Here is a 144,179-nt window from a genome sequence, read left to right as displayed (position 1 = left end):
TTTGGACCGCTAATTACTGGGACACACACTAAGCAATGCATTTGTAGCTCTATTGTGACCTGTGGTTACAATGCTATTCTAGCACGGGGACTCACACCCAGCTCTGCCTGGGCAGCTCTCGTCTTTTCTGACCCACAGGACCGCTTCTTACTGGGGCCCTCACAAAGCTCTGCTTTTGTAGCTCTATTGTGACCTGTGGTAACAATGCTATTCTAGCACTGGGACTCACACCCAGCTCTGCCTGAGCAGCTCTCGCCTATTCTAACCCTTTGGACCACTAATTACTGGGACACACACTAAGCAATGCATTTGTAGCTCTATTGTGACCTGTGGTTACAATGCTATTCTAGCACTGGCACTCACACCCAGCTCTGCCTGGGCAGCTCCCGTCTATTCTGACCCGCTGGACAGCTTCTTACTGGGTCCCACACACAGCTCTGCTTTTGTAGCTCTATTGTGACCTGTGGTGACAATGCTATTCTAGCACTGGGACGCAGACCCAGCTCTGCCTGTGCAGCTCTCGTCTTTTCTAACCCTTTGGACCACTAATTACTGGGACACACACTAAGCAATGCATTTGTAGCTCTATTGTGACCTGTGGTTACAATGCTATTCTAGCACTGGCACTCACACCCAGCTCTGCCTGGGCAGCTCCCGTCTATTCTGACCCGCTGGACAGCTTCTTACTGGGTCCCACACACAGCTCTGCTTTTGTAGCTCTATTGTGACCTGTGGTGACAATGCTATTCTAGCACTGGGACGCAGACCCAGCTCTGCCTGTGCAGCTCTCGTCTTTTCCGACCCACAGGACCGCTTCTTACCGGCGCCCACACAAAGCTCTGCTTTTGTAGCTCTGTTGTGACCTGTGGTAACAATGCTATTCTAGCACAGGGACTCACACCCAGCTCTGCCTGGGCAGTTCTCGTCTTTTCTGACCCGCAGGACCGCTTCTTACTGGGGCCCACACACAGCTCTGCTTTTGTAGCTCTATTGTGACCTGTGGTGACAATGCTATTCTAGCACTGGGACGCACACCCAGCTCTGCCTGGGCAGCTTTCGTCTATTCTGACTCGCAGGACCGCTTCTTACCGGGGCCCACACAAAGCTCTGCTTTTGTAGCTCTGTTGTGACCTGTGGTAACAATGCTATTCTAGCACTGGGACGCACACCCAGCTCTGCCTGTGAAGCTCTCGTCTTTTCTGACCCGCAGGACCGCTTCTTACCGGGGCCCACACAAAGCTCTGCTTTTGTAGCTCTATTGTGAACTGTGGTGACAATGCTATTCTAGCACTGGGACTCACACCCAGCTCTGCCTGGGCAGCTCTCGTCTTTTCTGATCCGCAGGACCGCTTCTTACTGGGGCCCACACACAGCTCTGCTTTTGTAGCTCTATTGTGACCTGTGGTGACAATGCTATTCTAGCACTGGGACTCACACCCAGCTCTGCCTGGGCAGCTCTCGTCTTTTCTGACCCACAGCACCGCTTCTTACTGGGACCCACACACAGCTCTGCTTTTGTAGAACTGTTGTGACCTGTGGTGACAATGCTATTCTAGCACTGGGACGCACACCCAGCTCTGCCTGGGCAACTTTCGTCTATTCTGACTCGCAGGACCGCTTCTTACCGGGGCCCACACAAAGCTCTGCTTTTGTAGCTCTGTTGTGACCTGTGGTAACAATGCTATTCTAGCACTGGGACGCACACCTAGCTCTGCCTGTGCAGCTCTCGTATTTTCTGACCCGCAGGACCGCTTCTTACTGGGGCCCACACAAAGCTCTGATTTTGTAGCTCTATTGTGACCTGTGGTGACAATGCTATTCTAGCACTGGGATTCACACCCAGCTCTGCCTGGGCAGCTCTCGTCTTTTCTGACCCGCAGGACCGCTTCTTACCAGGGCCCACACAAAGCTCTGCTTTTGTAGCTCTGTTGTGACCTGTGGTAACAATGCAATTCTTGCACTGGGACTCACACCCAGCTCTGCCTGGGCAGCTCTCGTCTATTCTGACCCGCAGGACCGCTTCTTACCGGGGCCCACACATAGCTCTGCTTTTGTAGCTCGATTGTGACCTGTGGTAACAATGCTATTCTAGCACGGGGACTCACACCCAGCTCTGCCTGAGCAGTCTCACCTATTCTAACCCTTTGGACCGCTAATTACTGGGACACACACTAAGCAATGCATTTGTAGCTCTATTGTGACCTGTGGTGACAATGCTATTCTAGCACTGGGACTCACACCCAGCTCTGCCTGGGCAGCTCTCATCTTTTCTGACTCACAGGACTGCTTATCACTGGGCCCCACACAAAGCTCTGCTTTTGTAGCTCTATTGTGACCTGTGGTAACAATGCTATTCTAGCACTGGGACTCACACTCAGCTTTACCTGGGCAGCTCTCGTCTTTTCTGACCAACAGGATCGCTTCTTACTGGGGCCCACACATAGCTCTGCTTTTGTAGCTCGATTGTGACCTGTGGTAACAATGCTATTCTAGCACTGGGACTCACACCCAGCTCTGCCTGGGCAGCTCTCGTCTTTTCTGATCCGCAGGACCGCTTCTTACTGGGGCTCACACAAAGCTCTGCTTTTGTAGCTCTATTGTGACCTGTGGTAACAATGCTATTCTAGCACGGGGACTCACACCCAGCTCTGCCTGAGCAGCTCTCGCCTATTCTAACCCTTTGGACCGCTAATTAATGGGACACACACTAAGCAATGCATTTGTAGCTCTATTGTGTCCTGTGGTGACAATGCTATTCTAGCACGGGGACTCACACCCAGCTCTGCCTGGGCAGCTCTCGTCTTTTCTGACCCACAGGACCGCTTCTTACTGGGGCCACACACAGCTCTGCTTTTGTAGCTCTATTGTGACCTGTGGTGACAATGCTATTCTAGCACTGGGACGCACACCCAGCTCTACCTGGGCAGCTTTCGTCTATTCTGACTCGCAGGGCCGCTTCTTACCGGGGCCCACACAAAGCTCTGCTTTTGTAGCTCTGTTGTGACCTGTGGTAACAATGCAATTCTTGCACTGGGACTCACACCCAGCTCTGCCTGGGCAGCTCTTGTCTATTCTGACCCGCAGGACCGCTTCTTACCGGGGCCCACACATAGCTCTGCTTTTGTAGCTCGATTGTGACCTGTGGTAACAATGCTATTCTAGCACGGGGACTCACACCCAGCTCTGCCTGAGCAGTCTCACCTATTCTAACCCCTTGGACCGCTAATTACTGGGACACACACTAAGCAATGCATTTGTAGCTCTATTGTGACCTGTGGTTACAATGCTATTCTAGCACTGGGACTCATACCCAGCTCTGCCTGTGCAGCTCTCGTCTTTTCTGACCCGCAGGACCGCTTCTTACTGGGGCCCACACAAAGCTCTGCTTTTGTAGCTCTATTGTGACCTGTGGTTACAATGCTATTCTAGCACGGGGACTCACACCCAGCTCTGCCTAGGCAGCTCTCGTCTTTTCTGACCCTTTGGACCGCTAATTACTGGGACACACACTAAGCAATGCATTTGTAGCTCTATTGTGACCTGTGGTTACAATGCTATTCTAGCACTGGGACTCACACTCAGCTCTGCCTGGGCAGCTCTCATCTTTTCTGACTCACAGGACTGCTTATCACTGGGCCCCACACAAAGCTCTGATTTTGTTGCTCTATTGTGACCTGTGGTGACAATGCTATTCTAGCACTGGGGCTCACACTCAGCTCTGCCTGGGCAGCTCTCGTCTTTTCTGACCCGCAGGACCGCTTCTTACTGGGGCACACACAAAGCTCTGCTTTTGCAGCTCTATTGTGACCTGTGGTGACAATGCTATTCTAGCACTGGGACTCACACTCAGCTCTGCCTGGGCAGCTCACATCTTTTCTGACTCACAGGACTGCTTATCACTGGGCCCCACACAAAGCTCTGATTTTGTAGCTCTATTGTGACCTGTGGTGACAATGCTATTCTAGCACGGGAACTCACGCCCAGCTCTGCCTGGGCAGCTCTCGTCTTTTCTGACCCGCAGGACCGCTTCTTACCGGGGCCCACACAAAGCTCTGCTTTTGTAGCTCTGTTGTGACCTGTGGTGACAATGCTATTCTAGCACTGGGGCTCACACTCAGCTCTGCCTGGGCAGCTCTCGTCTTTTCTGACCCGCAGGACCGCTTCTTACTGGGGCACACACAAAGCTCTGCTTTTGCAGCTCTATTGTGACCTGTGGTGACAATGCTATTCTAGCACTGGGACTCACACTCAGCTCTGCCTGGGCAGCTCACATCTTTTCTGACTCACAGGACTGCTTATCACTGGGCCCCACACAAAGCTCTGATTTTGTAGCTCTATTGTGACCTGTGGTGACAATGCTATTCTAGCACTGGGACGCACACCCAGCTCTGCCTGGGCAACTTTCGTCTATTCTGACTCGCAGGACCGCTTCTTACCGGGGCCCACACAAAGCTCTGCTTTTGTAGCTCTGTTGTGACCTGTGGTAACAATGCTATTCTAGCACTGGGACGCACACCTAGCTCTGCCTGTGCAGCTCTCGTATTTTCTGACCCGCAGGACCGCTTCTTACTGGGGCCCACACAAAGCTCTGATTTTGTAGCTCTATTGTGACCTGTGGTGACAATGCTATTCTAGCACTGGGATTCACACCCAGCTCTGCCTGGGCAGCTCTCGTCTTTTCTGACCCGCAGGACCGCTTCTTACCAGGGCCCACACAAAGCTCTGCTTTTGTAGCTCTGTTGTGACCTGTGGTAACAATGCAATTCTTGCACTGGGACTCACACCCAGCTCTGCCTGGGCAGCTCTCGTCTATTCTGACCCGCAGGACCGCTTCTTACCGGGGCCCACACATAGCTCTGCTTTTGTAGCTCGATTGTGACCTGTGGTAACAATGCTATTCTAGCACGGGGACTCACACCCAGCTCTGCCTGAGCAGTCTCACCTATTCTAACCCTTTGGACCGCTAATTACTGGGACACACACTAAGCAATGCATTTGTAGCTCTATTGTGACCTGTGGTGACAATGCTATTCTAGCACTGGGACTCACACCCAGCTCTGCCTGGGCAGCTCTCATCTTTTCTGACTCACAGGACTGCTTATCACTGGGCCCCACACAAAGCTCTGCTTTTGTAGCTCTATTGTGACCTGTGGTAACAATGCTATTCTAGCACTGGGACTCACACTCAGCTTTACCTGGGCAGCTCTCGTCTTTTCTGACCAACAGGATCGCTTCTTACTGGGGCCCACACATAGCTCTGCTTTTGTAGCTCGATTGTGACCTGTGGTAACAATGCTATTCTAGCACTGGGACTCACACCCAGCTCTGCCTGGGCAGCTCTCGTCTTTTCTGATCCGCAGGACCGCTTCTTACTGGGGCTCACACAAAGCTCTGCTTTTGTAGCTCTATTGTGACCTGTGGTAACAATGCTATTCTAGCACGGGGACTCACACCCAGCTCTGCCTGAGCAGCTCTCGCCTATTCTAACCCTTTGGACCGCTAATTAATGGGACACACACTAAGCAATGCATTTGTAGCTCTATTGTGTCCTGTGGTGACAATGCTATTCTAGCACGGGGACTCACACCCAGCTCTGCCTGGGCAGCTCTCGTCTTTTCTGACCCACAGGACCGCTTCTTACTGGGGCCACACACAGCTCTGCTTTTGTAGCTCTATTGTGACCTGTGGTGACAATGCTATTCTAGCACTGGGACGCACACCCAGCTCTACCTGGGCAGCTTTCGTCTATTCTGACTCGCAGGGCCGCTTCTTACCGGGGCCCACACAAAGCTCTGCTTTTGTAGCTCTATTGTGATCTGTGGTAACAATGCTATTCTAGCACTGGAACTCACACCCAGCTCTGCCTGAGCAGTCTCACCTATTCTAACCCCTTGGACCGCTAATTACTGGGACACACACTAAGCAATGCATTTGTAGCTCTATTGTGACCTGTGGTTACAATGCTATTCTAGCACTGGGACTCATACCCAGCTCTGCCTGTGCAGCTCTCGTCTTTTCTGACCCGCAGGACCGCTTCTTACTGGGGCCCACACAAAGCTCTGCTTTTGTAGCTCTATTGTGACCTGTGGTTACAATGCTATTCTAGCACGGGGACTCACACCCAGCTCTGCCTAGGCAGCTCTCGTCTTTTCTGACCCTTTGGACCGCTAATTACTGGGACACACACTAAGCAATGCATTTGTAGCTCTATTGTGACCTGTGGTTACAATGCTATTCTAGCACTGGGACTCACACTCAGCTCTGCCTGGGCAGCTCTCATCTTTTCTGACTCACAGGACTGCTTATCACTGGGCCCCACACAAAGCTCTGATTTTGTTGCTCTATTGTGACCTGTGGTGACAATGCTATTCTAGCACTGGGGCTCACACTCAGCTCTGCCTGGGCAGCTCTCGTCTTTTCTGACCCGCAGGACCGCTTCTTACTGGGGCACACACAAAGCTCTGCTTTTGCAGCTCTATTGTGACCTGTGGTGACAATGCTATTCTAGCACTGGGACTCACACTCAGCTCTGCCTGGGCAGCTCACATCTTTTCTGACTCACAGGACTGCTTATCACTGGGCCCCACACAAAGCTCTGATTTTGTAGCTCTATTGTGACCTGTGGTGACAATGCTATTCTAGCACGGGAACTCACGCCCAGCTCTGCCTGGGCAGCTCTCGTCTTTTCTGACCCGCAGGACCGCTTCTTACCGGGGCCCACACAAAGCTCTGCTTTTGTAGCTCTGTTGTGACCTGTGGTAACAATGCTATTCTAGCACTGGGACTCACACCCAGCTCTGCCTGGGCAGCTCTCGCCTTTTCTGACCCACAGAACCGCTTCTTACCGGGGCCCACACAAAGCTCTGCTTTTGTAGTTTTGTTGTGACCTGTGGTAACAATGCTATTCTAGCACTGGGACTCACACCCAGCTCTGCCTGGGCAGCTCTCGTCTATTCTGACCTGAAGGACCGCTTCTTACCGGGGCCCACACACAGGTCTGCTTTTGTAGCTCTACTATGACCTGTGGTAACAATGTTAGTCTAGCACTGGGACTCACACCCAGCTCTGCCTGGACAGCTCTCGTCTATTCTGACCCGCAGGACCGTTTCTTACTGGGGCTCAAACAAAGCTCTGCTTTTGTAGCTCTGTTGTGACCTGTGGTAACAAGGCTCTTCTAGCACGGGGGACTCACACCCAGCTCTGCCTGGGCAGCTCTCATCTTTTCTGACCCACAGGACTGCTTATTACTGGGCCCCATACAAAGCTCTGCTTTTGTAGCTCTGTTGTGACCTGTGGTAACAATGCTATTCTAGCACTGGGACGCACACCCAGCTCTGCCTGGGCAGCTCTCGTCTATTCTGACTCGCAGGACCGCTTCTTACCGGGACCCACACAAAGCTCGGCTTTTGTAGCTCTGTTGTGACCTGTGGTAACAATGCTATTCTAGCACAGGGACTCACACCCAGCTCTGCCTGGGCAGCTCTCGTCTATTCTGACCTGCAGGCCCGCTTCTTACCGGGGCCCAAACACAGCTCTGCTTTTGTAGCTCTATTGTGACCTGTGGTAACAATGCTATTCTAGCACTGGGACTCACACCCAGCTCTGCCTGGACAGCTCTCGTCTATTATGACCCGCTGGACCGTTTCTTACTGGGGCTCAAACAAAGCTCTGCTTTTGTAGCTCTGTTGTGACCTGTGGTAACAATGCTATTCTAGCACTGGGACTCACACCCAGTTCTGCCTGGGCAGCTCTCATCTTTTCTGACCCACAGGACTGCTTATTACTGAGCCCCACACAAAGCTCTGCTTTTGTAGCTCTGTTGTGACCAGTGGTAACAATGCTATTCTAGCACTGGGACTCACACCCACTCTACCTGGGCAGCTCTCGTCTTTTCTGACCCGCAGGACCGCTTCTTACTGGGGCCCACACAAAGCTCTGCTTTTGTAGCTCTGTTGTGACCTGTGGTTACAATGCTATTCTAGCACGGGGACTCACACCCAGCTCTGCCTAGGCAGCTCTCGTCTTTTCTGACCCTTTGGACCGCTAATTACTGGGACACACACTAAGCAATGCATTTGTAGCTCTATTGTGACCTGTGGTTACAATGCTATTCTAGCACTGGGACTCACACCCAGCTCTGCCTGGGCAGCTCTCATCTTTTCTGACTCACAGGACTGCTTATCACTGGGCCCCACACAAAGCTCTGATTTTGTAGCTCTATTGTGACCTGTGGTGACAATGCTATTCTAGCACTGGGGCTCACACTCAGCTCTGCCTGGGCAGCTCTCGTCTTTTCTGACCCGCAGGACCGCTTCTTACTGGGGCACACACAAAGCTCTGCTTTTGCAGCTGTATTGTGACCTGTGGTGACAATGCTATTCTAGCACTGGGACTCACACTCAGCTCTGCCTGGGCAGCTCACATCTTTTCTGACTCACAGGACTGCTTATCACTGGGCCCCACACAAAGCTCTGATTTTGTAACTCTATTGTGACCTGTGGTGACAATGCTATTCTAGCACGGGAACTCACACCCAGCTCTGCCTGGGCAGCTCTCGTCTTTTCTGACCCGCAGGACCGCTTCTTACTGGGGCCCACACACAGCTCTGCTTTTGTAGCTCTATTGTGACCTGTGGTGACAATGCTATTCTAGCACTGGGACTCACACCCAGCTCTGCCTGGGCAGCTCTCGTTTTTTCTGACCCGCAGGACCGCTTCTTACCGGGGCCCACACAAAGCTCTGCTTTTGTAGCTCTGTTGTGACCTGTGGTAACAATGCTATTCTAGCACTGGAACTCACACCCAGCTCTGCCTGGGCAGCTCTCGTCTATTCTGACCCGCAGGACCGCTTCTTACCTGGGCCCACACAAAGCTCTTCTTTTGTAGCTCTGTTGTGACCTGTGGTAACAATGCTATTCTAGCACTGGGACTCACACCCAGCTCTGCCTGGGCAGCTCTCCTCTATTCTGACCTGCAGGACCGCTTCTTACCGGGGCCCACACACAGGTCTGCCTTTGTAGCTCTGTTGTGACCTGTGGTAACAATGCTATTCTAGCACTGGGACTCACACCCAGCTCTGCCTGGGCAGCTCTCGTCTATTCTGACCCGCAGGACCGCTTCTTACCGGGGCCCACACAAAACTCTGCTTTTGTAGCTCTGTTGTGACCTGTGGTAACAATGCTATTCTAGCACTGGGACTCACACCCAGCTCTGCCTGGGCAGCTCTCGTCTATTCTGACCCGCAGGACCGCTTCTTACCGGGGCCCACACAAAACTCTGCTTTTGTAGCTCTGTTGTGACCTGTGGTAACAATGCTATTCTAGCACTGGGACTCACACCCAGCTCTGCCTGGGCAGCTCTCGTCTATTCTGACCTGCAGGACCGCTTCTTACCGGGGCCCACACACAGGTCTGCTTTTGTAGCTCTATTGTGACCTGTTGTAACAATGTTAGTCTAGCACTGGGACTCACACCCAGCTCTGCCTGGACAGCTCTCGTCTATTCTGACCCGCAGGACCGTTACTTACTGGGGCTCAAACAAAGCTCTGCTTTTGTAGCTCTGTTGTGACCTGTGGTAACAAGGCTATTCTAGCACGGCGGACTCACACCCAGCTCTGCCTGGGCAGCTCTCGTCTATTCTGACCTGCAGGACCGCTTCTTACCGGGGCCCACACACAGGTCTGCCTTTGTAGCTCTGTTGTGACCTGTGGTAACAATGCTATTCTAGCACTGGGACTCACACCCAGCTCTGCCTGGGCAGCACTCGTCTATTCTGACTCACAGGACCGCTTCTTACCGGGACCCACACAAAGCTCTGCTTTTGTATTTCTATTGTGACCTGTGTTAACAACGCTATTCTAGTACTGGGACTCACACCCAGCTCTGCCTGGGCAGCTCTCGCCTATTCTGACCCGCAGGACCGCTTCTTACCGGGTCCCACACACAGCTCTGCTTTTGTAGCTCTGTTGTGACCTGTGGTAACAATGCTATTCTAGCACTGGGACTCAAACCCAGCTCTGCCTGGGCAGCTCTCGTCTACTCTGACCCGCAGGACCGTTTCTTACTGGGGCTCAAACAAAGCTCTGCTTTTGTAGCTCTTTTGTGACCTGTGGAAACAATGTTATTCTAGCACTGGGACTCACACCCAGCTCTGCCTGGGCAGCTCTCATCTTTTCTGACCCACAGGACTGCTTCTTACTGGGGCCCACACATAGCTCTGCTTTTGTAGCTCTATTGTGACCTGTGGTTACAATGCTATTCTAGCACGGGGACTCACACCCAGCTCTGCCTGTGCAGCTCTCGTTTTTTCTGACCCGCAGGGCCGCTTCTTACTGGGGCCCACACAAAGCTCTGCTTTTGTAGCTCTATTGTGACCTGTGGTAACAATGCTATTCTAGCACTGGGACTCACACCCAGCTCTACCTGTGCAGCTCTCGCCTATTCTAACCCTTTGGACCGCTAATTACTGGGACACACACTAAGCAATGCATTTGTAGCTCTATTGTGACCTGTGGTTACAATGCTATTCTAGCACTGGGACTCACACCCAGCTCTGCCTGTGCAGCTCTCGTCTTTTCTGACCCGCAGGACAGCTTCTTACTGGGGCCCACACAAAGCTCTGCTTTTGTAGCTCTATTGTGACCTGTGGTTACAATGCTATTCTAGCACGGGGACTCACACCCAGCTCTGCCTGTGCAGCTCTCGTCTTTTCTGACCCGCAGGGCCGCTTCTTACTGGGGCCCACACAAAGCTCTGCTTTTGTAGCTCTATTGTGACCCGTGGTAACAATGCTATTCTAGCACTGGAACTCACACCCAGCTCTGCCTGTGCAGCTCTCGCCTATTCTAACCCTTTGGACCGCTAATTACTGGGACACACACTAAGCAATGCATTTGTAGCTCTATTGTGACCTGTGGTTACAATGCTATTCTAGCACTGGGACTCACACCCAGCTCTGCCTGGGCAGCTCTCATCTTTTCTGACTCACAGGACTGCTTATCACTGGACCCCACACAAAGCTCAGCTCTGATTTTTTAGCTCTATTGTGACCTGTGGTGACAATGCTATTCTAGCACTGGGGACTCACACACAGCTCTGCCTGGGCAGCTCTCGTCTATTCTGACTCGCAGGACCGCTTCCTACCGGGGCCCACACAAAGCTCGGCTTTTGTAGCTCTGTTGTGCCCTGTGGTAACAATGCTATTCTAGCACAGGGACTCACACCCAGCTCTGCCTGGGCAGCTCTCGTCTATTCTGACCTGCAGGACCGCTTCTTACCGGGGCCCAAACACAGCTCTGCTTTTGTAGCTCTATTGTGACCTGTGGTAACAATGCTATTCTAGCACTGGGACTCACACCCAGCTCTGCCTGGACAGCTCTCGTCTATTATGACCCGCTGGACCGTTTCTTACTGGGGCTCAAACAAAGCTCTGCTTTTGTAGCTCTGTTGTGACCTGTGGTAACAATGCTATTCTAGCACGGGGACTCACACCCAGCTCTGCCTGGGCAGCTCTCATCTTTTCTGACCCACAGGACTGCTTATTACTGGGCCCCACACAAAGCTCTGCTTTTGTAGCTCTGTTGTGACCTGTGGTAACAATGCTCTTCTAGTACTGGGACTCACACCCAGCTCTACCTGGGCAGCTCTCGTCTTTTCTGACCAGCAGGACCGCTTCTTACTGGGGCCCACACAAAGCTCTGCTTTTGTAGCTCTGTTGTGACCTGTGGTAACAATGCTATTCTAGCACTGGGACTCACACCCAGCTCTGCCTGTGCAGCTCTCGCCTATTCTAACCCCTTGGACCGCTAATTACTGGGACACACACTAAGCAATGCATTTGTAGCTCTATTGTGACCTGTGGTTACAATGCTATTCTAGCACTGGGACTCATACCCAGCTCTGCCTGTGCAGCTCTCGTCTTTTCTGACCCGCAGGACCGCTTCTTACTGGGGCCCACACAAAGCTCTGCTTTTGTAGCTCTATTGTGACCTGTGGTTACAATGCTATTCTAGCACGGGGACTCACACCCAGCTCTGCCTGGGCAGCTCTCGTCTTTTCTGACCCTTTGGACCGCTAATTACTGGGACACACACTAAGCAATGCATTTGTAGCTCTATTGTGACCTGTGGTTACAATGCTATTCTAGCACTGGGACTCACACCCAGCTCTGCCAGGGCAGCTCTCATCTTTTCTGACTCACAGGACTACTTATCACTGGGCCCCACACAAAGCTCTGATTTTGTAGCTCTATTGTGACCTGTGGTGACAATGCTATTCTAGCACTGGGGCTCACACTCAGCTCTGCCTGGGCAGCTCTCGTCTTTTCTGACCCGCAGGACCGCTTCTTACTGGGGCCCACACAAAGCTCTGATTTTGTAGCTCTATTGTGACCTGTGGTGACAATGCTATTCTAGCACTGGGACTCACACCCAGCTCTGCCTGGGCAGCTCACATTTTTTCTGACTCACAGGACTGCTTATCACTGTGCCTCACACAAAGCTCTGATTTTGTACCTCTATTGTGACCTGTGGTGACAATGCTTTTCTAGCACGGGAACTCACACCCAGCTCTGCCTGGGCAGCTCTCGTCTTTTCTGACCCGCAGGACCGCTTCTTACTGGGGCCCACACACAGCTCTGCTTTTGTAGCTCTATTGTGACCTGTGGTGACAATGCTATTCTAGCACTGGGACTCACACCCAGCTCTGCCTGGGCAGCTCTCGTTTTTTCTGACCCGCAGGACCGCTTCTTACCGGGGCCCACACAAAGCTCTGCTTTTGTAGCTCTGTTGTGACCTGTGGTAACAATGCTATTCTAGCACTGGAACTCACACCCAGCTCTGCCTGGGCAGCTCTCGTCTATTCTGACCCGCAGGACCGCTTCTTACCTGGGCCCACACAAAGCTCTTCTTTTGTAGCTCTGTTGTGACCTGTGGTAACAATGCTATTCTAGCACTGGGACTCACACCCAGCTCTGCCTGGGCAGCTCTCCTCTATTCTGACCTGCAGGACCGCTTCTTACCGGGGCCCACACACAGGTCTGCCTTTGTAGCTCTGTTGTGACCTGTGGTAACAATGCTATTCTAGCACTGGGACTCACACCCAGCTCTGCCTGGGCAGCTCTCGTCTATTCTGACCCGCAGGACCGCTTCTTACCGGGGCCCACACAAAACTCTGCTTTTGTAGCTCTGTTGTGACCTGTGGTAACAATGCTATTCTAGCACTGGGACTCACACCCAGCTCTGCCTGGGCAGCTCTCGTCTATTCTGACCTGCAGGACCGCTTCTTACCGGGGCCCACACACAGGTCTGCTTTTGTAGCTCTATTGTGACCTGTTGTAACAATGTTAGTCTAGCACTGGGACTCACACCCAGCTCTGCCTGGACAGCTCTCGTCTATTCTGACCCGCAGGACCGTTACTTACTGGGGCTCAAACAAAGCTCTGCTTTTGTAGCTCTGTTGTGACCTGTGGTAACAAGGCTATTCTAGCACGGCGGACTCACACCCAGCTCTGCCTGGGCAGCTCTCGTCTATTCTGACCTGCAGGACCGCTTCTTACCGGGGCCCACACACAGGTCTGCCTTTGTAGCTCTGTTGTGACCTGTGGTAACAATGCTATTCTAGCACTGGGACTCACACCCAGCTCTGCCTGGGCAGCTCTCGTCTATTCTGACCCGCAGGACCGCTTCTTACCGGGGCCCACACAAAGCTCTGCTTTTGTAGCTCTGTTGTGACCTGTGGTAACAATGCTATTCTAGCACTGGGACTCACACCCAGCTCTGCCTGGGCAGCTCTCGTCTATTCTGACCTGCAGGACCGCTTCTTACCGGGGCCCACACACAGGTCTGCTTTTGTAGCTCTATTGTGACCTGTTGTAACAATGTTAGTCTAGCACTGGGACTCACACCCAGCTCTGCCTGGACAGCTCTCGTCTATTCTGACCCGCAGGACCGTTACTTACTGGGGCTCAAACAAAGCTCTGCTTTTGTAGCTCTGTTGTGACCTGTGGTAACAAGGCTATTCTAGCACGGGGGACTCACACCCAGCTCTGCCTGGGCAGCTCTCATCTTTTCTGACCCACAGGACTGCTTATTACTGGGCCCCATACAAAGCTCTGCTTTTGTAGCTCTGTTGTGACCTGTGGTAACAATTCTATTCTAGCACTGGGACTCACACCCAGCTCTGCCTGAGCAGCTCTCGCCTATTCTAATCCTTTGGACCGCTAATTACTGGGACACACACTAAGCATTGCATTTGTTGCTCTATTGTGACCTGTGGTTACAATGCTATTCTAGCACTGGGACTCACACCCAGCTCTGCCTGTGCAGCTTTCCTCTTTTCTGACCCGCAGGACCGCTTCTTACTGGGGCCCACACAAAGCTCTGCTTTTGTAGCTCTATTGTGACCTGTGGTTACAATGCTATTCTAGCACGGGGACTCAGACCCAGCTCTGCCTGTGCAGCTCTCGTCTTTTCTGACCCGCAGGGCCGCTTCTTACTGGGGCCCACACAAAGCTCTGCTTTTGTAGCTCTATTGTGACCTGTGGTAACAATGCTATTCTAGCACTGGAACTCACACCCAGCTCTGCCTGTGCAGCTCTCGCCTATTCTAACCCTTTGGACCACTAATTACTGGGACACACACTAAGCAATGCATTTGTAGCTCTATTGTGACCTGTGGTTACAATGCTATTCTAGCACTGGGACTCACACCCAGCTCTGCCTGGGCAGCTCTCATCTTTTCTGACTCACAGGACTGCTTATCACTGGGCCCCACACAAAGCTCAGATTTTTTAGCTCTATTGTGACCTGTGGTGACAATACTATTCTAGCACGGGGACTCACACCCAGCTCTGCCTGGGCAGCTCTCGTCTATTCTGACTCGCAGGACCGCTTCTTACCGGGGCCCACACAAAGCTCGGCTTTTGTAGCTCTGTTGTGACCTGTGGTAACAATGCTATTCTAGCACGGGGACTCACACCCAGCTCTGCCTGGGCAGCTCTCGTCTATTCTGACTCGCAGGACCGCTTCTTACCGGGACCCACACAAAGCTCTGCTTTTGTAGCTCTATTGTGACCTGTGGTAACAATGCTATTCTAGCACTGGGACTCACACCCAGCTCTGCCTGGGCAGCTCGCATCTATTCTGACTCGCAGGACCGCTTCTTACCGGGACCCACACAAAGCTCTGCTTTTGTAGTTCTATTGTGACCTGTGTTAACAATGCTATTCTAGTACTGGGACTCAAACCCAGCTCTGCCTGGGCAGCTCTTGCCTATTCTGACCCGCAGGACCGCTTCTTACCGGGTCCCACACACAGCTCTGCTTTTGTAGCTCTGTTGTGACCTGTGGTAACAATGCTATTCTAGCACTGGGACTCAAACCCAGCTCTGCCTGGGCAGCTCTCATCTATTCTGACCCGCAGGACCGTTTCTTACTGGGGCTCAAACAAAGCTCTGCTTTTGTAGCTCTTTTGTGACCTGTGGAAACAATGTTATTCTAGCACTGGGACTCACACCCAGCTCTACCTGTGCAGCTCTCGCCTATTCTAACCCTTTGGACAGCTAATTACTAGGACACACACTAAGCAATGCATTTGTAGCTCTATTGTGACCTGTGGTTACAATGCTATTCTAGCACTGGGACTCACACCCAGCTCTGCCTGTGCAGCTCTCGTCTTTTCTGACCCGCAGGACCGCTTCTTACTGGGGCCCACACAAAGCTCTGCTTTTGGTGCTCTATTGTGACCTGTGGTTACAATGCTATTCTAGCACGGGGACTCACACCCAGCTCTGCCTGTGCAGCTCTCGTCTTTTCTGATCCGCAGGGCCGCTTCTTACTGGGGCCCACACAAAGCTCTGCATTTGTAGCTCTATTGTGACCTGTGGTAACAATGCTATTCTAGCACTGGAACTCACACCCAGCTCTGCCTGTGCAGCTCTCGCCTATTCTAACCCTTTGGACCGCTAATTACTGGGACACACACTAAGCAATGCATTTGTAGCTCTATTGTGACCTGTGGTGACAATGCTATTCTAGCACTGGGACTCACACCCAGCTCTGCCTGGGCAGCTCTCATCTTTTCTGACTCACAGGACTGCTTATCACTGGGCCCCACAAAAAGCTCTGATTTTTTAGCTCTATTGTGACCTGTGGTGACAATGCTATTCTAGCACTGGGGACTCACACACAGCTCTGCCTGGCCAGCTCTCGTCTATTCTGACTCGCAGGACCGCTTCTTACCGGGGCCCACACAAAGCTCGGCTTTTGTAGCTCTGTTGTGACCTGTGGTAACAATGCTATTCTAGCACAGGGACTCACACCCAGCTCTGCCTGGGCAGCTCTCGTCTATTCTGACCTGCAGGACCGCTTCTTACCGGGCCCCAAACACAGCTCTGCTTTTGTAGCTCTATTTTGACCTGTGGTAACAATGCTATTCTAGCACTGGGACTCACACCCAGCTCTGCCTGGACAGCTCTCGTCTATTATGACCCGCTGGACCGTTTCTTACTGGGGCTCAAACAAAGCTCTGCTTTTGTAGCTCTGTTGTTACCTGTGGTAACAATGCTATTCTAGTACTGGGACTCACACCCAGCTCTACCTGGGCAGCTCTCGTCTTTTCTGACCCGCAGGACCGCTTCTTACTGGGGCCCACAAAAAGCTCTGCTTTTGTAGCTCTTTTGTGACCTGTGGTAACAATGCTATTCTAGCACTGGGACTCACACCCAGCTCTGCCTGGGCAGCTCTCATCTTTTCTGACCCACAGGACTGCTTATTACTGGGCCCCACACAAAGCTCTGCTTTTGTAGCTCTGTTGTGACCTGTGGTAACAATGCTATTCTAGTACTGGGACTCACACCCAGCTCTACCTGGGCAGCTCTCGTCTTTTCTGACCCGCAGGACCGCTTCTTACTGGGGCCCACACAAAGCTCTGCTTTTGTAGCTCTGTTGTGACCTGTGGTAACAATGCTATTCTAGCACTGGGACTCACACCCAGCTCTGCCTGTGCAGCTCTCGCCTATTCTAACCCCTTGGACCGCTAATTACTGGGACACACACTAAGCAATGCATTTGTAGCTCTGTTGTGACCTGTGGTAACAATGCTATTCTAGCACAGGGACTCACACCCAGCTCTGCCTGGGCAGCTCTCGTCTATTCTGACCTGCAGGACCGCTTCTTACCGGGGCCCAAACACAGCTCTGCTTTTGTAGCTCTATTTTGACCTGTGGTAACAATGCTATTCTAGCACTGGGACTCACACCCAGCTCTGCCTGGACAGCTCTCGTCTATTATGACCCGCTGGACCGTTTCTTACTGGGGCTCAAACAAAGCTCTGCTTTTGTAGCTCTGTTGTTACCTGTGGTAACAATGCTATTCTAGTACTGGGACTCACACCCAGCTCTACCTGGGCAGCTCTCGTCTTTTCTGACCCGCAGGACCGCTTCTTACTGGGGCCCACAAAAAGCTCTGCTTTTGTAGCTCTTTTGTGACCTGTGGTAACAATGCTATTCTAGCACTGGGACTCACACCCAGCTCTGCCTGGGCAGCTCTCATCTTTTCTGACCCACAGGACTGCTTATTACTGGGCCCCACACAAAGCTCTGCTTTTGTAGCTCTGTTGTGACCTGTGGTAACAATGCTATTCTAGTACTGGGACTCACACCCAGCTCTGCCTGGGCAGCTTTCGTCTATTCTGACTCGCAGGACCGCTTCTTACCGTGGCCCACACAAAGCTCTGCTTTTGTAGCTCTTCTGTGACCTGTGGTAACAATGCTATTCTAGCAGTGGGACGCACACCCAGCTCTGTCTGTGCAGCTCTCATCTTTTCCGACCCACAGGACCGCTTCTTACCGGGGCCCACACAAAGCTCTGCTTTCGTAGCTCTGTTGTGACCTGTGGTAACAATGCTATTCTAGCATTGGGATTCACACCCAGCTCTGCCTGGGCAGTTCTCGTCTTTTCTGACCCGCAGGACCGCTTCTTACTGGGGCCCACACACAGCTCTGCTTTTGTAGGTTTATTGTGACCTGTGGTGACAATGCTATTCTAGCACTGGGACTCACACCCAGCTCTGCCTGGGCAGCTCTCATCTTTTCTGACCCACAGGACTGCTTATTACTGGGCCCCACACAAAGCTCTGCTTTTGTAGCTCTGTTGTGACCTGTGGTAACAATGCTATTCTAGTACTGGGACTCACACCCAGCTCTGCCTGGGCAGCTTTCGTCTATTCTGACTCGCAGGACCGCTTCTTACCGTGGCCCACACAAAGCTCTGCTTTTGTAGCTCTTCTGTGACCTGTGGTAACAATGCTATTCTAGCAGTGGGACGCACACCCAGCTCTGTCTGTGCAGCTCTCATCTTTTCCGACCCACAGGACCGCTTCTTACCGGGGCCCACACAAAGCTCTGCTTTCGTAGCTCTGTTGTGACCTGTGGTAACAATGCTATTCTAGCATTGGGATTCACACCCAGCTCTGCCTGGGCAGTTCTCGTCTTTTCTGACCCGCAGGACCGCTTCTTACTGGGGCCCACACACAGCTCTGCTTTTGTAGGTTTATTGTGACCTGTGGTGACAATGCTATTCTAGCACTGGGACGCACACCCAGCTCTGCCTGGGCAGCTTTCGTCTATTCTGACTCGCAGGACCGCTTCTTACCGGGGCCCACACAAAGCTCTGCTTTTGTAGCTCTGTTGTGACCTGTGGTGACAATGCTATTCTAGCACTGGGACGCACACCCAGCTCTGCCTGGGCACCTTTCGTCTATTCTGACTCGCAGGACCGCTTCTTACCGGGGCCCACACAAAGCTCTGCTTTTGTAGCTCTGTTGTGACCTCTGGTAACAATGCTATTCTAGCATTGGGACGCACACCCAGCTCTGCCTGTGAAGCTCTCGTCTTTTCTGACCCGCAGGACCGCTTCTTACTGGGGCCCACACAAAGCTCTGCTTTTGTAGCTCTATTGTGACCTGTGGTGACAATGCTATTCTAGCACTGGGACTCACACCCAGCTCTGCTTGGGCAGCTCTCGTCTTTTCTGATCCGCAGGACCGCTTCTTACTGGGGCCCACACACAGCTCTGCTTTTGTAGCTCTATTGTGACCTGTGGTGACAATGCTATTCTAGCACTGGGACTCACACCCAGCTCTGCCTGGGCAGCTCTCGTCTTTTCTGACCCCCAGGACCGCTTCTTACTGGGACCCACACACAGCTCTGCTTTTGTAGCTCTGTTGTGACCTGTGGTGACAATGCTATTCTAGCACTGGGACGCACACCCAGTTCTGCCTGGGCAGCTTTCGTCTATTCTGACTCGCAGGACCGCTTCTTACCGGGGCCCACACAAAGCTCTGCTTTTGTAGCTCTGTTGTGACCTGTGGTAACAATGCTATTCTAGCACTGGGACGTACACCTAGCTCTGCCTGTGCAGCTCTCGTCTATTCTGACTCGCAGGACCGCTTCTTACCGGGGCCCACACAAAGCTCGGCTTTTGTAGCTCTGTTGTGACCTGTGGTAACAATGCTATTCTAGCAGGGGGACTCACACCCAGCTCTGCCTGGGCAGCTCTCGTCTATTCTGACTCACAGGACCGCTTCTTACCGGGACCCACACAAAGCTCTGCTTTTGTAGTTCTATTGTGACCTGTGTTAACAACGCTATTCTAGTACTGGGACTCACACCCAGCTCTGCCTGGGCAGCTCTCGCCTATTCTGACCCGCAGGACCGCTTCTTACCGGGTCCCACACACAGCTCTGCTTTTGTAGCTCTGTTGTGACCTGTGGTAACAATGCTATTCTAGCACTGGGACTCAAACCCAGCTCTGCCTGGGCAGCTCTCGTCTACTCTGACCCGCAGGACCGTTTCTTACTGGGGCTCAAACAAAGCTCTGCTTTTGTAGCTCTTTTGTGACCTGTGGAAACAATGTTATTCTAGCACTGGGGCTCACACCCAGCTCTGCCTGGGCAGCTCTCATCTTTTCTGACCCACAGGACTGCTTCTTACTGGGGCCCACACATAGCTCTGCTTTTGTAGCTCTATTGTGACCTGTGGTTACAATGCTATTCTAGCACGGGGACTCACACCCAGCTCTGCCTGTGCAGCTCTCGTTTTTTCTGACCCGCAGGGCCGCTTCTTACTGGGGCCCACACAAAGCTCTGCTTTTGTAGCTCTATTGTGACCTGTGGTAACAATGCTATTCTAGCACTGGGACTCACACCCAGCTCTACCTGTGCAGCTCTCGCCTATTCTAACCCTTTGGACCGCTAATTACTGGGACACACACTAAGCAATGCATTTGTAGCTCTATTGTGACCTGTGGTTACAATGCTATTCTAGCACTGGGACTCACACCCAGCTCTGCCTGTGCAGCTCTCGTCTTTTCTGACCCGCAGGACAGCTTCTTACTGGGGCCCACACAAAGCTCTGCTTTTGTAGCTCTATTGTGACCTGTGGTTACAATGCTATTCTAGCACGGGGACTCACACCCAGCTCTGCCTGTGCAGCTCTCGTCTTTTCTGACCCGCAGGGCCGCTTCTTACTGGGGCCCACACAAAGCTCTGCTTTTGTAGCTCTATTGTGACCTGTGGTAACAATGCTATTCTAGCACTGGAACTCACACCCAGCTCTGCCTGTGCAGCTCTCGCCTATTCTAACCCTTTGGACCGCTAATTACTGGGACACACACTAAGCAATGCATTTGTAGCTCTATTGTGACCTGTGGTTACAATGCTATTCTAGCACTGGGACTCACACCCAGCTCTGCCTGGGCAGCTCTCATCTTTTCTGACTCACAGGACTGCTTATCACTGGACCCCACACAAAGCTCAGCTCTGATTTTTTAGCTCTATTGTGACCTGTGGTGACAATGCTATTCTAGCACTGGGGACTCACACACAGCTCTGCCTGGGCAGCTCTCGTCTATTCTGACTCGCAGGACCGCTTCCTACCGGGGCCCACACAAAGCTCGGCTTTTGTAGCTCTGTTGTGCCCTGTGGTAACAATGCTATTCTAGCACAGGGACTCACACCCAGCTCTGCCTGGGCAGCTCTCGTCTATTCTGACCTGCAGGACCGCTTCTTACCGGGGCCCAAACACAGCTCTGCTTTTGTAGCTCTATTGTGACCTGTGGTAACAATGCTATTCTAGCACTGGGACTCACACCCAGCTCTGCCTGGACAGCTCTCGTCTATTATGACCCGCTGGACCGTTTCTTACTGGGGCTCAAACAAAGCTCTGCTTTTGTAGCTCTGTTGTGACCTGTGGTAACAATGCTATTCTAGCACGGGGACTCACACCCAGCTCTGCCTGGGCAGCTCTCATCTTTTCTGACCCACAGGACTGCTTATTACTGGGCCCCACACAAAGCTCTGCTTTTGTAGCTCTGTTGTGACCTGTGGTAACAATGCTCTTCTAGTACTGGGACTCACACCCAGCTCTACCTGGGCAGCTCTCGTCTTTTCTGACCAGCAGGACCGCTTCTTACTGGGGCCCACACAAAGCTCTGCTTTTGTAGCTCTGTTGTGACCTGTGGTAACAATGCTATTCTAGCACTGGGACTCACACCCAGCTCTGCCTGTGCAGCTCTCGCCTATTCTAACCCCTTGGACCGCTAATTACTGGGACACACACTAAGCAATGCATTTGTAGCTCTATTGTGACCTGTGGTTACAATGCTATTCTAGCACTGGGACTCATACCCAGCTCTGCCTGTGCAGCTCTCGTCTTTTCTGACCCGCAGGACCGCTTCTTACTGGGGCCCACACAAAGCTCTGCTTTTGTAGCTCTATTGTGACCTGTGGTTACAATGCTATTCTAGCACGGGGACTCACACCCAGCTCTGCCTGGGCAGCTCTCGTCTTTTCTGACCCTTTGGACCGCTAATTACTGGGACACACACTAAGCAATGCATTTGTAGCTCTATTGTGACCTGTGGTTACAATGCTATTCTAGCACTGGGACTCACACCCAGCTCTGCCAGGGCAGCTCTCATCTTTTCTGACTCACAGGACTACTTATCACTGGGCCCCACACAAAGCTCTGATTTTGTAGCTCTATTGTGACCTGTGGTGACAATGCTATTCTAGCACTGGGGCTCACACTCAGCTCTGCCTGGGCAGCTCTCGTCTTTTCTGACCCGCAGGACCGCTTCTTACTGGGGCCCACACAAAGCTCTGATTTTGTAGCTCTATTGTGACCTGTGGTGACAATGCTATTCTAGCACTGGGACTCACACCCAGCTCTGCCTGGGCAGCTCACATTTTTTCTGACTCACAGGACTGCTTATCACTGTGCCTCACACAAAGCTCTGATTTTGTACCTCTATTGTGACCTGTGGTGACAATGCTTTTCTAGCACGGGAACTCACACCCAGCTCTGCCTGGGCAGCTCTCGTCTTTTCTTACCCGCAGGACCGCTTCTTACTGGGGCCCACACACAGCTCTGCTTTTGTAGCTCTATTGTGACCTGTGGTGACAATGCTATTCTAGCACTGGGACTCACACCCAGCTCTGCCTGGGCAGCTCTCGTTTTTTCTGACCCGCAGGACCGCTTCTTACCGGGGCCCACACAAAGCTCTGCTTTTGTAGCTCTGTTGTGACCTGTGGTAACAATGCTATTCTAGCACTGGAACTCACACCCAGCTCTGCCTGGGCAGCTCTCGTCTATTCTGACCCGCAGGACCGCTTCTTACCTGGGCCCACACAAAGCTCTTCTTTTGTAGCTCTGTTGTGACCTGTGGTAACAATGCTATTCTAGCACTGGGACTCACACCCAGCTCTGCCTGGGCAGCTCTCCTCTATTCTGACCTGCAGGACCGCTTCTTACCGGGGCCCACACACAGGTCTGCCTTTGTAGCTCTGTTGTGACCTGTGGTAACAATGCTATTCTAGCACTGGGACTCACACCCAGCTCTGCCTGGGCAGCTCTCGTCTATTCTGACCCGCAGGACCGCTTCTTACCGGGGCCCACACAAAACTCTGCTTTTGTAGCTCTGTTGTGACCTGTGGTAACAATGCTATTCTAGCACTGGGACTCACACCCAGCTCTGCCTGGGCAGCTCTCGTCTATTCTGACCTGCAGGACCGCTTCTTACCGGGGCCCACACACAGGTCTGCTTTTGTAGCTCTATTGTGACCTGTTGTAACAATGTTAGTCTAGCACTGGGACTCACACCCAGCTCTGCCTGGACAGCTCTCGTCTATTCTGACCCGCAGGACCGTTACTTACTGGGGCTCAAACAAAGCTCTGCTTTTGTAGCTCTGTTGTGACCTGTGGTAACAAGGCTATTCTAGCACGGCGGACTCACACCCAGCTCTGCCTGGGCAGCTCTCATCTTTTCTGACCCACAGGACTGCTTATTACTGGGCCCCATACAAAGCTCTGCTTTTGTAGCTCTGTTGTGACCTGTGGTAACAATTCTATTCTAGCACTGGGACTCACACCCAGCTCCGCCTGAGCAACTCTCGCCTATTCTAACCCTTTGGACCGCTAATTACTGGGACACACACTAAGCAATGCATTTGTTGCTCTATTGTGACCTGTGGTTACAATGCTATTCTAGCACGGGGACTCACACCCAGCTCTGCCTGGGCAGCTCTCGTCTTTTCTGACCCACAGGACCGCTTCTTACTGGGGCCCACACAAAGCTCTGCTTTTGTAGCTCTATTGTAACCTGTGGTAACGATGTTATTCTAGCACAGGGACTCACACCCAGCTCTGCCTGAGCAGCTCTCGCCTATTCTAACCCTTTGGACCACTAATTACTGGGACACACACAAAGCTCTGCTTTTGTAGCTCTGCTGTGACCTGTGGTAACAATGCTATTCTAGCACTGGGACGCACACCCAGCTCTGCCTGTGCAGCTCTCGTCTTTTCTGACCCACAGGACCGCTTCTTACCGGGGCCCACACAAAGCTCTGCTTTTGTAGCTCTGTTGTGACCTGTGGTAACAATGCTATTCTAGCACTGGGACTCACACCCAGCTCTGCCTGGGCAGTTCTCGTCTTTTCTGACCCGCAGGACCGCTTCTTACTGGGGCCCACACACAGCTCTGCTTTTGTAGCTCTATTGTGACCTGTGGTGACAATGCTATTCTAGCACTGGGACGCACACCCAGCTCTGCCTGGGCAGCTTTCGTCTATTCTGACTCGCAGGACCGCTTCTTACCGGGGTCCACACAAAGCTCTGCTTTTGTAGCTCTGTTGTGACCTGTGGTGACAATGCTATTCTAGCACTGGGACGCACACCCAGCTCTGCCTGGGCACCTTTCGTCTATTCTGACTCGCAGGACCGCTTCTTACCGGGGCCCACACAAAGCTCTGCATTTGTAGCTCTGTTGTGACCTGTGGTAACAATGCTATTCTAGCACTGGGACGCACACCTAGCTCTGCCTGTGCAGCTCTCGTATTTTCTGACCAGCAGGACCGCTTCTTACTGGGGCCCACACACAGCTCTGCTTTTGTAGCTCTATTGTGACCTGTGGTGACAATGCTATTCTAGCACTGGGATTCACACCCAGCTCTGCCTGGGCAGCTCTCGTCTTTTCTGATCCGCAGGACCGCTTCTTACTGGGGCCCACACACAGCTCTGCTTTTGTAGCTCTATTGTGACCTGTGGTGACAATGCTATTCTAGCACTGGGACTCACACCCAGCTCTGCCTGGGCAGCTCTCGTCTTTTCTGACCGGCAGGACCGCTTCTTACTGGGACCCACACACAGCTCTGCTTTTGTAGCTTGTTGTGACCTGTGGTGACAATTCTATTCTAGCACTGGGACGCACACCCAGCTCTGCCTGGGCAGCTTTCGTCTATTCTGACTCGCAGGACCGCTTCTTACCGGGGCCCACACAAAGCTCTGCTTTTGTAGCTCTGTTATGACCTGTGGTAACAATGCTATTCTAGCACTGGGACTCACACCCAGCTCTGCCTGGGCAGCTTTCGTCTATTCTGACTCGCAGGACCGCTTCTTAACGGGGCCCACACAAAGCTCTGCTTTTGTAGCTCTGTTGTGACCTGTGGTAACAATGCTATTCTAGCACTGGGACTCACACCCAGCTCTGCCTGGGCAGCTCTCGTCTATTCTGACCTGCAGGACCGCTTCTTACCGGGGCCCAAACACAGCTCTGCTTTTGTAGCTCTATTGTGACCTGTGGTAACAATGCTATTCTAGCACTGGGACTCACACCCAGCTCTGCCTGGACAGCTCTCGTCTATTATGACCCGCTGGACCGTTTCTTACTGGGGCTCAAACAAAGCTCTGCTTTTGTAGCTCTGTTGTGACCTGTGGTAACAATGCTATTCTAGCACGGGGACTCACACCCAGCTCTGCCTGGGCAGCTCTCATCTTTTCTGACCCACAGGACTGCTTATTACTGGGCCCCACACAAAGCTCTGCTTTTGTAGCTCTGTTGTGACCTGTGGTAACAATGCTCTTCTAGTACTGGGACTCACACCCAGCTCTACCTGGGCAGCTCTCGTCTTTTCTGACCAGCAGGACCGCTTCTTACTGGGGCCCACACAAAGCTCTGCTTTTGTAGCTCTGTTGTGACCTGTGGTAACAATGCTATTCTAGCACTGGGACTCACACCCAGCTCTGCCTGTGCAGCTCTCGCCTATTCTAACCCCTTGGACCGCTAATTACTGGGACACACACTAAGCAATGCATTTGTAGCTCTGTTGTGACCTGTGGTAACAATGCTATTCTAGCACAGGGACTCACACCCAGCTCTGCCTGGGCAGCTCTCGTCTATTCTGACCTGCAGGACCGCTTCTTACCGGGGCCCAAACACAGCTCTGCTTTTGTAGCTCTATTTTGACCTGTGGTAACAATGCTATTCTAGCACTGGGACTCACACCCAGCTCTGCCTGGACAGCTCTCGTCTATTATGACCCGCTGGACCGTTTCTTACTGGGGCTCAAACAAAGCTCTGCTTTTGTAGCTCTGTTGTTACCTGTGGTAACAATGCTATTCTAGTACTGGGACTCACACCCAGCTCTACCTGGGCAGCTCTCGTCTTTTCTGACCCGCAGGACCGCTTCTTACTGGGGCCCACAAAAAGCTCTGCTTTTGTAGCTCTTTTGTGACCTGTGGTAACAATGCTATTCTAGCACTGGGACTCACACCCAGCTCTGCCTGGGCAGCTCTCATCTTTTCTGACCCACAGGACTGCTTATTACTGGGCCCCACACAAAGCTCTGCTTTTGTAGCTCTGTTGTGACCTGTGGTAACAATGCTATTCTAGTACTGGGACTCACACCCAGCTCTGCCTGGGCAGCTTTCGTCTATTCTGACTCGCAGGACCGCTTCTTACCGTGGCCCACACAAAGCTCTGCTTTTGTAGCTCTTCTGTGACCTGTGGTAACAATGCTATTCTAGCAGTGGGACGCACACCCAGCTCTGTCTGTGCAGCTCTCATCTTTTCCGACCCACAGGACCGCTTCTTACCGGGGCCCACACAAAGCTCTGCTTTCGTAGCTCTGTTGTGACCTGTGGTAACAATGCTATTCTAGCATTGGGATTCACACCCAGCTCTGCCTGGGCAGTTCTCGTCTTTTCTGACCCGCAGGACCGCTTCTTACTGGGGCCCACACACAGCTCTGCTTTTGTAGGTTTATTGTGACCTGTGGTGACAATGCTATTCTAGCACTGGGACGCACACCCAGCTCTGCCTGGGCAGCTTTCGTCTATTCTGACTCGCAGGACCGCTTCTTACCGGGGCCCACACAAAGCTCTGCTTTTGTAGCTCTGTTGTGACCTGTGGTGACAATGCTATTCTAGCACTGGGACGCACACCCAGCTCTGCCTGGGCACCTTTCGTCTATTCTGACTCGCAGGACCGCTTCTTACCGGGGCCCACACAAAGCTCTGCTTTTGTAGCTCTGTTGTGACCTCTGGTAACAATGCTATTCTAGCATTGGGACGCACACCCAGCTCTGCCTGTGAAGCTCTCGTCTTTTCTGACCCGCAGGACCGCTTCTTACTGGGGCCCACACAAAGCTCTGCTTTTGTAGCTCTATTGTGACCTGTGGTGACAATGCTATTCTAGCACTGGGACTCACACCCAGCTCTGCTTGGGCAGCTCTCGTCTTTTCTGATCCGCAGGACCGCTTCTTACTGGGGCCCACACACAGCTCTGCTTTTGTAGCTCTATTGTGACCTGTGGTGACAATGCTATTCTAGCACTGGGACTCACACCCAGCTCTGCCTGGGCAGCTCTCGTCTTTTCTGACCCCCAGGACCGCTTCTTACTGGGACCCACACACAGCTCTGCTTTTGTAGCTCTGTTGTGACCTGTGGTGACAATGCTATTCTAGCACTGGGACGCACACCCAGTTCTGCCTGGGCAGCTTTCGTCTATTCTGACTCGCAGGACCGCTTCTTACCGGGGCCCACACAAAGCTCTGCTTTTGTAGCTCTGTTGTGACCTGTGGTAACAATGCTATTCTAGCACTGGGACGTACACCTAGCTCTGCCTGTGCAGCTCTCGTCTATTCTGACTCGCAGGACCGCTTCTTACCGGGGCCCACACAAAGCTCGGCTTTTGTAGCTCTGTTGTGACCTGTGGTAACAATGCTATTCTAGCAGGGGGACTCACACCCAGCTCTGCCTGGGCAGCTCTCGTCTATTCTGACCTGCAGGACCGCTTCTTACCGAAGCCCACACACAGCTCTGCTTTTGTAGCTCTATTGTGACCTGTGGTAACAATGCTATTCTAGCACTGGGACTCACACCCAGCTCTGCCTGGGCAGCTCTCGTCTATTCTGACTCACAGGACCGCTTCTTACCGGGACCCACACAAAGCTCTGCTTTTGTAGTTCTATTGTGACCTGTGTTAACAACGCTATTCTAGTACTGGGACTCACACCCAGCTCTGCCTGGGCAGCTCTCGCCTATTCTGACCCGCAGGACCGCTTCTTACCGGGTCCCACACACAGCTCTGCTTTTGTAGCTCTGTTGTGACCTGTGGTAACAATGCTATTCTAGCACTGGGACTCAAACCCAGCTCTGCCTGGGCAGCTCTCGTCTACTCTGACCCGCAGGACCGTTTCTTACTGGGGCTCAAACAAAGCTCTGCTTTTGTAGCTCTTTTGTGACCTGTGGAAACAATGTTATTCTAGCACTGGGGCTCACACCCAGCTCTGCCTGGGCAGCTCTCATCTTTTCTGACCCACAGGACTGCTTCTTACTGGGGCCCACACATAGCTCTGCTTTTGTAGCTCTATTGTGACCTGTGGTTACAATGCTATTCTAGCACGGGGACTCACACCCAGCTCTGCCTGTGCAGCTCTCGTTTTTTCTGACCCGCAGGGCCGCTTCTTACTGGGGCCCACACAAAGCTCTGCTTTTGTAGCTCTATTGTGACCTGTGGTAACAATGCTATTCTAGCACTGGGACTCACACCCAGCTCTACCTGTGCAGCTCTCGCCTATTCTAACCCTTTGGACCGCTAATTACTGGGACACACACTAAGCAATGCATTTGTAGCTCTATTGTGACCTGTGGTTACAATGCTATTCTAGCACTGGGACTCACACCCAGCTCTGCCTGTGCAGCTCTCGTCTTTTCTGACCCGCAGGACAGCTTCTTACTGGGGCCCACACAAAGCTCTGCTTTTGTAGCTCTATTGTGACCTGTGGTTACAATGCTATTCTAGCACGGGGACTCACACCCAGCTCTGCCTGTGCAGCTCTCGTCTTTTCTGACCCGCAGGGCCGCTTCTTACTGGGGCCCACACAAAGCTCTGCTTTTGTAGCTCTATTGTGACCTGTGGTAACAATGCTATTCTAGCACTGGAACTCACACCCAGCTCTGCCTGTGCAGCTCTCGCCTATTCTAACCCTTTGGACCGCTAATTACTGGGACACACACTAAGCAATGCATTTGTAGCTCTATTGTGACCTGTGGTTACAATGCTATTCTAGCACTGGGACTCACACCCAGCTCTGCCTGGGCAGCTCTCATCTTTTCTGACTCACAGGACTGCTTATCACTGGACCCCACACAAAGCTCAGCTCTGATTTTTTAGCTCTATTGTGACCTGTGGTGACAATGCTATTCTAGCACTGGGGACTCACACACAGCTCTGCCTGGGCAGCTCTCGTCTATTCTGACTCGCAGGACCGCTTCCTACCGGGGCCCACACAAAGCTCGGCTTTTGTAGCTCTGTTGTGCCCTGTGGTAACAATGCTATTCTAGCACAGGGACTCACACCCAGCTCTGCCTGGGCAGCTCTCGTCTATTCTGACCTGCAGGACCGCTTCTTACCGGGGCCCAAACACAGCTCTGCTTTTGTAGCTCTATTGTGACCTGTGGTAACAATGCTATTCTAGCACTGGGACTCACACCCAGCTCTGCCTGGACAGCTCTCGTCTATTATGACCCGCTGGACCGTTTCTTACTGGGGCTCAAACAAAGCTCTGCTTTTGTAGCTCTGTTGTGACCTGTGGTAACAATGCTATTCTAGCACGGGGACTCACACCCAGCTCTGCCTGGGCAGCTCTCATCTTTTCTGACCCACAGGACTGCTTATTACTGGGCCCCACACAAAGCTCTGCTTTTGTAGCTCTGTTGTGACCTGTGGTAACAATGCTCTTCTAGTACTGGGACTCACACCCAGCTCTACCTGGGCAGCTCTCGTCTTTTCTGACCAGCAGGACCGCTTCTTACTGGGGCCCACACAAAGCTCTGCTTTTGTAGCTCTGTTGTGACCTGTGGTAACAATGCTATTCTAGCACTGGGACTCACACCCAGCTCTGCCTGTGCAGCTCTCGCCTATTCTAACCCCTTGGACCGCTAATTACTGGGACACACACTAAGCAATGCATTTGTAGCTCTATTGTGACCTGTGGTTACAATGCTATTCTAGCACTGGGACTCATACCCAGCTCTGCCTGTGCAGCTCTCGTCTTTTCTGACCCGCAGGACCGCTTCTTACTGGGGCCCACACAAAGCTCTGCTTTTGTAGCTCTATTGTGACCTGTGGTTACAATGCTATTCTAGCACGGGGACTCACACCCAGCTCTGCCTGGGCAGCTCTCGTCTTTTCTGACCCTTTGGACCGCTAATTACTGGGACACACACTAAGCAATGCATTTGTAGCTCTATTGTGACCTGTGGTTACAATGCTATTCTAGCACTGGGACTCACACCCAGCTCTGCCAGGGCAGCTCTCATCTTTTCTGACTCACAGGACTACTTATCACTGGGCCCCACACAAAGCTCTGATTTTGTAGCTCTATTGTGACCTGTGGTGACAATGCTATTCTAGCACTGGGGCTCACACTCAGCTCTGCCTGGGCAGCTCTCGTCTTTTCTGACCCGCAGGACCGCTTCTTACTGGGGCCCACACAAAGCTCTGATTTTGTAGCTCTATTGTGACCTGTGGTGACAATGCTATTCTAGCACTGGGACTCACACCCAGCTCTGCCTGGGCAGCTCACATTTTTTCTGACTCACAGGACTGCTTATCACTGTGCCTCACACAAAGCTCTGATTTTGTACCTCTATTGTGACCTGTGGTGACAATGCTTTTCTAGCACTGGGACTCACACCCAGCTCTGCCTGGGCAGCTCTCCTCTATTCTGACCTGCAGGACCGCTTCTTACCGGGGCCCACACACAGGTCTGCCTTTGTAGCTCTGTTGTGACCTGTGGTAACAATGCTATTCTAGCACTGGGACTCACACCCAGCTCTGCCTGGGCAGCTCTCGTCTATTCTGACCTGCAGGACCGCTTCTTACCGAGGCCCACACACAGGTCTGCCTTTGTAGCTCTGTTGTGACCTGTGGTAACAATGCTATTATAGCACTGGGACTCACACCCAGCTCTGCCTGGGCAGCTCTCGTCTATTCTGACCCGCAGGACCGCTTCTTACCGGGGCCCACACAAAACTCTGCTTTTGTAGCTCTGTTGTGACCTGTGGTAACAATGCTATTCTAGCACTGGGACTCACACCCAGCTCTGCCTGGGCAGCTCTCGTCTATTCTGACCTGCAGGACCGCTTCTTACCGGGGCCCACACACAGGTCTGCTTTTGTAGCTCTATTGTGACCTGTTGTAACAATGTTAGTCTAGCACTGGGACTCACACCCAGCTCTGCCTGGACAGCTCTCGTCTATTCTGACCCGCAGGACCGTTACTTACTGGGGCTCAAACAAAGCTCTGCTTTTGTAGCTCTGTTGTGACCTGTGGTAACAAGGCTATTCTAGCACGGCGGACTCACACCCAGCTCTGCCTGGGCAGCTCTCATCTTTTCTGACCCACAGGACTGCTTATTACTGGGCCCCATACAAAGCTCTGCTTTTGTAGCTCTGTTGTGACCTGTGGTAACAATTCTATTCTAGCACTGGGACTCACACCCAGCTCCGCCTGAGCAACTCTCGCCTATTCTAACCCTTTGGACCGCTAATTACTGGGACACACACTAAGCAATGCATTTGTTGCTCTATTGTGACCTGTGGTTACAATGCTATTCTAGCACGGGGACTCACACCCAGCTCTGCCTGGGCAGCTCTCGTCTTTTCTGACCCACAGGACCGCTTCTTACTGGGGCCCACACAAAGCTCTGCTTTTGTAGCTCTATTGTAACCTGTGGTAACGATGTTATTCTAGCACAGGGACTCACACCCAGCTCTGCCTGAGCAGCTCTCGCCTATTCTAACCCTTTGGACCACTAATTACTGGGACACACACAAAGCTCTGCTTTTGTAGCTCTGCTGTGACCTGTGGTAACAATGCTATTCTAGCACTGGGACGCACACCCAGCTCTGCCTGTGCAGCTCTCGTCTTTTCTGACCCACAGGACCGCTTCTTACCGGGGCCCACACAAAGCTCTGCTTTTGTAGCTCTGTTGTGACCTGTGGTAACAATGCTATTCTAGCACTGGGACTCACACCCAGCTCTGCCTGGGCAGTTCTCGTCTTTTCTGACCCGCAGGACCGCTTCTTACTGGGGCCCACACACAGCTCTGCTTTTGTAGCTCTATTGTGACCTGTGGTGACAATGCTATTCTAGCACTGGGACGCACACCCAGCTCTGCCTGGGCAGCTTTCGTCTATTCTGACTCGCAGGACCGCTTCTTACCGGGGTCCACACAAAGCTCTGCTTTTGTAGCTCTGTTGTGACCTGTGGTGACAATGCTATTCTAGCACTGGGACGCACACCCAGCTCTGCCTGGGCACCTTTCGTCTATTCTGACTCGCAGGACCGCTTCTTACCGGGGCCCACACAAAGCTCTGCATTTGTAGCTCTGTTGTGACCTGTGGTAACAATGCTATTCTAGCACTGGGACGCACACCTAGCTCTGCCTGTGCAGCTCTCGTATTTTCTGACCAGCAGGACCGCTTCTTACTGGGGCCCACACACAGCTCTGCTTTTGTAGCTCTATTGTGACCTGTGGTGACAATGCTATTCTAGCACTGGGATTCACACCCAGCTCTGCCTGGGCAGCTCTCGTCTTTTCTGATCCGCAGGACCGCTTCTTACTGGGGCCCACACACAGCTCTGCTTTTGTAGCTCTATTGTGACCTGTGGTGACAATGCTATTCTAGCACTGGGACTCACACCCAGCTCTGCCTGGGCAGCTCTCGTCTTTTCTGACCGGCAGGACCGCTTCTTACTGGGACCCACACACAGCTCTGCTTTTGTAGCTTGTTGTGACCTGTGGTGACAATTCTATTCTAGCACTGGGACGCACACCCAGCTCTGCCTGGGCAGCTTTCGTCTATTCTGACTCGCAGGACCGCTTCTTACCGGGGCCCACACAAAGCTCTGCTTTTGTAGCTCTGTTATGACCTGTGGTAACAATGCTATTCTAGCACTGGGACTCACACCCAGCTCTGCCTGGGCAGCTTTCGTCTATTCTGACTCGCAGGACCGCTTCTTAACGGGGCCCACACAAAGCTCTGCTTTTGTAGCTCTGTTGTGACCTGTGGTAACAATGCTATTCTAGCACTGGGACTCACACCCAGCTCTGCCTGGGCAGCTCTCGTCTATTCTGACCTGCAGGACCGCTTCTTACCGGGGCCCAAACACAGCTCTGCTTTTGTAGCTCTATTGTGACCTGTGGTAACAATGCTATTCTAGCACTGGGACTCACACCCAGCTCTGCCTGGACAGCTCTCGTCTATTATGACCCGCTGGACCGTTTCTTACTGGGGCTCAAACAAAGCTCTGCTTTTGTAGCTCTGTTGTGACCTGTGGTAACAATGCTATTCTAGCACGGGGACTCACACCCAGCTCTGCCTGGGCAGCTCTCATCTTTTCTGACCCACAGGACTGCTTATTACTGGGCCCCACACAAAGCTCTGCTTTTGTAGCTCTGTTGTGACCTGTGGTAACAATGCTCTTCTAGTACTGGGACTCACACCCAGCTCTACCTGGGCAGCTCTCGTCTTTTCTGACCAGCAGGACCGCTTCTTACTGGGGCCCACACAAAGCTCTGCTTTTGTAGCTCTGTTGTGACCTGTGGTAACAATGCTATTCTAGCACTGGGACTCACACCCAGCTCTGCCTGTGCAGCTCTCGCCTATTCTAACCCCTTGGACCGCTAATTACTGGGACACACACTAAGCAATGCATTTGTAGCTCTATTGTGACCTGTGGTTACAATGCTATTCTAGCACTGGGACTCATACCCAGCTCTGCCTGTGCAGCTCTCGTCTTTTCTGACCCGCAGGACCGCTTCTTACTGGGGCCCACACAAAGCTCTGCTTTTGTAGCTCTATTGTGACCTGTGGTTACAATGCTATTCTAGCACGGGGACTCACACCCAGCTCTGCCTGGGCAGCTCTCGTCTTTTCTGACCCTTTGGACCGCTAATTACTGGGACACACACTAAGCAATGCATTTGTAGCTCTATTGTGACCTGTGGTTACAATGCTATTCTAGCACTGGGACTCACACCCAGCTCTGCCAGGGCAGCTCTCATCTTTTCTGACTCACAGGACTACTTATCACTGGGCCCCACACAAAGCTCTGATTTTGTAGCTCTATTGTGACCTGTGGTGACAATGCTATTCTAGCACTGGGGCTCACACTCAGCTCTGCCTGGGCAGCTCTCGTCTTTTCTGACCCGCAGGACCGCTTCTTACTGGGGCCCACACAAAGCTCTGCTTTTGTAGCTCTATTGTGACCTGTGGTGACAATGCTATTCTAGCACTGGGACTCACACCCAGCTCTGCCTGGGCAGCTCACATTTTTTCTGACTCACAGGACTGCTTATCACTGTGCCTCACACAAAGCTCTGATTTTGTACCTCTATTGTGACCTGTGGTGACAATGCTATTCTAGCACGGGAACTCACACCCAGCTCTGCCTGGGCAGCTCTCGTCTTTTCTGACCCGCAGGACCGCTTCTTACTGGGGCCCACACACAGCTCTGCTTTTGTAGCTCTATTGTGACCTGTGGTGACAATGCTATTCTAGCACTGGGACTCACACCCAGCTCTGCCTGGGCAGCTCTCGTTTTTTCTGACCCGCAGGAGCGCTTCTTACCGGGGCCCACACAAAGCTCTGCTTTTGTAGCTCTGTTGTGACCTGTGGTAACAATGCTATTCTAGCACTGGGACTCACACCCAGCTCTGCCTGGGCAGCTCTCGTCTATTCTGACCCGCAGGACCGCTTCTTACCGGGGCCCACACAAAGCTCTTCTTTTGTAGCTCTGTTGTGACCTGTGGTAACAATGCTATTCTAGCACTGGGACTCACACCCAGCTCTGCCTGGGCAGCTCTCGTCTATTCTGACCTGCAGGACCGCTTCTTACCGGGGCCCACACACAGGTCTGCCTTTGTAGCTCTGTTGTGACCTGTGGTAACAATGCTATTATAGCACTGGGACTCACACCCAGCTCTGCCTGGGCAGCTCTCGTCTATTCTGACCCGCAGGACCGCTTCTTACCGGGGCCCACACAAAGCTCTGCTTTTGTAGCTCTGTTGTGACCTGTGGTAACAATGCTATTCTAGCACTGGGACTCACACCCAGCTCTGCCTGGGCAGCTCTCGTCTATTCTGACCTGCAGGACCGCTTCTTACCGGGGCCCACACACAGGTCTGCTTTTGTAGCTCTATTGTGACCTGTTGTAACAATGTTAGTCTAGCACTGGGACTCACACCCAGCTCTGCCTGGACAGCTCTCGTCTATTCTGACCCGCAGGACCGTTACTTACTGGGGCTCAAACAAAGCTCTGCTTTTGTAGCTCTGTTGTGACCTGTGGTAACAAGGGTATTCTAGCACGGGGGACTCACACCCAGCTCTGCCTGGGCAGCTCTCATCTTTTCTGACCCACAGGACTGCTTATTACTGGGCCCCATACAAAGCTCTGCTTTTGTAGCTCTGTTGGGACCTGTGGTAACAATTCTATTCTAGCACTGGGACTCACACCCAGCTCTGCCTGAGCAGCTCTCGCCTATTCTAACCCTTTGGACCGCTAATTACTGGGACACACACTAAGCAATGCATTTGTTGCTCTATTGTGACCTGTGGTAACGATGTTATTCTAGCACGGGGACTCACACCCAGCTCTGCCTGAGCAGCTCTCGCCTATTCTAACCCTTTGGACCACTAATTACTGGGACACACACAAAGCTCTGCTTTTGTAGCTCTGCTGTGACCTGTGGTAACAATGCTATTCTAGCACTGGGACGCACACCCAGCTCTGCCTGTGCAGCTCTCGTCTTTTCCGACCCACAGGACCGCTTCTTACCGGGGCCCACACAAAGCTCTGCTTTTGTAGCTCTGTTGTGACCTGTGGTAACAATGCTATTCTAGCACTGGGACTCACACCCAGCTCTGCCTGGGCAGTTCTCGTCTTTTCTGACCCGCAGGACCGCTTCTTACTGGGGCCCACACACACCTCTACTTTTGTAGCTCTATTGTGACCTGTGGTGACAATGCTATTCTAGCACTGGGACGCACACCCAGCTCTGCCTGGGCAGCTTTCGTCTATTCTGACTCGCAGGACCGCTTCTTACCGGGGTCCACACAAAGCTCTGCTTTTGTAGCTCTGTTGTGACCTGTGGTGACAATGCTATTCTAGCACTGGGACGCAAACCCAGCTCTGCCTGGGCACCTTTCGTCTATTCAGACTCGCAAGACCGCTTCTTACCGGGGCCCACACAAAGCTCTGCTTTTGTAGCTCTGTTGTGACCTGTGGTAACAATGCTATTCTAGCACTGGGACGCACACCCAGCTCTGCCTGTGAAGCTCTCGTCTTTTCTGACCCGCAGGACCGCTTCTTACTGGGGCCCACACACAGCTCTGCTTTTGTAGCTCTATTGTGACCTGTGGTGACAATGCTATTCTTGCACTGGGACTCACACCCAGCTCTGCCTGGGCAGCTCTCGTCTTTTCTGATCCGCAGGACCGCTTCTTACTGGGGCCCACACACAGCTCTGCTTTTGTAGCTCTATTGTGACCTGTGGTGACAATGCTATTCTAGCACTGGGACTCACACCCAGCTCTGCCTCGGCAGCTCTCGTCTTTTCTGACCCGCAGGACCGCTTCTTACTGGGACCCACACACAGCTCTGCTTTTGTAGCTCTGTTGTGACCTGTGTTGACAATGCTATTCTAGCACTGGGACGCACACCCAGCTCTGCCTGGGCAGCTTTCGTCTATTCTGACTCGCAGGACCGCTTCTTAACGGGGCCGACACAAAGCTCTGCTTTTGTAGCTCTGTTGTGACCTGTGGTAACAATGCTATTCTAGCACTGGGACGCACACTTAGCTCTGCCTGTGCAGCTCTCGTATTTTCTGACCAGCAGGACCGCTTCTTACTGGGGCCCACACACAGCTCTGCTTTTGTAGCTCTATTGTGACCTGTGGTGACAATGCTATTCTAGCACTGGGATTCACACCCAGCTCTGCCTGGGCAGCTCTCGTCTTTTCTGATCCGCAGGACCGCTTCTTACTGGGGCCCACACACAGCTCTGCTTTTGTAGCTCTATTGTGACTTGTGGTGACAATGCTATTCTAGCACTGGGACTCACACCCAGCTCTGCCTGGGCAGCTCTCGTCTTTTCTGACCGGCAGGACTGCTTCTTACTGGGACCCACACACAGCTCTGCTTTTGTAGCTTGTTGTGACCTGTGGTGACAATGCTATTCTAGCACTGGGACGCACACCCAGCTCTGCCTGGGCAGCTTTCGTCTATTCTGACTCGCAGGACCGCTTCTTACCGGGGCCCACACAAAGCTCTGCTTTTGTAGCTCTGTTGTGACCTGTGGTAACAATGCTATTCTAGCACTGGGACTCACACCCAGCTCTGCCTGGGCAGCTTTCGTCTATTCTGACTCGCAGGACCGCTTCTTAACGGGGCCCACACAAAGCTCTGCTTTTGTAGCTCTGTTGTGACCTGTGGTAACAATACTATTCTAGCACTGGGACTCACACCCAGCTCTGCCTGGGCAGTTCTCGTCTTTTCTGACCCGCAGGACCGCTTCCTACTGTGGCCACACAGCTCTGCTTTTGTATCTCTATTGTGACCTGTGGTGACAATGCTATTCTAGCATTGGGACGCACACCCAGCTCTGCCTGGGCAGCTTTCGTCTATTCTGACCCGCAGGACCGCTTCTTACTGGGGCCCACACAAAGCTCTGATTTTGTAGCTCTATTGTGACCTGTGGTGACAATGCTATTCTAGCACTGGGATTCACACCCAGCTCTGCCTGGGCAGCTCTCGTCTTTTCTGACCCGCAGGACCGCTTCTTACCGGGGCCCACACAAAGCTCTGCTTTTGTAGCTCTGTTGTGACCTGTGGTAACAATGCAATTCTAGCACTGGGACTCACACCCAGCTCTGCCTGGGCAGCTTTCGTCTATTCTGACCCGCAGGACCGCTTCTTACCGGGCCCACACAAAGCTCTGCTTTTGTAGCTCTGTTGTGACCTGTGGTGACAATGCTATTCTAGCACTGGGACGCACACCCAGCTCTGCCTGGGCACCTTTCGTCTATTCTGACTCGCAGGACCGCTTCTTACCGAGGCCCACACAAAGCTCTGCTTTTGTAGCTCTGTTGTGACCTGTGGTAACAATGCTATTCTAGCACTGGGACGCACACCCAGCTCTGCCTGTGAAGCTCTCGTCTTTTCTGACCCGCAGGACCGCTTCTTACTGGGGCCCACACACAGCTCTGCTTTTGTAGCTCTATTGTGACCTGTGGTGACAATGCTATTCTAGCACTGGGAATCACACCCAGCTCTGCCTGGGCAGCTCTCGTCTTTTCTGATCCGTAGGACTGCTTCTTACTGGGGCCCACACACAGCTCTGCTTTTGTAGCTCTGTTGTGACCTGTGGTAACAATGCAATTCTAGCACTGGGACTCACACCCAGCTCTGCCTGGGCAGCTTTCGTCTATTCTGACCCGCAGACTGCTTGTTACCGGGGCCCACACAAAGCTCTGCTTTTGTAGCTCTGTTGTGACCTGTGGTAACAATTCTATTCTTGCACTGGGACTCACACCCAGCTCTGTCTGGGCAGCTCTCGTCTATTCTGACCCGCAGGACCGCTTCTTACCGGGGCCCACACATAGCGCTGCTTTTGTAGCTCTATTGTGACCTGTGGTGACAATGCTATTCTAGCACTGGGACTCACACCCAGCTCTGCCTGGGCAGCTCTCATCTTTTCTGACTCACAGGACTGCTTATCACTGGGCCCCACACAAAGCTCTGCTTTTGTAGCTCTATTGTGACCTGTGGTAACAATGCTATTCTAGCACTGGGACTCACACTCAGCTTTACCTGGGCAGCTCTCTTCTTTTCTGACCAACAGGACCGCTTCTTACTGGGGCCCACACATAGCTCTGCTTTTGTAGCTCGATTGTGACCTGTGGTAACAATGCTATTCTAGCACTGGGACTCACACCCAGCTCTGCCTGGGCAGCTCTCGTCTTTTCTGATCCGCAGGACCGCTTCTTACTGGGGCTCACACAAAGCTCTGCTTTTGTAGATCTATTGTGACCTGTGGTAACAATGCTATTCTAGCACGGGGACTCACACCCAGCTCTGCCTGAGCAGCTCTCGCCTATTCTAACCCTTTGGACCGCTAATTACTGGGACACACACTAAGCAATGCATTTGTAGCTCTATTGTGACCTGTGGTGACAATGCTATTCTAGCACGGGGACTCACACCCAGCTCTGCCTGGGCAGCTCTCGTCTTTTCTGACCCGCAGGACCGCTTCTTACTGGGGCCCACACACAGCTCTGCTTTTGTAGCTCTATTGTGACCTGTGGTGACAATGCTATTCTAGCACTGGGACGCACACCCAGCTCTGCCTGGGCAGCTTTCGTCTATTCTGACTCGCAGGGCCGCTTCTTACCGGGGCCCACACAAAGCTCTGCTTTTGTAGCTCTCTTGTGACCTGTGGTAACAATGCTATTCTAGCACTGGGACGCACACCCAGCTCTGCCTGGGCAGCTTTCGTCTATTCTGACCCGCAGGACTGCTTCTTACCGGGGCCCACACAAAGCTCTGCTTTTGTAGCTCTGTTGTGACCTGTGGTAACAATTCTATTCTTGCACTGGGACTCACAGCCAGCTCTGCCTGGGCAGCTTTCGTCTATTCTGACTCGCAGGGCCGCTTCTTACCGGGGCCCACACAAAGCTCTGCTTTTGTAGCTCTATTGTGACCTGTGGTAACAATGCTATTCTACCACGGGGACTCACACCCAGCTCTGCCTGAGCAGTCTCACCTATTCTAACCCTTTGGACCGCTAATTACTGGGACACACACTAAGCAATGCATTTGTAGCTCTATTGTGACCTGTGGTGACAATGCTATTCTAGAACTGGGACTCACACCCAGCTCTGCCTGGGCAGCTCTCATCTTTTCTGACTCACAGGACTGCTTATCAAAGGGCCCCACACAAAGCTCTGCTTTTGTAGCTCTATTGTGACCTGTGGTAACAATGCTATTCTAGCACTGGGACTCACACTCAGCTTTACCTGGGCAGCTCTCGTCTTTTCTGACCAATAGGACCGCTTCTTACTGGGGCCCACACATAGCTCTGCTTTTGTAGCTCGATTGTGACCTGTGGTAACAATGCTATTCTAGCACTGGGACTCACAACCCAGCTCTGCCTGGGCAGCTCTCGTCTTTTCTGATCCGCAGGACCGCTTCTTACTGGGGCTCACACAAAGCTCTGCTTTTGTAGATCTATTGTGACCTCTGGTAACAATGCTATTCTAGCACGGGGACTCACACCCAGCTCTGCCTGAGCAGCTCTCGCCTATTCTAACCCTTTGGACCGCTAATTACTGGGACACACACTAAGCAATGCATTTGTAGCTCTATTGTGACCTGTGGTGACAATGCTATTCTAGCACGGGGACTCACACCCAGCTCTGCCTGGGCAGCTCTCGTCTTTTCTGACCCGCAGGACCGCTTCTTACTGGGGCCCACACACAGCTCTGCTTTTGTAGCTCTATTGTGACCTGTGGTGACAATGCTATTCTAGCACTGGGACGCACACCCAGCTCTGCCTGGGCAGCTTTCGTCTATTCTGACTCGCAGGGCCGCTTCTTACCGGGGCCCACACAAAGCTCGGCTTTTGTAGCTCTGTTGTGACCTGTGGTAACAATGCTATTCTAGCACTGGGACTCACACCCAGCTCTGCCTGGGCAGCTCTCGTCTATTCTGACCTGCAGGACCGCTTCTTACCGGGGCCCAAACACAGCTCTGCTTTTGTAGCTCTATTTTGACCTGTGGTAACAATGCTATTCTAGCACTGGGACTCACACCCAGCTCTGCCTGGACAGCTCTCGTCTATTATGACCCGCTGGACCGTTTCTTACTGGGGCTCAAACAAAGCTCTGCTTTTGTAGCTCTGTTGTGACCTGTGGTAACAATGCTATTCTAGTACTGGGACTCACACCCAGCTCTACCTGGGCAGCTCTCGTCTTTTCTGACCCGCAGGACCGCTTCTTACTGGGGCCCACACAAAGCTCTGCTTTTGTAGCTCTTTTGTGACCTGTGGTAACAATGCTATTCTAGCACTGGGACTCACACCCAGCTCTGCCTGGGCAGCTCTCATCTTTTCTGACCCACAGGACTGCTTATTACTGGGCCCCACACAAAGCTCTGCTTTTGTAGCTCTGTTGTGACCTGTGGTAACAATGCTATTCTAGTACTGGGACTCACACCCAGCTCTACCTGGGCAGCTCTCGTCTTTTCTGACCCGCAGGACCGCTTCTTACTGGGGCCCACACAAAGCTCTGCTTTTGTAGCTCTGTTGTGACCTGTGGTAACAATGCTATTCTAGCACTGGGACTCACACCCAGCTCTGCCTGTGCAGCTCTCGCCTATTCTAACCCCTTGGACCGCTAATTACTGGGACACACACTAAGCAATGCATTTGTAGCTCTATTGTGACCTGTGGTTACAATGCTATTCTAGCACTGGGACTCATACCCAGCTCTGCCTGTGCAGCTCTCGTCTTTTCTGACCCGCAGGACCGCTTCTTACTGGGGCCCACACAAAGCTCTGCTTTTGTAGCTCTTTTGTGACCTGTGGTAACAATGCTATTCTAGCACTGGGACTCACACCCAGCTCTGCCTGTGCAGCTCTCGTCTTTTCTGACCCTTTGGACCGCTAATTACTGGGACACACACTAAGCAATGCATTTGTAGCTCTTTTGTGACCTGTGGTTACAATGCTATTCTAGCACTGGGACTCACACCCAGCTCTGCCTGGGCAGCTCTCATCTTTTCTGACTCACAGGACTGCTTATCACTGGGCCCCACACAAAGCTCTGATTTTGTAGCTCTATTGTGACATGTGGTGACAATGCTATTCTAGCACTGGGGCTCACACTCAGCTCTGCCTGGGCAGCTCTCGTCTTTTCTGACCCGCAGGACCGCTTCTTACTGGGGCCCACACAAAGCTCTGCTTTTGTAGCTCTATTGTGACCTGCGGTGACAATGCTATTCTAGCACTGGGACTCACACCCAGCTCTGCCTGGGCAGCTCACATCTTTTCTGACTCACAGGACTGCTTATCACTGGGCCCCACACAAAGCTCTGATTTTGTAGCTCTATTGTGACCTGTGGTGACAATGCTATTCTAGCACGGGAACTCGCCCAGCTCTGCCTGGGCAGCTCTCGTCTTTTCTGACCCGCAGGACCGCTTCTTACTGGGGCCCACACACAGCTCTGCTTTTGTAGCTCTATTGTGACCTGTGGTGACAATGCTATTCTAGCACTGGGACTCACACCCAGCTCTGCCTGGGCAGCTCTCGTCTATTCTGACCCGCAGGACCGCTTCTTACCGGGGCCCACAGAAAGCTCTGCTTTTGTAGCTCTGTTGTGACCTGTGGTAACAATGCTATTCTAGCACTGGGACTCACACCCAGCTCTGCCTGGGCAGCTCTCGTCTATTCTGACCTGCTGGACCGCTTCTTACCGGGGCCCACACACAGGTCTGCTTTTGTAGCTCTATTGTGACCTGTGGTAACAATGTAAGTCTAGCACTGGGACTCACACCCAGCTCTGCCTGGACAACTCTCGTCTATTCTGACCCGCAGGACCGTTTCTTACTGGGGCTCAAACAAAGCTCTGCTTTTGTAGCTCTATTGTGACCTGTGGTAACAAGGCTATTCTAGCACGGGGGACTCACACCCAGCTCTGCCTGGGCAGCTCTCATCTTTTCTGACCCACAGGACTGCTTATTACTGGGCCCCATACAAAGCTCTGCTTTTGTAGCTCTGTTGTGACCTGTGGTAACAATGCTATTCTAGCACTGGGACTCACACCCAGCTCTGCCTGAGCAGCTCTCGCCTATTCTAACCCTTTGGACCGCTAATTACTGGCATACACACTAAGCAATGCATTTGTAGCTCTATTGTGACATGTGGTTACAATGCTATTCTAGCACTGGCACTCACACCCAGCTCTCCCTGGGCAGCTCCCGTCTATTCTGACCCGCTGGACAGCTTCTTACTGGGGCCCACACACAGCTCTGCTTTTGTAGCTCTATTGTGACCTGTGTTGACAATGCTATTCTAGCACTGGGACGCACACCCAGCTCTGCCTGGGCAGCTTTCGTCTATTCTGACTCTCAGGACCGCTTCTTACCGTGGCCCACACAAAGCTCTGCTTTTGTAGCTCTTCTGTGACCTGTGGTAACAATGCTATTCTAGCACTGGGACGCACACCCAGCTCTGTCTGTGCAGCTCTCATCTTTTCCGACCCACAGGACCGCTTCTTACCGGGGCCCACACAAAGCTCTGCTTTCGTAGCTCTGTTGTGACCTGTGGTAACAATGCTATTCTAGCATTGGGATTCACACCCAGCTCTGCCTGGGCAGTTCTCGTCTTTTCTGACCCGCAGGACCGCTTCTTACTGGGGCCCACACACAGCTCTGCTTTTGTAAGTCTATTGTGACCTGTGGTGACAATGCTATTCTAGCACTGGGACGCACACCCAGCTCTGCCTGGGCAGCTTTCGTCTATTCTGACTCGCAGGACCGCTTCTTAACGGGGCCCACACAAAGCTCTGCTTTTGTAGCTCTGTTGTGACCTGTGGTAACAATGCTATTCTAGCACTGGGACGCACACCTAGCTCTGCCTGTGCAGCTCTCGTATTTTCTGACCAGCAGGACCGCTTCTTACTGGGGCCCACACACAGCTCTGCTTTTGTAGCTCTATTGTGACCTGTGGTGACAATGCTATTCTAGCACTGGGATTCACACCCAGCTCTGCCTGGGCAGCTCTCGTCTTTTCTGATCCGCAGGACCGCTTCTTACTGGGGCCCACACACAGCTCTGCTTTTGTAGCTCTATTGTGACCTGTGGTGACAATGCTATTCTAGCACTGGGACTCACACCCAGCTCTGCCTGGGCAGCTCTCGTCTTTTCTGACCGGCAGGACCGCTTCTTACTGGGACCCACACACAGCTCTGCTTTTGTAGCTTGTTGTGACCTGTGGTGACAATGCTATTCTAGCACTGGGACGCACACCCAGCTCTGCCTGGGCAGCTTTCGTCTATTCTGACTCGCAGGACCGCTTCTTACCGGGGCCCACACAAAGCTCTGCTTTTGTAGCTCTGTTGTGACCTGTGGTAACAATGCTATTCTAGCACTGGGACTCACACCCAGCTCTGCCTGGGCAGCTTTCGTCTATTCTGACTCGCAGGACCGCTTCTTAACGGGGCCCACACAAAGCTCTGCTTTTGTAGCTCTGTTGTGACCTGTGGTAACAATGCTATTCTAGCACTGGGACTCACACCCAGCTCTGCCTGGGCAGTTCTCGTCTTTTCTGACCCGCAGGACCGCTTCCTACTGGGGCCACACAAAGCTCGGCTTTTGTAGCTCTGTTGTGCCCTGTGGTAACAATGCGATTCTAGCACAGGGACTCACACCAAGCTCTGCCTGGGCAGCTCTCGTCTATTCTGACCTGCAGGACCGCTTCTTACCGGGGCCCAAACACAGCTCTGCTTATGTAGCTCTATTGTGACCTGTGGTAACAATGCTATTCTAGCACTGGGACTCACACCCAGCTCTGCCTGGACAGCTCTCGTCTATTATGACCCGCTGGACCGTTTCTTACTGGGGCTCAAACAAAGCTCTGCTTTTGTAGCTCTGTTGTGACCTGTGGTAACAATGCTATTCTAGCACGGGACTCACACCCAGCTCTGCCTGGGCAGCTCTCATCTTTTCTGACCCACAGGACTGCTTATTACTGGGCCCCACACAAAGCTCTGCTTTTGTAGCTCTGTTGTGACCTGTGGTAACAATGCTCTTCTAGTACTGGGACTCACACCCAGCTCTACCTGGGCAGCTCTCGTCTTTTCTGACCAGCAGGACCGCTTCTTACTGGGGCCCACACAAAGCTCTGCTTTTGTAGCTCTGTTGTGACCTGTGGTAACAATGCTATTCTAGCACTGGGACTCACACCCAGCTCTGCCTGTGCAGCTCTCGCCTATTCTAACCCCTTGGACCGCTAATTACTGGGACACACACTAAGCAATGCATTTGTAGCTCTATTGTGACCTGTGGTTACAATGCTATTCTAGCACTGGGACTCATACCCAGCTCTGCCTGTGCAGCTCTCGTCTTTTCTGACCCGCAGGACCGCTTCTTACTGGGGCCCACACAAAGCTCTGCTTTTGTAGGTCTATTGTGACCTGTGGTTACAATGCTATTCTAGCACGGGGACTCACACCCAGCTCTGCCTGGGCAGCTCTCGTCTTTTCTGACCCTTTGGACCGCTAATTACTGGGACACACACTAAGCAATGCATTTGTAGCTCTATTGTGACCTGTGGTTACAATGCTATTCTAGCACTGGGACTCACACCCAGCTCTGCCAGGGCAGCTCTCATCTTTTCTGACTCACAGGACTACTTATCACTGGGCCCCACACAAAGCTCTGATTTTGTAGCTCTATTGTGACCTGTGGTGACAATGCTATTCTAGCACTGGGGCTCACACTCAGCTCTGCCTGGGCAGCTCTCGTCTTTTCTGACCCGCAGGACCGCTTCTTACTGGGGCCCACACAAAGCTCTGCTTTTGTAGCTCTATTGTGACCTGTGGTGACAATGCTATTCTAGCACTGGGACTCACACCCAGCTCTGCCTGGGCAGCTCACATTTTTTCTGACTCACAGGACTGCTTATCACTGTGCCTCACACAAAGCTCTGATTTTGTACCTCTATTGTGACCTGTGGTGACAATGCTATTCTAGCACGGGAACTCACACCCAGCTCTGCCTGGGCAGCTCTCGTCTTTTCTGACCCGCAGGACCGCTTCTTACTGGGGCCCACACACAGCTCTGCTTTTGTAGCTCTATTGTGACCTGTGGTGACAATGCTATTCTAGCACTGGGACTCACACCCAGCTCTGCCTGGGCAGCTCTCGTTTTTTCTGACCCGCAGGAGCGCTTCTTACCGGGGCCCACACAAAGCTCTGCTTTTGTAGCTCTGTTGTGACCTGTGGTAACAATGCTATTCTAGCACTGGGACTCACACCCAGCTCTGCCTGGGCAGCTCTCGTCTATTCTGACCCGCAGGACCGCTTCTTACCGGGGCCCACACAAAGCTCTTCTTTTGTAGCCCTGTTGTGACCTGTGGTAACAATGCTATTCTAGCACTGGGACTCACACCCAGCTCTGCCTGGGCAGCTCTCGTCTATTCTGACCTGCAGGACCGCTTCTTACCGAGGCCCACACACAGGTCTGCCTTTGTAGCTCTGTTGTGACCTGTGGTAACAATGCTATTATAGCACTGGGACTCACACCCAGCTCTGCCTGGGCAGCTCTCGTCTATTCTGACCCGCAGGACCGCTTCTTACCGGGGCCCACACAAAGCTCTGATTTTGTAGCTCTGTTGTGACCTGTGGTAACAATGCTATTCTAGCACTGGGACTCACACCCAGCTCTGCCTGGGCAGCTCTCGTCTATTCTGACCTGCAGGACCGCTTCTTACCGGGGCCCACACACAGGTCTGCTTTTGTAGCTCTATTGTGACCTGTTGTAACAATGTTAGTCTAGCACTGGGACTCACACCCAGCTCTGCCTGGACAGCTCTCGTCTATTCTGACCCGCAGGACCGTTACTTACTGGGGCTCAAACAAAGCTCTGCTTTTGTAGCTCTGTTGTGACCTGTGGTAACAAGGCTATTCTAGCACGGGGGACTCACACCCAGCTCTGCCTGGGCAGCTCTTATCTTTTCTGACCCACAGGACTGCTTATTACTGGGCCCCATACAAAGCTCTGCTTTTGTAGCTCTGTTGTGACCTGTGGTAACAATTCTATTCTAGCACTGGGACTCACACCCAGCTCTGCCTGAGCAGCTCTCGCCTATTCTAACCCTTTGGACCGCTAATTACTGGGACACACACTAAGCAATGCATTTGTTGCTCTATTGTGACCTGTGGTTACAATGCTATTCTAGCACGGGGACTCACACCCAGCTCTGCCTGGGCAGCTCTCGTCTTTTCTGACCCACAGGACCGCTTCTTACTGGGGCCCACACAAAGCTCTGCTTTTGTAGCTCTATTGTAACCTGTGGTAACGATGTTATTCTAGCACGGGGACTCACACCCAGCTCTGCCTGAGCAGCTCTCGCCTATTCTAACCCTTTGGACCACTAATTACTGGGACACACACAAAGCTCTGCTTTTGTAGCTCTGCTGTGACCTGTGGTAACAATGCTATTCTAGCACTGGGACGCACACCCAGCTCTGCCTGTGCAGCTCTCGTCTTTTCCGACCCACAGGACCGCTTCTTACCGGGGCCCACACAAAGCTCTGCTTTTGTAGCTCTGTTGTGACCTGTGGTAACAATGCTGTTCTAGCACTGGGACTCACACCCAGCTCTGCCTGGGCAGTTCTCGTCTTTTCTGACCCGCAGGACCGCTTCTTACTGGGGCCCACACACAGCTCTGCTTTTGTAGCTCTATTGTGACCTGTGGTGACAATGCTATTCTAGCACTGGGACGCACACCCAGCTCTGCCTGGGCAGCTTTCGTCTATTCTGACTCGCAGGACCGCTTCTTACCGGGGTCCACACAAAGCTCTGCTTTTGTAGCTCTGTTGTGACCTGTGGTGACAATGCTATTCTAGCACTGGGACGCAAACCCAGCTCTGCCTGGGCACCTTTCGTCTATTCAGACTCGCAGGACCGCTTCTTACCGGGGCCCACACAAAGCTCTGCTTTTGTAGCTCTGTTGTGACCTGTGGTAACAATGCTATTCTAGCACTGGGACGCACACCCAGCTCTGCCTGTGAAGCTCTCGTCTTTTCTGACCCGCAGGACCGCTTCTTACTGGGGCCCACACACAGCTCTGCTTTTGTAGCTCTATTGTGACCTGTGGTGACAATGCTATTCTTGCACTGGGACTCACACCCAGCTCTGCCTGGGCAGCTCTCGTCTTTTCTGATCCGCAGGACCGCTTCTTACTGGGGCCCACACACAGCTCTGCTTTTGTAGCTCTATTGTGACCTGTGGTGACAATGCTATTCTAGCACTGGGACTCACACCCAGCTCTGCCTCGGCAGCTCTCGTCTTTTCTGACCCACAGGACCGCTTCTTACTGGGACCCACACACAGCTCTGCTTTTGTAGCTCTGTTGTGACCTGTGTTGACAATGCTATTCTAGCACTGGGACGCAAACCCAGCTCTGCCTGGGCAGCTTTCGTCTATTCTGACTCGCAGGACCGCTTCTTAACGGGGCCGACACAAAGCTCTGCTTTTGTAGCTCTGTTGTGACCTGTGGTAACAATGCTATTCTAGCACTGGGACGCACACCTAGCTCTGCCTGTGCAGCTCTCGTATTTTCTGACCAGCAGGACCGCTTCTTTCTGGGGCCCACACACAGCTCTGCTTTTGTAGCTCTATTGTGACCTGTGGTAACAATGCTATTCTAGCACTGGGACTCACACCCAGCTCTGCCTGGGCAGCTTTCGTCTATTCTGACTCGCAGGACCGCTTCTTAACGGGGCCCACACAAAGCTCTGCTTTTGTAGCTCTGTTGTGACCTGTGGTAACAATGCTATTCTAGCACTGGGACTCACACCCAGCTCTGCCTGGGCAGTTCTCGTCTTTTCTGACCCGCAGGACCGCTTCCTACTGGGGCCACACAAAGCTCGGCTTTTGTAGCTCTGTTGTGCCCTGTGGTAACAATGCGATTCTAGCACAGGGACTCACACCAAGCTCTGCCTGGGCAGCTCTCGTCTATTCTGACCTGCAGGACTGCTTCTTACCGGGGCCCAAACACAGCTCTGCTTATGTAGTTCTATTGTGACCTGTGGTAACAATGCTATTCTAGCACTGGGACTCACACCCAGCTCTGCCTGGACAGCTCTCGTCTATTATGACCCGCTGGACCGTTTCTTACTGGGGCTCAAACAAAGCTCTGCTTTTGTAGCTCTGTTGTGACCTGTGGTAACAATGCTATTCTAGCACGGGGACTCACACCCAGCTCTGCCTGGGCAGCTCTCATCTTTTCTGACCCACAGGACTGCTTATTACTGGGCCCCACACAAAGCTCTGCTTTTGTAGCTCTGTTGTGACCTGTGGTAACAATGCTCTTCTAGTACTGGGACTCACACCCAGCTCTACCTGGGCAGCTCTCGTCTTTTCTGACCAGCAGGACCGCTTCTTACTGGGGCCCACACAAAGCTCTGCTTTTGTAGCTCTGTTGTGACCTGTGGTAACAATGCTATTCTAGCACTGGGACTCACACCCAGCTCTGCCTGTGCAGCTCTCGCCTATTCTAACCCCTTGGACCGCTAATTACTGGGACACACACTAAGCAATGCATTTGTAGCTCTATTGTGACCTGTGGTTACAATGCTATTCTAGCACTGGGACTCATACCCAGCTCTGCCTGTGCAGCTCTCGTCTTTTCTGACCCGCAGGCCCGCTTCTTACTGGGGCCCACACAAAGCTCTGCTTTTGTAGGTCTATTGTGACCTGTGGTTACAATGCTATTCTAGCACGGGGACTCACACCCAGCTCTGCCTGGGCAGCTCTCGTCTTTTCTGACCCTTTGGACCGCTAATTACTGGGACACACACTAAGCAATGCATTTGTAGCTCTATTGTGACCTGTGGTTACAATGCTATTCTAGCACTGGGACTCACACCCAGCTCTGCCAGGGCAGCTCTCATCTTTTCTGACTCACAGGACTACTTATCACTGGGCCCCACACAAAGCTCTGATTTTGTAGCTCTATTGTGACCTGTGGTGACAATGCTATTCTAGCACTGGGGCTCACACTCAGCTCTGCCTGGGCAGCTCTCGTCTTTTCTGACCCGCAGGACCGCTTCTTACTGGGGCCCACACAAAGCTCTGCTTTTGTAGCTCTATTGTGACCCGTGGTGACAATGCTATTCTAGCACTGGGACTCATACCCAGCTCTGCCTGGGCAGCTCACATTTTTTCTGACTCACAGGACTGCTTATCACTGTGCCTCACACAAAGCTCTGATTTTGTACCTCTATTGTGACCTGTGGTGACAATGCTATTCTAGCACGGGAACTCACACCCAGCTCTGCCTGGGCAGCTCTCGTCTTTTCTGACCCGCAGGACCGCTTCTTACTGGGGCCCACACACAGCTCTGCTTTTGTAGCTCTATTGTGACCTGTGGTGACAATGCTATTCTAGCACTGGGACTCACACCCAGCTCTGCCTGGGCAGCTCTCGTTTTTTCTGACCCGCAGGAGCGCTTCTTACCGGGGCCCACACAAAGCTCTGCTTTTGTAGCTCTGTTGTGACCTGTGGTAACAATGCTATTCTAGCACTGGGACTCACACCCAGCTCTGCCTGGGCAGCTCTCGTCTATTCTGACCCGCAGGACCGCTTCTTACCGGGGCCCACACAAAGCTCTTCTTTTGTAGCTCTGTTGTGACCTGTGGTAACAATGCTATTCTAGCACTGGGACTCACACCCAGCTCTGCCTGGGCAGCTCTCGTCTATTCTGACCTGCAGGACCGCTTCTTACCGAGGCCCACACACAGGTCTGCCTTTGTAGCTCTGTTGTGACCTGTGGTAACAATGCTATTATAGCACTGGGACTCACACCCAGCTCTGCCTGGGCAGCTCTCGTCTATTCTGACCCGCAGGACCGCTTCTTACCGGGGCCCACACAAAGCTCTGATTTTGTAGCTCTGTTGTGACCTGTGGTAACAATGCTATTCTAGCACTGGGACTCACACCCAGCTCTGCCTGGGCAGCTCTCGTCTATTCTGACCTGCAGGACCGCTTCTTACCGGGGCCCACACACAGGTCTGCTTTTGTAGCTCTATTGTGACCTGTTGTAACAATGTTAGTCTAGCACTGGGACTCACACCCAGCTCTGCCTGGACAGCTCTCGTCTATTCTGACCCGCAGGACCGTTACTTACTGGGGCTCAAACAAAGCTCTGCTTTTGTAGCTCTGTTGTGACCTGTGGTAACAAGGCTATTCTAGCACGGGGGACTCACACCCAGCTCTGCCTGGGCAGCTCTTATCTTTTCTGACCCACAGGACTGCTTATTACTGGGCCCCATACAAAGCTCTGCTTTTGTAGCTCTGTTGTGACCTGTGGTAACAATTCTATTCTAGCACTGGGACTCACACCCAGCTCTGCCTGAGCAGCTCTCGCCTATTCTAACCCTTTGGACCGCTAATTACTGGGACACACACTAAGCAATGCATTTGTTGCTCTATTGTGACCTGTGGTTACAATGCTATTCTAGCACGGGGACTCACACCCAGCTCTGCCTGGGCAGCTCTCGTCTTTTCTGACCCACAGGACCGCTTCTTACTGGGGCCCACACAAAGCTCTGCTTTTGTAGCTCTATTGTAACCTGTGGTAACGATGTTATTCTAGCACGGGGACTCACACCCAGCTCTGCCTGAGCAGCTCTCGCCTATTCTAACCCTTTGGACCACTAATTACTGGGACACACACAAAGCTCTGCTTTTGTAGCTCTGCTGTGACCTGTGGTAACAATGCTATTCTAGCACTGGGACGCACACCCAGCTCTGCCTGTGCAGCTCTCGTCTTTTCCGACCCACAGGACCGCTTCTTACCGGGGCCCACACAAAGCTCTGCTTTTGTAGCTCTGTTGTGACCTGTGGTAACAATGCTATTCTAGCACTGGGACTCACACCCAGCTCTGCCTGGGCAGTTCTCGTCTTTTCTGACCCGCAGGACCGCTTCTTACTGGGGCCCACACACAGCTCTGCTTTTGTAGCTCTATTGTGACCTGTGGTGACAATGCTATTCTAGCACTGGGACGCACACCCAGCTCTGCCTGGGCAGCTTTCGTCTATTCTGACTCGCAGGACCGCTTCTTACCGGGGTCCACACAAAGCTCTGCTTTTGTAGCTCTGTTGTGACCTGTGGTGACAATGCTATTCTAGCACTGGGACGCAAACCCAGCTCTGCCTGGGCACCTTTCGTCTATTCAGACTCGCAGGACCGCTTCTTACCGGGGCCCACACAAAGCTCTGCTTTTGTAGCTCTGTTGTGACCTGTGGTAACAATGCTATTCTAGCACTGGGACGCACACCCAGCTCTGCCTGTGAAGCTCTCGTCTTTTCTGACCCGCAGGACCGCTTCTTACTGGGGCCCACACACAGCTCTGCTTTTGTAGCTCTATTGTGACCTGTGGTGACAATGCTATTCTTGCACTGGGACTCACACCCAGCTCTGCCTGGGCAGCTCTCGTCTTTTCTGATCCGCAGGACCGCTTCTTACTGGGGCCCACACACAGCTCTGCTTTTGTAGCTCTATTGTGACCTGTGGTGACAATGCTATTCTAGCACTGGGACTCACACCCAGCTCTGCCTCGGCAGCTCTCGTCTTTTCTGACCCACAGGACCGCTTCTTACTGGGACCCACACACAGCTCTGCTTTTGTAGCTCTGTTGTGACCTGTGTTGACAATGCTATTCTAGCACTGGGACGCAAACCCAGCTCTGCCTGGGCAGCTTTCGTCTATTCTGACTCGCAGGACCGCTTCTTAACGGGGCCGACACAAAGCTCTGCTTTTGTAGCTCTGTTGTGACCTGTGGTAACAATGCTATCCTAGCACTGGGACGCACACCTAGCTCTGCCTGTGCAGCTCTTGTATTTTCTGACCAGCAGGACCGCTTCTTTCTGGGGCCCACACACAGCTCTGCTTTTGTAGCTCTATTGTGACCTGTGGTGACAATGCTATTCTAGCACTGGGATTCACACCCAGCTCTGCCTGGGCAGCTCTCGTCTTTTCTGATCCGCAGGACCGCTTCTTACTGGGGCCCACACACAGCTCTGCTTTTGTAGCTCTATTGTGACCTGTGGTGACAATGCTATTCTAGCACTGGGACTCACACCCAGCTCTGCCTGGGCAGCTCTCGTCTTTTCTGACCGGCAGGACCGCTTCTTACTGGGACCCACACACAGCTCTGCTTTTGTAGCTTGTTGTGACCTGTGGTGACAATGCTATTCTAGCACTGGGACGCACACCCAGCTCTGCCTGGGCAGCTTTCGTCTATTCTGACTCGCAGGACCGCTTCTTACCGGGGCCCACACAAAGCTCTGCTTTTGTAGCTCTGTTGTGACCTGTGGTAACGATGCTATTCTAGCACTGGGACTCACACCCGGCTCTGCCTGGGCAGCTTTCGTCTATTCTGACTCGCAGGACCGCTTCTTAACGGGGCCCACACAAAGTTCTGCTTTTGTAGCTCTGTGGTGACCTGTGGTAACAATACTATTCTAGCACTGGGACTCACACCCAGCTCTGCCTGGGCAGTTCTCGTCTTTTCTGACCCGCAGGACCGCTTCCTACTGGGGCCACACACAGCTCTGCTTTTGTAGCTCTATTGTGACCTGTGGTGACAATGCTATTCTAGCATTGGGACGCACACCCAGCTCTGCCTGGGCAGCTTTCGTCTATTCTGACCCGCAGGACCGCTTCTTACTGGGGCCCACACAAAGCTCTGATTTTGTAGCTCTATTGTGACCTGTGGTGACAATGCTATTCTAGCACTGGGATTCACACCCAGCTCTGCCTGGGCAGCTCTCGTCTTTTCTGACCGGCAGGACCGCTTCTTACCGGGGCCCACACAAAGCTCTGCTTTTGTAGCTCTGTTGTGACCTGTGGTAACAATGCAATTCTAGCACTGGGACTCACACCCAGCTCTGCCTGGGCAGCTTTCGTCTATTCTGACCCGCAGGACCGCTTCTTACCGGGCCCACACAAAGCTCTGCTTTTGTAGCTCTGTTGTGACCTGTGGTGACAATGCTATTCTAGCACTGGGACGCACACCCAGCTCTGCCTGGGCACCTTTCGTCTATTCTGACTCGCAGGACCGCTTCTTACCGAGGCCCACACAAAGCTCTGCTTTTGTAGCTCTGTTGTGACCTGTGGTAACAATGCTATTCTAGCACTGGGACGCACACCCAGCTCTGCCTGTGAAGCTCTCATCTTTTCTGACCCGCAGGACCGCTTCTTACTGGGGCCCACACACAGCTCTGCTTTTGTAGCTCTATTGTGACCTGTGGTGACAATGCTATTCTAGCACTGGGACTCACACCCAGCTCTGCCTGGGCAGCTCTCGTCTTTTCTGATCCGTAGGACTGCTTCTTACTGGGGCCCACACACAGCTCTGCTTTTGTAGCTCTGTTGTGACCTGTGGTAACAATGCAATTCTAGCACTGGGACTCACACCCAGCTCTGCCTGGGCAGCTTTCGTCTATTCTGACCCGCAGGACTGCTTGTTACCGGGGCCCACACAAAGCTCTGCTTTTGTAGCTCTGTTGTGACCTGTGGTAACAATTCTATTCTTGCACTGGGACTCACACCCAGCTCTGTCTGGGCAGCTCTCGTCTATTCTGACCCGCAGGACCGCTTCTTACCGGGGCCCACACATAGCTCTGCTTTTGTAGCTCTATTGTGACCTGTGGTAACAATGCTATTCTACCACGGGGACTCACACCCAGCTCTGCCTGAGCAGTCTCACCTATTCTAACCCTTTGGACCGCTAATTACTGGGACACACACTAAGCAATGCATTTGTAGCTCTATTGTGACCTGTGGTGACAATGCTATTCTAGCACTGGGACACACACCCAGCTCTGCCTGGGCAGCTCTCATCTTTTCTGACTCACAGGACTGCTTATCACTGGGCCCCACACAAAGCTCTGCTTTTGTAGCTCTATTGTGACCTGTGGTAACAATGCTATTCTAGCATTGGGACTCACACTCAGCTTTACCTGGGCAGCTCTCTTCTTTTCTGACCAACAGGACCGCTTCTTACTGGGGCCCACACATAGCTCTGCTTTTGTAGCTCTGTTGTGACCTGTGTTGACAATGCTATTCTAGCACTGGGACGCAAACCCAGCTCTGCCTGGGCAGCTTTCGTCTATTCTGACTCGCAGGACCGCTTCTTAACGGGGCCGACACAAAGCTCTGCTTTTGTAGCTCTGTTGTGACCTGTGGTAACAATGCTATCCTAGCACTGGGACGCACACCTAGCTCTGCCTGTGCAGCTCTTGTATTTTCTGACCAGCAGGACCGCTTCTTTCTGGGGCCCACACACAGCTCTGCTTTTGTAGCTCTATTGTGACCTGTGGTGACAATGCTATTCTAGCACTGGGATTCACACCCAGCTCTGCCTGGGCAGCTCTCGTCTTTTCTGATCCGCAGGACCGCTTCTTACTGGGGCCCACACACAGCTCTGCTTTTGTAGCTCTATTGTGACCTGTGGTGACAATGCTATTCTAGCACTGGGACTCACACCCAGCTCTGCCTGGGCAGCTCTCGTCTTTTCTGACCGGCAGGACCGCTTCTTACTGGGACCCACACACAGCTCTGCTTTTGTAGCTTGTTGTGACCTGTGGTGACAATGCTATTCTAGCACTGGGACGCACACCCAGCTCTGCCTGGGCAGCTTTCGTCTATTCTGACTCGCAGGACCGCTTCTTACCGGGGCCCACACAAAGCTCTGCTTTTGTAGCTCTGTTGTGACCTGTGGTAACGATGCTATTCTAGCACTGGGACTCACACCCGGCTCTGCCTGGGCAGCTTTCGTCTATTCTGACTCGCAGGACCGCTTCTTAACGGGGCCCACACAAAGTTCTGCTTTTGTAGCTCTGTGGTGACCTGTGGTAACAATACTATTCTAGCACTGGGACTCACACCCAGCTCTGCCTGGGCAGTTCTCGTCTTTTCTGACCCGCAGGACCGCTTCCTACTGGGGCCACACACAGCTCTGCTTTTGTAGCTCTATTGTGACCTGTGGTGACAATGCTATTCTAGCATTGGGACGCACACCCAGCTCTGCCTGGGCAGCTTTCGTCTATTCTGACCCGCAGGACCGCTTCTTACTGGGGCCCACACAAAGCTCTGATTTTGTAGCTCTATTGTGACCTGTGGTGACAATGCTATTCTAGCACTGGGATTCACACCCAGCTCTGCCTGGGCAGCTCTCGTCTTTTCTGACCGGCAGGACCGCTTCTTACCGGGGCCCACACAAAGCTCTGCTTTTGTAGCTCTGTTGTGACCTGTGGTAACAATGCAATTCTAGCACTGGGACTCACACCCAGCTCTGCCTGGGCAGCTTTCGTCTATTCTGACCCGCAGGACCGCTTCTTACCGGGCCCACACAAAGCTCTGCTTTTGTAGCTCTGTTGTGACCTGTGGTGACAATGCTATTCTAGCACTGGGACGCACACCCAGCTCTGCCTGGGCACCTTTCGTCTATTCTGACTCGCAGGACCGCTTCTTACCGAGGCCCACACAAAGCTCTGCTTTTGTAGCTCTGTTGTGACCTGTGGTAACAATGCTATTCTAGCACTGGGACGCACACCCAGCTCTGCCTGTGAAGCTCTCATCTTTTCTGACCCGCAGGACCGCTTCTTACTGGGGCCCACACACAGCTCTGCTTTTGTAGCTCTATTGTGACCTGTGGTGACAATGCTATTCTAGCACTGGGACTCACACCCAGCTCTGCCTGGGCAGCTCTCGTCTTTTCTGATCCGTAGGACTGCTTCTTACTGGGGCCCACACACAGCTCTGCTTTTGTAGCTCTGTTGTGACCTGTGGTAACAATGCAATTCTAGCACTGGGACTCACACCCAGCTCTGCCTGGGCAGCTTTCGTCTATTCTGACCCGCAGGACTGCTTGTTACCGGGGCCCACACAAAGCTCTGCTTTTGTAGCTCTGTTGTGACCTGTGGTAACAATTCTATTCTTGCACTGGGACTCACACCCAGCTCTGTCTGGGCAGCTCTCGTCTATTCTGACCCGCAGGACCGCTTCTTACCGGGGCCCACACATAGCTCTGCTTTTGTAGCTCTATTGTGACCTGTGGTAACAATGCTATTCTACCACGGGGACTCACACCCAGCTCTGCCTGAGCAGTCTCACCTATTCTAACCCTTTGGACCGCTAATTACTGGGACACACACTAAGCAATGCATTTGTAGCTCTATTGTGACCTGTGGTGACAATGCTATTCTAGCACTGGGACACACACCCAGCTCTGCCTGGGCAGCTCTCATCTTTTCTGACTCACAGGACTGCTTATCACTGGGCCCCACACAAAGCTCTGCTTTTGTAGCTCTATTGTGACCTGTGGTAACAATGCTATTCTAGCACTGGGACTCACACTCAGCTTTACCTGGGCAGCTCTCTTCTTTTCTGACCAACAGGACCGCTTCTTACTGGGGCCCACACATAGCTCTGCTTTTGTAGCTCGATTGTGACCTGTGGTAACAATGCTATTCTAGCACTGGGACTCACACCCAGCTCTGCCTGGGCAGCTCTCGTCTTTTCTGATCCGCAGGACCGCTTCTTACTGGGGCTCACACAAAGCTCTGCTTTTGTAGATCTATTGTGACCTGTGGTAACAATGCTATTCTAGCACGGGGACTCACACCCAGCTCTGCCTGAGCAGCTCTCGCCTATTCTAACCCTTTGGACCGCTAATTACTGGGACACACACTAAGCAATGCATTTGTAGCTCTATTGTGACCTGTGGTGACAATGCTATTCTAGCACGGGGACTCACACCCAGCTCTGCCTGGGCAGCTCTCGTCTTTTCTGACCCGCAGGACCGCTTCTTACTGGGGCCCACACACAGCTCTGCTTTTGTAGCTCTATTGTGACCTGTGGTGACAATGCTATTCTAGCACTGGGACGCACACCCAGCTCTGCCTGGGCAGCTTTCGTCTATTCTGACTCGCAGGGCCGCTTCTTACCGGGGCCCACACAAAGCTCTGCTTTTGTAGCTCTCTTGTGACCTGTGGTAACAATGCTATTCTAGCACTGGGACGCACACCCAGCTCTGCCTGGGCAGCTTTCGTCTATTCTGACCCGCAGGACTGCTTCTTACCGGGGCCAACACAAAGCTCTGCTTTTGTAGCTCTGTTGTGACCTGTGGTAACAATTCTATTCTTGCACTGGGACTCACACCCAGCTCTGCCTGGGCAGCTTTCGTCTATTCTGACTCGCAGGGCCGCTTCTTACCGGGGCCCACACAAAGCTCTGCTTTTGTAGCTCTATTGTGACCTGTGGTAACAATGCTATTCTACCACGGGGACTCACACCCAGCTCTGCCTGAGCAGTCTCACCTATTCTAACCCTTTGGACCGCTAATTACTGGGACACACACTAAGCAATGCATTTGTAGCTCTATTGTGACCTGTGGTGACAATGCTATTCTAGAACTGGGACTCACACCCAGCTCTGCCTGGGCAGCTCTCATCTTTTCTGACTCACAGGACTGCTTATCACTGGGCCCCACACAAAGCTCTGCTTTTGTAGCTCTATTGTGACCTGTGGTAACAATGCTATTCTAGCACTGGGACTCACACTCAGCTTTACCCGGGCAGCTCTCGTCTTTTCTGACCAACAGGACCGCTTCTTACTGGGGCCCACACATAGCTCTGCTTTTGTAGCTCGATTGTGACCTGTGGTAACAATGCTATTCTAGCACTGGGACTCACACCCATCTCTGCCTGGGCAGCTCTCGTCTTTTCTGATCCGCAGGACCGCTTCTTACTGGGGCTCACACAAAGCTCTGCTTTTGTAGATCTATTGTGACCTCTGGTAACAATGCTATTCTAGCACGGGGACTCACACCCAGCTCTGCCTGAGCAGCTCTCGCCTATTCTAACCCTTTCGACCGCTAATTACTGGGACACACACTAAGCAATGCATTTGTAGCTCTATTGTGACCTGTGGTGACAATGCTATTCTAGCACGGGGACTCACACCCAGCTCTGCCTGGGCAGCTCTCGTCTTTTCTGACCCGCAGGACCGCTTCTTACTGGGGCCCACACACAGCTCTGCTTTTGTAGCTCTATTGTGACCTGTGGTGACAATGCTATTCTAGCACTGGGACGCATACCCAGCTCTGCCTGGGCAGCTTTCGTCTATTCTGACTTGCAGGGCCGCTTCTTACCGGGGCCCACACAAAGCTCGGCTTTTGTAGCTCTGTTGTGACCTGTGGTAACAATGCTATTCTAGCACAGGGACTCACACCCAGCTCTGCCTGGGCAGCTCTCGTCTATTCTGACCTGCAGGACCGCTTCTTACCGGGGCCCAAACACAGCTCTGCTTTTGTAGCTCTATTTTGACCTGTGGTAACAATGCTATTCTAGCACTGGGACTCACACCCAGCTCTGCCTGTGCAGCTCTCGCCTATTCTAACCCCTTGGACCGCTAATTACTGGGACACACACTAAGCAATGCATTTGTAGCTCTATTGTGACCTGTGGTTACAATGCTATTCTAGCACTGGGACTCATACCCAGCTCTGCCTGTGCAGCTCTCGTCTTTTCTGACCCGCAGGACCGCTTCTTACTGGGGCCCACACAAAGCTCTGCTTTTGTAGCTCTTTTGTGACCTGTGGTAACAATGCTATTCTAGCACTGGGACTCACACCCAGCTCTGCCTGTGCAGCTCTCGTCTTTTCTGACCCTTTGGACCGCTAATTACTGGGACACACACTAAGCAATGCATTTGTAGCTCTTTTGTGACCTGTGGTTACAATGCTATTCTAGCACTGGGACTCACACCCAGCTCTGCCTGGGCAGCTCTCATCTTTTCTGACTCACAGGACTGCTTATCACTGGGCCCCACACAAAGCTCTGATTTTGTAGCTCTATTGTGACCTGTGGTGACAATGCTATTCTAGCACTGGGGCTCACACTCAGCTCTGCCTGGGCAGCTCTCGTCTTTTCTGACCCGCAGGACCGCTTCTTACTGGGGCCCACACAAAGCTCTGCTTTTGTAGCTCTATTGTGACCTGCGGTGACAATGCTATTCTAGCACTGGGACTCACACCCAGCTCTGCCTGGGCAGCTCACATCTTTTCTGACTCACAGGACTGCTTATCACTGGGCCCCACACAAAGCTCTGATTTTGTAGCTCTATTGTGACCTGTGGTGACAATGCTATTCTAGCACTGGGACTCACACCCAGCTCTGCCTGGGCAGCTCTCGTTTTTTCTGACCCGCAGGAGCGCTTCTTACCGGGGCCCACACAAAGCTCTGCTTTTGTAGCTCTGTTGTGACCTGTGGTAACAATGCTATTCTAGCACTGGGACTCACACCCAGCTCTGCCTGGGCAGCTCTCGTCTATTCTGACCCGCAGGACCGCTTCTTACCGGGGCCCACACAAAGCTCTTCTTTTGTAGCCCTGTTGTGACCTGTGGTAACAATGCTATTCTAGCACTGGGACTCACACCCAGCTCTGCCTGGGCAGCTCTCGTCTATTCTGACCTGCAGGACCGCTTCTTACCGAGGCCCACACACAGGTCTGCCTTTGTAGCTCTGTTGTGACCTGTGGTAACAATGCTATTATAGCACTGGGACTCACACCCAGCTCTGCCTGGGCAGCTCTCGTCTATTCTGACCCGCAGGACCGCTTCTTACCGGGGCCCACACAAAGCTCTGATTTTGTAGCTCTGTTGTGACCTGTGGTAACAATGCTATTCTAGCACTGGGACTCACACCCAGCTCTGCCTGGGCAGCTCTCGTCTATTCTGACCTGCAGGACCGCTTCTTACCGGGGCCCACACACAGGTCTGCTTTTGTAGCTCTATTGTGACCTGTTGTAACAATGTTAGTCTAGCACTGGGACTCACACCCAGCTCTGCCTGGACAGCTCTCGTCTATTCTGACCCGCAGGACCGTTACTTACTGGGGCTCAAACAAAGCTCTGCTTTTGTAGCTCTGTTGTGACCTGTGGTAACAAGGCTATTCTAGCACGGGGGACTCACACCCAGCTCTGCCTGGGCAGCTCTTATCTTTTCTGACCCACAGGACTGCTTATTACTGGGCCCCATACAAAGCTCTGCTTTTGTAGCTCTGTTGTGACCTGTGGTAACAATTCTATTCTAGCACTGGGACTCACACCCAGCTCTGCCTGAGCAGCTCTCGCCTATTCTAACCCTTTGGACCGCTAATTACTGGGACACACACTAAGCAATGCATTTGTTGCTCTATTGTGACCTGTGGTTACAATGCTATTCTAGCACGGGGACTCACACCCAGCTCTGCCTGGGCAGCTCTCGTCTTTTCTGACCCACAGGACCGCTTCTTACTGGGGCCCACACAAAGCTCTGCTTTTGTAGCTCTATTGTAACCTGTGGTAACGATGTTATTCTAGCACGGGGACTCACACCCAGCTCTGCCTGAGCAGCTCTCGCCTATTCTAACCCTTTGGACCACTAATTACTGGGACACACACAAAGCTCTGCTTTTGTAGCTCTGCTGTGACCTGTGGTAACAATGCTATTCTAGCACTGGGACGCACACCCAGCTCTGCCTGTGCAGCTCTCGTCTTTTCCGACCCACAGGACCGCTTCTTACCGGGGCCCACACAAAGCTCTGCTTTTGTAGCTCTGTTGTGACCTGTGGTAACAATGCTGTTCTAGCACTGGGACTCACACCCAGCTCTGCCTGGGCAGTTCTCGTCTTTTCTGACCCGCAGGACCGCTTCTTACTGGGGCCCACACACAGCTCTGCTTTTGTAGCTCTATTGTGACCTGTGGTGACAATGCTATTCTAGCACTGGGACGCACACCCAGCTCTGCCTGGGCAGCTTTCGTCTATTCTGACTCGCAGGACCGCTTCTTACCGGGGTCCACACAAAGCTCTGCTTTTGTAGCTCTGTTGTGACCTGTGGTGACAATGCTATTCTAGCACTGGGACGCAAACCCAGCTCTGCCTGGGCACCTTTCGTCTATTCAGACTCGCAGGACCGCTTCTTACCGGGGCCCACACAAAGCTCTGCTTTTGTAGCTCTGTTGTGACCTGTGGTAACAATGCTATTCTAGCACTGGGACGCACACCCAGCTCTGCCTGTGAAGCTCTCGTCTTTTCTGACCCGCAGGACCGCTTCTTACTGGGGCCCACACACAGCTCTGCTTTTGTAGCTCTATTGTGACCTGTGGTGACAATGCTATTCTTGCACTGGGACTCACACCCAGCTCTGCCTGGGCAGCTCTCGTCTTTTCTGATCCGCAGGACCGCTTCTTACTGGGGCCCACACACAGCTCTGCTTTTGTAGCTCTATTGTGACCTGTGGTGACAATGCTATTCTAGCACTGGGACTCACACCCAGCTCTGCCTCGGCAGCTCTCGTCTTTTCTGACCCACAGGACCGCTTCTTACTGGGACCCACACACAGCTCTGCTTTTGTAGCTCTGTTGTGACCTGTGTTGACAATGCTATTCTAGCACTGGGACGCAAACCCAGCTCTGCCTGGGCAGCTTTCGTCTATTCTGACTCGCAGGACCGCTTCTTAACGGGGCCGACACAAAGCTCTGCTTTTGTAGCTCTGTTGTGACCTGTGGTAACAATGCTATTCTAGCACTGGGACGCACACCTAGCTCTGCCTGTGCAGCTCTCGTATTTTCTGACCAGCAGGACCGCTTCTTTCTGGGGCCCACACACAGCTCTGCTTTTGTAGCTCTATTGTGACCTGTGGTAACAATGCTATTCTAGCACTGGGACTCACACCCAGCTCTGCCTGGGCAGCTTTCGTCTATTCTGACTCGCAGGACCGCTTCTTAACGGGGCCCACACAAAGCTCTGCTTTTGTAGCTCTGTTGTGACCTGTGGTAACAATGCTATTCTAGCACTGGGACTCACACCCAGCTCTGCCTGGGCAGTTCTCGTCTTTTCTGACCCGCAGGACCGCTTCCTACTGGGGCCACACAAAGCTCGGCTTTTGTAGCTCTGTTGTGCCCTGTGGTAACAATGCGATTCTAGCACAGGGACTCACACCAAGCTCTGCCTGGGCAGCTCTCGTCTATTCTGACCTGCAGGACTGCTTCTTACCGGGGCCCAAACACAGCTCTGCTTATGTAGTTCTATTGTGACCTGTGGTAACAATGCTATTCTAGCACTGGGACTCACACCCAGCTCTGCCTGGACAGCTCTCGTCTATTATGACCCGCTGGACCGTTTCTTACTGGGGCTCAAACAAAGCTTTGCTTTTGTAGCTCTGTTGTGACCTGTGGTAACAATGCTATTCTAGCACGGGGACTCACACCCAGCTCTGCCTGGGCAGCTCTCATCTTTTCTGACCCACAGGACTGCTTATTACTGGGCCCCACACAAAGCTCTGCTTTTGTAGCTCTGTTGTGACCTGTGGTAACAATGCTCTTCTAGTACTGGGACTCACACCCAGCTCTACCTGGGCAGCTCTCGTCTTTTCTGACCAGCAGGACCGCTTCTTACTGGGGCCCACACAAAGCTCTGCTTTTGTAGCTCTGTTGTGACCTGTGGTAACAATGCTATTCTAGCACTGGGACTCACACCCAGCTCTGCCTGTGCAGCTCTCGCCTATTCTAACCCCTTGGACCGCTAATTACTGGGACACACACTAAGCAATGCATTTGTAGCTCTATTGTGACCTGTGGTTACAATGCTATTCTAGCACTGGGACTCATACCCAGCTCTGCCTGTGCAGCTCTCGTCTTTTCTGACCCGCAGGCCCGCTTCTTACTGGGGCCCACACAAAGCTCTGCTTTTGTAGGTCTATTGTGACCTGTGGTTACAATGCTATTCTAGCACGGGGACTCACACCCAGCTCTGCCTGGGCAGCTCTCGTCTTTTCTGACCCTTTGGACCGCTAATTACTGGGACACACACTAAGCAATGCATTTGTAGCTCTATTGTGACCTGTGGTTACAATGCTATTCTAGCACTGGGACTCACACCCAGCTCTGCCAGGGCAGCTCTCATCTTTTCTGACTCACAGGACTACTTATCACTGGGCCCCACACAAAGCTCTGATTTTGTAGCTCTATTGTGACCTGTGGTGACAATGCTATTCTAGCACTGGGGCTCACACTCAGCTCTGCCTGGGCAGCTCTCGTCTTTTCTGACCCGCAGGACCGCTTCTTACTGGGGCCCACACAAAGCTCTGCTTTTGTAGCTCTATTGTGACCCGTGGTGACAATGCTATTCTAGCACTGGGACTCATACCCAGCTCTGCCTGGGCAGCTCTCGTTTTTTCTGACCCGCAGGAGCGCTTCTTACCGGGGCCCACACAAAGCTCTGCTTTTGTAGCTCTGTTGTGACCTGTGGTAACAATGCTATTCTAGCACTGGGACTCACACCCAGCTCTGCCTGGGCAGCTCTCGTCTATTCTGACCCGCAGGACCGCTTCTTACCGGGGCCCACACAAAGCTCTTCTTTTGTAGCTCTGTTGTGACCTGTGGTAACAATGCTATTCTAGCACTGGGACTCACACCCAGCTCTGCCTGGGCAGCTCTCGTCTATTCTGACCTGCAGGACCGCTTCTTACCGAGGCCCACACACAGGTCTGCCTTTGTAGCTCTGTTGTGACCTGTGGTAACAATGCTATTATAGCACTGGGACTCACACCCAGCTCTGCCTGGGCAGCTCTCGTCTATTCTGACCCGCAGGACCGCTTCTTACCGGGGCCCACACAAAGCTCTGATTTTGTAGCTCTGTTGTGACCTGTGGTAACAATGCTATTCTAGCACTGGGACTCACACCCAGCTCTGCCTGGGCAGCTCTCGTCTATTCTGACCTGCAGGACCGCTTCTTACCGGGGCCCACACACAGGTCTGCTTTTGTAGCTCTATTGTGACCTGTTGTAACAATGTTAGTCTAGCACTGGGACTCACACCCAGCTCTGCCTGGACAGCTCTCGTCTATTCTGACCCGCAGGACCGTTACTTACTGGGGCTCAAACAAAGCTCTGCTTTTGTAGCTCTGTTGTGACCTGTGGTAACAAGGCTATTCTAGCACGGGGGACTCACACCCAGCTCTGCCTGGGCAGCTCTTATCTTTTCTGACCCACAGGACTGCTTATTACTGGGCCCCATACAAAGCTCTGCTTTTGTAGCTCTGTTGTGACCTGTGGTAACAATTCTATTCTAGCACTGGGACTCACACCCAGCTCTGCCTGAGCAGCTCTCGCCTATTCTAACCCTTTGGACCGCTAATTACTGGGACACACACTAAGCAATGCATTTGTTGCTCTATTGTGACCTGTGGTTACAATGCTATTCTAGCACGGGGACTCACACCCAGCTCTGCCTGGGCAGCTCTCGTCTTTTCTGACCCACAGGACCGCTTCTTACTGGGGCCCACACAAAGCTCTGCTTTTGTAGCTCTATTGTAACCTGTGGTAACGATGTTATTCTAGCACGGGGACTCACACCCAGCTCTGCCTGAGCAGCTCTCGCCTATTCTAACCCTTTGGACCACTAATTACTGGGACACACACAAAGCTCTGCTTTTGTAGCTCTGCTGTGACCTGTGGTAACAATGCTATTCTAGCACTGGGACGCACACCCAGCTCTGCATGTGCAGCTCTCGTCTTTTCCGACCCACAGGACCGCTTCTTACCGGGGCCCACACAAAGCTCTGCTTTTGTAGCTCTGTTGTGACCTGTGGTAACAATGCTATTCTAGCACTGGGACTCACACCCAGCTCTGCCTGGGCAGTTCTCGTCTTTTCTGACCCGCAGGACCGCTTCTTACTGGGGCCCACACACAGCTCTGCTTTTGTAGCTCTATTGTGACCTGTGGTGACAATGCTATTCTAGCACTGGGACGCACACCCAGCTCTGCCTGGGCAGCTTTCGTCTATTCTGACTCGCAGGACCGCTTCTTACCGGGGTCCACACAAAGCTCTGCTTTTGTAGCTCTGTTGTGACCTGTGGTGACAATGCTATTCTAGCACTGGGACGCAAACCCAGCTCTGCCTGGGCACCTTTCGTCTATTCAGACTCGCAGGACCGCTTCTTACCGGGGCCCACACAAAGCTCTGCTTTTGTAGCTCTGTTGTGACCTGTGGTAACAATGCTATTCTAGCACTGGGACGCACACCCAGCTCTGCCTGTGAAGCTCTCGTCTTTTCTGACCCGCAGGACCGCTTCTTACTGGGGCCCACACACAGCTCTGCTTTTGTAGCTCTATTGTGACCTGTGGTGACAATGCTATTCTTGCACTGGGACTCACACCCAGCTCTGCCTGGGCAGCTCTCGTCTTTTCTGATCCGCAGGACCGCTTCTTACTGGGGCCCACACACAGCTCTGCTTTTGTAGCTCTATTGTGACCTGTGGTGACAATGCTATTCTAGCACTGGGACTCACACCCAGCTCTGCCTCGGCAGCTCTCGTCTTTTCTGACCCACAGGACCGCTTCTTACTGGGACCCACACACAGCTCTGCTTTTGTAGCTCTGTTGTGACCTGTGTTGACAATGCTATTCTAGCACTGGGACGCAAACCCAGCTCTGCCTGGGCAGCTTTCGTCTATTCTGACTCGCAGGACCGCTTCTTAACGGGGCCGACACAAAGCTCTGCTTTTGTAGCTCTGTTGTGACCTGTGGTAACAATGCTATCCTAGCACTGGGACGCACACCTAGCTCTGCCTGTGCAGCTCTTGTATTTTCTGACCAGCAGGACCGCTTCTTTCTGGGGCCCACACACAGCTCTGCTTTTGTAGCTCTATTGTGACCTGTGGTGACAATGCTATTCTAGCACTGGGATTCACACCCAGCTCTGCCTGGGCAGCTCTCGTCTTTTCTGATCCGCAGGACCGCTTCTTACTGGGGCCCACACACAGCTCTGCTTTTGTAGCTCTATTGTGACCTGTGGTGACAATGCTATTCTAGCACTGGGACTCACACCCAGCTCTGCCTGGGCAGCTCTCGTCTTTTCTGACCGGCAGGACCGCTTCTTACTGGGACCCACACACAGCTCTGCTTTTGTAGCTTGTTGTGACCTGTGGTGACAATGCTATTCTAGCACTGGGACGCACACCCAGCTCTGCCTGGGCAGCTTTCGTCTATTCTGACTCGCAGGACCGCTTCTTACCGGGGCCCACACAAAGCTCTGCTTTTGTAGCTCTGTTGTGACCTGTGGTAACAATGCTATTCTAGCACTGGGACTCACACCCGGCTCTGCCTGGGCAGCTTTCGTCTATTCTGACTCGCAGGACCGCTTCTTAACGGGGCCCACACAAAGTTCTGCTTTTGTAGCTCTGTGGTGACCTGTGGTAACAATACTATTCTAGCACTGGGACTCACACCCAGCTCTGCCTGGGCAGTTCTCGTCTTTTCTGACCCGCAGGACCGCTTCCTACTGGGGCCACACACAGCTCTGCTTTTGTAGCTCTATTGTGACCTGTGGTGACAATGCTATTCTAGCATTGGGACGCACACCCAGCTCTGCCTGGGCAGCTTTCGTCTATTCTGACCCGCAGGACCGCTTCTTACTGGGGCCCACACAAAGCTCTGATTTTGTAGCTCTATTGTGACCTGTGGTGACAATGCTATTCTAGCACTGGGATTCACACCCAGCTCTGCCTGGGCAGCTCTCGTCTTTTCTGACCGGCAGGACCGCTTCTTACCGGGGCCCACACAAAGCTCTGCTTTTGTAGCTCTGTTGTGACCTGTGGTAACAATGCAATTCTAGCACTGGGACTCACACCCAGCTCTGCCTGGGCAGCTTTCGTCTATTCTGACCCGCAGGACCGCTTCTTACCGGGCCCACACAAAGCTCTGCTTTTGTAGCTCTGTTGTGACCTGTGGTGACAATGCTATTCTAGCACTGGGACGCACACCCAGCTCTGCCTGGGCACCTTTCGTCTATTCTGACTCGCAGGACCGCTTCTTACCGAGGCCCACACAAAGCTCTGCTTTTGTAGCTCTGTTGTGACCTGTGGTAACAATGCTATTCTAGCACTGGGACGCACACCCAGCTCTGCCTGTGAAGCTCTCATCTTTTCTGACCCGCAGGACCGCTTCTTACTGGGGCCCACACACAGCTCTGCTTTTGTAGCTCTATTGTGACCTGTGGTGACAATGCTATTCTAGCACTGGGACTCACACCCAGCTCTGCCTGGGCAGCTCTCGTCTTTTCTGATCCGTAGGACTGCTTCTTACTGGGGCCCACACACAGCTCTGCTTTTGTAGCTCTGTTGTGACCTGTGGTAACAATGCAATTCTAGCACTGGGACTCACACCCAGCTCTGCCTGGGCAGCTTTCGTCTATTCTGACCCGCAGGACTGCTTGTTACCGGGGCCCACACAAAGCTCTGCTTTTGTAGCTCTGTTGTGACCTGTGGTAACAATTCTATTCTTGCACTGGGACTCACACCCAGCTCTGTCTGGGCAGCTCTCGTCTATTCTGACCCGCAGGACCGCTTCTTACCGGGGCCCACACATAGCTCTGCTTTTGTAGCTCTATTGTGACCTGTGGTAACAATGCTATTCTACCACGGGGACTCACACCCAGCTCTGCCTGAGCAGTCTCACCTATTCTAACCCTTTGGACCGCTAATTACTGGGACACACACTAAGCAATGCATTTGTAGCTCTATTGTGACCTGTGGTGACAATGCTATTCTAGCACTGGGACACACACCCAGCTCTGCCTGGGCAGCTCTCATCTTTTCTGACTCACAGGACTGCTTATCACTGGGCCCCACACAAAGCTCTGCTTTTGTAGCTCTATTGTGACCTGTGGTAACAATGCTATTCTAGCACTGGGACTCACACTCAGCTTTACCTGGGCAGCTCTCTTCTTTTCTGACCAACAGGACCGCTTCTTACTGGGGCCCACACATAGCTCTGCTTTTGTAGCTCGATTGTGACCTGTGGTAACAATGCTATTCTAGCACTGGGACTCACACCCAGCTCTGCCTGGGCAGCTCTCGTCTTTTCTGATCCGCAGGACCGCTTCTTACTGGGGCTCACACAAAGCTCTGCTTTTGTAGATCTATTGTGACCTGTGGTAACAATGCTATTCTAGCACGGGGACTCACACCCAGCTCTGCCTGAGCAGCTCTCGCCTATTCTAACCCTTTGGACCGCTAATTACTGGGACACACACTAAGCAATGCATTTGTAGCTCTATTGTGACCTGTGGTGACAATGCTATTCTAGCACGGGGACTCACACCCAGCTCTGCCTGGGCAGCTCTCGTCTTTTCTGACCCGCAGGACCGCTTCTTACTGGGGCCCACACACAGCTCTGCTTTTGTAGCTCTATTGTGACCTGTGGTGACAATGCTATTCTAGCACTGGGACGCACACCCAGCTCTGCCTGGGCAGCTTTCGTCTATTCTGACTCGCAGGGCCGCTTCTTACCGGGGCCCACACAAAGCTCTGCTTTTGTAGCTCTCTTGTGACCTGTGGTAACAATGCTATTCTAGCACTGGGACGCACACCCAGCTCTGCCTGGGCAGCTTTCGTCTATTCTGACCCGCAGGACTGCTTCTTACCGGGGCCAACACAAAGCTCTGCTTTTGTAGCTCTGTTGTGACCTGTGGTAACAATTCTATTCTTGCACTGGGACTCACACCCAGCTCTGCCTGGGCAGCTTTCGTCTATTCTGACTCGCAGGGCCGCTTCTTACCGGGGCCCACACAAAGCTCTGCTTTTGTAGCTCTATTGTGACCTGTGGTAACAATGCTATTCTACCACGGGGACTCACACCCAGCTCTGCCTGAGCAGTCTCACCTATTCTAACCCTTTGGACCGCTAATTACTGGGACACACACTAAGCAATGCATTTGTAGCTCTATTGTGACCTGTGGTGACAATGCTATTCTAGAACTGGGACTCACACCCAGCTCTGCCTGGGCAGCTCTCATCTTTTCTGACTCACAGGACTGCTTATCACTGGGCCCCACACAAAGCTCTGCTTTTGTAGCTCTATTGTGACCTGTGGTAACAATGCTATTCTAGCACTGGGACTCACACTCAGCTTTACCCGGGCAGCTCTCGTCTTTTCTGACCAACAGGACCGCTTCTTACTGGGGCCCACACATAGCTCTGCTTTTGTAGCTCGATTGTGACCTGTGGTAACAATGCTATTCTAGCACTGGGACTCACACCCATCTCTGCCTGGGCAGCTCTCGTCTTTTCTGATCCGCAGGACCGCTTCTTACTGGGGCTCACACAAAGCTCTGCTTTTGTAGATCTATTGTGACCTCTGGTAACAATGCTATTCTAGCACGGGGACTCACACCCAGCTCTGCCTGAGCAGCTCTCGCCTATTCTAACCCTTTCGACCGCTAATTACTGGGACACACACTAAGCAATGCATTTGTAGCTCTATTGTGACCTGTGGTGACAATGCTATTCTAGCACGGGGACTCACACCCAGCTCTGCCTGGGCAGCTCTCGTCTTTTCTGACCCGCAGGACCGCTTCTTACTGGGGCCCACACACAGCTCTGCTTTTGTAGCTCTATTGTGACCTGTGGTGACAATGCTATTCTAGCACTGGGACGCATACCCAGCTCTGCCTGGGCAGCTTTCGTCTATTCTGACTTGCAGGGCCGCTTCTTACCGGGGCCCACACAAAGCTCGGCTTTTGTAGCTCTGTTGTGACCTGTGGTAACAATGCTATTCTAGCACAGGGACTCACACCCAGCTCTGCCTGGGCAGCTCTCGTCTATTCTGACCTGCAGGACCGCTTCTTACCGGGGCCCAAACACAGCTCTGCTTTTGTAGCTCTATTTTGACCTGTGGTAACAATGCTATTCTAGCACTGGGACTCACACCCAGCTCTGCCTGGACAGCTCTCGTCTATTATGACCCGCTGGACCGTTTCTTACTGGGGCTCAAACAAAGCTCTGCTTTTGTAGCTCTGTTGTGACCTGTGGTAACAATGCTATTCTAGTACTGGGACTCACACCCAGCTCTACCTGGGCAGCTCTCGTCTTTTCTGACCCGCAGGACCGCTTCTTACTGGGGCCCACACAAAGCTCTGCTTTTGTAGCTCTGTTGTGACCTGTGGTAACAATGCTATTCTAGCACTGGGACTCACACCCAGCTCTGCCTGTGCAGCTCTCGCCTATTCTAACCCCTTGGACCGCTAATTACTGGGACACACACTAAGCAATGCATTTGTAGCTCTATTGTGACCTGTGGTTACAATGCTATTCTAGCACTGGGACTCATACCCAGCTCTGCCTGTGCAGCTCTCGTCTTTTCTGACCCGCAGGACCGCTTCTTACTGGGGCCCACACAAAGCTCTGCTTTTGTAGCTCTTTTGTGACCTGTGGTAACAATGCTATTCTAGCACTGGGACTCACACCCAGCTCTGCCTGTGCAGCTCTCGTCTTTTCTGACCCTTTGGACCGCTAATTACTGGGACACACACTAAGCAATGCATTTGTAGCTCTTTTGTGACCTGTGGTTACAATGCTATTCTAGCACTGGGACTCACACCCAGCTCTGCCTGGGCAGCTCTCATCTTTTCTGACTCACAGGACTGCTTATCACTGGGCCCCACACAAAGCTCTGATTTTGTAGCTCTATTGTGACCTGTGGTGACAATGCTATTCTAGCACTGGGGCTCACACTCAGCTCTGCCTGGGCAGCTCTCGTCTTTTCTGACCCGCAGGACCGCTTCTTACTGGGGCCCACACAAAGCTCTGCTTTTGTAGCTCTATTGTGACCTGCGGTGACAATGCTATTCTAGCACTGGGACTCACACCCAGCTCTGCCTGGGCAGCTCACATCTTTTCTGACTCACAGGACTGCTTATCACTGGGCCCCACACAAAGCTCTGATTTTGTAGCTCTATTGTGACCTGTGGTGACAATGCTATTCTAGCACGGGAACTCGCCCAGCTCTGCCTGGGCAGCTCTCGTCTTTTCTGACCCACAGGACCGCTTCTTACTGGGGCCCACACACAGCTCTGCTTTTGTAGCTCTATTGTGACCTGTGGTGACAATGCTATTCTAGCACTGGGACTCACACCCAGCTCTGCCTGGGCAGCTCTCGTTTTTACTGACCCGCAGGACCGCTTCTTACCGGGGCCCACACAAAGCTCTGCTTTTGTAGCTCTGTTGTGACCTGTGGTAACAATGCTATTCTAGCACTGGGACTCACACCCAGCTCTGCCTGGGCAGCTCTCGTCTATTCTGACCCGCAGGACCGCTTCTTACCGGGGCCCACAGAAAGCTCTGCTTTTGTAGCTCTGTTGTGACCTGTGGTAACAATGCTATTCTAGCACTGGGACTCACACCCAGCTCTGCCTGGGCAGCTCTCGTCTATTCTGACCTGCTGGACCGCTTCTTACCGGGGCCCACACACAGGTCTGCTTTTGTAGCTCTATTGTGACCTGTGGTAACAATGTTAGTCTAGCACTGGGACTCACACCCAGCTCTGCCTGGACAACTCTCGTCTATTCTGACCCGCAGGACCGTTTCTTACTGGGGCTCAAACAAAGCTCTGCTTTTGTAGCTCTATTGTGACCTGTGGTAACAAGGCTATTCTAGCACGGGGGACTCACACCCAGCTCTGCCTGGGCAGCTCTCATCTTTTCTGACCCACAGGACTGCTTATTACTGGGCCCCATACAAAGCTCTGCTTTTGTAGCTCTGTTGTGACCTGTGGTAACAATGCTATTCTAGCACTGGGACTCACACCCAGCTCTGCCTGAGCAGCTCTCGCCTATTCTAACCCTTTGGACCGCTAATTACTGGCACACACACTAAGCAATGCATTTGTAGCTCTATTGTGACCTGTGGTTACAATGCTATTCTAGCACGGGGACTCACACCCAGCTCTACCTGGGCAGCTCTCGTCTTTTCTGACCCACAGGACCGCTTCTTACTGGGGCCCACACAAAGCTCTGCTTTTGTAGCTCTATTGTGACCTGTGGTAACGATGCTATTCTAGCACGGGGACTCACACCCAGCTCTGCCTGAGCAGCTCTCGCCTATTCTAACCCTTTGGACCACTAATTACTGGGACACACACTAAGCAATGCATTTGTAGCTCTATTGTGACATGTGGTTACAATGCTATTCTAGCACTGGCACTCACACCCAGCTCTCCCTGGGCAGCTCCCGTCTATTCTGACCCGCTGGACAGCTTCTTACTGGGGCCCACACACAGCTCTGCTTTTGTAGCTCTATTGTGACCTGTGGTGACAATGCTATTCTAGCACTGGGACGCACACCCAGCTCTGCCTGGGCAGCTTTCGTCTATTCTGACTCGCAGGACCGCTTCTTACCGTGGCCCACACAAAGCTCTGCTTTTGTAGCTCTTCTGTGACCTGTGGTAACAATGCTATTCTAGCACTGGGACGCACACCCAGCTCTGTCTGTGCAGCTCTCGTCTTTTCCGACCCACAGGACCGCTTCTTACCGGGGCCCACACAAAGCTCTGCTTTCGTAGCTCTGTTGTGACCTGTGGTAACAATGCTATTCTAGCATTGGGATTCACACCCAGCTCTGCCTGGGCAGTTCTCGTCTTTTCTGACCCGCAGGACCGCTTCTTACTGGGGCCCACACACAGCTCTGCTTTTGTAAGTCTATTGTGACCTGTGGTGACAATGCTATTCTAGCACTGGGACGCACACCCAGCTCTGCCTGGGCAGCTTTCGTCTATTCTGACTCGCAGGACCGCTTCTTACCGGGGCCCACACAAAGCTCTGCTTTTGTAGCTCTGTTGTGACCTGTGGTGACAATGCTATTCTAGCACTGGGACGCACACCCAGCTCTGCCTGGGCACCTTTCGTCTATTCTGACTCGCAGGACCGCTTCTTACCGGGGCCCACACAAAGCTCTGCTTTTGTAGCTCTGTTGTGACCTCTGGTAACAATGCTATTCTAGCATTGGGACGCACACCCAGCTCTGCCTGTGAAGCACTCGTCTTTTCTGACCCGCAGGACCGCTTCTTACTGGGGCCCACACACAGCTCTGCTTTTGTAGCTTTATTGTGACCTGTGGTGACAATGCTATTCTAGCACTGGGACTCACGCCCAGCTCTGCCTGGGCAGCTCTCGTCTTTTCTGATCCGCAGGACTGCTTCTTACTGGGGCCCACACACAGCTCTGCTTTTGTAGCTCTATTGTGACCTGTGGTGACAATGCTATTCTAGCACTGGGACTCACACCCAGCTCTGCCTGGGCAGCTCTCGTCTTTTCTGACCCCCAGGACCGCTTCTTACTGGGACCCACACACAGCTCTGCTTTTGTAGCTCTGTTGTGACCTGTGGTGACAATGCTATTCTAGCACTGGGACGCACACCCAGTTCTGCCTGGGCAGCTTTCGTCTATTCTGACTCGCAGGACCGCTTCTTACCGGGGCCCACACAAAGCTCTGCTTTTGTAGCTCTGTTGTGACCTGTGGTAACAATGCTATTCTAGCACTGGGACGTACACCTAGCTCTGCCTGTGCAGCTCTCGTCTATTCTGACTCGCAGGACCGCTTCTTACCGGGGCCCACACAAAGCTCGGCTTTTGTAGCTCTGTTGTGACCTGTGGTAACAATGCTATTCTAGCAGGGGGACTCACACCCAGCTCTGCCTGGGCAGCTCTTGTCTATTCTGACCTGCAGGACCGCTTCTTACCTGGGCCCACACACAGCTCTGCTTTTGTAGCTCTATTGTGACCTGTGGTAACAATGCTATTCTAGCACTGGGACTCACACCCAGCTCTGCCTGGGCAGCTCTCGTCTATTCTGACTCGCAGGACCGCTTCTTACCGGGACCCACACAAAGCTCTGCTTTTGTAGTTCTATTGTGACCTGTGTTAACAACGCTATTCTAGTACTGGGACTCACACCCAGCTCTGCCTGGGCAGCTCTCGCCTATTCTGACCCGCAGGACCGCTTCTTACCGGGTCCCACACACAGCTCTGCTTTTGTAGCTCTGTTGTGACCTGTGGTAACAATGCTATTCTAGCACTGGGACTCAAACCCAGCTCTGCCTGGGCAGCTCTCGGCTATTCTGACCCGCAGGACCGTTTCTTACTGGGGCTCAAACAAAGCTCTGCTTTTGTAGCTCTTTTGTGACCTGTGGAAACAATGTTATTCTAGCACTGGGACTCACACCCAGCTCTGCCTGGGCAGCTCTCATCTTTTCTGACCCACAGGACTGCTTCTTACTGGGGCCCACACATAGCTCTGCTTTTGTAGCTCTATTGTGACCTGTGGTTACAATGCTATTCTAGCACGGGGACTCACACCCAGCTCTGCCTGTGCAGCTCTCGTTTTTTCTGACCCGCACGGCCGCTTCTTACTGGGGCCCACAGAAAGCTCTGCTTTTGTAGCTCTATTGTGACCTGTGGTAACAATGCTATTCTAGCACTGGGACTCACACCCAGCTCTACCTGTGCAGCTCTCGCCTATTCTAACCCTTTGGACCGCTAATTACTGGGACACACACTAAGCAATGCATTTGTAGCTCTATTGTGACCTGTGGTTACAATGCTATTCTAGCACTGGGACTCACACCCAGCTCTGCCTGTGCAGCTCTCGTCTTTTCTGACCCGCAGGACCGCTTCTTACTGGGGCCCACACAAAGCTCTGCTTTTGTAGCTCTATTGTGACCTGTGGTTACAATGCTATTCTAGCACGGGGACTCACACCCAGCTCTGCCTGTGCAGCTCTCGTCTTTTCTGACCCGCAGGACCGCTTCTTACCGGGGCCGACACAAAGCTCTGCTTTTGTAGCTCTGTTGTGACCTGTGGTAACAATGCTATTCTAGCACTGGGACGTACACCTAGCTCTGCCTGTGCAGCTCTCGTCTATTCTGACTCGCAGGACCGCTTCTTAGCAGGGCCCACACAAAGCTCGGCTTTTGTAGCTCTGTTGTGACCTCTGGTAAGAATGCTATTCTAGCAGGGGGACTCACACCCAGCTCTGCCTGGGCAGCTCTTGTCTATTCTGACCTGCAGGACCGCTTCTTACCGGGGCCCACACACAGCTCTGCTTTTGTAGCTCTATTGTGACCTGTGGTAACAATGCTATTCTAGCACTGGGACTCACACCCAGCTCTGCCTGGGCAGCTCTCGTCTATTCTGACTCGCAGGACCGCTTCTTACCGGGACCCAGACAAAGCTCTGCTTTTGTAGTTCTATTGTGACCTGTGGTGACAATGCTATTCTAGCACTGGGACTCACACCCAGCTCTGCCTGGGCAGCTCTCGTTTTTTCTGACCCGCAGGACCGCTTCTTACCGGGTCCCACACACAGCTCTGCTTTTGTAGCTCTGTTGTGACCTGTGGTAACAATGCTATTCTAGCACTGGGACTCACACCCAGCTCTGCCTGGGCAGCTCTCGTCTATTCTGACCCGCAGGACCGCTTCTTACCGGGGCCCACACAAAGCTCTGCTTTCGTAGCTCTGTTGTGACCTGTGGTAACAATGCTATTCTAGCATTGGGATTCACACCCAGCTCTGCCTGGGCAGTTCTAGTCTTTTCTGACCCGCATGACCGCTTCTTACTGGGGCCCACACACAGCTCTGCTTTTGTAAGTCTATTGTGACCTGTGGTGACAATGCTATTCTAGCACTGGGACGCACACCCAGCTCTGCCTGGGCAGCTTTCGTCTATTCTGACTCGCAGGACCGCTTCTTACCGGGGCCCACACAAAGCTCTGCTTTTGTAGCTCTGTTGTGACCTGTGGTGACAATGCTATTCTAGCACTGGGACGCACACCCAGCTCTGCCTGGGCACCTTTCGTCTATTCTGACTCGCAGGACCGCTTCTTACCGGGGCCCACACAAAGCTCTGCTTTTGTAGCTCTGTTGTGACCTCTGGTAACAATGCTATTCTAGCATTGGGACGCACACCCAGCTCTGCCTGTGAAGCTCTCGTCTTTTCTGACCCGCAGGACCGCTTCTTACTGGGGCCCACACACAGCTCTGCTTTTGTAGCTCTATTGTGACCTGTGGTGACAATGCTATTCTAGCACTGGGACTCACGCCCAGCTCTGCCTGGGCAGCTCTCGTCTTTTCTGATCCGCAGGACTGCTTCTTACTGGGGCCCACACACAGCTCTGCTTTTGTAGCTCTATTGTGACCTGTGGTGACAATGCTATTCTAGCACTGGGACTCACACCCAGCTCTGCCTGGGCAGCTCTCGTCTTTTCTGACCCCCAGGACCGCTTCTTACTGGGACCCACACACAGCTCGGCTTTTGTAGCTCTGTTGTGACCTGTGGTGACAATGCTATTCTAGCACTGGGACGCACACCCAGTTCTGCCTGGGCAGCTGTCGTCTATTCTGACTCGCAGGACCGCTTCTTACCGGGGCCCACACAAAGCTCTGCTTTTGTAGCTCTGTTGTGACCTGTGGTAACAATGCTATTCTAGCACTGGGACGTACACCTAGCTCTGCCTGTGCAGCTCTCGTCTATTCTGACTCGCAGGACCGCTTCTTACCGGGGCCCACACAAAGCTCGGCTTTTGTAGCTCTGTTGTGACCTGTGGTAACAATGCTATTCTAGCAGGGGGACTCACACCCAGCTCTGCCTGGGCAGCTCTTATCTATTCTGACCTGCAGGACCGCTTCTTACCGGGGCCCACACACAGCTCTGCTTTTGTAGCTCTATTGTGACCTGTGGTAACAATGCTATTCTAGCACTGGGACTCACACCCAGCTCTGCCTGGGCAGCTCTTGTCTATTCTGACTCGCAGGACCGCTTCTTACCGGGACCCACACAAAGCTCTGCTTTTGTAGTTCTATTGTGACCTGTGTTAACAACGCTATTCTAGTACTGGGACTCACACCCAGCTCTGCCTGGGCAGCTCTCGCCTATTCTGACCCGCAGGACCGCTTCTTACCGGGTCCCACACACAGCTCTGCTTTTGTAGCTCTGTTGTGACCTGTGGTAACAATGCTATTCTAGCACTGGGACTCAAACCCAGCTCTGCCTGGGCAGCTCTCGTCTATTCTGACCCGCAGGACCGTTTCTTACTGGGGCTCAAACAAAGCTCTGCTTTTGTAGCTCTTTTGTGACCTGTGGAAACAATGTTATTCTAGCACTGGGACTCACACCCAGCTCTGCCTGGGCAGCTCTCATCTTTTCTGACCCACAGGACTGCTTCTTACTGGGGCCCACACATAGCTCTGCTTTTGTAGCTCTATTGTGACCTGTGGTTACAATGCTATTCTAGCACGGGGACTCACACCCAGCTCTGCCTGTGCAGCTCTCGTTTTTTCTGACCCGCAGGGCCGCTTCTTACTGGGGCCCACACAAAGCTCTGCTTTTGTAGCTCTATTGTGACCTGTGGTAACAATGCTATTCTAGCACTGGGACTCACACCCAGCTCTACCTGTGCAGCTCTCGCCTATTCTAACCCTTTGGACCGCTAATTACTGGGACACACACTAAGCAATGCATTTGTAGCTCTATTGTGACCTGTGGTTACAATGCTATTCTAGCACTGGGACTCACACCCAGCTCTGCCTGTGCAGCTCTCGTCTTTTCTGACCCGCAGGACCGCTTCTTACCGGGTCCCACACACAGCTCTGCTTTTGTAGCTCTGTTGTGACCTGTGGTAACAATGCTATTCTAGCACTGGGACTCAAACCCAGCTCTGCCTGGGCAGCTCTCGTCTATTCTGACCCGCAGGACCGTTTCTTACTGGGGCTCAAACAAAGCTCTGCTTTTGTAGCTCTTTTGTGACCTGTGGAAACAATGTTATTCTAGCACTGGGACTCACACCCAGCTCTGCCTGGGCAGCTCTCATCTTTTCTGACCCACAGGACTGCTTCTTACTGGGGCCCACACATAGCTCTGCTTTTGTAGCTCTATTGTGACCTGTGGTTACAATGCTATTCTAGCACGGGGACTCACACCCAGCTCTGCCTGTGCAGCTCTCGTCTTTTCTGACCCGCAGGACCGCTTCTTACTGGGGCCCACACAAAGCTCTGCTTTTGTAGCTCTATTGTGACCTGTGGTTACAATGCTATTCTAGCACGGGGACTCACACCCAGCTCTGCCTGTGCAGCTCTCGTCTTTTCTGACCCGCAGGACCGCATCTTACCGGGGCCCACACAAAGCTCTGCTTTTGTAGCTCTGTTGTGACCTGTGGTAACAATGCTATTCTAGCACTGGGACGTACACCTAGCTCTGCCTGTGCAGCTCTCGTCTATTCTGACTCGCAGGACCGCTTCTTACCAGGGCCCACACAAAGCTCGGCTTTTGTAGCTCTGTTGTGACCTCTGGTAACAATGCTATTCTAGCAGGGGGACTCACACCCAGCTCTGCCTGGGCAGCTCTTGTCTATTCTGACCTGCAGGACCGCTTCTTACCGGGGCCCACACACAGCTCTGCTTTTGTAGCTCTATTGTGACCTGTGGTAACAATGCTATTCTAGCACTGGGACTCACACCCAGCTCTGCCTGGGCAGCTCTCGTCTATTCTGACTCGCAGGACCGCTTCTTACCGGGACCCACACAAAGCTCTGCTTTTGTAGTTCTATTGTGACCTGTGGTGACAATGCTATTCTAGCACTGGGACTCACACCCAGCTCTGCCTGGGCAGCTCTCGTTTTTTCTGACCCGCAGGACCGCTTCTTACCGGGTCCCACACACAGCTCTGCTTTTGTAGCTCTGTTGTGACCTGTGGTAACAATGCTATTCTAGCACTGGGACACACACCCAGCTCAGCCTGGGCAGCTCTCGTCTATTCTGACCCGCAGGACCGCTTCTTACCGGGGCCCACACAAAGCTCTGCTTTTGTAGCTCTTTTGTGACCTGTGGTAACAATGCTATTCTAGCACTGGGACTCACACCCAGCTCTGCCTGGTCAGCTCTCGTCTATTCTGACCCGCAGGACCGCTTCTTACTGGGGCCCACACATAGCTCTGCTTTTGTAGCTCTATTGTGACCTGTGGTTACAATGCTATTCTAGCACTGGGACTCACACCCAGCTCTGCCTGTGCAGCTCTCGTTTTTTCTGACCCGCAGGGCCGCTTCTTACTGGGGCCCACACAAAGCTCTGCTTTTGTAGCTCTATTGTGACCTGTGGTAACAATGCTATTCTAGCACTGGGACTCACACCCAGCTCTACCTGTGCAGCTCTCGCATATTCTAACCCTTTGGACCGCTAATTACTGGGACACACACTAAGCAATGCATTTGTAGCTCTATTGTGACCTGTGGTTACAATGCTATTCTAGCACTGGGACTCACACCCAGCTCTGCCTGTGCAGCTCTCGTCTTTTCTGACCCGCAGGACCGCTTCTTACTGGGGCCCACACAAAGCTCTGCTTTTGTAGCTCTATTGTGACCTGTGGTTACAATGCTATTCTAGCACGGGGACTTACACCCAGCTCTGCCTGTGCAGCTCTCGTCTTTTCTGACCCGCAGGGCCGCTTCTTACTGGGGCCCACACAAAGCTCTGGTTTTGTAGCTCTATTGTGACCTGTGGTAACAATGCTATTCTAGCACTGGAACTCACACCCAGCTCTGCCTGTGCAGCTCTCGCCTATTCTAACCCTTTGGACCGCTAATTACTGGGACACACACTAAGCAATGCATTTGTAGCTCTATTGTGACCTGTGGTTACAATGCTATTCTAGCACTGGGACTCACACCCAGCTCTGCCTGGGCAGCTCTCGTCTATTCTGACTCGCAGGACCGCTTCCTACCGGGGCCCACACAAAGCTCGGCTTTTGTAGCTCTGTTGTGCCCTGTGGTAACAATGCTATTCTAGCACAGGGACTCACACCCAGCTCTGCCTGGGCAGCTCTCGTCTATTCTGACCTGCAGGACCGCTTCTTACCGGGGCCCAAACACAGCTCTGCTTTTGTAGCTCTATTGTGACCTGTGGTAACAATGCTATTCTAGCACTGGGACTCACACCCAGCTCTGCCTGGACAGCTCTCGTCTATTATGACCCGCTGGACCGTTTCTTACTGGGGCTCAAACAAAGCTCTGCTTTTGTAGCTCTGTTGTGACCTGTGGTAACAATGCTATTCTAGCACGGGAACTCACACCCAGCTCTGCCTGGGCAGCTCTCGTCTTTTCTGACCAACAGGACCGCTTCTTACTGGGGCCCACACACAGCTCTGCTTTTGTAGCTCTTTTGTGACCTGTGGTGACAATGCTATTCTAGCACTGGGACTCACACCCAGCTCTGCCTGGGCAGCTCTCGTTTTTTCTGACCCGCAGGACCGCTTCTTACCGGGGCCCACACAAAGCTCTGCTTTTGTAGCTCTGTTGTGACCTGTGGTAACAATGCTATTCTAGCACTGGGACTCACACCCAGCTCTGCCTGGACAGCTCTCGTCTATTCTGACCCGCAGGACTGCTTCTTACCGGGGCCCACACAAAGCTCTTCTTTTGTAGCTCTGTTGTGACCTGTGGTAACAATGCTATTCTAGCACTGGGACTCACACCCAGCTCTGCCTGGGCAGCTCTCGTCTATTCTGACCTGCAGGACCGCTTCTTACCGGGGCCCACACACAGGTCTGCTTTTGTAGCTCTGTTGTGACCTGTGGTAACAATGCTATTCTAGCACTGGGACTCACACCCAGCTCTGCCTGGGCAGCTCTCATCTATTCTGACCCGCAGGACCGCTTCTTACCGGGGCCCACACAAAGCTCTGCTTTCGTAGCTCTGTTGTGACCTGTGGTAACAATGCTATTCTAGCACTGGGACTCACACCCAGCTCTGCCTGGGCAGCTCTCGTCTATTCTGACCTGCAGGACCGCTTCTTACCGGGGCCCACACACAGGTCTGCTTTTGTAGCTCTATTGTGACCTGTTGTAACAATGTTAGTCTAGCACTGGGACTCACACCCAGCTCTGCCTGGACAGCTCTCGTCTATTCTGACCCGCAGGACCGTTACTTACTGGGGCTCAAACAAAGCTCTGCTTTTGTAGCTCTGTTGTGACCTGTGGTAACAAGGCTATTCTAGCACGGGGGACTCACACCCAGCTCTGCCTGGGCAGCTCTCATCTTTTCTGACCCACAGGACTGCTTATTACTGGGCCCCATACAAAGCTCTGCTTTTGTAGCTCTGTTGTGACCTGTGGTAACAATTCTATTCTAGCACTGGGACTCACACCCAGCTCTGCCTGAGCAGCTCTCGCCTATTCTAACCCTTTGGACCGCTAATTACTGGGACACACACTAAGCAATGCATTTGTTGCTCTATTGTGACCTGTGGTTACAATGCTATTCTAGCACGGGGACTCACACCCAGCTCTGCCTGGGCAGCTCTCGTCTTTTCTGACCCACAGGACCGCTTCTTACTGGGGCCCACACAAAGCTCTGCTTTTGTAGCTCTATTGTAACCTGTGGTAACGATGTTATTCTAGCACGGGGACTCACACCCAGCTCTGCCTGAGCAGCTCTCGCCTATTCTAACCCTTTGGACCACTAATTACTGGGACACACACAAAGCTCTGCTTTTGTAGCTCTGCTGTGACCTGTGGTAACAATGCTATTCTAGCACTGGGACGCACACCCAGCTCTGCCTGTGCAGCTCTCGTCTTTTCCGACCCACAGGACCGCTTCTTACCGGGGCCCACACAAAGCTCTGCTTTTGTAGCTCTGTTGTGACCTGTGGTAACAATGCTATTCTAGCACTGGGACTCACACCCAGCTCTGCCTGGGCAGTTCTCGTCTTTTCTGACCCGCAGGACCGCTTCTTACTGGGGCCCACACACAGCTCTGCTTTTGTAGCTCTATTGTGACCTGTGGTGACAATGCTATTCTAGCACTGGGACGCACACCCAGCTCTGCCTGGGCAGCTTTCGTCTATTCTGACTCGCAGGACCGCTTCTTACCGGGGTCCACACAAAGCTCTGCTTTTGTAGCTCTGTTGTGACCTGTGGTGACAATGCTATTCTAGCACTGGGACGCACACCCAGCTCTGCCTGGGCACCTTTCGTCTATTCTGACTCGCAGGACCGCTTCTTACCGGGGCCCACACAAAGCTCTGCTTTTGTAGCTCTGTTGTGACCTGTGGTAACAATGCTATTCTAGCACTGGGACGCACACCCAGCTCTGCCTGTGAAGCTCTCGTCTTTTCTGACCCGCAGGACCGCTTCTTACTGGGGCCCACACACAGCTCTGCTTTTGTAGCTCTATTGTGACCTGTGGTGACAATGCTATTCTTGCACTGGGACTCACACCCAGCTCTGCCTGGGCAGCTCTCGTCTTTTCTGATCCGCAGGACCGCTTCTTACTGGGGCCCACACACAGCTCTGCTTTTGTAGCTCTATTGTGACCTGTGGTGACAATGCTATTCTAGCACTGGGACTCACACCCAGCTCTGCCTCGGCAGCTCTCGTCTTTTCTGACCCGCAGGGCCGCTTCTTACTGGGACCCACACACAGCTCTGCTTTTGTAGCTCTGTTGTGACCTGTGGTGACAATGCTATTCTAGCACTGGGACGCACACCCAGCTCTGCCTGGGCAGCTTTCGTCTATTCTGACTCGCAGGACCGCTTCTTACCGGGGCCCACACAAAGCTCTGCTTTTGTAGCTCTGTTGTGACCTGTGGTAACAATGCTATTCTAGCACTGGGACGCACACCTAGCTCTGCCTGTGCAGCTCTCGTATTTTCTGACCAGCAGGACCGCTTCTTACTGGGGCCCACACACAGCTCTGCTTTTGTAGCTATTGTGACCTGTGGTGACAATGCTATTCTAGCACTGGGATTCACACCCAGCTCTGCCTGGGCAGCTCTCGTCTTTTCTAATCCGCAGGACCGCTTCTTACTGGGGCCCACACACAGCTCTGCTTTTGTAGCTCTATTGTGACCTGTGGTGACAATGCTATTCTAGCACTGGGACGCACACCCAGCTCTGCATGGGCAGCTTTCGTCTATTCTGACTCGCAGGACCGCTTCTTACCGGGGCCCACACAAAGCTCTGCTTTTGTAGCTCTGTTGTGACCTGTGGTAACAATGCTATTCTAGCACTGGGACTCACACCCAGCTCTGCCTGCGCAGCTTTCGTCTATTCTGACTCGCAGGACCGCTTCTTAACGGGGCCCACACAAAGCTCTGCTTTTGTAGCTCTGTTGTGACCTGTGGTAACAATGCTATTCTAGCACTGGGACTCACACCCAGCTTTGCCTGGGCAGTTCTCATCTTTTCTGACCCGCAGGACCGCTTCCTACTGGGGCCACACACAGCTCTGCTTTTGTAGCTCTATTGTGACCTGTGGTGACAATGCTATTCTAGCACTGGGACGCACACCCAGCTCTGCCTGGGCAGCTTTCGTCTATTCTGACCCGCAGGACCGCTTCTTACCGGGCCCACACAAAGCTCTGCTTTTGTAGCTCTGTTGTGACCTGTGGTGACAATGCTATTCTAGCACTGGGACGCACACCTAGCTCTGCCTGGGCACCTTTCGTCTATTCTGACTCGCAGGACCGCTTCTTACCGAGGCCCACACAAAGCTCTGCTTTTGTAGCTCTGTTGTGACCTGTGGTAACAATGCTATTCTAGCACTGGGACGCACACCCAGCTCTGCCTGTGAAGCTCTCGTCTTTTCTGACCCGCAGGACCGCTTCTTACTGGGGCCCACACACAGCTCTGCTTTTGTAGCTCTATTGTGACCTGTGGTGACAATGCTATTCTAGCACTGGGACTCACACCCAGCTCTGCCTGGGCAGCTCTCGTCTTTTCTGATCCGTAGGACTGCTTCTTACTGGGGCCCACACACAGCTCTGCTTTTGTAGCTCTGTTGTGACCTGTGGTAACAATGCAATTCTAGCACTGGGACTCACACCCAGCTCTGCCTGGGCAGCTTTCGTCTATTCTGACCCGCAGGACTGCTTCTTACCGGGGCCCACACAAAGCTCTGCTTTTGTAGCTCTGTTGTGACCTGTGGTAACAATTCTATTCTTGCACTGGGACTCACACCCAGCTCTGCCTGGGCAGCTCTCGTCTATTCTGACCCGCAGGACCGCTTCTTACCGGGGCCCACACATAGCTCTGCTTTTGTAGCTCTATTGTGACCTGTGGTAACAATGCTATTCTACCACGGGGACTCACACCCAGCTCTGCCTGAGCAGTCTCACCTATTCTAACCCTTTGGACCGCTAATTACTGGGACACACACTAAGCAATGCATTTGTAGCTCTATTGTGACCTGTGGTGACAATGCTATTCTAGCATTGGGACTCACACCCAGCTCTGCCTGGGCAGCTCTCATCTTTTCTGACTCACAGGACTGCTTATCACTGGGCCCCACACAAAGCTCTGCTTTTGTAGCTCTATTGTGACCTGTGGTAACAATGCTATTCTAGCACTGGGACTCACACTCAGCTTTACCTGGGCAGCTCTCTTCTTTTCTGACCAACAGGACCGCTTCTTACTGGGGCCCACACATAGCTCTGCTTTTGTAGCTCGATTGTGACCTGTGGTAACAATGCTATTCTAGCACTGGGACTCACACCCAGCTCTGCCTGGGCAGCTCTCGTCTTTTCTGATCCGCAGGACCGCTTCTTACTGGGGCTCACACAAAGCTCTGCTTTTGTAGATCTATTGTGACCTGTGGTAACAATGCTATTCTAGCACGGGGACTCACACCCAGCTCTGCCTGAGCAGCTCTCGCCTATTCTAACCCTTTGGACCGCTAATTACTGGGACACACACTAAGCAATGCATTTGTAGCTCTATTGTGACCTGTGGTGACAATGCTATTCTAGCACGGGGACTCACACCCAGCTCTGCCTGGGCAGCTCTCGTCTTTTCTGACCCACAGGACCGCTTCTTACTGGGGCCCATACACAGCTCTGCTTTTGTAGCTCTATTGTGACCTGTGGTGAGAATGCTATTCTAGCACTGGGACGCACACCCAGCTCTGCCTGGGCAGCTTTCGTCTATTCTGACTCGCAGGGCCGCTTCTTACCGGGGCCCACACAAAGCTCTGCTTTTGTAGCTCTCTTGTGACCTGTGGTAACAATGCTATTCTAGCACTTGGACGCACACCCAGCTCTGCCTGGGCAGCTTTCGTCTATTCTGACCCGCAGGACTGCTTCTTACCGGGGCCCACACAAAGCTCTGCTTTTGTAGCTCTGTTGTGACCTGTGGTAACAATTCTATTCTTGCACTGGGACTCACACCCAGCTCTGCCTGGGCAGCTTTCGTCTATTCTGACCCGCAGGACTGCTTCTTACCGGGGCCCACACAAAGCTCTGATTTTGTGGCTCTGTTGTGACCTGTGGTAACAATTCTATTCTTGCACTGGGACTCACACCCAGCTCTGCCTGGGCAGCTCTCGTCTATTCTGACCCGCAGGACCGCTTCTTACCGGGGCCCACACATAGCTCTGCTTTTGTAGCTCTATTGTGACCTGTGGTAACAATGCTATTCTACCACGGGGACTCACACCCAGCTCTGCCTGAGCAGTCTCACCTATTCTAACCCTTTGGACCGCTAATTACTGGGACACACACTAAGCAATGCATTTGTAGCTCTATTGTGACCTGTGGTGACAATGCTATTCTAGAACTGGGACTCACACCCAGCTCTGCCTGGGCAGCTCTCATCTTTTCTGACTCACAGGACTGCTTATCACTGGGCCCCACACAAAGCTCTGCTTTTGTAGCTCTATTGTGACCTGTGGTAACAATGCTATTCTAGCACTGGGACTCACACTCAGCTTTACCTGGGCAGCTCTCGTCTTTTCTGACCAACAGGACCGCTTCTTACTGGGGCCCACACATAGCTCTGCTTTTGTAGCTCGATTGTGACCTGTGGTAACAATGCTATTCTAGCACTGGGACTCACACCCAGCTCTGCCTGGGCAGCTCTCGTCTTTTCTGATCCGCAGGACCGCTTCTTACTGGGGCTCACACAAAGCTCTGCTTTTGTAGATCTATTGTGACCTGTGGTAACAATGCTATTCTAGCACGGGGACTCACACCCAGCTCTGCCTGAGCAGCTCTCGCCTATTCTAACCCTTTGGACCGCTAATTACTGGGACACACACTAAGCAATGCATTTGTAGCTCTATTGTGACCTGTGGTGACAATGCTATTCTAGCACGGGGACTCACACCCAGCTCTGCCTGGGCAGCTCTCGTCTTTTCTGACCCGCAGGACCGCTTCTTACTGGGGCCCACACACAGCTCTGCTTTTGTAGCTCTATTGTGACCTGTGGTGACAATGCTATTCTAGCACTGGGACGCACACCCAGCTCTGCCTGGGCAGCTTTCGTCTATTCTGACTCGCAGGGCCGCTTCTTACCGGGGCCCACACAAAGCTCTGCTTTTGTAGCTCTCTTGTGACCTGTGGTAACAATGCTATTCTAGCACTGGGACGCACACCCAGCTCTGCCTGTGCAGCTCTCCTCTTTTCTGACCCGCAGGACCGCTTCTTACTGGGGCCCACACAAAGCTCTGCTTTTGTAGCTCTGTTGTGACCTGTGGTAACAATTCTATTCTTGCACTGGGACTCACACCCAGCTCTGCCTGGGCAGCTCTCGTCTTTTCTGACCCGCAGGACCGCTTCTTACCAGGGCCCACACATAGCTCTGCTTTTGTAGCTCTGTTGTGAACTGTGGTAACAATGTTATTCTAGCACTGGGACTCACACCCAACTCTGCCTGGGCAGCTCTCATCTTTTCTGACCCACAGGACTGCTTCTTACTGGGGCCCACACATAGCTCTGCTTTTGTAGCTCTATTGTGACCTGTGGTAACAATGCTATTCTAGCACTGGGACTCACACCCAGCTCTACCTGTGCAGCTCTCGCCTATTCTAACCCTTTGGACCGCTAATTACTGGGACACACACTAAGCAATGCATTTGTAGCTCTATTGTGACCTGTGGTTACAATGCTATTCTATCACTGGGACTCACACCCAGCTCTGCCCGTGCAGCTCTCGTCTTTTCTGACCCGAAGGACCGCTTCTTACTGGGGCCCACACAAAGCTCTGCTTTTGTAGCTCTATTGTGACCTGTGGTTACAATGCTATTCTAGCACGGGGACTCACACCCAGCTCTGCCTGTGCAGCTCTCGTCTTTTCTGACCCGCAGGGCCGCTTCTTACTGGGGCCCACACAAAGCTCTGCTTTTGTAGCTCTATTGTGACCTGTGGTAACAATGCTATTCTAGCACTGGAACTCACACCCAGCTCTGCCTGTGCAGTCTCACCTATTCTAACCCTTTGGACCGCTAATTACTGGGACACACACTAAGCAATGCATTTGTAGCTCTATTGTGACCTGTGGTGACAATGCTATTCTAGCATTGGGACTCACACCCAGCTCTGCCTGGGCAGCTCTCATCTTTTCTGACTCACAGGACTGCTTATCACTGGGCCCCACACAAAGCTCTGCTTTTGTAGCTCTATTGTGACCTGTGGTAACAATGCTATTCTAGCACTGGGACTCACACTCAGCTTTACCTGGGCAGCTCTCTTCTTTTCTGACCAACAGGACCGCTTCTTACTGGGGCTTACACATAGCTCTGCTTTTGTAGCTCGATTGTGACCTGTGGTAACAATGCTATTCTAGCACTGGGACTCACACCCAGCTCTGCCTGGGCAGCTCTCGTCTTTTCTGATCCGCAGGACCGCTTCTTACTGGGGCTCACACAAAGCTCTGCTTTTGTAGATCTATTGTGACCTGTGGTAACAATGCTACTCTAGCACGGGGACTCACACCCAGCTCTGCCTGAGCAGCTCTCGCCTATTCTAACCCTTTGGACCGCTAATTACTGGGACACACACTAAGCAATGCATTTGTAGCTCTATTGTGACCTGTGGTGACAATGCTATTCTAGCACGGGGACTCACACCCAGCTCTGCCTGGGCAGCTCTCGTCTTTTCTGACCTGCAGGACCGCTTCTTACTGGGGCCCACACACAGCTCTGCTTTTGTAGCTCTATTGTGACCTGTGGTGAGAATGCTATTCTAGCACTGGGACGCACACCCAGCTCTGCCTGGGCAGCTTTCGTCTATTCTGACTCGCAGGGCCGCTTCTTACCGGGGCCCACACAAAGCTCTGCTTTTGTAGCTCTCTTGTGACCTGTGGTAACAATGCTATTCTAGCACTGGGACGCACACCCAGCTCTGCCTGGGCAGCTTTCGTCTATTCTGACCCGCAGGACTGCTTCTTACCGGGGCCCACACAAAGCTCTGCTTTTGTAGCTCTGTTGTGACCTGTGGTAACAATTCTATTCTTGCACTGGGACTCACACCCAGCTCTGCCTGGGCAGCTTTCGTCTATTCTGACCCGCAGGACTGCTTCTTACCGGGGCCCACACAAAGCTCTGATTTTGTGGCTCTGTTGTGACCTGTGGTAACAATTCTATTCTTGCACTGGGACTCACACCCAGCTCTGCCTGGGCAGCTCTCGTCTATTCTGACCCGCAGGACCGCTTCTTACCGGGGCCCACACATAGCTCTGCTTTTGTAGCTCTATTGTGACCTGTGGTAACAATGCTATTCTACCACGGGGACTCACACCCAGCTCTGCCTGAGCAGTCTCACCTATTCTAACCCTTTGGACCGCTAATTACTGGGACACACACTAAGAAATGCATTTGTAGCTCTATTGTGACCTGTGGTGACAATGCTATTCTAGAACTGGGACTCACACCCAGCTCTGCCTGGGCAGCTCTCATCTTTTCTGACTCACAGGACTGCTTATCACTGGGCCCCACACAAAGCTCTGCTTTTGTAGCTCTATTGTGACCTGTGGTAACAATGCTATTCTAGCACTGGGACTCACACTCAGCTTTACCTGGGCAGCTCTCGTCTTTTCTGACCAACAGGACCGCTTCTTACTGGGGCCCACACATAGCTCTGCTTTTGTAGCTCGATTGTGACCTGTGGTAACAATGCTATTCTAGCACTGGGACTCACACCCAGCTCTGCCTGGGCAGCTCTCGTCTATTCTGACCCGCAGGACCGCTTCTTACCGGGGCCCACACAAAGCTCTGCTTTCGTAGCTCTGTTGTGACCTGTGGTAACAATGCTATTCTAGCACTGGGACTCACACCCAGCTCTGCCTGGGCAGCTCTCGTCTATTCTGACTTGCAGGACCGCTTCTTACCGGGGCCCACACACAGGTCTGCTTTTGTAGCTCTATTGTGACCTGTTGTAACAATGTTAGTCTAACACTGGGACTCACACCCAGCTCTGCCTGGACAGCTCTCGTCTATTCTGACCCGCAGGACCGTTACTTACTGGGGCTCAAACAAAGCTCTGCTTTTGTAGCTCTGTTGTGACCTGTGGTAACAAGGCTATTCTAGCACGGGGGACTCACACCCAGCTCTGCCTGGGCAGCTCTCATCTTTTCTGACCCACAGGACTGCTTATTACTGGGCCCCATACAAAGCTCTGCTTTTGTAGCTCTGTTGTGACCTGTGGTAACAATTCTATTCTAGCACTGGGACTCACACCCAGCTCTGCCTGAGCAGCTCTCGCCTATTCTAACCCTTTGGACCGCTAATTACTGGGACACACACTAAGCAATGCATTTGTTGCTCTATTGTGACCTGTGGTTACAATGCTATTCTAGCACGGGGACTCACACCCAGCTCTGCCTGGGCAGCTCTCGTCTTTTCTGACCCACAGGACCGCTTCTTACTGGGGCCCACACAAAGCTCTGCTTTTGTAGCTCTATTGTAACCTGTGGTAACGATGTTATTCTAGCACGGGGACTCACACCCAGCTCTGCCTGAGCAGCTCTCGCCTATTCTAACCCTTTGGACCACTAATTACTGGGACACACACAAAGCTCTGCTTTTGTAGCTCTGCTGTGACCTGTGGTAACAATGCTATTCTAGCACTGGGACGCACACCCAGCTCTGCCTGTGCAGCTCTCGTCTTTTCCGACCCACAGGACCGCTTCTTACCGGGGCCCACACAAAGCTCTGCTTTTGTAGCTCTGTTGTGACCTGTGGTAACAATGCTATTCTAGCACTGGGACTCACACCCAGCTCTGCCTGGGCAGTTCTCGTCTTTTCTGACCCGCAGGACCGCTTCTTACTGGGGCCCACACACAGCTCTGCTTTTGTAGCTCTATTGTGACCTGTGGTGACAATGCTATTCTAGCACTGGGACGCACACCCAGCTCTGCCTGGGCAGCTTTCGTCTATTCTGACTCGCAGGACCGCTTCTTACCGGGGTCCACACAAAGCTCTGCTTTTGTAGCTCTGTTGTGACCTGTGGTGACAATGCTATTCTAGCACTGGGACGCACACCCAGCTCTGCCTGGGCACCTTTCGTCTATTCTGACTCGCAGGACCGCTTCTTACCGGGGCCCACACAAAGCTCTGCTTTTGTAGCTCTGTTGTGACCTGTGGTAACAATGCTATTCTAGCACTGGGACGCACACCCAGCTCTGCCTGTGAAGCTCTCGTCTTTTCTGACCCGCAGGACCGCTTCTTACTGGGGCCCACACACAGCTCTGCTTTTGTAGCTCTATTGTGACCTGTGGTGACAATGCTATTCTTGCACTGGGACTCACACCCAGCTCTGCCTGGGCAGCTCTCGTCTTTTCTGATCCGCAGGACCGCTTCTTACTGGGGCCCACACACAGCTCTGCTTTTGTAGCTCTATTGTGACCTGTGGTGACAATGCTATTCTAGCACTGGGACTCACACCCAGCTCTGCCTCGGCAGCTCTCGTCTTTTCTGACCCGCAGGGCCGCTTCTTACTGGGACCCACACACAGCTCTGCTTTTGTAGCTCTGTTGTGACCTGTGGTGACAATGCTATTCTAGCACTGGGACGCACACCCAGCTCTGCCTGGGCAGCTTTCGTCTATTCTGACTCGCAGGACCGCTTCTTACCGGGGCCCACACAAAGCTCTGCTTTTGTAGCTCTGTTGTGACCTGTGGTAACAATGCTATTCTAGCACTGGGACGCACACCTAGCTCTGCCTGTGCAGCTCTCGTATTTTCTGACCAGCAGGACCGCTTCTTACTGGGGCCCACACACAGCTCTGCTTTTGTAGCTATTGTGACCTGTGGTGACAATGCTATTCTAGCACTGGGATTCACACCCAGCTCTGCCTGGGCAGCTCTCGTCTTTTCTAATCCGCAGGACCGCTTCTTACTGGGGCCCACACACAGCTCTGCTTTTGTAGCTCTATTGTGACCTGTGGTGACAATGCTATTCTAGCACTGGGACGCACACCCAGCTCTGCCTGAGCAGTCTCACCTATTCTAACCCTTTGGACCGCTAATTACTGGGACACACACTAAGCAATGCATTTGTAGCTCTATTGTGACCTGTGGTGACAATGCTATTCTAGAACTGGGACTCACACCCAGCTCTGCCTGGGCAGCTCTCATCTTTTCTGACTCACAGGACTGCTTATCACTGGGCCCCACACAAAGCTCTGCTTTTGTAGCTCTATTGTGACCTGTGGTAACAATGCTATTCTAGCACTGGGACTCACACTCAGCTTTACCTGGGCAGCTCTCGTCTTTTCTGACCAACAGGACCGCTTCTTACTGGGGCCCACACATAGCTCTGCTTTTGTAGCTCGATTGTGACCTGTGGTAACAATGCTATTCTAGCACTGGGACTCACACCCAGCTCTGCCTGGGCAGCTCTCGTCTATTCTGACCCGCAGGACCGCTTCTTACCGGGGCCCACACAAAGCTCTGCTTTCGTAGCTCTGTTGTGACCTGTGGTAACAATGCTATTCTAGCACTGGGACTCACACCCAGCTCTGCCTGGGCAGCTCTCGTCTATTCTGACCTGCAGGACCGCTTCTTACCGGGGCCCACACACAGGTCTGCTTTTGTAGCTCTATTGTGACCTGTTGTAACAATGTTAGTCTAACACTGGGACTCACACCCAGCTCTGCCTGGACAGCTCTCGTCTATTCTGACCCGCAGGACCGTTACTTACTGGGGCTCAAACAAAGCTCTGCTTTTGTAGCTCTGTTGTGACCTGTGGTAACAAGGCTATTCTAGCACGGGGGACTCACACCCAGCTCTGCCTGGGCAGCTCTCATCTTTTCTGACCCACAGGACTGCTTATTACTGGGCCCCATACAAAGCTCTGCTTTTGTAGCTCTGTTGTGACCTGTGGTAACAATTCTATTCTAGCACTGGGACTCACACCCAGCTCTGCCTGAGCAGCTCTCGCCTATTCTAACCCTTTGGACCGCTAATTACTGGGACACACACTAAGCAATGCATTTGTTGCTCTATTGTGACCTGTGGTTACAATGCTATTCTAGCACGGGGACTCACACCCAGCTCTGCCTGGGCAGCTCTCGTCTTTTCTGACCCACAGGACCGCTTCTTACTGGGGCCCACACAAAGCTCTGCTTTTGTAGCTCTATTGTAACCTGTGGTAACGATGTTATTCTAGCACGGGGACTCACACCCAGCTCTGCCTGAGCAGCTCTCGCCTATTCTAACCCTTTGGACCACTAATTACTGGGACACACACAAAGCTCTGCTTTTGTAGCTCTGCTGTGACCTGTGGTAACAATGCTATTCTAGCACTGGGACGCACACCCAGCTCTGCCTGTGCAGCTCTCGTCTTTTCCGACCCACAGGACCGCTTCTTACCGGGGCCCACACAAAGCTCTGCTTTTGTAGCTCTGTTGTGACCTGTGGTAACAATGCTATTCTAGCACTGGGACTCACACCCAGCTCTGCCTGGGCAGTTCTCGTCTTTTCTGACCCGCAGGACCGCTTCTTACTGGGGCCCACACACAGCTCTGCTTTTGTAGCTCTATTGTGACCTGTGGTGACAATGCTATTCTAGCACTGGGACGCACACCCAGCTCTGCCTGGGCAGCTTTCGTCTATTCTGACTCGCAGGACCGCTTCTTACCGGGGTCCACACAAAGCTCTGCTTTTGTAGCTCTGTTGTGACCTGTGGTGACAATGCTATTCTAGCACTGGGACGCACACCCAGCTCTGCCTGGGCACCTTTCGTCTATTCTGACTCGCAGGACCGCTTCTTACCGGGGCCCACACAAAGCTCTGCTTTTGTAGCTCTGTTGTGACCTGTGGTAACAATGCTATTCTAGCACTGGGACGCACACCCAGCTCTGCCTGTGAAGCTCTCGTCTTTTCTGACCCGCAGGACCGCTTCTTACTGGGGCCCACACACAGCTCTGCTTTTGTAGCTCTATTGTGACCTGTGGTGACAATGCTATTCTTGCACTGGGACTCACACCCAGCTCTGCCTGGGCAGCTCTCGTCTTTTCTGATCCGCAGGACCGCTTCTTACTGGGGCCCACACACAGCTCTGCTTTTGTAGCTCTATTGTGACCTGTGGTGACAATGCTATTCTAGCACTGGGACTCACACCCAGCTCTGCCTCGGCAGCTCTCGTCTTTTCTGACCCGCAGGGCCGCTTCTTACTGGGACCCACACACAGCTCTGCTTTTGTAGCTCTGTTGTGACCTGTGGTGACAATGCTATTCTAGCACTGCGACGCACACCCAGCTCTGCCTGGGCAGCTTTCGTCTATTCTGACTCGCAGGACCGCTTCTTACCGGGGCCCACACAAAGCTCTGCTTTTGTAGCTCTGTTGTGACCTGTGGTAACAATGCTATTCTAGCACTGGGACGCACACCTAGCTCTGCCTGTGCAGCTCTCGTATTTTCTGACCAGCAGGACCGCTTCTTACTGGGGCCCACACACAGCTCTGCTTTTGTAGCTATTGTGACCTGTGGTGACAATGCTATTCTAGCACTGGGATTCACACCCAGCTCTGCCTGGGCAGCTCTCGTCTTTTCTAATCCGCAGGACCGCTTCTTACTGGGGCCCACACACAGCTCTGCTTTTGTAGCTCTATTGTGACCTGTGGTGACAATGCTATTCTAGCACTGGGACGCACACCCAGCTCTGCCTGGGAAGCTTTCGTCTATTCTGACTCGCAGGACCGCTTCTTACCGGGGCCCACACAAAGCTCTGCTTTTGTAGCTCTGTTGTGACCTGTGGTAACAATGCTATTCTAGCACTGGGACTCACACCCAGCTCTGCCTGCGCAGCTTTCGTCTATTCTGACTCGCAGGACCGCTTCTTAACGGGGCCCACACAAAGCTCTGCTTTTGTAGCTCTGTTGTGACCTGTGGTAACAATGCTATTCTAGCACTGGGACTCACACCCAGCTTTGCCTGGGCAGTTCTCGTCTTTTCTGACCCGCAGGACCGCTTCCTACTGGGGCCACACACAGCTCTGCTTTTGTAGCTCTATTGTGACCTGTGGTGACAATGCTATTCTAGCACTGGGACGCACACCCAGCTCTGCCTGGGCAGCTTTCGTCTATTCTGACCCGCAGGACCGCTTCTTACCGGGCCCACACAAAGCTCTGCTTTTGTAGCTCTGTTGTGACCTGTGGTGACAATGCTATTCTAGCACTGGGACGCACACCTAGCTCTGCCTGGGCACCTTTCGTCTATTCTGACTCGCAGGACCGCTTCTTACCGAGGCCCACACAAAGCTCTGCTTTTGTAGCTCTGTTGTGACCTGTGGTAACAATGCTATTCTAGCACTGGGACGCACACCCAGCTCTGCCTGTGAAGCTCTCGTCTTTTCTGACCCGCAGGACCGCTTCTTACTGGGGCCCACACACAGCTCTGCTTTTGTAGCTCTATTGTGACCTGTGGTGACAATGCTATTCTAGCACTGGGACTCACACCCAGCTCTGCCTGGGCAGCTCTCGTCTTTTCTGATCCGTAGGACTGCTTCTTACTGGGGCCCACACACAGCTCTGCTTTTGTAGCTCTGTTGTGACCTGTGGTAACAATGCAATTCTAGCACTGGGACTCACACCCAGCTCTGCCTGGGCAGCTTTCGTCTATTCTGACCCGCAGGACTGCTTCTTACCGGGGCCCACACAAAGCTCTGCTTTTGTAGCTCTGTTGTGACCTGTGGTAACAATTCTATTCTTGCACTGGGACTCACACCCAGCTCTGCCTGGGCAGCTCTCGTCTATTCTGACCCGCAGGACCGCTTCTTACCGGGGCCCACACATAGCTCTGCTTTTGTAGCTCTATTGTGACCTGTGGTAACAATGCTATTCTACCACGGGGACTCACACCCAGCTCTGCCTGAGCAGTCTCACCTATTCTAACCCTTTGGACCGCTAATTACTGGGACACACACTAAGCAATGCATTTGTAGCTCTATTGTGACCTGTGGTGACAATGCTATTCTAGCATTGGGACTCACACCCAGCTCTGCCTGGGCAGCTCTCATCTTTTCTGACTCACAGGACTGCTTATCACTGGGCCCCACACAAAGCTCTGCTTTTGTAGCTCTATTGTGACCTGTGGTAACAATGCTATTCTAGCACTGGGACTCACACTCAGCTTTACCTGGGCAGCTCTCTTCTTTTCTGACCAACAGGACCGCTTCTTACTGGGGCCCACACATAGCTCTGCTTTTGTAGCTCGATTGTGACCTGTGGTAACAATGCTATTCTAGCACTGGGACTCACACCCAGCTCTGCCTGGGCAGCTCTCGTCTTTTCTGATCCGCAGGACCGCTTCTTACTGGGGCTCACACAAAGCTCTGCTTTTGTAGATCTATTGTGACCTGTGGTAACAATGCTATTCTAGCACGGGGACTCACACCCAGCTCTGCCTGAGCAGCTCTCGCCTATTCTAACCCTTTGGACCGCTAATTACTGGGACACACACTAAGCAATGCATTTGTAGCTCTATTGTGACCTGTGGTGACAATGCTATTCTAGCACGGGGACTCACACCCAGCTCTGCCTGGGCAGCTCTCGTCTTTTCTGACCCACAGGACCGCTTCTTACTGGGGCCCACACACAGCTCTGCTTTTGTAGCTCTATTGTGACCTGTGGTGAGAATGCTATTCTAGCACTGGGACGCACACCCAGCTCTGCCTGGGCAGCTTTCGTCTATTCTGACTCGCAGGGCCGCTTCTTACCGGGGCCCACACAAAGCTCTGCTTTTGTAGCTCTCTTGTGACCTGTGGTAACAATGCTATTCTAGCACTTGGACGCACACCCAGCTCTGCCTGGGCAGCTTTCGTCTATTCTGACCCGCAGGACTGCTTCTTACCGGGGCCCACACAAAGCTCTGCTTTTGTAGCTCTGTTGTGACCTGTGGTAACAATTCTATTCTTGCACTGGGACTCACACCCAGCTCTGCCTGGGCAGCTTTCGTCTATTCTGACCCGCAGGACTGCTTCTTACCGGGGCCCACACAAAGCTCTGATTTTGTGGCTCTGTTGTGACCTGTGGTAACAATTCTATTCTTGCACTGGGACTCACACCCAGCTCTGCCTGGGCAGCTCTCGTCTATTCTGACCCGCAGGACCGCTTCTTACCGGGGCCCACACATAGCTCTGCTTTTGTAGCTCTATTGTGACCTGTGGTAACAATGCTATTCTACCACGGGGACTCACACCCAGCTCTGCCTGAGCAGTCTCACCTATTCTAACCCTTTGGACCGCTAATTACTGGGACACACACTAAGCAATGCATTTGTAGCTCTATTGTGACCTGTGGTGACAATGCTATTCTAGAACTGGGACTCACACCCAGCTCTGCCTGGGCAGCTCTCATCTTTTCTGACTCACAGGACTGCTTATCACTGGGCCCCACACAAAGCTCTGCTTTTGTAGCTCTATTGTGACCTGTGGTAACAATGCTATTCTAGCACTGGGACTCACACTCAGCTTTACCTGGGCAGCTCTCGTCTTTTCTGACCAACAGGACCGCTTCTTACTGGGGCCCACACATAGCTCTGCTTTTGTAGCTCGATTGTGACCTGTGGTAACAATGCTATTCTAGCACTGGGACTCACACCCAGCTCTGCCTGGGCAGCTCTCGTCTTTTCTGATCCGCAGGACCGCTTCTTACTGGGGCTCACACAAAGCTCTGCTTTTGTAGATCTATTGTGACCTGTGGTAACAATGCTATTCTAGCACGGGGACTCACACCCAGCTCTGCCTGAGCAGCTCTCGCCTATTCTAACCCTTTGGACCGCTAATTACTGGGACACACACTAAGCAATGCATTTGTAGCTCTATTGTGACCTGTGGTGACAATGCTATTCTAGCACGGGGACTCACACCCAGCTCTGCCTGGGCAGCTCTCGTCTTTTCTGACCCGCAGGACCGCTTCTTACTGGGGCCCACACACAGCTCTGCTTTTGTAGCTCTATTGTGACCTGTGGTGACAATGCTATTCTAGCACTGGGACGCACACCCAGCTCTGCCTGGGCAGCTTTCGTCTATTCTGACTCGCAGGGCCGCTTCTTACCGGGGCCCACACAAAGCTCTGCTTTTGTAGCTCTCTTGTGACCTGTGGTAACAATGCTATTCTAGCACTGGGACGCACACCCAGCTCTGCCTGTGCAGCTCTCCTCTTTTCTGACCCGCAGGACCGCTTCTTACTGGGGCCCACACAAAGCTCTGCTTTTGTAGCTCTGTTGTGACCTGTGGTAACAATTCTATTCTTGCACTGGGACTCACACCCAGCTCTGCCTGGGCAGCTCTCGTCTTTTCTGACCCGCAGGACCGCTTCTTACCAGGGCCCACACATAGCTCTGCTTTTGTAGCTCTGTTGTGAACTGTGGTAACAATGTTATTCTAGCACTGGGACTCACTCCCAACTCTGCCTGGGCAGCTCTCATCTTTTCTGACCCACAGGACTGCTTCTTACTGGGGCCCACACATAGCTCTGCTTTTGTAGCTCTATTGTGACCTGTGGTAACAATGCTATTCTAGCACTGGGACTCACACCCAGCTCTACCTGTGCAGCTCTCGCCTATTCTAACCCTTTGGACCGCTAATTACTGGGACACACACTAAGCAATGCATTTGTAGCTCTATTGTGACCTGTGGTTACAATGCTATTCTAGCACTGGGACTCACACCCAGCTCTGCCCGTGCAGCTCTCGTCTTTTCTGACCCGAAGGACCGCTTCTTACTGGGGCCCACACAAAGCTCTGCTTTTGTAGCTCTATTGTGACCTGTGGTTACAATGCTATTCTAGCACGGGGACTCACACCCAGCTCTGCCTGTGCAGCTCTCGTCTTTTCTGACCCGCAGGGCCGCTTCTTACTGGGGCCCACACAAAGCTCTGCTTTTGTAGCTCTATTGTGACCTGTGGTAACAATGCTATTCTAGCACTGGAACTCACACCCAGCTCTGCCTGTGCAGTCTCACCTATTCTAACCCTTTGGACCGCTAATTACTGGGACACACACTAAGCAATGCATTTGTAGCTCTATTGTGACCTGTGGTGACAATGCTATTCTAGCATTGGGACTCACACCCAGCTCTGCCTGGGCAGCTCTCATCTTTTCTGACTCACAGGACTGCTTATCACTGGGCCCCACACAAAGCTCTGCTTTTGTAGCTCTATTGTGACCTGTGGTAACAATGCTATTCTAGCACTGGGACTCACACTCAGCTTTACCTGGGCAGCTCTCTTCTTTTCTGACCAACAGGACCGCTTCTTACTGGGGCTTACACATAGCTCTGCTTTTGTAGCTCGATTGTGACCTGTGGTAACAATGCTATTCTAGCACTGGGACTCACACCCAGCTCTGCCTGGGCAGCTCTCGTCTTTTCTGATCCGCAGGACCGCTTCTTACTGGGGCTCACACAAAGCTCTGCTTTTGTAGATCTATTGTGACCTGTGGTAACAATGCTACTCTAGCACGGGGACTCACACCCAGCTCTGCCTGAGCAGCTCTCGCCTATTCTAACCCTTTGGACCGCTAATTACTGGGACACACACTAAGCAATGCATTTGTAGCTCTATTGTGACCTGTGGTGACAATGCTATTCTAGCACGGGGACTCACACCCAGCTCTGCCTGGGCAGCTCTCGTCTTTTCTGACCCGCAGGACCGCTTCTTACTGGGGCCCACACACAGCTCTGCTTTTGTAGCTCTATTGTGACCTGTGGTGAGAATGCTATTCTAGCACTGGGACGCACACCCAGCTCTGCCTGGGCAGCTTTCGTCTATTCTGACTCGCAGGGCCGCTTCTTACCGGGGCCCACACAAAGCTCTGCTTTTGTAGCTCTCTTGTGACCTGTGGAAACAATGCTATTCTAGCACTGGGACGCACACCCAGCTCTGCCTGGGCAGCTTTCGTCTATTCTGACCCGCAGGACTGCTTCTTACCGGGGCCCACACAAAGCTCTGCTTTTGTAGCTCTGTTGTGACCTGTGGTAACAATTCTATTCTTGCACTGGGACTCACACCCAGCTCTGCCTGGGCAGCTTTCGTCTATTCTGACCCGCAGGACTGCTTCTTACCGGGGCCCACACAAAGCTCTGATTTTGTGGCTCTGTTGTGACCTGTGGTAACAATTCTATTCTTGCACTGGGACTCACACCCAGCTCTGCCTGGGCAGCTCTCGTCTATTCTGACCCGCAGGACCGCTTCTTACCGGGGCCCACACATAGCTCTGCTTTTGTAGCTCTATTGTGACCTGTGGTAACAATGCTATTCTACCACGGGGACTCACACCCAGCTCTGCCTGAGCAGTCTCACCTATTCTAACCCTTTGGACCGCTAATTACTGGGACACACACTAAGCAATGCATTTGTAGCTCTATTGTGACCTGTGGTGACAATGCTATTCTAGAACTGGGACTCACACCCAGCTCTGCCTGGGCAGCTCTCATCTTTTCTGACTCACAGGACTGCTTATCACTGGGCCCCACACAAAGCTCTGCTTTTGTAGCTCTATTGTGACCTGTGGTAACAATGCTATTCTAGCACTGGGACTCACACTCAGCTTTACCTGGGCAGCTCTCGTCTTTTCTGACCAACAGGACCGCTTCTTACTGGGGCCCACACATAGCTCTGCTTTTGTAGCTCGATTGTGACCTGTGGTAACAATGCTATTCTAGCACTGGGACTCACACCCAGCTCTGCCTGGGCAGCTCTCGTCTTTTCTGATCCGCAGGACCGCTTCTTACTGGGGCTCACACAAAGCTCTGCTTTTGTAGATCTATTGTGACCTGTGGTAACAATGCTATTCTAGCACGGGGACTCACACCCAGCTCTGCCTGAGCAGCTCTCGCCTATTCTAACCCTTTGGACCGCTAATTACTGGGACACACACTAAGCAATGCATTTGTAGCTCTATTGTGACCTGTGGTGACAATGCTATTCTAGCACGGGGACTCACACCCAGCTCTGCCTGGGCAGCTCTCGTCTTTTCTGACCCGCAGGACCGCTTCTTACTGGGGCCCACACACAGCTCTGCTTTTGTAGCTCTATTGTGACCTGTGGTGACAATGCTATTCTAGCACTGGGACGCACACCCAGCTCTGCCTGGGCAGCTTTCGTCTATTCTGACTCGCAGGGCCGCTTCTTACCGGGGCCCACACAAAGCTCTGCTTTTGTAGCTCTCTTGTGACCTGTGGTAACAATGCTATTCTAGCACTGGGACGCACACCCAGCTCTGCCTGTGCAGCTCTCCTCTTTTCTGACCCGCAGGACCGCTTCTTACTGGGGCCCACACAAAGCTCTGCTTTTGTAGCTCTGTTGTGACCTGTGGTAACAATTCTATTCTTGCACTGGGACTCACACCCAGCTCTGCCTGGGCAGCTCTCGTCTTTTCTGACCCGCAGGACCGCTTCTTACCAGGGCCCACACATAGCTCTGCTTTTGTAGCTCTGTTGTGAACTGTGGTAACAATGTTATTCTAGCACTGGGACTCACACCCAACTCTGCCTGGGCAGCTCTCATCTTTTCTGACCCACAGGACTGCTTCTTACTGGGGCCCACACATAGCTCTGCTTTTGTAGCTCTATTGTGACCTGTGGTAACAATGCTATTCTAGCACTGGGACTCACACCCAGCTCTACCTGTGCAGCTCTCGCCTATTCTAACCCTTTGGACCGCTAATTACTGGGACACACACTAAGCAATGCATTTGTAGCTCTATTGTGACCTGTGGTTACAATGCTATTCTAGCACTGGGACTCACACCCAGCTCTGCCCGTGCAGCTCTCGTCTTTTCTGACCCGAAGGACCGCTTCTTACTGGGGCCCACACAAAGCTCTTCTTTTGTAGCTCTATTGTGACCTGTGGTTACAATGCTATTCTAGCACGGGGACTCACACCCAGCTCTGCCTGTGCAGCTCTCGTCTTTTCTGACCCGCAGGGCCGCTTCTTACTGGGGCCCACACAAAGCTCTGCTTTTGTAGCTCTATTGTGACCTGTGGTAACAATGCTATTCTAGCACTGGAACTCACACCCAGCTCTGCCTGTGCAGTCTCACCTATTCTAACCCTTTGGACCGCTAATTACTGGGACACACACTAAGCAATGCATTTGTAGCTCTATTGTGACCTGTGGTGACAATGCTATTCTAGCATTGGGACTCACACCCAGCTCTGCCTGGGCAGCTCTCATCTTTTCTGACTCACAGGACTGCTTATCACTGGGCCCCACACAAAGCTCTGCTTTTGTAGCTCTATTGTGACCTGTGGTAACAATGCTATTCTAGCACTGGGACTCACACTCAGCTTTACCTGGGCAGCTCTCTTCTTTTCTGACCAACAGGACCGCTTCTTACTGGGGCTTACACATAGCTCTGCTTTTGTAGCTCGATTGTGACCTGTGGTAACAATGCTATTCTAGCACTGGGACTCACACCCAGCTCTGCCTGGGCAGCTCTCGTCTTTTCTGATCCGCAGGACCGCTTCTTACTGGGGCTCACACAAAGCTCTGCTTTTGTAGATCTATTGTGACCTGTGGTAACAATGCTACTCTAGCACGGGGACTCACACCCAGCTCTGCCTGAGCAGCTCTCGCCTATTCTAACCCTTTGGACCGCTAATTACTGGGACACACACTAAGCAATGCATTTGTAGCTCTATTGTGACCTGTGGTGACAATGCTATTCTAGCACGGGGACTCACACCCAGCTCTGCCTGGGCAGCTCTCGTCTTTTCTGACCCGCAGGACCGCTTCTTACTGGGGCCCACACACAGCTCTGCTTTTGTAGCTCTATTGTGACCTGTGGTGAGAATGCTATTCTAGCACTGGGACGCACACCCAGCTCTGCCTGGGCAGCTTTCGTCTATTCTGACTCGCAGGGCCGCTTCTTACCGGGGCCCACACAAAGCTCTGCTTTTGTAGCTCTCTTGTGACCTGTGGTAACAATGCTATTCTAGCACTGGGACGCACACCCAGCTCTGCCTGGGCAGCTTTCGTCTATTCTGACCCGCAGGACTGCTTCTTACCGGGGCCCACACAAAGCTCTGCTTTTGTAGCTCTGTTGTGACCTGTGGTAACAATTCTATTCTTGCACTGGGACTCACACCCAGCTCTGCCTGGGCAGCTTTCGTCTATTCTGACCCGCAGGACTGCTTCTTACCGGGGCCCACACAAAGCTCTGATTTTGTGGCTCTGTTGTGACCTGTGGTAACAATTCTATTCTTGCACTGGGACTCACACCCAGCTCTGCCTGGGCAGCTCTCGTCTATTCTGACCCGCAGGACCGCTTCTTACCGGGGCCCACACATAGCTCTGCTTTTGTAGCTCTATTGTGACCTGTGGTAACAATGCTATTCTACCACGGGGACTCACACCCAGCTCTGCCTGAGCAGTCTCACCTATTCTAACCCTTTGGACCGCTAATTACTGGGACACACACTAAGCAATGCATTTGTAGCTCTATTGTGACCTGTGGTGACAATGCTATTCTAGAACTGGGACTCACACCCAGCTCTGCCTGGGCAGCTCTCATCTTTTCTGACTCACAGGACTGCTTATCACTGGGCCCCACACAAAGCTCTGCTTTTGTAGCTCTATTGTGACCTGTGGTAACAATGCTATTCTAGCACTGGGACTCACACTCAGCTTTACCTGGGCAGCTCTCGTCTTTTCTGACCAACAGGACCGCTTCTTACTGGGGCCCACACATAGCTCTGCTTTTGTAGCTCGATTGTGACCTGTGGTAACAATGCTATTCTAGCACTGGGACTCACACCCAGCTCTGCCTGGGCAGCTCTCGTCTTTTCTGATCCGCAGGACCGCTTCTTACTGGGGCTCACACAAAGCTCTGCTTTTGTAGATCTATTGTGACCTGTGGTAACAATGCTATTCTAGCACGGGGACTCACACCCAGCTCTGCCTGAGCAGCTCTCGCCTATTCTAACCCTTTGGACCGCTAATTACTGGGACACACACTAAGCAATGCATTTGTAGCTCTATTGTGACCTGTGGTGACAATGCTATTCTAGCACGGGGACTCACACCCAGCTCTGCCTGGGCAGCTCTCGTCTTTTCTGACCCGCAGGACCGCTTCTTACTGGGGCCCACACACAGCTCTGCTTTTGTAGCTCTATTGTGACCTGTGGTGACAATGCTATTCTAGCACTGGGACGCACACCCAGCTCTGCCTGGGCAGCTTTCGTCTATTCTGACTCGCAGGGCCGCTTCTTACCGGGGCCCACACAAAGCTCTGCTTTTGTAGCTCTCTTGTGACCTGTGGTAACAATGCTATTCTAGCACTGGGACGCACACCCAGCTCTGCCTGTGCAGCTCTCCTCTTTTCTGACCCGCAGGACCGCTTCTTACTGGGGCCCACACAAAGCTCTGCTTTTGTAGCTCTGTTGTGACCTGTGGTAACAATTCTATTCTTGCACTGGGACTCACACCCAGCTCTGCCTGGACAGCTCTCGTCTTTTCTGACCCGCAGGACCGCTTCTTACCAGGGCCCACACATAGCTCTGCTTTTGTAGCTCTGTTGTGAACTGTGGTAACAATGTTATTCTAGCACTGGGACTCACACCCAACTCTGCCTGGGCAGCTCTCATCTTTTCTGACCCACAGGACTGCTTCTTACTGGGGCCCACACATAGCTCTGCTTTTGTAGCTCTATTGTGACCTGTGGTAACAATGCTATTCTAGCACTGGGACTCACACCCAGCTCTACCTGTGCAGCTCTCGCCTATTCTAACCCTTTGGACCGCTAATTACTGGGACACACACTAAGCAATGCATTTGTAGCTCTATTGTGACCTGTGGTTACAATGCTATTCTAGCACTGGGACTCACACCCAGCTCTGCCCGTGCAGCTCTCGTCTTTTCTGACCCGAAGGACCGCTTCTTACTGGGGCCCACACAAAGCTCTGCTTTTGTAGCTCTATTGTGACCTGTGGTTACAATGCTATTCTAGCACGGGGACTCACACCCAGCTCTGCCTGTGCAGCTCTTGTCTTTTCTGACCCGCAGGGCCGCTTCTTACTGGGGCCCACACAAAGCTCTGCTTTTGTAGCTCTATTGTGACCTGTGGTAACAATGCTATTCTAGCACTGGAACTCACACCCAGCTCTGCCTGTGCAGCTCTCGCCTATTCTAACCCTTTGGACCGCTAATTACTGGGACCCACACAAAGCTCTGCTTTTGTAGCTCTGTTGTGACCTGTGGTAAAAATGCTATTCTAGCACTGGGACGCACACCTAGCTCTGCCTGTGCAGCTCTCGTATTTTCTGACCCGCAGGACCGCTTCTTACTGGGGCCCACACAAAGCTCTGATTTTGTAGCTCTATTGTGACCTGTGGTGACAATGCTATTCTAGCACTGGGATTCACACCCAGCTCTGCCTGGGCAGCTCTCGTCTTTTCTGACCCGCAGGACCGCTTCTTACCGGGGCCCACACAAAGCTCTGCTTTTGTAGCTCTGTTGTGACCTGTGGTAACAATGCAATTCTAGCACTGGGACTCACACCCAGCTCTGCCTGGGCAGCTTTCGTCTGTTCTGACCCGCAGGACCGCTTCTTACCGGGGCCCACACAAAGCTCTGCTTTTGTAGCTCTGTTGTGACCTGTGGTGACAATGCTATTCTAGCACTGGGACGCACACCCAGCTCTGCCTGGGCACCTTTCGTCTATTCTGACTCGCAGGACCGCTTCTTACCGAGGCCCACACAAAGCTCTGCTTTTGTAGCTCTGTTCTGACCTGTGGTAACAATGCTATTCTAGCACTGGGACGCACACCCAGCTCTGCCTGTGAAGCTCTCGTCTTTTCTGACCCGCAGGACCGCTTCTTACTGGGGCCCACACACAGCTCTGCTTTTGTAGCTCTATTGTGACCTGTGGTGCAATGCTATTCTAGCACTGGGACTCACACCCAGCTCTGCCTGGGCAGCTCTCGTCTTTTCTGATCCGCAGGACCGCTTCTTACTGGGGCCCACACACAGCTCTGCTTTTGTAGCTCTATTGTGACCTGTGGTGACAATGCTATTCTAGCACTGGGACTCACACCCAGCTCTGCCTGGGCAGCTCTCGTCTTTTCTGACCCGCAGGACCGCTTCTTACTGGGACCCACACACAGCTCTGCTTTTGTAGCTCTGTTGTGACCTGTGGTGACAATGCTATTCTAGCACTGGGACGCACACCCAGCTCTGCCTGGGCAGCTTTCGTCTATTCTGACTCGCAGGACCGCTTCTTACCGGGGCCCACACAAAGCTCTGCTTTTGTAGCTCTGTTGTGACCTGTGGTAACAATGCTATTCTAGCACTGGGACGCACACCCAGCTCTGCCTGTGCAGCTCTCGTATTTTCTGACCCGCAGGACCGCTTCTTACTGGGGCCCACACAAAGCTCTGATTTTGTAGCTCTATTGTGACCTGTGGTGACAATGCTATTCTAGCACTGGGATTCACACCCAGCTCTGCCTGGGCAGCTCTCGTCTTTTCTGACCCGCAGGACCGCTTCTTACCGGGGCCCACACAAAGCTCTGCTTTTGTAGCTCTGTTGTGACCTGTGGTAACAATGCAATTCTAGCACTGGGACTCACACCCAGCTCTGCCTGGGCAGCTTTCGTCTATTCTGACCCGCAGGACTGCTTCTTACCGGGGCCCACACAAAGCTCTGCTTTTGTAGCTCTGTTGTGACCTGTGGTAACAATTCTATTCTTGCACTGGGACTCACACCCAGCTCTGCCTGGGCAGCTCTCGTCTATTCTGACCCGCAGGACCGCTTCTTACCGGGGCCCACACATAGCTCTGCTTTTTTAGCTCTATTGTGACCTGTGGTAACAATGCTATTCTACCACGGGGACTCACATCCAGCTCTGCCTGAGCAGTCTCACCTATTCTAACCCTTTGGACCGCTAATTACTGGGACACACACTAAGCAATGCATTTGTAGCTCTATTGTGACCTGTGGTGACAATGCTATTCTAGCACTGGGACTCACACCCAGCTCTGCCTGGGCAGCTCTCATCTTTTCTGACTCACAGGACTGCTTATCACTGGGCCCCACACAAAGCTCTGATTTTGTAGCTCTATTGTGACCTGTGGTGACAATGCTATTCTAGCACGGGAACTCACACCCAGCTCTGCCTGGGCAGCTCTCGTCTTTTCTGACCCGCAGGACCGCTTCTTACCGGGGCCCACACTAAGCTCTGCTTTTGTAGCTCTGTTGTGACCTGTGGTAACAATGCTATTCTAGCACTGGGACTCACACCCAGCTCTGCCTGGGCAGCTCTCGTCTTTTCTGACCCAAAGGACCGCTTCTTACCGGGGCCCACACAAAGCTCTGCTTTTGTAGCTCTGTTGTGACCTGTGGTAACAATGCTATTCTAGCACTGGGACTCACACCCAGCTCTGCCTGGGCAGCTCTCGTCTATTCTGACTTGCAGGACCGCTTCTTACCGGGGCCCACACACAGGTCTGCTTTTGTAGCTCTATTGTGACCTGTGGTAACAATGTTAGTCTAGCACTGGGACTCACACCCAGCTTTACCTGGGCAGCTCTCGCCTATTCTAACCCTTTGGACCGCTAATTACTGGGACACACACTAAGCAATGCATTTGTAGCTCTATTGTGACCTGTGGTGACAATGCTATTCTAGCACGGGGACTCACACCCAGCTCGGCCTGGGCAGCTCTCGTCTTTTCTGACCCGCAGGACCGCTACCTACTGGGGCCTACACACAGCTGTGCTTTTGTAGCTCTATTGTGACCTGTGGTGACAATGCTATTCTAGCACTGGGACTCACACCCAGCTCTGCCTGGGCAGCTCTCGTCTATTCTGACTTGCAGGACCGCTTCTTACCGGGGCCCACACACAGGTCTGCTTTTGTAGCTCTATTGTGACCTGTGGTAACAATGCTATTCTAGCACGGGGACTCACACCCAGCTCTGCCTGAGCAGCTCTCGCCTATTCTAACCCTTTGGACCGCTAATTACTGGGACACACACTAAGCAATGCATTTGTAGCTCTATTGTGACCTGTGGTGACAATGCTATTCTAGCACGGGGACTCACACCCAGCTCGGCCTGGGCAGCTCTCGTCTTTTCTGACCCGCAGGACCGCTACCTACTGGGGCCTACACACAGCTCTGCTTTTGTAGCTCTATTGTGACCTGTGGTGACAATGCTATTCTAGCACTGGGACGCACACCCAGCTCTGCCTGGGCAGCTTTCGTCTATTCTGACTCGCGGGGACGCTTCTTACCGGGGCCCACACAAAGCTCTGCTTTTGTAGCTCTCTTGTGACCTATGGTAACAATGCTATTCTAGCACTGGGACGCACACCCAGCTCTGCCTGTGCAGCTCTCGTCTTTTCTGACCCGCAGGACTGCTTCTTACTGGGGCCCACACATAGCTCTGCTTTTGTAGCTCTATTGTGACCTGTGGTAACAATGCTATTCTAGCACTGGGACTCACACCCAGCTCTACCTGTGCAGCTCTCGCCTATTCTAACCCTTTGGACCGCTAATTACTGTGAAGTGGGAGAATGGAAGACCAGGCTCCCGTCCTTCACCTCTCGCGCTTGGCCTAAAGGGTCACGACCCAGACACCCGCCACGAGAAGAGTTTGTCCATTTACCAGACGACCAGATACCCTGGTACAGGAACATACGGATGTGTCCATCTGCCTGCCCAACAGCCCGCACTGGCCATGCCGACACCTGCGGCACGGACCAACTAGACTAAAATCTACACGTCGTTAGAGATGCCATGACGACCTAGACAACGGGAAGCACATCTGTACAAATATACACACTGGACATTCCCACACCGATCTACACGAAGAATATACTCAGTGCTATGACGTAGGCGACAGGCATATTCACGGACGTGCATCTTTATTATTTTTACATAGGCTTTCAGAATGCAGAAACGCAAGACGCGTCATGAACTCATCTACAAAGCTTGCTCACGCTTCTCTTGAAACCAGTTACCACCATGAGAAGTATAATGAAGACACGATACTGGTCATGGAACTATATGCTACTATAACCTAAGGCACCTATGCACCAAACGGACCACTTATGCACCAGGCCCAAGTAGGCCTCAAACAAGAGCTCCCGTGGACATTAACAAAGCAAGAGTCAGGTTGCTGATCCTGCAGAATGAGCCCGGTGAAACATCCAGCCAAGGTCGCAATGTTGCAAACCCACATTCCAAGAACAAAGCATCAAAGGCACGATGTTGCAACCTCGCACTCCGCGCACCAACGTTAAGGTCAAACCTGCAAATTAAACCAGACACACAGTGGAAAAGCAATATTAATTGTGCAGAATTCTGCCTCAAACACGGTCCCTCCCCACGTGACCAAGCCGAACCTGACGAGATGCCAAACCCAGGAGAGAAGAGGCGTCTGGATCCCTCGCTACGAGACACAGGCAGATACACTTGAAAGGCTCAATGGACATCTGCGACAGTGGGAGCGGTCAGCCTTCCAGCTATGAATAAATCCTCACATTGTCTGCTCGTACCCATAGTGAAACATTGTTGCAAATTGCAGGTACACCGAGAGCTGGGAACAGCGGTGGTCCCAGGCTGGGAAGCTCACGGGCGCACCAATCAGAACATGGGGCTCTTATCACTGACGCCAGTAATATTAACCAATCCTCAGGAGTCTTCATGTAACAATTCTCATGTATCTAATTGTAGGGACAACCCAGATATATCACCTGACTACCCTTTGTCCACTAACATTGTTCTCTATATGTGTGCTATACTAACCCTACCACTCGAGCAACCAATTAAGAGTGGCGATAGGTTTTTTGTTAACTTTCTGAAGTGACGCAAGTAGCGCGTCATAATACAGTAAAAAGGGCCTGCGAGCCCCACGATTGTGTGTGTGTCAGGACGGACGCGTACGCTCCTTGACCCATCCCTGCCGTTTTGTCTAATAAACAGCAGAGTCACCTTGCTCCTTGTGTGTGTCTCATACTCTATCTCATCTGGGATACACGGGAGGAGTTGGGGCCTCCCTGCCTGGAGGTCTGCGGACGGCCCGGCCGACCCCGGCAGAATTTCCCCCCGACAAGTTGGAGGCACTGCTGAGATCTGTTTAAGATCGACTTTTTATTTTTTACTTTTTCCAGGCACTCCCGTTGCGAGGAGGCCCGGCGGCGCGGCCCCCTCTGCCGTTGCCCCCTTCTGAGGACTACAGGACCATCGCGGAGCTGCGAGAAGACCGGACAGCGCAATCCGGATATTGGCCCTCGGGAGCCGGTTGAGAAGTATCCCGCCCGCGGTTGGCGAGTGTCCAGACGTGGTCCAGACGAGGGGAGGTGGCGAGCCGCTCGGAGGGGTGCACGCAGTCGAGCGGCCCTGCATCGAGAGAACTTGGTGAGCATGACACGCACAACAAGCAATGCGAAATTGTGAGGGAGGGGGGAGGAAGTAAATAAGGGAGGAGGGAGGTGTTGTACAGATGCACGGCGAAGGTCTAACAACTTAGTGTTGCCAATGGAATGAATGGTAGCGAAACGAGTGCGAGAGCAGTCGGCTACGTCACGCGAAGGAGGGGGGCGGAGCACGAAAACATCACGTGCGGCCGCTCGTAAGACACTGATTGGCCTAAGTCGCGACTACGTGTAAGGGTGGGTGTGTGTGGTTTCCTACGATTTGGCATTTATTGATCAATGAGTAGACGAGGATCCCTATTGTTCGAGCAAGAAACTCGATAGGTAGATGACGTTTCCCTGTAGGCGGTAGCTAGTTGCCTAGTTGCCCAATACGGAAGATAATTGGCTGGTTAAGCCCTCCTGTTGAGGGGCGTATCACACGCGAGGCGACGCAGCGTGCACAGTCCGATTATATTATTGGTTTGATTACCTTGTTCCAGGAGTGACAGGAAGACAGCTGTAGGGTTAGCGGGGGTAGATTGCAAGTGTATTTTGAACTTAAAGAACATATGAAGAATGTACCAGTAGCTTGAAGAGATCGGTGACGTCACCAGTAGGGATTTAATAGGATATCGCGAGCACAAGGAACTTTGGTTTTGAGAGTAGTGGGGAAGAGAAATATGATAAGGGAACGGACACGGAGATAAACGATAAACGAGTGGGGCGTGGCTGCGCACGGAGAACGCCGGCCACGGCAAGTGTAAAAGGGGGAGGAGAACGGGGAAGCAGGACGACTGTATAAGAGCGTCGTAAGGGATACGCAGCCGCAGGGGGCTGATATACAAATGTAAAACCATACATATATATATATATATATTTTTTATTTTTTATTTTAATAATTTTTTATTGCATAATTTGTCAAAGGATTGTCATAAGTCCCCACACTTGCGGGGCCAGGTAAACAATATAAGGTTGTATATTGTAAACTGTTAGTGAAGGGAAGGGTAACAAGTGGAGCGCCACTATGTCATACGGGACAGGGTCGGGAGGGTGGGGGAACACCCTCACTACCCCACTACAACACATATGCACCACACTGCCACCCCATAGGGAGAAATTAATTAAGTACAGCATAGAGTGGACCCAGGGGACGGATAACAAAATGTTAACACCATGGCCGCCTAATGGTAGTTTCGATCCATATGCCCAACATTCACTGCTAAACCATCTGCACAATACATACAAGGGGAAGAAGTTGGCAAACCATGTGGAGGTGTTTAACTTATGGAGGATGTTCCAGGGGTCCCGACCAGGACCAAATGGAATGTTCACTATGGGGGAAACACTGGAAGAAAAGGAGATTAAGAAAGAAGGAGAGGATGGGAAAAAGGGGCGTGAAAGCACAAAGAATACAGGGAACGGAGGAGAGGGAGGAGAAAAGATTGATAAATCAGACGACATAAAAAAGGAACCGAGCAACGAGATACCCATAACACCGGGAGTGAAAACAGAGGGAGGAGGGTTGTACCCTTTAAGAGAATTAGGAGAAATAGAAGGACAGTTAAGGGCGGCTGAAGGATACTCGAACCCGGCATACAGCCCTCCACCATATGTGGCTCATAGGAAGATGGGGGAGGGGAGGATTGGAGAAGAGCAGACTGTAGAGATAGGAAATGATGAGTGGGTAGCTGCACAGATATTATTAAAATTAGGAGGTTCACTAACTGGAGAAGAGAGGGAGGTAGTAAAGAGAACAGACGAGGATAGTGCAAGAGAGAGTGAAATGAGGGGGGAGGAGCTATTACGGCAAAAGGAAGAGATTTTGGAGGAAAGATTAGCAAAGCTAAGGGATGAGCAGAATGAATTGATAAAACAGCTTGAGAGGGAGGAAAGAGAGAGAGTGAGGAAAAGGAAAGAAGGTAAGAACGAATTGGAAAAATTAAGGGAACGAAATGAGGAGCAAAGGAGAGAAGCTGAAAGGGTAAAAGCAGCAGCAGACAGGGTATCAAGAGTAGTGCTGAGAGAGAAGAAGAAGGAAGAAGAAGAAAAAGAAAAGGAAATGGCAATATGGAAGAGGAGGGTACTATCAGAGACAGCTAAGAAATATGAAGAGGGGAAAGTAATAGAAAGTATAGTAGAAAGAGAAAGGGTGAAATGGGAAAGGAAGAAAGAGGATGAAAGAATATTGGAACAGATGAGCAACGAAGTGATGGAGGAATTGAAAAGGAAAAGGGAGGAAAATAGTAGGGAGATGGAGGAGAGAAGTGAAGGGGAAAGAGAAGGGAGGAGTAGGGAGAGTGAAAAATGGGGGGATGTATATAGAAGTAGAGAAGTAGCAACAACATCAGCACTAGGGGGAGCAGTTGGTAACAAAGGAAAAGGAGAAATAGACCTAATAGACTTAGAAACAGTAACAATAAAAGGGAAAAAGGCAGAGTGGGGGATGCCATTTATGAATGATTTTTGCAGTGAGGAGGAAGAAGGAGTGGAGAGGGAAGGAAGAAAGAGTGAAAGGGAAAGCTTAGATAAGCTATACATCACTCGAACAAACATAGACTCGCCATGGATCAGTAGGAGAAGGGAGGACCTGGAGAGAAGTGAGGAGGGAGTGCAAGGACTAGTGGAAAGACAAACCCATGAAACCACACCATCCCCATCTCCATCACGCCCTCCCCCATCGCACCCTACATGCTCAACCACCGCACGCTCGCTGCGCAGAATAAAGCTCGCGCCCTTCATGGACCAACTGACACCCTATGCATGTCGGCTTAGAGACCTCCCTAGTCGCAGGCAAGACAGACAAATAAACACGCCCACATTAAATACAGGAAATGACGAAAGGAGGGGAAAGGATGGAGAAGGAGTTAGGAGCAGGGGTAATAAGGACGAAATTGAAGAGGTAAAGGAAACGGAAGAAGAGGAGGGGTGTGAGGACTCGATATTATGGAACGTAAAGGGTGACACAAGACACAACTTAATGCCACTGTTGGAGAGAGGAGGGGTTAGATCACAGTACGTCCCTTGGAAGCATACGGATAAAGAAAATATAAAATGTAGGCTCCCATCACTAAGTGGAGGTGCGGGTAAGTGGATATATGAAATGGAAAAACACACCGCAGGACAGAAACTAGCAGTAGGAGATGTAAAGGGCCTGTTAATATCAATATTAGGGGATAGAGCGGATGACATTTGGAAGAGAGCGGGATTCCATGGGGTAACAATAACAAACACATCGCATCATGGGGCACCATTTGCAAACTGCAGACATGCGCTATGGCAGGCACTGAGAGTACAGTACCCAGACACATCAGACATAGGAGCAATTACTTCCCGTAAGACGCGTGAGAATGAGGATCCTGTTGATTATATCCAGGATATCCAAGAGAAGTGGCGCATGGAAACTAGAGAACAATGGGACAAAACACCAGCCATATTTTATCATATACTAGTACAAGGGCTCCCAGAAGGAGTTCAGAAACAACTAAAGAAAGTAGTGGGAATGGAAGCAAAACCATGGCCAGAAATACAACTGACTATAGTACATCACTGCAGGACATGGCAAGGAAAAATGAAACAAAAGGAAGAGGACAGGAAAACAGAAGAGGCTAAACTAGTACAGAAAAAACGTACTAAATACACAATGGAAGGGGCACTAATAACTACGGCCACACCAATGGCCCAAAGCCCCACACAAGTAGTGGCTGCACAAGATCCCGCTCAAATAGCACCTCCACAGACTATAACACAACAAGTCCCGCCACTGCAATTACACGCACCAAACATGGGAGGAGGGTACCCAATGCAAGGAGCTGGGTATTATAGTTATAACAGGGGGAGAGGAGGATTTATGAGAGGGAGAGGATACGGATATAATACCCAACAGCAGGTGGGAGGACTTAGAAATTCCTACCCCACAGGGCAACCAGTATATCAGGACAACACAGGGAGCTTCCCATGGCAAAGCAGGGAACCACCCGTGTGTTGGAGTTGTGGATTATTAGGACACATGTCACGTACGTGTAGGGTCAGGCCAGGAACACCAGCATGGAATGAACAGGCACAACCTAGGACCTCACAAGAACAGCAGGGCATACAACAACAGCAGACGTTACAACAAGGAAGTGACCTACAACAACAAATAACACAACAACAGCCACAAACATATTCACTGCCACAACAACAAATAACACAACAACAGCCACTGCCACAACAACAAGTAGCGCTAACACAACAACCCCAAACTCAACAAACGCAATTGGGTAGGGTGACGGTCTTGGGACACAACCCTTACACAGGGAATGGCCAATCATTGTACCCCCAATAGGACAGCCCACAGACGGCCTTGGTGTGTCCCATCCTGTCAGTAACACCTAATAGTGCGGAGGAGCCACGCATAGAGGTAATGATAGGTGACAAAAAATTATCATTCCTTGTTGACACCGGGGCAACCCGGTCTTGCATAAGGGAAGGTAAATTTAAGATGTCAGGCGAAGCCATGAACACCCAAGGATTTTCTGGGGCTAAAGGGTTGGTTCCCTTTACTGATAACGTTCCCTTATCTATTGGAGATTATGATCTGTCGGTTCCACTTTTGTATTATAGTGCCTCACCAGTAAATATACTGGGGAGGGACATAATGAACAGGTTGAATATGACGATCTCCTTTACAGAGGATGGCATAATTTGCTCTACTCCAGGGATTAACATGCTCGCAGCACGACAGATTATGCAAGCATACTGTGGACAGACAGCGATTAGGGCGGAACCAGTAGATGGCGAGCTATTCCAGTATGGAACAGACATGGCATTTGCATGGATGCCAGGGATAGAAGGGAAAATATGGAGGAGGCCAGCAGCCTATCTGTTCCGACCAGAAACACCTGTTAATGAACCAGAAGGAAAGGTGTTTGTAATGGACATTGAAAGCATTATTGCAACAGCTGATTATATTGCTGTGCACGCCCAAGATAAAGAAGGGAGAGCATGGAGGGCAGTGATAGCACTAGCAGAAGGATGTAGGCTGACCCAGGTGTCAGATGAGGAGCTGTTCTCAGAAGAAAAGGAGGAAGGTGAAATGGTGTTCATGATGAGTGTAGAAATATGGCTCACAAACAAGTAGCACAGAAAATTGCAATGGCACTTGAGGCACCCGCATGCACCCCAGTCCCCTTCTTTAAGGAGGATATGTCAAGGGTGCCCAAATCATTATGGACTATTAGCCCTTATGACGTGGGATGCATAAAAAGCATAGGGGGTGTAAGGATAAAATTGAAAAAAGGTGCCATACTACCAAGAGTGAAACAGTACCCACTGTCAAAAGAGGCAGATGAGGGCATATATGAAACCATAACGGCCCTTATAAACAACGGCATATTGGTCCCCTCAGAGTCACCATGTAACACGGCTGTGTACCCAGTGCGCAAGGCAAAAGGGGGGTTTTGGCGCTTCATACAGGACCTCAGGCCCTTGAACAACATAGTAGAAGCAGAGTATCCAGTAACAGCAAACCCGGCCACAATATTGTGTGGCATTCCAGCAGAAGCATCACGATTTACAGTGATTGACCTTAAAAATGCTTTTTTCTCAATACCATTACACCCAGACTCACAAGATTTGACAAGCTTCACTTACCGAAATACAAAGTGGAAACATACCAGTTTGCCACAGGGGTATTGTGAATCACCCTCAATTTTCAATAGAGTAATACAGATGGATTTGGGTAACGTTGAAGTGGAAAGCACAGTGTTACAGTATGTGGATGACATAATAATTTGCAGTACAAACGAAAGTAAATGCAGAGAGGACTCCTTAAAAATGTTGACGATATTGGCTGAAAAAGGGTACAAGGTAGACATGGAAAAGATACAATACTGTCAGGAACAGGTACTTTACATTGGCCAACTGATATCCCAACATGGAAGAAAGATTGCACCACAAAGAGCACAGGCCATTTCAAGCACTCCAATGCCACAGACTGTGAGAGAACTGCAGCAATTTCTGGGGCTGTGCAACTACTGTAGAGCATGGGTATTTGATTACAGTTCATACATAGGACCCCTGCTTGAGGGTTTGAGGGAAGCAAATAAAGGGGAGAAAAAGTTGGGGTGGACTATGGAAATGAGGGAGGCCTTTGATGAATTGAAAGACGCGATATCAACTGCTCCAGTACTGGCATCCCCAGACTATGAGCGACGATTTTTTATATTTTCACATTGCGACTCAGCAGTGATGAAAGCAGTATTGGCCCAAAAAACGAGCATGGGCTATAAACCAGTAGCATTTTACAGCGGTCACTTAGACCCTGTGATGTTAGGTCACTTCCCTTGTGAACAAGGTCTCGCTGCAGCTGCTTTTGCAGTGGAAAAAGCATCAGCAATAACCATGGGGTGTCCAACTACACTGTTTGTGGAACATGCACTATTTGCAATATTGAATAAACCTAAGTCCACACTAACAACACAGAGGGCATCAGGTTATGAGATCATTTTGTCTAGAGCTGAACTAGCAATTGTTAGATGTAGCACGGTTAACCCTGCAAGGTTCCTAGCAGAAGTAATTGAGGAGGGAGATTACGCCCATGACTGCACCCAAATAACTGAAATGTACTCATGTACTAGAAAAGTTGAAGAAAACGCACTCGAGGGAGGTGAGCTTTTATTTATTGATGGGTCATCCACTATTGATCAAGGAGATGGGATACGGAGGACTGGGGCAGCAGTGGTAAAAATGATGGAGGCGCCGGTGTGTGTGGCTATGAAATGTGTACAATTACCACAGCATTACTCTGCTCAAGCCGCGGAACTGGTTGCACTAATATTGGCATTGAAGGAAAGTTTTGACAAACGAGTAACCATATATTCCGACAGTGCATATGTTACATCCACTGTCCACTCAGGGCTATCAAAATGGAGAAGAAGAGGGTTTAGGAGAGCTGATGGCACTCCAGTGCAACATGCCCTCTTATTGGCTGAACTAATTGAAGTAATAAACGACCCCCAGGAACTAGCCCTAGTAAAATGCACCGCACACACCAATGGTGAAGACCACGTCTCAAAAGGGAATGCAGCAGCAGACGCACATGCGAAATATGCTGCATACTTTGGTGAGATATGGAACCCCACAGACTCACAGAGAGGGAGAGGGAGGGGAATGGCTAGGGAGATGTTGATAAGAGAAGGGTACACCCATCTCCCAGCCACACAGATTATGGAGCTACAAGCGGCTGCACCAATGGCCGAAAAAGAAATATGGGTAAAAAGAGGATGTACAATGTCACCAACCGACGCACTATGGCGCCAGGGTGGCACTGGAAAAGTTGTAATACCATTGGCACTTTTAAACACAGCCCTGAGCCAATTACATCACCCAGCCCATACAGGCAAGGAAATAATTGCAGCACGAATTAGAGAAGATTGGTTCTGTCCCGAGTTAAATTCTCATGTGTCGAATTTTATCAGCAATTGTCTCACATGCCAACAGTTTACGGCCGGTCATACCCTAAAAGTGATAAGAGGTACCATACCCCGGCCAGAGGGACCTTTTCGGCACCTTCACATTGACTATGTTGATATGATCAACATATGTCAAGGTAATACATATATGATTGTAGTAGTATGTCCATTCTCTAGGTGGATTGAAGCAGGGCCCTGTTCACACCCAGATGCATTTAGAGCAGCCAAATTCCTAGTAAGGGAGGTCTTCCCCAGGTGGGGAGTGTGCGAGGTGTTAAGGTCAGACAATGGCCCGCATTTTGCAAACGAAATGTTCCAGCATATCACATCCTTGCTGAGCATAAAACACAAATTTGCATGTGCATACCACCCACAGGCTAACGGTGTATGTGAACGCCTGAATGGCCTATTGAAGGAGGCAATTGCAAAAATACAACAAACAACAAAGAAAAGTTGGTTGTATTGCCTTCCATTAGCCCTATTTGAATTGAGGAATAGGCCAGGGTCCGACCACCACCTCACCCCTCACGAGGTGGTTACTGGACATCAAATGCGCCTTCCCCTAACGCCAACGTCAAGGGCATTCACTGACCACGAAAGTTCAGCGAGTGTGTTAGGTGATGAAATGTATCAATATGTGTCTTCTTTGATTACTAGTGTTGTGTTTGTGTCTCAACAGCTCGAGCGCACACGGGGCGGGTCTACCAGCAACCAAGAAGAAGGCGCCAGTACAGAAGTGGAAAAGGAGAACTTGTGCAAACTTGCCAAAGGTGACCACGTGCTACTTCGCAATTTCAATAGGAAGTGGAACGATAAGCGGTTCACTGGCCCCCATCTGGTAGAGGACGTATCAACAAGAGCAGTAAAACTAAAGGACAAGCGTGCCTGGAACCACCTACATGATGTAAAGATCTACAAACTGCAGACCCACCCCAGCGCCACCGACAGGTCCATTGGAAGAACAGCAACAACATCCCCGACAGCGGAAGGAAGTTCTACCACAGACAACGACCCAATTGTTCCCTTACCGTGTCACTACCCAGCTTCCCCGGAGAGAATAACTGACGAAGAAAGGGGTGATCCCCATACTGCCCACCCCATGGTCACACGCTCAAAGAGTAAAAATACTTCCGCCATTTGAGCCCAAACCCCCCGCCCATTGACCCCCAAGTATAGTTATAACTGAACTGAAGGACATTGCCTGCACAAATACACATGTAAACACGTGAATGTTCTCTTTTTTCTCTCGCACATACAGGAACTGCGTATTATTGTATTGTTAAGAAAATAGCTAACTAACAAGTTCACTGCCCAGGCGTAGATGGTACTCCCAGACGATAACTACCCAGAAGAATTGTCACACCAATTTGTATACGAAATAAAAAGGCCAACGTACCTAAAAAGGAGAAGGGTACGTGTCTACTACACAGCATTCCTCTTGGCCATAGAATATGCCATGCCCCACCTCCGCCCATACTTGCCGGTCCTAAGAGACAGATCACTTAGAGTAGCGTGGGAACAGCTCTTCGCCTGGGCACTGAATGACTATTTGATAGGGAGAGCTTAAAGGAAACAAACAACTAACATTTAATAACAAGCATTTTGAGAATTTTTAGGCGGGCAACTTTAACGTCGCAAGAATACGCTGCCAGGACTGCAGCAAGGTAAGAGCAAAATGCCGGTGAGATTAGCATATGTAATAAAAGTAATAGGGATTTTGATGATCACCGGGTTCTTGGCTGCCTCTGTATGGCAGTACAGCTATGCTATTAATTTTATTGCTGCACCTAAACCTAATATACCCCCGTCCCCTGCTGCAACAGGTGTTACGTCAGGTGATAGTAGTAACATTGCACCCAAGCAAAATAGAGTTAAACGCAGCACATACTCAGACAATAAAGGTATTGATAATTATATACAAGATTCAGCACACGTCACAAACAACATATGGTACCAACACATGACCCGCATTGGTAAGCAGACAACTGAGGACAGCTGCTACGTTTGCTCATTAATACCATACGCCATGAGTGCTTCACGAACATTTGTTGCCACAGAAATAGACGAAAAGACAGCACAGTGCATAATATACTTGGCACTGTTCCAAACGAAAGGAAGATTTCAAGGGACAGTAGTGCACATGACATGGAAAACACGAGACTCATACCCATATGAAAACAACTTCCTCAAGACCTATTTGAGTTACCACAAGAGCAGTTTACATGCTGAAGCATTCAGATACATAACAAGTGGCCCTGCAAAAGGAGAAACAAAGAAAGTAACACTGCAGTATCTACCATGTGATTGGTACGCCACTGAAGTTCCGGGTAAACAAGGATGTTGGGAGAGGCCGCTGGTGACGATAACAGGAAAGGTGTATCTGGACAACAGCTGGGAGATAGGAGTGATTGGCAGCAACATGGTAACAAAAGAAACTATCTCAACTATCGAGGCACACAATCACCGATGTTGGACAACGTGGATCAAGTATGTACCAATGTTCACGTGGGTAGAAACAGATGAAGACCCAATAACAATACTACCGCTGACTGCGCCCAAGGTATGCTACCAGCATAAAGGAGAGGTGGATGTAGGATATAACACCAATTGTGCAAGTGTGATGGAGTTACCTGAGGGGGGAGCAGGAACAGCAGTAATAATGGACCATTATTGGGCCTGTGGAGAAAAGGCATACCATACACTGCCTCCTCTGTGGAATGGTGTGTGCACAATGGTGCACGTCAATGTACCTTCACTAGTGGTACCTAAGAAGCATGTCAATGTGGCGAACTTTCCCAAAATGGATGAAGGGGACAAGAGAAAAAAGAGATCTGCACCACTTCAGGAGGAGCAAGTGAACAGGACCAACAGCAATGATACTGTCCTAAATAGAAGAAAAAGACAAGGAGAGCCACTGACAGGAAATTACCTGTGGGGAAGGTCGGAAACGGCACTAACCTCAATACCGCCAGAACACAGACTATTCAGCAGAGCAGCAATGTTCTTCTCCTCAATAATACACCCGGGACTGCAGGCTTACGCAAACGCAAAATGGCTCCAAATAACTAGATGGGAACTAATGATGACCATCAATTCTACAGTAAATGGGTTTAACGCAATAAAAGAGGAGCTGCGAGCTATAAGGATGGTAGCACTCCAGAACAGATATGTATTGGACCTTCTCACAGCAATGGAAGGAGGAGTTTGTGCAAAGACAGGACAATCATGCTGCACGTTCATACCTGCCAACGATGCTGATAATGGTACACTGACAGAAGCAGTTTCACAATTGGCCCAGATGCACTCCAAAATGATGGATGAAAGTAACGGTGTAAACAAGGATAAGAGCTGGTTTTCACTATTATGGTCATGGATGTCATCCTGGCTGTCAGATGGACTGAAAATAATAGTGGGTTGTACTATTTTGGCTGGAGCTACGCTGATCATAATTAGATTTTGGAAGGCCCGGAAGGCACGTACCACTGACGAGTTGCTCGAAATGGTGGGAATGCACCCCTTGATGCCAGCAGATGACGGCCAACATACAGGTGTGATAATACAGGAGAGGGAGAAGTTGCGCACCCAAATCATCACCAACCATCTAGACCCACCATCAGTGAAGATCGAGAACCCAAGAAACCCCAGGAGCTACATAGGGAAATGGGTATACTGTACTCCTGGAGGAACATGTGAATATATGTATTGGTCATTTGAAGATCATGTAAACCATTATGGACATCTAGGAGGAATAACTAAGATATGGCGAGTAAGAGGAGATAACGAGAAGGATATGTTTGTGGTCGACAAGTCGACCAGAGGGGGGACTGAAGTGGGAGAATGGAAGACCAGGCTCCCGTCCTTCACCTCTCGCGCTTGGCCTAAAGGGTCACGACCCAGACACCCGCCACGAGAAGAGTTTGTCCATTTACCAGACGACCAGATACCCTGGTACAGGAACATACGGATGTGTCCATCTGCCTGCCCAACAGCCCGCACTGGCCATGCCGACACCTGCGGCACGGACCAACTAGACTAAAATCTACACGTCGTTAGAGATGCCATGACGACCTAGACAACGGGAAGCACATCTGTGCAAATATACACACTGGACATTCCCACACCGATCTACACGAAGAATATACTCAGTGCTATGACGTAGGCGACAGGCATATTCACGGACGTGCATCTTTATTATTTTTACATAGGCTTTCAGAATGCAGAAACGCAAGACGCGTCATGAACTCATCTACAAAGCTTGCTCACGCTTCTCTTGAAACCAGTTACCACCATGAGAAGTATAATGAAGACACGATACTGGTCATGGAACTATATGCTACTATAACCTAAGGCACCTATGCACCAAACGGACCACTTATGCACCAGGCCCAAGTAGGCCTCAAACAAGAGCTCCCGTGGACATTAACAAATCAAGAGTCAGGTTGCTGATCCTGCAGAATGAGCCCGGTGAAATAACCAGCCAAGGTCGCAATGTTGCAAATCCACATTCCAAGAACAAAGCATCAAAGGCACGATGTTGCAACCTCGCACTCCGCGCACCAACGTTAAGGTCAAACCTGCAAATTAAACCAGACACACAGTGGAAAAGCAATATTAATTGTGCAGAATTCTGCCTCAAACACGGTCCCTCCCCACGTGACCAAGCCGAACCTGACGAGATGCCAAACCCAGGAGAGAAGAGGCGTCTGGATCCCTCGCTACGAGACACAGGCAGATACACTTGAAAGGCTCAATGGACATCTGCGACAGTGGGAGCGGTCAGCCTTCCAGCTATGAATAAATCCTCACATTGTCTGCTCGTACCCATAGTGAAACATTGTTGCAAATTGCAGGTACACCGAGAGCTGGGAACAGCGGTGGTCCCAGGCTGGGAAGCTCACGGGCGCACCAATCAGAACATGGGGCTCTTATCACTGACGCCAGTAATATCAACCAATCCTCAGGAGTCTTCATGTAACAATTCTCATGTATCTAATTGTAGGGACAACCCAGATATATCACCTGACTACCCTTTGTCCACTAACATTGTTCTCTATATGTGTGCTATACTAACCCTACCACTCGAGCAACCAATTAAGAGTGGCGATAGGTTTTTTGTTAACTTTCTGAAGTGACGCAAGTAGCGCGTCATAATACAGTAAAAAGGGCCTGCGAGCCCCACGATTGTGTGTGTGTCAGGACGGACGCGTACGCTCCTTGACCCATCCCTGCCGTTTTGTCTAATAAACAGCAGAGTCACCTTGCTCCTTGTGTGTGTCTCATACTCTATCTCATCTGGGATACACGGGAGGAGTTGGGGCCTCCCTGCCTGGAGGTCTGCGGACGGCCCGGCCGACCCCGGCAGAATTTCCCCCCGACAAGTGGGACACACACTAAGCAATGCATTTGTAGCTCTATTGTGACCTGTGGTTACAATGCTATTCTAGCACTGGGACTCACACCCAGCTCTGCCTGTGCAGCTCTCGTCTTTTCTGACCCGCAGGACCGCTTCTTACTGGGGCCCACACAAAGCTCTGCTTTTGTAGCTCTATTGTGACCTGTGGTTACAATGCTATTCTAGCACGGGGACTCACATCCAGCTCTGCCTGTGCAGCTCTCGTCTTTTCTGACCCGCAGGGCCGCTTCTTACTGGGGCCCACACAAAGCTCTGCTTTTGTAGCTCTATTGTGACCTGTGGTAACAATGCTATTCTAGCACTGGAACTCACACCCAGCTCTGCCTGTGCAGCTCTCGCCTATTCTAACCCTTTGGACCGCTAATTACTGGGACACACACTAAGCAATGCATTTGTAGCTCTATTGTGACCTGTGGTTACAATGCTATTCTAGCACTGGGACTCACACCCAGCTCTGCATGGGCAGCTCTCATCTTTTCTGACTCACAGGACTGCTTATCACTGGGCCCCACACAAAGCTCTGATTTTTTAGCTCTATTGTGACCTGTGGTGACAATGCTATTCTAGCACTGGGACTCACACCCAGCTCTGCCTGGGCAGCTCTCGTCTATTCTGACCCGCAGGACCGCTTCTTACCGGGGCCCACACAAAGCTCGGCTTTTGTAGCTCTGTTGTGACCTGTGGTAACAATGCTATTCTAGCACAGGGACTCACACCCAGCTCTGCCTGGGCAGCTGTCCTCTATTCTGACCTGCAGGACCGCTTCTTACCGGGGCCCAAACACAGCTATGCTTTTGTAGCTCTATTGTGACCTGTGGTAACAATGCTATTCTAGCACTGGGACTCACGCCCAGCTCTGCCTGGACAGCTCTCGTCTATTATGACCCGCTGGTCCGTTTCTTACTGGGGCTCAAACAAAGCTCTGCTTTTGTAGCTCTGTTGTGACCTGTGGTAACAATGCTATTCTAGCACGAGGACTCACACCCAGCTCTGCCTGGGCAGCTCTCGTCTTTTCTGACCCACAGGACCGATTCTTACTGGGGCCCACACAAAGCTCTGCTTTTGTAGCTCTATTGTGACCTGTGGTAACGATGCTATTCTAGCACTGGGACTCACACCCAGCTCTGCCTGAGCAGCTCTCGCCTATTCTAACCCTTTGGACCACTAATTACTGGGACACACACTAAGCAATGCATTTGTAGCTCTATTGTGACCTGTGGTTACAATGCTATTCTAGCACTGGCACTCACACCCAGCTCTGCCTGGGCAGCTCCCGTCTATTCTGACCCGCTGGACAGCTTCTTACTGGGGCCCACACACAGCTCTGCTTTTGTAGCTCTATTGTGACCTGTGGTGACAATGCTATTCTAGCACTGGGACGCACACCCAGCTCTGCCTGGGCAGCTTTCGTCTATTCTGACTCGCGGGGACGCTTCTTACCGGGGCCCACACAAAGCTCTGCTTTTGTAGCTCTCTTGTGACCTGTGGTAACAATGCTATTCTAGCACTGGGACGCACACCCAGCTCTGCCTGTGCAGCTCTCGTCTTTTCTAACCCTTTGGACCGCTAATTACTGGGACACACACTAAGCAATGCATTTGTAGCTCTATTGTGACCTGTGGTTACAATGCTATTCTAGCACTGGGACTCACACCCAGCTCTGCCTGTGCAGCTCTCGCCTTTTCTGACCCGCAGGACCGCTTCTTACTGGGGCCCACACAAAGCTCTGCTTTTGTAGCTCTATTGTGACCTGTGGTTACAATGCTATTCTAGCACGGGGACTCACACCCAGCTCTGCCTGTGCAGCTCTCGTCTTTTCTGACCCGCAGGGCCGCTTCTTACTGGGGCCCACACAAAGCTCTGCTTTTGTAGCTCTATTGTGACCTGTGGTAACAATGCTATTCTAGCACTGGAACTCACACCCAGCTCTGCCTGTGCAGCTCTCGCCTTTTCTAACCCTTTGGACCGCTAATTACTGGGACACACACTAAGCAATGCATTTGTAGCTCTATTGTGACCTGTGGTTACAATGCTATTCTAGCACTGGGACTCACACCCAGCTCTGCCTGGGCAGCTCTCATCTTTTCTGACTCACAGGACTGATTATCACTGGGCCCCACACAAAGCTCTGATTTTTTAGCTCTATTGTGACCTGTGGTGACAATGCTATTCTAGCACTGGGGACTCACACCCAGCTCTGCCTGGGCAGCTCTCGTCTATTCTGACCCGCAGGACCGCTTCTTACCGGGGCCCACACAAAGCTCGGCTTTTGTAGCTCTGTTGTGACCTGTGGTAACAATGCTATTCTAGCACAGGGACTCACACCCAGCTCTGCCTGGGCAGCTCTCCTCTATTCTGACCTGCAGGACCGCTTCTTACCGGGGCCCAAACACAGCTATGCTTTTGTAGCTCTATTGTGACCTGTGGTAACAATGCTATTCTAGCACTGGGACTCACACCCAGCTCTGCCTGGACAGCTCTCGTCTATTATGACCCGCTGGTCCGTTTCTTACTGGGGCTCAAACAAAGCTCTGCTTTTGTAGCTCTGTTGTGACCTGTGGTAACAATCCAATTCTAGCACGGGTACTCACACCCAGCTCTGCCTGGGCAGCTCTCATCTTTTCTGACCCACAGGACTGCTTATTACTGGCCCCACACAAAGCTCTGCTTTCGTAGCTCTGTTGTGACCTGTGGTAACAATGCTATTCTAGCACTGGGACGCACACCCAGCTCTGCCTGTGAAGCTCTCGTCTTTTCTGACCCGCAGGACCGCTTCTTACTGGGGCCCACACACAGCTCTGCTTTTGTAGCTCTATTGTGACCTGTGGTGACAATGCTATTCTAGCACTGGGACTCACACCCAGCTCTGCCTGAGCAGCTCTCGCCTATTCTAACCCTTTGGACCACTAATTACTGGGACACACACTAAGCAATGCATTTGTAGCTCTATTGTGACCTGTGGTTACAATGCTATTCTAGCACTGGCACTCACACCCAGCTCTGCCTGGGCAGCTCCCGTCTATTCTGACCCGCTGGACAGCTTCTTACTGGGGCCCACACACAGCTCTGCTTTTGTAGCTCTATTGTGACCTGTGGTGACAATGCTATTCTAGCACTGGGACGCACACCCAGCTCTGCCTGGGCAGCTTTCGTCTATTCTGACTCGCGGGGACGCTTCTTACCGGGGCCCACACAAAGCTCTGCTTTTGTAGCTCTCTTGTGACCTGTGGTAACAATGCTATTCTAGCACTGGGACGCACACCCAGCTCTGCCTGTGCAGCTCTCGTCTTTTCTGACCCGCAGGACTGCTTCTTACTGGGGCCCACACATAGCTCTGCTTTTGTAGCTCTATTGTGACCTGTGGTAACAATGCTATTCTAGCACTGGGACTCAAACCCAGCTCTACCTGTGCAGCTCTCGCCTATTCTAACCCTTTGGACCGCTATTTACTGGGACGCACACTAAGCAATGCATTTGTAGCTCTATTGTGACCTGTGGTTACAATGCTATTCTAGCACTGGGACTCACACCCAGCTCTGCCTGTGCAGCTCTCGTCTTTTCTGACCCGCAGGACCGCTTCTTACTGGGGCCCACACAAAGCTCTGCTTTTGTAGCTCTATTGTGACCTGTGGTTACAATGCTATTCTAGCACGGGGACTCACACCCAGCTCTGCCTGTGCAGCTCTCGTCTTTTCTGACCCGCAGGGCCGCTTCTTACTGGGGCCCACACAAAGCTCTGCTTTTGTAGCTCTGTTGTGACCTGTGGTAACAATGCTATTCTAGCACGGGGACTCACACCCAGCTCTGCCTGGGCAGCTCTCGTCTTTTCTGACCCACAGGACCGCTTCTTACTGGGGCCCACACAAAGCTCTGCTTTTGTAGCTCTATTGTGACCTGTGGTAACGATGCTATTCTAGCACTGGGACTCACACCCAGCTCTGCCTGAGCAGCTCTCGCCTATTCTAACCCTTTGGACCACTAATTACTGGGACACACACTAAGCAATGCATTTGTAGCTCTATTGTGACCTGTGGTTACAATGCTATTCTAGCACTGGCACTCACACCCAGCTCTGCCTGGGCAGCTCCCGTCTATTCTGACCCGCTGGACAGCTTCTTACTGGGGCCCACACACAGCTCTGCTTTTGTAGCTCTATTGTGACCTGTGGTGACAATGCTATTCTAGCACTGGGACGCACACCCAGCTCTGCCTGGGCAGCTTTCGTCTATTCTGACTCGCGGGGACGCTTCTTACCGGGGCCCACACAAAGCTCTGCTTTTGTAGCTCTCTTGTGACCTGTGGTAACAATGCTATTCTAGCACTGGGACGCACACCCAGCTCTGCCTGTGCAGCTCTCGTCTTTTCTAACCCTTTGGACCGCTAATTACTGGGACACACACTAAGCAATGCATTTGTAGCTCTATTGTGACCTGTGGTTACAATGCTATTCTAGCACTGGGACTCACACCCAGCTCTGCCTGTGCAGCTCTCGTCTTTTCTGACCCGCAGGACCGCTTCTTACTGGGGCCCACACAAAGCTCTGCTTTTGTAGCTCTATTGTGACCTGTGGTTACAATGCTATTCTAGCACGGGGACTCACACCCAGCTCTGCCTGTGCAGCTCTCGTCTTTTCTGACCCGCAGGGCCGCTTCTTACTGGGGCCCACACAAAGCTCTGCTTTTGTAGCTCTATTGTGACCTGTGGTAACAATGCTATTCTAGCACTGGAACTCACACCCAGCTCTGCCTGTGCAGCTCTCGCCTATTCTAACCCTTTGGACCGCTAATTACTGGGACACACACTAAGCAATGCATTTGTAGCTCTATTGTGACCTGTGGTTACAATGCTATTCTAGCACTGGGACTCACACCCAGCTCTGCCTGGGCAGCTCTCATCTTTTCTGACTCACAGGACTGATTATCACTGGGCCCCACACAAAGCTCTGATTTTTTAGCTCTATTGTGACCTGTGGTGACAATGCTATTCTAGCACTGGGGACTCACACCCAGCTCTGCCTGGGCAGTTCTCGTCTATTCTGACCCGCAGGACCGCTTCTTACCGGGGCCCACACAAAGCTCGGCTTTTGTAGCTCTGTTGTGACCTGTGGTAACAATGCTATTCTAGCACAGGGACTCACACCCAGCTCTGCCTGGGCAGCTCTCCTCTATTCTGACCTGCAGGACCGCTTCTTACCGGGGCCCAAACACAGCTATGCTTTTGTAGCTCTATTGTGACCTGTGGTAACAATGCTATTCTAGCACTGGGACTCACACCCAGCTCTGCCTGGACAGCTCTCGTTTATTATGACCCGCTGGTCCGTTTCTTACTGGGGCTCAAACAAAGCTCTGCTTTTGTAGCTCTGTTGTGACCTGTGGTAACAATGCTATTCTAGCACGGGGACTCACACCCAGCTCTGCCTGGGCAGCTCTCATCTTTTCTGACCCACAGGACTGCTTATTACTGGCCCCACACAAAGCTCTGCTTTTGTAGCTCTGTTGTGACCTGTGGTAACAATGCTATTCTAGCACTGGGACGCACACCCAGCTCTGCCTGTGAAGCTCTCGTCTTTTCTGACCCGCAGGACCGCTTCTTACTGGGGCCCACACACAGCTCTGCTTTTGTAGCTCTATTGTGACCTGTGGTGACAATGCTATTCTAGCACTGGGACTCACACCCAGCTCTGCCTGAGCAGCTCTCGCCTATTCTAACCCTTTGGACCACTAATTACTGGGACACACACTAAGCAATGCATTTGTAGCTCTATTGTGACCTGTGGTTACAATGCTATTCTAGCACTGGCACTCACACCCAGCTCTGCCTGGGCAGCTCCCGTCTATTCTGACCCGCTGGACAGCTTCTTACTGGGGCCCACACACAGCTCTGCTTTTGTAGCTCTATTGTGACCTGTGGTGACAATGCTATTCTAGCACTGGGACGCACACCCAGCTCTGCCTGGGCAGCTTTCGTCTATTCTGACTCGCGGGGACGCTTCTTACCGGGGACCACACAAAGCTCTGCTTTTGTAGCTCTATTGTGACCTGTGGTAACAATGCTATTCTAGCACTGGGACTCACACCCAGCTCTACCTGTGCAGCTCTCGCCTATTCTAACCCTTTGGACCGCTAATTACTGGGACGCACACTAAGCAATGCATTTGTAGCTCTATTGTGACCTGTGGTTACAATGCTATTCTAGCACTGGGACTCACACCCAGCTCTGCCTGTGCAGCTCTCGTCTTTTCTGACCCGCAGGACCGCTTCTTACTGGGGCCCACACAAAGCTCTGCTTTTGTAGCTCTATTGTGACCTGTGGTTACAATGCTATTCTAGCACGGGGACTCACACCCAGCTCTGCCTGTGCAGCTCTCGTCTTTTCTGACCCGCAGGGCCGCTTCTTACTGGGGCCCACACAAAGCTCTGCTTTTGTAGCTCTATTGTGACCTGTGGTAACAATGCTATTCTAGCACTGGAACTCACACCCAGCTCTGCCTGTGCAGCTCTCGCCTATTCTAACCCTTTGGACCGTTAATTACTGCGACACACACTAAGCAATGCATTTGTAGCTCTATTGTGACCTGTGGTTACAATGCTATTCTAGCACTGGGACTCACACCCAGCTCTGCCTGGGCAGCTCTCATCTTTTCTGACTCACAGGACTGCTTATCACTGGGCCCCACACAAAGCTCTGATTTTTTAGCTCTATTGTGACCTGTGGTGACAATGCTATTCTAGCACTGGGGACTCACACCCAGCTCTGCCTGGGCAGCTCTCGTCTATTCTGACCCGCAGGACCGCTTCTTACCGGGGCCCACACAAAGCTCGGCTTTTGTAGCTCTGTTGTGACCTGTGGTAACAATGCTATTCTAGCCCTGGGACGCACACCCAGCTCTGCCTGTGAAGCTCTCGTCTTTTCTGACCCGCAGGACCGCTTCTTACTGGGGCCCACACACAGCTCTGCTTTTGTAGCTCTATTGTGACCTGTGGTGACAATGCTATTCTAGCACTGGGACTCACACCCAGCTCTGCCTGAGCAGCTCTCGCCTATTCTAACCCTTTGGACCACTAATTACTGGGACACACACTAAGCAATGCATTTGTAGCTCTATTGTGACCTGTGGTTACAATGCTATTCTAGCACTGGCACTCACACCCAGCTCTGCCTGGGCAGCTCCCGTCTATTCTGACCCGCTGGACATCTTCTTACTGGGGCCCACACACAGCTCTGCTTTTGTAGCTCTATTGTGACCTGTGGTGACAATGCTATTCTAGCACTGGGACGCACACCCAGCTCTGCCTGGGCAGCTTTCGTCTATTCTGACTCGCGGGGACGCTTCTTACCGGGGCCCACACAAAGCTCTGCTTTTGTAGCTCTCTTGTGACCTGTGGTAACAATGCTATTCTAGCACTGGGACGCACACCCAGCTCTGCCTTTGCAGCTCTCGTCTTTTCTGACCCGCAGGACTGCTTCTTACTGGGGCCCACACATAGCTCTGCTTTTGTAGCTCTATTGTGACCTGTGGTAACAATGCTATTCTAGCACTGGGACTCACACCCAGCTCTACCTGTGCAGCTCTCGCCTATTCTAACCCTTTGGACCGCTAATTACTGGGACACACACTAAGCAATGCATTTGTAGCTCTATTGTGACCTGTGGTTACAATGCTATTCTAGCACTGGGACTCACACCCAGCTCTGCCTGGGCAGCTCTCATCTTTTCTGACTCACAGGACTGCTTGTCACTGGGCCCCACACAAAGCTCTGATTTTTTAGCTCTATTGTGACCTGTGGTGACAATGCTATTCTAGCACTGGGGACTCACACCCAGCTCTGCCTGGGCAGCTCTCGTCTATTCTGACCCGCAGGACCGCTTCTTACCGGGGCCCACACAAAGCTCGGCTTTTGTAGCTCTGTTGTGACCTGTGGTAACAATGCTATTCTAGCACAGGGACTCACACCCAGCTCTGCCTGGGCAGCTCTCCTCTATTCTGACCTGCAGGACCGCTTCTTACCGGGGCCCAAACACAGCTATGCTTTTGTAGCTCTATTGTGACCTGTGGTAACAATGCTATTCTAGCACTGGGACTCACACCCAGCTCTGCCTGGACAGCTCTCGTCTATTATGACCCGCTGGTCCGTTTCTTACTGGGGCTCAAACAAAGCTCTGCTTTTGTAGCTCTGTTGTGACCTGTGGTAACAATGCTATTCTAGCACGGGGACTCACACCCAGCTCTGCCTGGGCAGCTCTCATCTTTTCTGACCCACAGGACTGCTTATTACTGGCCCCACACAAAGCTCTGCTTTTGTAGCTCTGTTGTGACTTGTGGTAACAATGCTATTCTAGCACTGGGACGCACACCCAGCTCTGCCTGTGAAGCTCTCGTCTTTTCTGACCCGCAGGACCGCTTCTTACTGGGGCCCACACACAGCTCTGCTTTTGTAGCTCTATTGTGACCTGTGGTGACAATGCTATTCTAGCACTGGGACTCACACCCAGCTCTGCCTGGGCAGCTCTCGTCTTTTCTGATCCGCAGGACCGCTTCTTACTGGGGCCCACACACAGCTCTGCTTTTGTAGCTCTATTGTGACCTGTGGTTACAATGCTATTCTAGCACGGGGACTCACACCCAGCTCTGCCTGGGCAGCTCTCGTCTTTTCTGACCCTTTGGACCGCTAATTACTGGGACACACACTGAGCAATGCATTTGTAGCTCTATTGTGACCTGTGGTTACAATGCTATTCTAGCACTGGGACTCACACCCAGCTCTGCCTGTGAAGCTCTCGTCTTTTCTGACCCGCAGGACCGCTTCTTACTGGGGCCCACACAAAGCTCTGATTTTGTAGCTCTATTGTGACCTGTGGTGACAATGCATATCTAGCACTGGGGCTCACACTCAGCTCTGCCTGGGCAGCTCTCGTCTTTTCTGACCCGCAGGACCGCTTCTTACTGGGGCCCACACAAAGCTCTGCTTTTGTAGCTCTATTGTGACCTGTGGTGACAATGCTATTCTAGTACTGGGACTCACACCCAGCTCTGCCTGGGCAGCTCACATCTTTTCTGACTCACAGGACCGCTTCTTACTGGGGCCCACACACAGCTCTGCTTTTGTAGCTCTATTGTGACCTGTGGTGACAATGCTATTCTAGCACTGGGACTCACACCCAGCTCTGCCGAGGCAGCTCTCGTCTTTTCTGACCCGCAGGACCGCTTCTTACCGGGGCCCACACTAAGCTCTGCTTTTGTAGCTCTGTTGTGACCTGTGGTAACAATGGTATTCTAGCACTGGGACTCACACCCAGCTCTGCCTGGGCAGCTCTCGTCTTTTCTGACCCACAGGACCGCTTCTTACCGGGGCCCACACAAAGCTCTGCTTTTGTAGCTCTGTTGTGACCTGTGGTAACAATGCTATTCTAGCACTGGGACTCACACCCAGCTCTGCCTGGGCAGCTCTCGTCTATTCTGACTTGCAGGACCGCTTCTTACCGGGGCCCACACACAGGTCTGCTTTTGTAGCTCTATTGTGACCTGTGGTAACGATGCTATTCTAGCACTGGGACTCACACCCAGCTCTGCCTGAGCAGCTCTCGCCTATTCTAACCCTTTGGACCACTAATTATTGGGACACACACTAAGCAATGCATTTGTAGCTCTATTGTGACCTGTGGTTACAATGCTATTCTAGCACTGGCACTCACACCCAGCTCTGCCTGGGCAGCTCCCGTCTATTCTGACCCGCTGGACAGCTTCTTACTGGGGCCCACACACAGCTCTGCTTTTGTAGCTCTATTGTGACCTGTGGTGACAATGCTATTCTAGCACTGGGACGCACACCCAGCTCTGCCTGGGCAGCTTTCGTCTATTCTGACTCGCGGGGACGCTTATTACCGGGGCCCACACAAAGCTCTGCTTTTGTAGCTCTCTTGTGACCTGTGGTAACAATGCTATTCTAGCACTGGGACGCACACCCAGCTCTGCCTGTGCAGCTCTCGTCTTTTCTGACCCGCAGGACTGCTTCTTACTGGGGCCCACACATAGCTCTGCTTTTGTAGCTCTATTGTGACCTGTGGTAACAATGCTATTCTAGCACTGGGACTCACACCCAGCTCTACCTGTGCAGCTCTCGCCTATTCTAACCCTTTGGACCGCTAATTACTGGGACACACACTAAGCAATGCATTTGTAGCTCTATTGTGACCTGTGGTTACAATGCTATTCTAGCACTGGGACTCACACCCAGCTCTGCCTGTGCAGCTCTCGTCTTTTCTGACCCGCAGGACCGCTTCTTACTGGGGCCCACACAAAGCTCTGCTTTTGTAGCTCTGTTGTGACCTGTGGTAACAATGCTATTCTAGCACTGGAACTCACACCCAGCTCTGCCTGTGCAGCTCTCGCCTATTCTAACCCTTTGGACCGCTAATTACTGGGACACACACTAAGCAATGCATTTGTAGCTCTATTGTGACTTGTGGTTACAATGCTATTCTAGCACTGGGACTCACACCCAGCTCTGCCTGGGCAGCTCTCATCTTTTCTGACTCACAGGACTGCTTGTCACTGGGCCCCACACAAAGCTCTGATTTTTTAGCTCTATTTTGACCTGTGGTGACAATGCTATTCTAGCACTGGGGACTCACACCCAGCTCTGCCTGGGCAGCTCTCGTCTATTCTGACCCGCAGGACCGCTTCTTACCGGGGCCCACACAAAGCTCGGCTTTTGTAGCTCTATTGTGACCTGTGGTAACAATGCTATTCTAGCACTGGGACTCACACCCAGCTCTACCTGTGCAGCTCTCGCCTATTCTAACCCTTTGGACCGCTAATTACTGGGACACACACTAAGCAATGCATTTGTAGCTCTATTGTGACCTGTGGTTACAATGCTATTCTAGCACTGGGACTCACACCCAGCTCTGCCTGTGCAGCTCTCGTCTTTTCTGACCCGCAGGACCGCTTCTTACTGGGGCCCACACAAAGCTCTGCTTTTGTAGCTCTGTTGTGACCTGTGGTAACAATGCTATTCTAGCACTGGAACTCACACCCAGCTCTGCCTGTGCAGCTCTCGCCTATTCTAACCCTTTGGACCGCTAATTACTGGGACACACACTAAGCAATGCATTTGTAGCTCTATTGTGACTTGTGGTTACAATGCTATTCTAGCACTGGGACTCACACCCAGCTCTGCCTGGGCAGCTCTCATCTTTTCTGACTCACAGGACTGCTTGTCACTGGGCCCCACACAAAGCTCTGATTTTTTAGCTCTATTTTGACCTGTGGTGACAATGCTATTCTAGCACTGGGGACTCACACCCAGCTCTGCCTGGGCAGCTCTCGTCTATTCTGACCCGCAGGACCGCTTCTTACCGGGGCCCACACAAAGCTCGGCTTTTGTAGCTCTGTTGTGACCTGTGGTAACAATGCTATTCTAGCACAGGGACTCACACCCAGCTCTGCCTGGGCAGCTCTCCTCTATTCTGACCTGCAGGACCGCTTCTTACTGGGGCCCAAACACAGCTATGCTTTTGTAGCTCTATTGTGACCTGTGGTAACAATGTTATTCTAGCACTGGGACTCACACCCAGCTCTGCCTGGACAGCTCTCATCTATTATGACCCGCTGGTCCGTTTCTTACTGGGGCTCAAACAAAGCTCTGCTTTTGTAGCTCTGTTGTGACCTGTGGTAACAATGCTATTCTAGCACGGGGACTCACACCCAGCTCTGCCTGGGCAGCTCTCATCTTTTCTGACCCACAGGACTGCTTATTACTGGCCCCACACAAAGCTCTGCTTTTGTAGCTCTGTTGTGACTTGTGGTAACAATGCTATTCTAGCACTGGGACGCACACCCAGCTCTGCCTATGAAGCTCTCGTCTTTTCTGACCCGCAGGACCGCTTCTTACTGGGGCCCACACACAGCTCTGCTTTTGTAGCTCTATTGTGACCTGTGGTGACAATACTATTCTAGCACTGGGACTCACACCCAGCTCTGCCTGGGCAGCTCTCGTCTTTTCTGACCCTTTGGACCGCTAATTACTGGGACACACACTGAGCAATGCATTTGTAACTCTATTGTGACCTGTGGTTACAATGCTATTCTAGCACTGGGACTCACACCCAGCTCTGCCTGGGCAGCTCTCATCTTTTCTGACTCACAGGACTGCTTATCACTGGGCCCCACACAAAGCTCTGATTTTGTAGCTCTATTGTGACCTGTGGTGACAATGCTATTCTAGCACTGGGGCTCACACTCAGCTCTGCCTGGGCAGCTCTCGTCTTTTCTGACCCGCAGGACCGCTTCTTACTGGGGCCCACACAAAGCTCTGCTTTTGTAGCTCTATTGTGACCTGTGGTGACAATGCTATTCTAGTACTGGGACTCACACCCAGCTCTGCCTGGGCAGCTCACATCTTTTCTGACTCACAGGACTGCTTATCACTGGGCCCCACACAAAGCTCTGATTTTGTAGCTCTATTGTGACCTGTGGTGACAATGCTATTCTAGCACGGGAACTCACACCCAGATCTGCCTGGGCAGCTCTCGTCTTTTCTGACCCGCAGGACCGCTTCTTACTGGGGCCCACACACAGCTCTGCTTTTGTAGCTCTATTGTGACCTGTGGTTACAATGCTATTCTAGCACGGGGACTCACACCCAGCTCTGCCTGGGCAGCTCTCGTCTTTTCTGACCCTTTGGACCGCTAATTACTGGGACACACACTGAGCAATGCATTTGTAGCTCTATTGTGACCTGTGGTTACAATGCTATTCTAGCACTGGGACTCACACCCAGCTCTGCCTGGGCAGCTCTCATCTTTTCTGACTCACAGGACTGCTTATCACTGGGCCCCACACAAAGCTCTGATTTTGTAGCTCTATTGTGACCTGTGGTGACAATGCTATTCTAGCACTGGGGCTCACACTCAGCTCTGCCTGGGCAGCTCTCATCTTTTCTGACCCGCAGGACCGCTTCTTACTGGGGCCCACACAAAGCTCTGCTTTTGTAGCTCTATTGTGACCTGTGGTGACAATGCTATTCTAGTACTGGGACTCACACCCAGCTCTGCCTGGGCAGCTCACATCTTTTCTGACTCACAGGACTGCTTATCACTGGGCCCCACACAAAGCTCTGATTTTGTAGCTCTATTGTGACCTGTGGTGACAATGCTATTCTAGCACGGGAACTCACACCCAGCTCTGCCTGGGCAGCTCTCGTCTTTTCTGACCCGCAGGACCGCTTCTTACTGGGGCCCACACACAGCTCTGCTTTTGTAGCTCTATTGTGACCTGTGGTGACAATGCTATTCTAGCACTGGGACTCACACCCAGCTCTGCCGAGGCAGCTCTCGTCTTTTCTGACCCGCAGGACCGCTTCTTACCGGGGCCCACACTAAGCTCTGCTTTTGTAGCTCTGTTGTGACCTGTGGTAACAATGCTATTCTAGCACTGGGACTCACACCCAGCTCTGCCTGGGCAGCTCTCGTCTTTTCTGACCCACAGGACCGCTTCTTACCGGGGCCCACACAAAGCTCTGCTTTTGTAGCTCTGTTGTGACCTGTGGTAACAATGCTATTCTAGCACTGGGACTCACACCCAGCTCTGCCTGGGCAGCTCTCGTCTATTCTGACTTGCAGGACTGCTTCTTACCGGGGCCCACACACAGGTCTGCTTTTGTAGCTCTATTGTGACCTGTGGTAACAATGTTAGTCTAGCACTGGGACTCACACCCAGCTCTGCCTGGACAGCTCTCGTCTATTCTGACCCGCAGGACCGTTTCTTACTGGGGCTCAAACAAAGCTCTGCTTTTGTAGCTCTGTTGTGACCTGTGGTAACAAGGCTATTCTAGCACGGGGGACTCACACCCAGCTCTGCCTGAGCAGCTCTCGCCTATTCTAACCCTTTGGACCGCTAATTACTGGGACACACACTAAGCAATGCATTTGTAGCTCTATTGTGACCTGTGGTTACAATGCTATTCTAGCACGGGGACTCACACCCAGCTCTGCCTGGGCAGCTCTCGTCTTTTCTGACCCACAGGACCGCTTCTTACTGGGGCCCACACACAGCTCTGCTTTTGTAGCTCTATTGTGACCTGTGGTGACAATGCTATTCTAGCACTGGGACGCACACCCAGCTCTGCCTGGGCAGCTTTCGTCTATTCTGACTCGCAGGACCGCTTCTTACCGTGGCCCACACAAAGCTCTGCTTTTGTAGCTCTGCTGTGACCTGTGGTAACAATGCTATTCTAGCACTGGGACGCACACCCAGCTCTGCCTGTTCAGCTCTCGTCTTTTCCGACCCACAGGACCGCTTCTTACCGGGGCCCACACAAAGCTCTGCTTTTGTAGCTCTGTTGTGACCTGTGGTAACAATGCTATTCTAGCACTGGGACTCACACCCAGCTCTGCCTGGGCAGTTCTCGTCTTTTCTGACCCGCAGGACCGCTTCTTACTGGGGCCCACACACAGCTCTGCTTTTGTAGCTCTATTGTGACCTGTGGTGACAATGCTATTCTAGCACTGGGACGCACACCCAGCTCTGCCTGGGCAGCTTTCGTCTATTCTGACTCGCAGGACCGCTTCTTACCGGGGCCCACACAAAGCTCTGCTTTTGTAGCTCTGTTGTGACCTGTGGTGACAATGCTATTCTAGCACTGGGACGCACACCCAGCTCTGCCTGGGCACCTTTCGTCTATTCTGACTCGCAGGACCGCTTCTTACCGGGGCCCACACAAAGCTCTGCTTTTGTAGCTCTGTTGTGACCTGTGGTAACAATGCTATTCTAGCACTGCGACGCACACCCAGCTCTGCCTGTGAAGCTCTCGTCTTTTCTGACCCGCAGGACCGCTTCTTACTGGGGCCCACACACAGCTCTGCTTTTGTAGCTCTATCGTGACCTGTGGTGACAATGCTATTCTAGCACTGGGACTCACACCCAGCTCTGCCTGGGCAGCTCTGGTCTTTTCTGATCCGCAGGACCGCTTCTTACTGGGGACCACACACAGCTCTGCTTTTGTAGCTCTATTGTGACCTGTGGTGACAAGGCTATTCTAGCACTGGGACTCACACTCAGCTCTGCCTGGGCAGCTCTCGTCTTTTCTGACCCGCAGGACCGCTTCTTACTGGGACCCACACACAGCTCTGCTTTTGTAGCTCTGTTGTGACCTGTGGTGACAATGCTTTTCTAGCACTGGGACGCACACCCAGCTCTGCCTGGGAAGCTTTCGTCTATTCTGACTCGCAGGACCGCTTCTTACCGGGGCCCACACAAAGCTCTGCTTTTGTAGCTCTATTGTGACCTGTGGTAACAATGCTATTCTAGCACTGGGATGCACACCTAGCTCTGCCTGTGCAGCTCTCGTATTTTCTGACCCGCAGGACCGCTTCTTACTGGGGCCCATACAAAGCTCTGATTTTGTAGCTCTATTGTGACCTGTGGTGACAATGCTATTCTAGCACTGGGATTCACACCCAGCTCTGCCTGGGCAGCTCTCGTCTTTTCTGACCCGCAGGACCGCTTCTTACCGGGGCCCACACAAAGCTCTGCTTTTGTAGCTCTGTTGTGACCTGTGGTAACAATGCAATTCTAGCACTGGGACTCACACCCAGCTCTGCCTGGGCAGCTTTCGTCTATTCTGACCCGCAGGACTGCTTCTTACCGGGGCCCACACAAAGCTCTGCTTTTGTAGCTCTGTTGTGACCTGTGGTAACAATTCTATTCTTGCACTGGGACTCACACCCAGCTCTGCCTGGGCAGCTATCGTCTATTCTGACCCGCAGGACCGCTTCTTACCGGGGCCCACACATAGCTCTGCTTTTGTAGCTCGATTGTGACCTGTGGTAACAATGCTATTCTAGCACTGGTACTCACACCCAGCTCTGCCTGGGCAGCTCTCGTCTTTTCTGACCCACAGGACCGCTTCTTACTGGGGCCCACACAAAGCTCTGCTTTTGTAGCTCTATTGTGACCTGTGGTAACAATGCTATTCTAGCACGGGGACTCACACCCAGCTCTGCCTGAGCAGTCTCACCTATTCTAACCCTTTGGACCGCTAATTACTGGGACACACACTAAGCAATGCATTTGTAGCTCTATTGTGACCTGTGGTGACAATGCTATTCTAGCACTGGGACTCACACCCAGCTCTGCCTGGGCAGCTCTCATCTTTTCTGACTCACAGGTCTGCTTATCACTGGGCCCCACACAAAGCTCTGCTTTTGTAGCTCTATTGTGACCTGTGGTAACAATGCTATTCTAGCACTGGGACTCACACTCAGCTTTACCTGGGCAGCTCTCGTCTTTTCTGACCAACAGGACCGCTTCTTACTGGGGCCCACAAATAGCTCTGCTTTTGTAGCTCGATTGTGACCTGTGGTAACAATGCTATTCTAGCACTGGGACTCACACCCAGCTCTGCCTGGGCAGCTCTCGTCTTTTCTGATCCGCAGGACCGCTTCTTACTGGGGCTCACACAAAACTCTGTTTTTGTAGATCTATTGTGACCTGTGGTAACAATGCTATTCTAGCACGGGGACTCACACCCAGCCCTGCCTGAGCAGCTCTCGCCTATTCTAACCCTTTGGACCGCTAATTACTGGGACACACACTAAGCAATGCATTTGTAGCTCTATTGTGACCTGTGGTGACAATGCTATTCTAGCACGGGGACTCACACCCAGCTCTGCCTGGGCAGCTTTCGTCTATTCTGACTCGCAGGGCCGCTTCTTACCGGGGCCCACACAAAGCTCTGCTTTTGTAGCTCTCTTGTGACCTGTGGTAACAATGCTATTCTAGCACTGGGACGCACACGCAGCTCTGCCTGTGCAGCTCTCGTCTTTTCTGACCCGCAGGGCCGCTTCTTACCGGGGCCCACACAAAGCTCTGCTTTTGTAGCTCAGTTGTGACCTGTGTTAACAATGCAATTCTAGCACTGGGACTCACACCCAGCTCTGACTGGGCAGCTTTTGTCTATTCTGACCCGCAGGACCGCTTCTTACCGGGGCTCTCTTAAAGCTCTGCTTTTGTAGCTCTGTTGTGACCTGTGGTAACAATTCTATTCTTGCACTGGGACTCACACCCAGCTCTGCCTGGGCAGCTCTCGTCTTTTCTGACCCGCAGAACCGCTTCTTACCAGGGCCCACACATAGCTCTGCTTTTGTAGCTCTGTTGTGAACTGTGGTAACAATGCTATTCTAGCACTGGGACTCACACCCAGCTCTGCCTGGGCAGCTCTCGTCTATTCTGACCCGCAGGACTGCTTCTTACCGGGGCCCACACATAGCTCTGCTTTTGTAGCTCGATGGTGACCTGTGTTAACAATGCTATTCTAGCACTGGGACTCACACCCAGCTCTGCCTGGGCAGCTCTCGTCTTTTCTGACCCACAGGACCGCTTCTTACTGGGGCCCACACAAAGCTCTGCTTTTGTAGCTCTATTGTGACCTGTGGTAACAATGCTATTCTAGCATGGGGACTCACACCCAGCTCTGCCTGAGCAGGTCTCGCCTATTCTAACCCTTTGGATCGCTAATTACTGGGGGACACACTAAGCAATGCATTTGTAGCTCTATTGTGACCTGTGGTGACAATGCTATTCTAGCACGGGGACTCACACCCAGCTCTTCCTGGGCAGCTCTCATCTTTTCTGACCCACAGGACTGCTTATCACTGGGCCCCACACAAAGCTCTGCTTTTGTAGCTCTATTTTGACCTGTGGTAACAATGCTATTCTAGCACGGGGACTCACACCCAGCTCTGCCTGGGCAGCTCTCATCTATTCTGACCCACAGGACCGCTTCTTACTGGGGCCCACACACTGCTCTGCTTTTGTAGCTCTATGTCATGAATATGTCCCATGGCAAGCGCCTGATACGTAAATGCGGTGTCACGACTTCTCCTTTCAAATGCCCTTGGCGGTTGTCATGGTGCCTAGTCAGACGCTACGCACATAGGCGTTGCCTTGCAGCAGCTGCGCTCCCTCATCTGACAACAAGGGTCGCTATGTTTACCCGACATGGAAAGCAACGTCAATAAACTGCTCCCTCTTCCCCGGTTCTATAAAGAACAGTCCTAAAATGGCGCTGACGCTTCTGATTAAAGTAAGTACCCGCGTTATACTCTTTTCTATTCCTCTAGTCTTGATCTGGCCTCGACCCCGTTTCTACGTTACAGACTGCCTTTGGATTCCGGCTCTGCTCATTCCACTACTCCTGATCTCCCGGGAACAAACTTTTGATGTCTGTTGGATGGTCTTTTGGATTACTCTATGTGTATCGTACCTTCTAGTGTTCGAAACCTGTGGAATTATTACTTGACAGATGTACCCTGGAAAGCTGTGTAGTGCTCTGGACATAAGGACGCTCTGCTGTTAATTTACATCTGTGCACCATCCCGTCTTTAGTGTGTCCTTGTGCCATCCGGGATTTAGGTCCCTACTAACCATTCTAATATTTTCCCTTTCCCTCCTTCCGTGCTCCTTCTCTGGTGGATTGGTTGGAACTTCTACTTTTGCCACACAACAGTTTCTGAGCTGCTCTCTCTATTTACACAAGTAAGGAAACTATACTTCCGATAAATCATTCAGCTAGTTCATGCCTCTCTCTCCCTTTTGTCTAGAGCGAGAACAGACCCTTTTTGCCACATTGGTATATTGGTTGAGTCTCAAGCTATAGAAGGTTAGTGCTGACGTTATACTTTATGTTTCAGACCAGTTGTACAGTACCAGTATTAGGATCTGTCCTTCTTTCCACAGCCTGGTGCATAGCAGGTGGTGTTTTTGCCCTTTCGTTTGAATTACATCTTTGTTTGTGTTATTTGAACGAACAGAGGAGTGTATCAAAAGGAAGGTCGCCCTCAATGAGGAGACCCAGCCTTTTTGGGTTTGGGTTTGCAAGAGTACTGGACATAGTGCAGATCTCTAATCATTATTCTTGTTGAGTACTGACACTCTTTTGCGACCTGTGGTAACAATGCTATTCTAGCACTGGGACTCACACCCAGCTCTGCCTGGGCAGCTCTCGTCTATTCTGGCCCACAGCACTGCTTCTTACTGGGGCCCGCACAAAGCTATGCTGAATCATCACAACACTGGCCCCTAGACCCCAGCTATTCCAGCACTTGCACTCACAGCTAGCTCTGCTAGTCCACCTCACCTATATCTTTATCTGCAGCATCTGGTCCTATTCCAATCAACGGGCCTATAAAAGGCTCCGTGGATGCACCTCAGCCTGACCTGTAGTGCCCATGCTGTGTTAGCACTGGGACCCACACTTTGCACTGCTAGAACATCTCACCTCTATTCTAAACTGCACCCCCAATTCCATGATTGAGTGCCACACAAGGCTAATATGATGCACCCGAATCATTGCTTGCAGCACTCCCTACTTTTCCAGAACTGGTCCTCGCACACTACTCTGCTTACGCCAGTCAACCCTGACCAACAGCACCACCTACTATTCGAGAACTGGTTCTCAGACACAGCTCTGCTGATGCAACTCAACCATGTCCTGCAGCACAACCTACAGCTCTGCTGATGCACCTCAACCATGCCCTGCAGGACAACCTGCTATTCGAGGACTGGCTCTCAGACACAGCTCTGCTGATGCACCTCAACCATGCCCTGCAGCACAACCTGCTATTCGAGAACTTGTTCCCAGACACAGCTCTGCAGATGCACGCCAGCGATGCCCTGCAGCACAACCTGCTATTCGAGAACTGGTTCTCAGACACAGCTCTGCTGATGTACCCCAACCATCTCCTGCAGCACAACCTGCTATTCGAGAGCTGGTTCCCAGACACAGCTCTGCAGATGCACCTCAACCATGTCCTGCCACACAACCTGCTATTCGAGAACTGGTTCTTTTGCAAAACTCTGCTGATGTACTTGAACCCTGACCAGAAGGAGTAAAACAGGGAAAACTAGGCTTCTCCGTACAGCTGGTCAATTGGGCGACTCATTACGTATTTAATTCAGACATAGCTGTTTGTAACCAGATGTAGTTTGGGGACAGGAATAACCCCTTACTTCCAAACATATAATATCTTGTCGCAGGTCACTGGATTGACGGTAAACCAAGATAAACCCGTCATAAACTGTGATACAAGTATGCCGAGGCATGCAAAAAGATCCAGGACAATGTGCCTTTTAGAATTGTAAAGAGTGTTTATATTTTATTGTCTTCCAAACTGAATTCACTCGCGTCGGCTTCGTACGAAGCCGACGCGAGTGAATTCAGTTCTTTTTGGAAGATTATATATAAATGGGATTTGGCCCCACATACTTCGATCATAAGAGGAGCTACTGACTGCCGGTGTGGTATGACCACACTAGCCCTGATTTGAGAAAGGCCACATAGGGCTGAAACACGTGTTATCACTACAAGGGCGAATGTTAATATTGGATGTTTCAAGATTGGAAGACAATAAAATATAAACACTCTTTACAATTCTAAAAGGCGCATTGTCCTGGATCTTTTTGCATGCCTCGGCATACTTGTATCACTGACCAGAAGGAGCACCAGACATTCCAGCACTGTCCGTCACGCACATCACATGTTATTCCATTATAAGGGCTCATGTACTTCATTGCTGTTGCACCTTAAGGTTGACATGAGGAACCCTGTGATGATTCGAAACCAGTTCTACAAATGCACTTCAACCACAGCTTGGAAATCCTGGTGACAGAACGCTATGTGCGAGGTGTATTCTCCAGACTTTGCTAGAGAAGATGGATTCTGCAGGGAGAGAACACTTTGTCAAACAAATTTATTTATTTTATTTTTTCCATAGGCCATGCAGTTAAAAGTGGTATCAGTGAATAAACCAGGTCTGGCTTTTCGTCCACGGGGAGAGTAACTCAATCAGTCAGTCAGGAAATCTTTATTTCGACAGAGCATCAAAAAGCATCAAAAACACATCACAGTTAAACGAAAAAGGATACAATTTTAGTTCGATTAAGAATAAAAGTGCAATATTATGGTATAATACAAATAATATATAAAACATAAATAAATAAGAGCCCATTTAGCATTTGATGCATGATTTATGTACTGTACAGAAGTTTATTGGCACACCTGACCTTATCAGAACGAAATGATGATGGTCAGGGAAAGTGTAGTGTCAATCCAGAACACTGCTAGCTCCACAACTGGGGCTATCAGCAGGGGGGTTGTATCGAAAATAATGAACTGTGTAAAACACCAATATT

This window comes from Ambystoma mexicanum, chromosome 3p (assembly GCF_040938575.1).
Source record: "Ambystoma mexicanum isolate Mex_15411 chromosome 3p, UKY_AmexF1_1, whole genome shotgun sequence".
Classification (NCBI taxonomy): domain Eukaryota; kingdom Metazoa; phylum Chordata; class Amphibia; order Caudata; family Ambystomatidae; genus Ambystoma; species Ambystoma mexicanum.
The sequence above is the reverse complement of the archived record's forward strand: the minus strand, read 5'-3'. Positions refer to the sequence as shown.